The sequence below is a fragment of the Neofelis nebulosa genome, chromosome 1 (genome assembly GCF_028018385.1).
Source record: "Neofelis nebulosa isolate mNeoNeb1 chromosome 1, mNeoNeb1.pri, whole genome shotgun sequence".
Lineage (NCBI taxonomy): Eukaryota > Metazoa > Chordata > Mammalia > Carnivora > Felidae > Neofelis > Neofelis nebulosa.
The window spans coordinates 73693334-73837512 of record NC_080782.1 but is presented as its reverse complement, the minus strand read 5'-3'; positions in this window follow the sequence as shown (position 1 = coordinate 73837512).

Here is a 144179-nt window from a genome sequence, read left to right as displayed (position 1 = left end):
ATATATCATTTGAGATACAATAAGTTTAAAACTATGATGACTATTGAATCTTTCTTACTCATTTTAATTATTCTTTTCCCCAAATTTTAATCTTACCAATACTACTTACTTTCCATTCGATTTTACATGAAATATTAGTACTTTTTTATTTATGGTTTGTTCTAATATTGTTTTAATCTCTTTATTTTCATTACTTATTTTTGTTTTTATTAGTAATTTTATTGCAATGAAATTCACAAATCAAACGATAAATGAGTGCTATTTAGTATATTCACAGTGTTGTGCAGCCTCCATCTCTTTCAAGGTTCAAAACTTCATCATCTCAGAAAAACATCCTGAACCCATTATGTAATCAGTCTTTTCCCCTTCCATCCAACCCTTGGTAATCTCGAAACTGTTCTCAGTCTTTATGGATTTGCCTATTCCAGATATAGCACATAAAAAATAATAAAATCTATGACCCTTTGTGTCTGCATTCTTTTAGTTAACAAAATGTTTTCATGTTTCATCCTTGTGGTAGCATGTATCAATACTTTGTTCCCTGTTATGCTGGAATAATATTCCATTGTCTGAATATCATAAATGTATAACACAAATTGTTTATCCAGTCATCAATTGGTGAACATTGTTTTCAATTTTGACTACTGTGAACAATGGTGCTATAAATCTTTCTGTACAAGTTTCAGCAGCATGAACATATGTTTTCATTTCTTTTGGGTATAAATCTAGGAATGGAATTGCTGTGTCATATGTTATTTCTATGTTTAACTTTTTGAGAAACCACCAAAATGTTTTCTACAGTGGCTGTTCCATTTTTCATTCTTACCAGCAGTGTACTGGGACTGTATTTAACCACAATTTTGCCAATGCTTATTATTTTATGCTTTTTGATTAAAGTCATTCCAAAGGGTGTAAAGTAATTACCTCATTATAGTTTTGATTTTCAATTCCATAAACCAATGATCTTACACACATTTTTCATGTGCTTATTGGCCATTTGTATGTCTTATTTGGAGAAATATCTGCCCAAGCCCATTGTACATTTTTTTAATAGGTTGTTATTTTGTTGACAAGTTGTTGAGAGTTCTTTACATATTCTGGATATTAAACTTTTGCCAGATATTCAATTTGAAAATAGTTTTTCCTATTCTGTCAGAAAATAGTTTCTCCCATTCTGTCAGTTATCTTTTAACTCTCTTTGTAATGTCATTTGATTTAATATCAAGTTTTTATTTAAATTCTAGTTAGTTAACATATATAGTAAAATTGGTTTCAGGTGTAGAATTCATTTATCCACCATTTACATACAACACCCAGTGCTCATCACAAATGCCTTCCTTAATGCCCACCACCCATCCCCCTCCATCAACCCTTAGTTTGCTCTCAATAGTTAAGAGTCTCTTATGATTTGCTTCTTTTTCTCTCTTCCCCCCACCCTTGCCCTATGGTCATGTGTTTTGTTTCTTAAATTCCATGAGTTAAATCATATGGTATTTGTTTTTCTCAGACTGACTTATTTTGCTTAGCATAATACCCTTTAGCTCCAAACACACTGGTTGCAAATGGCAAGATTTCATTCTTTTTGATGGTGGAGTAATATTCCATAATATATTATGGAATAATATATTCCACACAATAATATAATATTCCATAATGTATATTATATATTATATATATTATATATTACAGTATATATAACATATATACACATCTTCTTTATCCATATAAACAGGGAGGAGCTGACAGAGAAGGAGACAGGATCTAAAGTGGGCTCTGTGCAGACAGCAGACAGGCCAGTGTGGGCTCAAACTCACCAACTGTGAGATCATGACCTGAGCTGCAGTTGGACACTTAACCCAATTCATGAGTGAAGTTATATTTGTCTTCCTCTAATTTTGCTTAGCATAATACTCTCTAGTTCCATCCATGTAGTTTTCAAATGGCAAGATTTCCATTCCTTTTGATTGCCAAGTAATACTCCATTATGTATGTATATGTGTATATATGTACACACACGTATCTTTATCCACTCAACTGATGGACATTTGGGTTCTTTCCACACTTTGGCTATTGATAGCACTGCTGTAAACACTGGGGTGCAGGTACCCCTCCGAAACAGCTTTGTTTAAAAAAAACACCAATGGAAACCAATTTGACAATAAATTTCATATTACAAAAATAAAAAACACAAAAATTTAAAAGAAACCTTGTTCCCATAAGATTAAAGTTATACAGGCTTGTACATACTAAGAACATAAGATAAATCCTGTAACGTTCTGGAATCTTCTTTGTCATTTGTAAGTTTTTAAATAAAAACACCTATAACCCTGTACTAAATGTTCCTTCACTGGAGCACTCTTCGTGCCCAGGCAGCTGCCCTAACTTAGGCTCCAATAAAACTTTTGTGTTTAAAAAAAAAAAAAAAAAACCAGATGCCACTAAAAATATTAGTTTTTATCAAGTCCAATTTATCTTTTTTTCTTCCTTTGGTTCCTTGTAGTTTTGGTGTCATATTTAAAAATCCATTTCCAAATCCTAGCTCATAAAGACGTATCCTTATGCTTTCTTCAAATAGTTTAATAATTTTAGTTCTTATATTATGCTATTGATTCATTTTTTTAAAGGAATGAGAGAGAGCTCCATTTTTTTTTTTTTTTTTTGCATGTGATGATTCAGTTGTTCCGAAACCATCAAAACAATTTTGCTAAGAGACAATTCCTTATCCAATAAACGGTCTTGGCTCTCTTATCAAATCGATTGACTGTAAACATTGAAATTAATTTCTGGACTGCCAATTTTATTCTACTAGTCTTAATGTATGCTCATACCAATACCGCACCACTTTGATAATACTAGCTTTGCAGTAAGCTTTGAAATCAGGAAGCATGAGTTATCTGTTTTTCATGTCAGTATTATTTTGGTTACCCAAGGCCCCTAACAGTCATAGAAATGTAAGGATCAGCTTTCTCATTTCTGTAAAATACACCACTAGAATTTTGATAGAGATTGCACTGACTTTGTAAACAGTTTGGGGTATATTTCCATCTTAATAATACTGACTTATACTCAATAAACATAGGATAGCTTTTCATTTATTTAGGTTGTTAACTGCTTATAGCAATGATTTGTAGCTTTCAACAAACATACATTTTACCTCCTTGGTTAAATTTATCCCTAAGTGTTATATTCTTCAAACGCCATTATAAATAGAATTTTTAATTTTTATTTCCTTTTCATTTTTTCATTGATAGTGTATAGAAAAACAACTAGCCATGCAACTGTGCTTAATATGATCATTAGCTCAAGTAGTTTGTGTGTTATTTGGGTGTGTACTGCAGGGGAAATGGGAAGTTCAATATGATTTTCTGACATAGCATCATGTCATCTGAGAACAAAAATAGCTTTACTTCTCTCTTTTCAGTGTGCATCCCCTTTATTTCTTTCACTTGACTATTTGCTCTTGCTAGGACTTCTAGTATAATACGGAATAGCAGTCACCCTTTTCTTGTTCCTCATCTTAGGAGAAAGGTTCTCAGTCTTTCACAATTGAGGGTGGTGCTGTTTCCCGGTTTGCCTCTCTCTCTTTTTTTCCCTTTGCTCTTTAGCTGGTGGTTATCAGAGGAGAGGTGGATGGGGGATGGGTTAACTAAGTGATGGGGATTAAGGCATGTACATGTGAAGAGCACCAAGTGTTATATGGAAGGGGTGAATCACTATATCTTACACCTGAAACTAATATTACAATGGTAACTACCTGGATTTTAATAAAAAATTACAATACAATATTAACATATAATAAAAAACTATAAAAAACGATTGTGATGTTAGCTGTGAGTTTTTGATAATGCACTGCATCATTTTAAGGAAGCTCCCTCTACTCCTAGTTTGGTGAAGTTTTTATAATGAAAGAGAGTTGGATTTTATCAAATCATTTTTTTCCATCTGTTGAGACGATCACGTGATACTTTTTCCCTTTGTTCTATTAATGTGATGTGTTACATTAATTGGGTTTCTTGTGTTGAATCACCTTTGTGTTTGTGGGATATATCATACTTCTTCAGGATGAATCATTCTTTCAATGTACTATTGAATTTGATTTGCTGTTATTTTGTTGAGGACTGTTGTATCTATATTAATCACGAATATTGACTGTTTACTTTTCTCCTGGCATATTGTGTATCAGAGTAATACTGGCTTGAGAGAATGTGTCAGAAGTGTTCCCCTCTTTTTACTTTTTTGGAAGAGTTTGAGTAGGATTGGCCTTAATTCTTTATAGTTTGGTAGAATACATGGCTCAGTGAAGCCATTTGGTCCTGGATTTTCTTTGTTGGAAGAATTTTAATTACTTATCTCTTTACTTGTTATAGACATGTTTAGATTTACTATTTGAATCAGATTTGGTAATTTGTGTGTTTCTAGGAGTTTTTTCTATTTTATCTAGATATCTAATTTTTGGACATGCAACTTGCCATAGCATTATCTTATGATCCTTCTGTTTTTATAAAGCCCGCAGTAATGCCCCTGCATTAATTTTTTTTAAGTTTAGTTATTGTGTATTCTTTTTTATTTTTTCTACAGTCTCACTAAGGACTTATCAATTTTTTTTATATTTTCAAAAAACCAACATTTGATTTTATTCTTTCTGTTGCTTTTCTAGTCTCTATTTTATCTCTATACTAATCTTTATTATCACCTTTCTTCTGCTTGGGTTTAGTTTGCTATTCTTTTTCTAGTTCCTTAAAGTATATAAGATTATTTATTTGGATATTTCTTTTTTTTTTTAAATGTAGGCATTTGTGGCTATACATTTCTCTCTGAGCACTGATTTTGTTTTATCCTATATGTTTTTGTATGTTTCGATTTTATTTTCATTCATCTCAAAGTATTTTATAATTTCTCTAGTGATTTTTCCCTTGACTTTTTGTTTTTAAGGCTATGTTAAGAGTCTGTTTAATTTCCACATATTTTCCAGTTTACCTCTGCTGTTGACTTCTACTTTTATTCTATTGTAGTCATAAAACATCCTTTGTATTATTTCAATCCTTTAAAAGGCATTGAGAAGTGTTTTATGGGCTAACATATGGTCTATCCTGGAAAAGACTGTATGTGCATTTGAGACGAATGCATAATTTCTGTTGCTGTGTGGAATGTTCAGAATGTCTGTTAGATATAGTTCGTTTATACTGTTGATCAAATCTCATATTTCCTTTTGAACTTGTGTCAAAATGTTCGATCCATTATTGAAAGTGCAGTAATGAAATCGACAACTATTATTGTAGAACGATCTATTTCTCCCTTCAATTCTGTCAGTGGTTGTTTCAGTGTCCTTAATAAGGTTTTACTGGAACAGCCATACTCATTTAATATAATATACTGCTTCTGTACTATAATAATCCACTTGAATACTTGAGACAGGGATCGTATGACCCTCCAAGTTTAAATTATTTACTATCTGGGACTTTATTAAACAAGTTTACTATAAAAGAATGGCAGAACTCCCACAAAGACAAGAATTAACATAGACATTTTCACTCAGTTGTTTCTTTTGACTTATATATTGGAGTTGAACAGGAAAAAGTCCAAATATTTAATATAAGGACATGCTCTTGGGTGTATGGGAGATAATTTCAAGTAAAAAATATAGCAATGTTACCTGGTCATGTTATCAATGAGAGCAAGTTGGTGGGGAAAAAAGGGAGGTGGGAAATGATCCTGTAATTGCATAAATAATTTAAAATGAAATATCTGATTTTAAGTAATTATGTTACCCAATTAAAGTAGTAATAAACTTTTGAAAGATGTAATAATTTGTTAATCCAAATATTATGGTAGGACAATATGAATTAATACACTAAAACTACAAGAGAACTTCCTTAAAAAGATAATGGTGGCTTTCTAAAAATCTATCCAAGCTTCATGTTTAATAGTGAGACAGAGTTCCTTTAAAGAAATTAACAAGATAGAAATTCACATTTACCAATATTTCTATTCAGTATTCATAAGAATAATGGGGAGTAAAAAAATATAGGATAAACAAAAGAGGTATTTAAAGGTTGAAAGAAAAGGGTCACCTGAGTGGCTCAGTCGGTTAAGCATCTGACTTAAGCTCTGGTCATGGTCTCACAGGTCATGAGTTCGAGACCCACATCAGGTTCTGTGCTCACAGCGCAGAGCCTGGAACCTGCTTTAGATTCTGTGTTTCCCTCTCTGTTTACCCCTCTTTCACTCACAGTCCATCTTTCTATCAAAAGTGAATAAACATTAAAAAAAATGAAGTTTAAAAGAAAACTGATTTTCAATATTCAGGGATCCAATACCTAAATAACCAAATATCCAAAAAAAAAAAAAAAAAAGTCAAGCAATTGAAGAATATGATTTCTAGACAATTCTATAGCATTACAGATGTTAGAAACATAACGTAGCCAAGGTTTTTTTTTTAAATTACAATTAAAATAGAAATAGAAATTAAAGGTACCTAGGAGATATATGTAAATATATATATATATATGTATATATATATACATATATTTATATAAATATAAATATTATATATATGTGTATATATATACATATATATAATATTTATTGAGAAAATTATAAAACTTCATCAAAGATGTAAAGAAAACATTGAAAATAGAAATATATACTATATTCAAGGATAGAGAATTATAAATAATAGGAAAATATAATTTAATCCTATATTAGTCTATAGATTATATGCAAGTCCTATCAAAAATCATGTGCTTTCATGAAACCTGATTTGGTAGACTAACCTAAAGTTATAGAATGACCGCAAGAGATAGATGTACCCTAGGGAAAGGACAAGCATGCAGAAATGAGACAGAAGCCATTTAAATGTCACAGAGGAAGACTCCCTTTGGCCAATGAAAAAATGATAAAGCACAATTTTCTAAGTCAACATAAATTTCTCTTATATAAGAGATTTTTTCGAGGTGATAAAATGTTTGTTAAAGTGCACCTCTGATACATCTGTAGTAGAAGTGTTCAGATCAGAGAAAAAGTAGTATGCCTGGAACGATGTGTGTTCTAGGAAATTTTAAGGATGAGTATATGACATGATTGCTCAATTATTCTAAGAATACCTTGAAAATACCTCTTACCCTGCCAAAAAATGACAGGCTCTTTATAGACTAATGCCTAACTACTTGGTAATTTGCATTTCAGACTCCTAGAAAATTATAAATCCTAATTTACTTATTGTACTACTTCAATTTTTAAAGAGCTAAACAGTAGAACAGGTGAAGAAGACTAATCTTGGTAAGAGTTTTTGCTAGTAAAATTTGCAGGCTTACATATATATATATATATATATATATATATATATATATATGGTTATTGGGTATGATTTCATCTCCTAATTTTTTATCTCCACATATCTAATGACAAGCAAGTCTGTCCCTATTTAGATTAGGACCAATCTTAATTGGTCTTCTTCCATTCCCTTCCTTTTTTTTTTTTTTATCTGTAGTTGTCACTATATCTACAATTATAGAGTTAATCAAAATAAACTAAATAAATTCTTGGAATTAACAGATGGAGACTGTTACAAATACAAATGGAGACATGTACATCTGGCTGTTAGTTATAGGAAATATTAGTTATTTTGTCTGTGGATTTACTAACTCCCTTGTAAGCAGCAGTCACTTATAATTCTATATTTATGCTTCTTTTCCAAGTGCTTCTCACCTTTTTCGCTCAGGGTGTGTGTGTGTGTGTGTGTGTGTGTGTGTGTGTGTGTGTGTGTGTGTAATAAAAATGTTGTATATTCTCCAAACAATTGTATTTTAATCAAATAGATGGAGTAAAATTTAGGATTTATCTTTAGCCATTATTTGTTTGCCAACTCTTCCTTTGGTTGCAAAATATAATAAAATTGTCCGATTAAAATGAACGCATGCAGGGGCGCCTGCGTGGCTCAGTTGGTTAAGCGTCGGACTTTGGCTCAGGTCATGATCACTTGGTTGGTGGGTTCGAGCCCTGCATCAGGCATCTGTGCTGAGCGCTCAGAGCCTGGAGGCTGCTTTAGACTCTTTGTCTCCCTCTCTCTCTCTGCCCCTGCCCTGTTCATGCTCTATCTTTCTCTCAAAAATAAATAAACATTAAAAAAAATTCTTTAAAAAAAGATGAACGCATGCAAGAGACAACGCGTCTGTGTGTATGCGTGGGGGTGCTTTAAAGGGATAAGAATTTCATACCTACATTTTTTCTATTCTTCAATTCTGTTCACTCAGGGAAAAGGAGAACATAATGCTTGACACCATTTTCAGATCAAAAGCTAGTACTGTACATTTTAATTATAAGCAATCACTACAAGGATGAATTGAAATATTTAAAATTATAATGGAATAAGGCAAATTTGTAACATCTGAATAAAATCTTTTCTTCAATATAATTTAAGAAGAAAATTACTTATAATTCGAACTATAGATAGAAATAGGTATTTTGAGTGATGGAATAATCTTATCTAATTATTTGAATATGATGACTTTATCTTTGATTATACTTCTTCTCTTTGTCAATAAGAAAAACAAGAATAATCATCTAAACCACCAGTTTGTGACTTCTCTGACTTATATTTTTAAATCAGATATTTTTCTCAATAATATGTAAGCCAACCTCTGTCTTTCTTCTTACCTATCCTCATTTCAGCTTCTTAAAGTGCTAATTACTTGGAATGAAATAAAAGAAGTAATCTTCCCATTTCTTCATAATTGTCTCAAGCACAAAAAGATTTCTAAAGCCCACTGATGTCCTTTTTAAAAAGTTTTAAGTTTAATTTTTAGCAGACTAAAATGTTATAATTCAACATAAAAATATTGTTAGCAAATTGATTATATAATCATAATACTCAGAAATTTCCTTACATATATATAGTCCAAATTAATTACATTAATCAAGGCAGACGCCTTTTCTTAAGCAGTCTACCACATTCTCTATCTGAAACAAAATTGAGCAAACTACCTCAAAGGAAGGAACAATTTATGTCATATTCACTGTCAGTATTTAAACACAAAATATACTATTTTAAAGACCATCTCTCAGCTATGGAAATTACTGTTTAAGGGAGAAAAACCATTCCTATTCTTCTCCCATGCACATGATCAGCTCCAGTCTCATTCCAAACATTCAGAGGTATAATACTAAGTACCATATGTGACAATGAGCAGAGATAGACAGATACTCTGAAGTTCTTTTATAGTGACATACAGGGGAGAGGGATAATCTTTTGAACACTGTGTTCAGAAAACAACTTGAAACTCCTTTGGAGTCTCTAGGTAAGTATTTGTAGAAGGGGAATATATACTTTTGGGAGACAGGGTCAATAAAATTGTTGGATATTGCATGTTTAACAACTAGAGGTACAAAATTAGGTTAAGAGAAGCAATTTATGAATGCTCCTATTTACACCTAGGTGGTTATGGTTAAGTAATAGAATACTTAAATAAAAACACAATTTTGTACCTATTGGGTCCCTATTCTCCACTCACGCACCAGCAAACTGTACCAAAAATGAAAAAGTTAATCCCTACATACGTATAGAACTGCAAGGGGCCCCAGACAGCCAAGAAAAACACATTCAACAACAACAACAACAACAACAACAACAACAACAACAACAACATGTTGGAGTACTCAAATGCTCAATTATCAAGCTGTACTACTCAAAACAGGTGGTCAGAGTGTAAACATACACAGAGACCAATTGAAAAGAACTGAGAATACAGAAATAAACCCAAACATATATGGTCAATTGATTTAAATTTCATATAATTTTCACATGTGACAAAATATTCTAGTTCTTTTAAACTATTTATAATGCAAACATCATTCTAAATTACAGGCTATACAACCATATATGATGGGCTACAGTTTGATGAGTCTCTAATTTGATAAGCTTCAAAAAACCATTCAGATGTTTTTATGTATTTTAAATAGTTGATTCATCCTAATTATGATGAAATGCTGTATCCAGAAATAGAAATTACTACTCTTCCTATAAATTATTAATTCCAATTTTATTTCTTTCTTTGTAGTTTGTTTACCACTCTATTATTTCACATTCTCTCTCGCTTTATATTCCAAGTTATAATCCTATTGGTTTTACTTTCCTCTAATCTGTTTACTGTTTTCAGAGAATTTCTTATTCCAGAATTTCCTGTACCATTCTTGCAAAAATGTACGGACACTAGAAAAGTAGGAATTATAAAAAACAATTCAGCTTTTCTTTCCACAAACAACTTAAAAAAAGTAGCATTATAAGTGGATTCTTTTTGATTCTAATCACTAAGGAAAAGAGAAAATCATTTAGGATTGATACAACTGCAAAAGTTCATATTCAAAAACATCCATTCTGGAAGAACAGATACTTTTTTTTCTAATCACACATGTATGATTTGCACCTAAGAGACTTGACATAAAGCAAATGATCAAAATGTTTACTGTCATGGTCACTTTGATGTTTTTTTGATTACATCTCCCAAATTCCAGAATAGGTGAGAACAGACATGTTAAGAAAGAACTTTACTATAGACTTCTCAAGGAGGCAATGCCTCTTAATTTAAGGCTGGAAAGGAAAAACTACCTGAAAAGTACCTAGCTGTCTCTTAAAGACTCTGGTGCAAAGAAAATTAAGTTCTTTTAATGGAAAGTATACATTTTTCAGAAAATCAAAGGTTATGACTGAGTTTCTCTAGTTTAAGTTTTGTTTGGTCTAGAATATAATAAGGATTTCATACAACACAAATACTCATCAAAAGAACAAAGCATATCTAAGATGCTATAGTAACTAATGCAATCTTAGTGTCTAAAAAAAAAAAATATCTACATTACAGCGAGGTAAACAGAGTCAAAATCTCCACAAATGGTTTTTGTGCTGGCTGTTGTCTTTTGTGTTTGTCCTTGCCAGAGACATTTTTTTTACACAAAAATGAATAGTCATAAATTCACTGATCAATTAAACCCACTTATTTCCTCCATCTCAACAGAAACTTCACAGTGCTCCCAGGGGGACTATTTTTATAGCTGTGCTACCTCCTTTAATGAATAAATTATGAAGTCTCCAAAGAATGTCATACAATGTAAGAGTAAAACAAAATATTTAAATTTTGAACCATTATTGTTCCCAGTGCCACATTTTTTTCAAAGACAGGGCATTCGTATATTAACACTAATGTGAAACATTACTAATTACAGAACTGTGGTTAAATAACTGATACGGAAAACCACATATATTTGTCCTCCTCAGAGACACTTAATATGTGCATCAAGAAGGTGCATAATGAATAAAACGTCCTCTAGTGATTACAAAGATTTTTTTTCTTCATACTTGAGTAGAAGACAATGACTATGTAGATGGATCATAGGTCAGATTCTGCAAATAGTTCTGAGGTTTGAAGCAACTTTGTCTATTCAGTAACTTTAAGTAGAAACTCAAAAACTATAAAGTCTGTAAGTAATGAGGGACCAGAATAAGTGCACACATCTAGCCAGCTGGAGTCAGATGTCAGATGCCAATTGCCAAATGCATTATATTCTGTCATGCTGTTTTTGAATCTTACTTTACGAAATCGTATATGTGAATATTTCACATGGAAGGTAGTAAAAAAATGCCAGAAAACATGCAAATGAGGCATTCCCAAAAATTAGGGAGGATTTAATCGCTTCAAGCTATTCATTTTAAGAATCACAGTGGTAATCAAATGTAAATTATGAAATTAAAAGCAGTTAATACATATTTGAAATATGTACATATACTGAAAAAAGATACATACGTGATAGTGTTATAAATGAGAGTGACAAAGAGAAGAAATGCAAGAATACAGACTGTTTGAACAGCATATTAATGTGGTTTATTTACCTGGAAAGTAGAGAATAATCAGGAAAAGGACAGAACTTATGAAATACATCAATCAGCTGAGTTAGTGCTTCTTGAAACATGGTATTACACCCTAGAACTGGAAAATGTAAGAATATAATTTTTTAAAACTACCCAATTTAGCATGAAAGAAGAAATACAGAAGTCAATAAAGCAAACAATAGCATAAATTTCCTAAATATGTCATCAGTTACAGACCAAGAATACATTCCTTTTAAGAAATAATGAAGAAAATGCATCAATAAAATAGATTAATAGTGATAGGAAACATAACAAGTTGGAGGGAGAACACATAAAGAAGACTATCTTTCAGGTAAGCAAGAGATAAATTATTAAAATTCCAGGTTACAATTGAGATAAGTTAGTGCAACATATTTTTATATAAAAAAAAACATTTTGAAGGAACTAGTTTATTAAAAGAAAAGCCACAATGTTAAATCAACAGTAGAGAATGTATAATCAATTAAGTGAAAATTGGTTCAGAAAGCCAATATAAGATAGATAAAAGATGAAACTCAGACAGCAATCCCTGGCCTTGCTTCAGTAATGAGAGAGAATTCACTGAGCATTAACAAAATAGGGAAATCTTGAGATGAAACTAAAAAGTGAAAGGCAATTGCCAAAGATGTAGAAAGTCAAAGCTTCTCTCCCCTTATTTGTCCAAGAATGGCTCAGTGGAAGGCTTCCTGACAGATCTGGGAGGGGTGAGAAATCAGTGACTTGATTACCTTAATAGTTCTCTTATATATAATGCAGGGGAGACTGTCTATTGAAAAACTGTAGGCTGCACCTCCTCAGCTTTTCTAGGAGGACATCCAAAAAAACTCAAACATCAGTCCCAGGCAGGTAGGAGTCAGGTGCTAGAGCTTGAATGTCTATGTAAGTAAAGTCACCTAAATCCCATTTGGCCACACCCTTCATACGCCTTGATCCCAGAGTAATGGTTTTCTGCAGAGGTGCTTATTTATTTCAGTGACTACATGTCACAGTAACTACAATAATGCTTTCCTGTAAACTGAAAAATTCACTAGCCCATCATATGGAGAGTTATCCACTTAAGGAATATATTTGACAATCTTAATGAAAAAGAACAATGGCAGGTATAGACATGGAATCGAAAAGGCCTAAATGACAAGATGTATTTTTACAACATAACTCCATTTTCCTTTCTTCCAGTTTTTTTTCAACAATGGAAAATAGGGAGGAGAAAGAAAACACAGTTCCTATATTGTACCATTTTCCCACAGGACAAGTGAATCAGACCAATGCTATGACCTCCATTTCATACATACAGAAACTAGAACTAATAGGAGCTAAAATGACTAAGCTAGTATTTGCTAGTAAATGGGTAGTTGAAACCCAGGTGGTTCCACTAGTAGTCCAATCAGCTAAGATGTTGTTAAACTCACAGAGACACAGACAAGCCTTGTGGATAAAGCAGTGACTTTGAAGCTGAACTGCATGGTTGCAACCCATATCAGCCAGTTCCAGCTACATAACTTGGCAAATTGCCAAACTGCTGTTTGTTTCTTATTTTGTCATCTGTAAAATGGGAATAATGAGTCTGATACCATAGGGAATTTTATGAGGATTACATTATCATTTATAAAAACTAAGAAGAATGCCTGGCATATAGCCAGTTCTGTATGTCTGTTAAGTAATTTGTCATCTTTTTAGCTGCATGAGTGATATCTGCATATGTTGAAAAGCAAAACAGAAAATATTTGCTCTATATAATTCACTAGCTAAATACTAAATTCTATTGTACTAAATTCTATTTGATTTTTTTTTTCTTTTCTTGACCACCTACTATATGGTTCCACATGCATATATACGGGAGGTTGGTCTTTTGTAATCTGACATGAGTCTCAAGAACAATTGAAAGTAGGCATCATTTTTATGGAAATCTTGGACAGTATAAATAAGCAATAGTCAAGAAATGTTTTATAGCATGATCACATTGTTCATCCTCTTTTTGTTATTCCCATTTTTGTAAGTTCTGTAGCTGATGGATTATGCATGGAAAATAGGACACAATATTAACAATATCCATAGTCCAGGTGTCTTTGATGTTGAAATATCCCCTGAGAGTGCTAAGAAAAGTTTGTGAATCGTTTTTAAGTACTGATATAATATCTCATTCATCAGATGTCTTGATGTCCCTTCCTTTTCCAAATTTGTCAGGCACTTCTTTATCATTCAGTATTACTCCATCATTCTACTTTCTTCTTTATATAGAAGAGCATCCCACATATTACCGTTTTGGGTTATTGTTTGTATTTGAGATGATATAAGTAAAGAATGGGCAAAACCTGAAGAATGTTTATTCAAATTAATAAATATAATTAATAATTAATAATAATAATTAATAATAATTAATAATAAATGTCAAGCTGCATTCTGGGTTATAATTATGATCCTCCTCAATGATAAATAAATCTCTGTTTTCAAAACTAGGTAATTCCCTATTGTCTTCTGGCTTTAGTCCATTAACCCCTTCCTGCATGATCTTTCAAACTCCTTTAAGGGGAAAAAATAAATTAGTGACCACAGGTAAGCTTTCACCATGATCATTATTTAACATATGATTGCTGTCATCAAGGCCCATGTCTATTTCACAGGAGTGGTTACCTTACAATATTAAGTCTGCAAAACATCCTAGTTCATTAGTTCTAGCCAAAAGAAAGACTTGGTTCATTAGTCTGAGGAATTAACTAATCCATCATACACAGTAACAGAAAAACTGGACCTCAATTGCTATTCTTTATTGTACAAATGATCATTTCACTCTAATTTTCTCTATCCTATATTTATAATCAATTATTTTATACCAGTTTGCAGTTGATTCATGAAAAGCTTATTCCTATAACAAAAACTTGAGCCTTGATTAACATTTTACATATAATTCTACTCCACTTTTTGTTATATACCAAATATTTTGCATTGAAACTTTACCCAACATTCTTAAAGGATGACTACTACTCCATGTGAAGCTGAACAATCTCCTTAAGCCTCACTTCAGTCTGTTGTAAAATGTGATAAAGAGATAATTTATAGGGGCGCCTGGGTGGCTCAGTTGGTTGAACGTCAGACTCTGGCTCAGGTCATGATCTCATGGTCCGTGAGTTCGAGCCTCACGTCCAGCTCTATGCTGACAGCTCAGAGCCTGAAGCCTGGAGCCTGCTTTGGAATCTGTGTCTCCCTCTCTCTCTGACCCACCCCTGTTCATGCTCTGTCTCTCTCAGTCTCAAAACTAAATAAACATTAAAAAAATTTTTTTAAATTTACATATCATAGATTTAGGTGTGAAAAAGTGATATAATACCCCTCACATAATATTTGCATAAAGTAAATGCTCAAAACACTAAATACTGACAAAAATATTAAACAATCATAATTTTATCAAAAATACTCAAAATATGTACTTAAGTGTAGAAAAATGAATAATACAAAAAGCTGCAATGAAGAATATGTATCTATGATTTCCTTAGTGATAAACATAACATTTTTTATGTTTTGATTTTAGGCTTATTTGGAGGGAAGCTATGCTTGTGTTCAGCCATGTATATTTTTACTGACACAAATACATGTCTATGTGTGCATATACCTAGCTGCAGTTATAACTAGATGTGTATATAGTCATTTAATTAAATTAAGGTCATAGAGTATTGACAAAAATTATAAATATATATTTGATCAAACATTATATCATAAAAACTTACCTTGTACCTAAATATTATTGAAAATTATAATTTAAATACCTGCACATTATTCCTATGGTGTGGATGTATCAGAATTTATTAATTCAATGTCCTATTATGATGACTGTTTTATTTCCGTTATTAATTATTACAAGAAACCCTTCATTGGAATAATTTGTATATAAGTTACTTGTAAATTGCCATTTATTCCCTATGTTCTTTTCCTGAATATATGTGGATTTTTTTTTAAATTAATTTTTCTGAAGAGGGGGGTTATTGTAGTCATAATAATAGATTTTTTTTCAGAGTAAAAATGGATTTTGAGAGGTCATTTATTGCAAAACTATGATTTTACAGTTAAGGTAACCGATCATCAGACATCTGAGAGGCTTGCTCAGGGTTACACTGATACCAAGTGCATAATTCATATAAAAGTCTGGTCTGTAGACTACCAGAACATTCTCTGATCTTGCCCCTGCACAACATTCTTCAAAAATATTTCAGAGTTATTTAAGTAAATATATGGCCTTTCCACTTTTCTAAATTTGACCTTAGATAAAATCTTTTGTTTAACTTTTAATTCAAGAAGACACATTTTTCACTTCTTCAGTCTCATGAAAAATTGATATTTTTCGATTTTAAATGCGCCTGCCTTAGAGGTCTGCTTTCCAATCCATTCTGAGGACTTGGTTACACATGATTTATCTTCTTGCTACAAGAATTTCCTCCTTTAAAGATAAGTATCATTATCCAGAAGTAAAGAATGCCCAATTATCACTATGGATTATGCCAAGGTAAGCAGATAAACTAAAGTTTGAATTATTACATCATTTTACAATTATTATTTTACGTTTCTAGTGAGCTTCAGGGTAAAGGTCAGTGGCAAATGTGACTGATATTTCCCTTTCCCCCAGTTCTAGCAGAACGTCTTAAACACTGGAGTAAAACAATAATATTTGTTAAATGAAATTATATTAATTTTGAGGAGGAATTTATTTTATTGCCAAATTTGAAGTAAAATTAAAACACAGATCAAGTGTTTTTATATTTTAATTCATTTTAAAAATTAGACCAAAGAAACTGACAATGAAATTAAAAATGAAAACAATTTATACAACTTCTGTTTACAAATTTTCAAGTTATATGCCCAATTTGTTCATAAAATATCATTTTGCAGGGTGCAGACATTAGAAGGCTACACATAGGCATACAGTTTGTCTATCCATTTGAAGAAACACTTTGACTTTAATGCTTAAGAATATAACATATTTTCATTATGCAAGATTTTTCAAAAAGAAAATGTCTCAAAAAATACCTTGAACTAACTTTCTAAAAAATATATTTATTAATTAACATCAATATTTTCTCAGATATTGCTATTTTAATATATCCAATGCTAGTTTCTTTTGTTTTTAATTTTCCCTTGTTTTTAATTTTCCCATATCCCCACCTTCTTCATAACATTGGATCCTCTCTATTTTTGATGTATAGGAGTTGTTTTCATTCCAAATATTAATAGTTTCACTAAGGAAATATAGAAATAAAATTTGAAAAAAACATTTCATATTAATTTATTGTGTGAAATAGTACCTTTATTTTCCGTAGCAAACAACAAATCTGTTGTATATTTTCTGGACTGAAGTTTTTGAAGCCATAGAAGTAAAGACACACCACCATATCATAAATAGCTTTTGGAGAAACAACAATCACTATAACCTCCAACATTTCACAAGAACAGAATGTTTTCAGATACAGCTACTATACAGAGTTAACTAACCTTCATATTAAATGTATTTATTTTTCAGTGATTTCATTAACATTTTTGAAACATAATAATTTTCTTTCCTTTGTCATTTTCCCTAGGCTCTGAATACACCCAACATGTTTTAAAAGAAAACCCAAAAGATTCTATTTACCTCATATTTGAAGATAATAAAATTTACTCTGAGTTGAAAAAATAATTGAATTTTATACATTTAATGTGGACAAAAATGATGGATACATTTACAGAAATCTGATAGAAATTTCAGATATATTTATAAAACTGATGCAAGAAATAAAACCATTAAGGTTTGGAATAAATTGTACTAATCCAAAATGGACTGTGGCTTAAAGCATTACAACTTTTCCTCTTTTAAAATTGATCGAAGGTCATCTAAGGCAATTTAATTTCCCTGAGAATTAAAATTCTGGATGTGGTATTTGTCAAGAAGCTTAAAGCTTCTAGAGTTTTCTATCAAATCAAAAGGGCATTACTGCTATTCTTTGTTTAAGGAGAGCATACCTTCTCAGATTTTTATTGTTTTCAAGGCTATATTTTTTATTCTATTGTCATAAAGTACTCTGATACATGGGTTCTACAATCCATAAATTAATAAATAATAGTGCTCGTCTAACCACAGGCGCCAAGGCTTCTCTGTAGTGTTTGTTTCCTAGAGTATATTCAGCACCCTCCTTCCATTATTGCAAATGCTATTTTAATTAAGCGGCAAATACTAAGAGGCAGATAATCTTCCAGGGTGATGACAAGGTCTATCTATCACCATTTTATTCTAGAGTTTCAAAGTGATTACCATTTGGGTCTGTATAGTAAGAAAGAAAGAACTGATATGACTACCAAAAAACAGGTGTTGACTGCTGTCAGCATTGCCACTGTGACAGGAATAAGACAGACTAAATGCATCCCCTTTCACAGCCATAACTTAATGAACAAATTTTCACATTACATTTTATCAACAAAATGAGAAGATACCAGGTTCATGTTTAGGTATAAAATATGACTATCAAGCCAAAGTCTTGATTGGAGTGGCTGGTTACATTAATATTGAAATAACGGCACTGAACTTCTTTAACATTAGACAGGATATAATAATTTTCTTTTCAAAATCCTGGTAGGGACACAGATATTCTTGGGCATTAGCCATTGCTAATTTAAGTTCTCATGTAAATGCACCTGACTGATGTTGGCAAAAATACCTGGAAAATTATAGGGCATCATTTTCAATCAAACTAGATCCCCAATAAAACAACATACTATGTTATGAAAAACATGAACATAAAAATATATATTATCCAGCTTTCAGTTAGGCCAGTATTACATGTAATGTAAGAAATGTGAATAATCTATTCATAATCAAATGTTAACCATAACACAAGAAAATATTTCTTACTTTGGTATGCCTATATTTCATTAGAATAAGTGATGTGATCAGTACAAAATCTCTCAATTCTGAAATAAAATTAGAGCTTATCTTCAAGACTTAAGTAAAATAACTTAATAGAAGTACCTTAGCCAATCAAAGCAGCAAAATATTAATAGCTTGCCATTGATTTAAAGGAATAGTGAGTCTCTATAATTATTTTATGCCTAGAGTTGAGGGGGCCAACATGGCAGACAAGTAGGGGGAATCCATACTTCCCCTGTCTCTCAAACAAAGAAGTGTAGAAGCCAAAGGACTTTGAACACCAGAGCCTGGAAGGAAAAGAGACTGAATTTACCAGGAAGAAAACTGGAAAGCTGGAGAAAAGATAGGTGGGTAACTGTGAACTGCGAGAGATTAAAAAAAGGCCATGTGGGCAAGGAGGGGAGACAAAGGGAAGGAAGAGAGACAAAGGGAAGAGAAAGAGTGGCTAGGGAAGTGCAGGACCCTATCTGGACAGGAGAAAGACCTCGGACCGAGACTGAGAGGGATCTGATCTCTAACTGTGGGGCTTTCTTCAAACTTGGGCCTGCTCCCTGTTTGCGCACCTGGGGAGGAGGGGAGCCAGCCCTGGGTGTGGTGGTAGGTCAGACTTTCAGTTTGTAGCTGTAGAAAGTGGTTCCCTCCCTGGAGGGCTGCGTGATAGCAGAGAACCTGCCAGCATCTGCCACTTCCAGGGCACAGTGGCTGGGCCTAGGGCACAGTCTGCAGGAGAAAAAGGCCACCATGTCCCTGGAGTGCTGTGGGAAAAGACAAAGGCTGCTTGCTTCCGCCACCCTGGGGGCTCACAGTGGCAAGGGTGGCGGCAAGGCAGCAGCTATGTCCAAAGTAGGAGAAAGCGGTCCTCCCTGAAGTTCAGGGCACAGACAAAGCCAGCCAGCTGTGACCACATAACCTGCACTGAGAGGTGCTTTCCCAGTGCCAGAGCACACAGAGCGGGACCTTGAATCCTAGCCAAGCGCAGGGTCAGGGGAGTTGGCAGAGAGAGAAGGACCACCCCATCTGCGCCTGGGGCACAGTGAGAACGACTCAAACTGAGTCCACCAGGTCTGACTCCATGGAGAAGAGACTGGGGGATCACCATTCCCCCACCCTCCGCCCCCACCACCACCAAGGCTGAGCCTCAGGGATCACTCCTGGAGTCCATGGTGGAGGTGGGTTCAGATTAAGCCAAACCACGCCCCCTTGCACTGGGTAAGTGTGGATCCACCTGAATGGCACAGACCCTGCGGACAGCTACTACCTACAAGCAATGCAGCATTGCCTGGATTAACCCTAGGTCAATTCTGAATATATAGATATATTCTCCCCACCACTACCCTCCCCCCAATTCTCCTCCTTATCTCTTCCCTCCCCTAGGCTGGTTACTCTGGTTATTGGTCTATCTTAACAGTCATATTTAATCCATTGTCTTGATACATGTTTTACACCTCCTTCTTTGCACTCCTCTCTCTCTCTCTGGAATAATCAAGCCATATAGTTTCTCTGCCTGGGTAACTTTATCTTCGCTTCTTTCCCCACCTCCATCTTTATTTTCCTTTCTCTCTCTCTGAATTAAGCCTTTTAGTCTCTCTGCCTAATCAATGTTTATTGCCCCCACCCCACTCCTGTCATTTCTCTCTTTGTATGTGCTCTTCCATCAGCACCGCCTCCACCCTCTTCTTTACTTGTAGTTGGTGTTTTGGGGTTTTATGTTTTTAGTCTTTAGGTTTTGGTTTCTGTTTGTTTGTTTATGTTATATTTGTGTATGCTTATTTACGTCTCCTGTTTGTCTATCTCTTTTCCTTTACAGGGCTACTCCAAGGAACATATCAAAGCACATCTGGTGGAGGGTCAAAAATATTACTATGAGTAGGGTAATAAAATAACAAAAGTCACAACAACAGAGAACATGTAACAATCTCTGGAAAAACACCTCCTGAAGGGCCAGGTCCTGGACAGTGTATGACCCTCCTTTATATAGCAGTGCTCACAGGTGTGGAGAACACAACAAGCTTTTAATATGCATAAGGGACAGAAAACTAGGTAAAATGATGAAACGGAAGAATTCTTCTCAAAAGAAATTTTAGGATAAAGAATTGATCAAAACCAATTTAAGCAATATAATGGAACAAGAATTTAGAATATAGTCATAAAATTAATTGTTGGGCTTGAAAAAAGCATAGATGACAGCAGAGAATCTATTGCTATAGAGATCAAGGGAGTAAAAAATAGTCATGATGAATTAAAAAATGCTATAAATGAGGTACAAAATAAAATGGAGGTGGCCAGCGCATGGATTGAAGAAGCAGAGGAGAGAATAGGTGAATTAGAAGATAAAATTATGGAAAAAGAGGAAGCTGAGAAAAAGAGATAAAAAAAAAAAATCCAGGAGTACAAGGGGAGATTTAGAGAACTAAGTGATGCAATCAAATGGAACAATATCTGTACCATATGAGTTCCAGAAAAGAACAGAGAGAGAAAGGGGCTGAGGTGTACTTGAACAAATCATAGTTGATAACTTCCCTGATCTGGGGAAGGAAACAGGCATTGAAATCCAAGAGGCACAGAGAACTCCCTTCAGATGTAACTTGAATCGATCTTCTGCACGCCATATCATAGTGAAACTGGCAAAATACAAGGATAAAGAGAGAATTCTGAAAGCAGCTAGGGATAAACAGGCCTTAACATACAAAGGTAGACACATAAGGGTGTTAGCAGACCTATCTACTGAAACTTGGCAGGCCAGAAAGGATAGGCAAGAAATCTTCAATGTGATGAACAGAAAAAATATGCAGCTAAGAATCCTTTATCCAGCAAGTCTGTCATTCAGAACAGAAGGAGAGATAAAGTTATTCCCAAACAAACAAACAAACAAAAAAAATGAAGGTATTCATCACCACTAAACCAGCCCTGCAAGAGATGATAAGGGGGATTCTGTGAGTGAAATGTTGCAAGGACCACAAAGTACCAGAGACATCACTACAAGCACAAAACCTACAGACATCACAGTGACTCTAAACGCATATCTTTCAATAATAATACTGAATGTAAATGGACTAAAAGCTCCAACCAAAAGACATAAGGTATCAGAATGGATAAACAAACAAGACCCATCAATTTTCTGTCTACAAGAGACTCATTTTAGACCTGAGGGCAGCATCAGGTTGAAAGTGAGGGGATGGAGAAGTCAAAAGAAAGCTGGAGTAGCCATACTTATATCAGACAAACTAGACTTTAAAATAAAGGCTGTAACAAGAGATGAAGAAGGGCATTATATAATAATTACTGGGTCTATCCATCAGGAAGAGCTAAAAATTATAAATGTCTATGTGCTGAACACGGGAGCCCCCAAATATATAAAACAATTAATCACGAACATAAACAACCTATTGATAAGAATGTGGTAATTACAGGGGACTTTAATACTCCACTTACAACAATGGATAGATCATTTAGACACAGGATCAATAAAGAAACAAGGGCCCTAAATAATACATTGGATCAGATGGACTTGACATATAGTTAGAACTCTGCATCCCAAAGCAACAGAATATACTTTCTTCTCGAGTGCACATGGAACATTCTCCAAGATAGATCACATACTGGGTCACAAAACAGCCCTTCATAAGTATAAAAGAATTGAGATCATACCATGCACACCTTCAGATCACAATGCTATGAAGCTTGAAATCAACCACAGGAAAAAGTCTGGAAAACCTCCAAAAGCATGGAGGTTAAAGAACACCCTACTAACGAATCAATGGGTCAACCAGACAGGTAGAGAAGAAATTAAAAAATATATGGAAACAAATGAAGATGAAAATACAACAATCCAAATGCTTTGGGATGCAGCGAAGGCAGTCCTGAGAGGAAAATACATTGCAATCCAGGCCTATCTCAAGAAACAAGAAAAATCCCAAATACAAAATCTAACAGCACACCTAAAGGAAATAGAAGCAGAACATCAAAGACACCCCAAACCCAGCAGAAGAAGAGAAATAATAAAGATCAGAGCAGAAATAAACAATACAGAATCTAAAAAAAACTGTAGAGCAGATCAATGAAACCAAGAGTTGGTTTTTTGAAAAAATAAACAAAATTGATAAACCTCTAGACAGGCTTCTCAAAAAGAAAAGGGAGATGACCCAAATAGATAAAATCATGAATGAAAATGGAATGATTACAACCAATCCCTCAGAAATACAAGCAATTATCAGGGAATACTATGAAAAATTATATGCCAACAAACTGGACAACCTGGAAGAAATGGACAAATTCCTAAGCACCCACACACTTCCAAAACCCAAACAGGAAGAAAGAGAACACTTGAACAGACCCATAACCAGCAAAGAAATTGAATCAGTTATCAAAAATCTCTCAACAAATAAGAGTCCAGGACCAGATGTCTTCCCAGGGGAATTCCACCAGACGTTTAAAGCAGAGAGAATACCAATCCTTTCAAGCAGTTCCCAAAAATAGAAGGGGAAGGAAAACTTCCAGAATCATTCTATGAAGCCAGAATTACTCTGATTCCTAAACCAGACAGAGGCCCAGAGGAAAGAGAGACCTATAGGCCAACATCCCTGATGAATATGGATGCAAAATTTCTCAACAAGATACTAGCAAATCAAATTCAACAGCATGTAAAAAGAATTATTCACCATGATCAAGTGGGATTCATTCCTGGGCTGCAGGGCTGGTTCAACATTCGCAAATCAATCAGGGTGATACATCACATTAATAAAAGAAAAGATAAGAACCATATGATCCTGTCAATCGATGCAGAAAAAGCATTTGACAAAATTCAGCATGATTTCTTAATAAAAACCCTCGAGAAAGTAGAGATAGAGGGAACATACTTAAACATGATAAAAGCCATTTATGAAAAACCCACAGCTAATATCACCCTCAATAGGGAAAAACTGAGAGATATCCCCCTGAGATCAGGAGCAAGACAGGGATGTCCCCTCTCACCGCTGTTGTTTAACATAGTGTTGGAAGTGCTAGCATCAGCAATCAGACAACAAAAAGAAATCAAAGGCATGAAAATTGGCAAAGATGAAGTTAAGCTTTCACTTTTTGCAGATGACATGATATTACACATGGAAAACCCAATAGACTCCACCAAAAGTCTATTAGAACTGATACATGAATTCAGCAAAGTCGCAGGATACAAAATCAATGTACAGAAATCAGTTGCATTCTTATACACTAACAACGAAGCAACAGAAGACAAATAAAGAAACTGATCCCATTCACAACTGCACCAAGAAGCATAAAATACCTAGGAATAAACCTAACCAAAGATGTAAAAGTCTGTATGCTGAAAACTATAGAAAGCTTATGAAGGAAAATGAAGAAGATACAAAGAAATGGAAAAACATTCCGTGCTCATGGACTGGAAGAATAAATATTCTTAAAATGTCAATAATACCCAAAGCTATCTACACATTCAATGCAATCCCAATCAAAATTGCACCAGCATTCTTTCTGAAGCTAGAATAAGCAATCCTAAAATGTGTATGGAACCACAAAAGACCCCGAACAGCCAAAGTAATTTTGAAGAAGACCAAAGCAGGAGGCATCGTAATCCCAGACTTTAGCCCCTACTACAAAGCTGTAATCATCAAGACAGCATGGTATTTGCACAAAAACAGACTCACAGACCAATGGAATAGAAGAGACACTCCAGAATTGGACCCATAAAAGTTTGGCCAACTAATCTTTGACAAAGCAGGAAAAATATCCAATGGAAAAAAGTCCAACAAATGGTGCTGGGAGAGCTGGACAGCAACATGCAGAAGAATGAAACTAGACCACTTTCATACACCATTCACAAAAATAAACTCAAAATGGATGAAGGACCTGAATGTGAGACAGGAAACCATCAAAACCCGAGAGGAGAAAGCAGGGAAAAACCGAGATGACCTCAGCCGCAGCAATTTCTTACTTGACACATCCCCAAAGGCAAGTGAAGTACAAGCAAAAATGAACTATTGGGACCTCATGAAGATAAAAAGCTTCTGCACTCCAAAGGGAACAATCAACAAAACTAAAAGGCAACCAACGGAATGGGAAAAGATATTTGCAAATGACATATCAGACAAAGGGCTAGTATCCAAAATCTATAAAGAGCTCACCAAACTCCACACCCAAAAAACAAATAATCCAGTAAGAAAAGGGCAGAAAACATGAATAGACACTTCTCTAAAGAAGACATCCAGATGGGCAACAGGCACATGAAAAGATGCTCAACGTCGCTCCTCATCAGGGAAATACAAACCAAAACCACCCTGAGATTCCACCTCACATCAGTCAGATTCCACCTCATGTCAGTTCATAAAATGAACACATCAGGAGACTATAGATGCTGACGAGGTTGTGGAGAAACGGGAACCCTCTTGCACTGTTGGTGGGAATGCAAACTGGTGCAGCTGCTCTGGAAAACAGTGTGGAGGTTCCTCAAAAAATTAAAAATAGACCTACCCTATGACCCAGCAATAGCACTGCTAAGAATTTACCCAAGAGATACAGGAGTGTTGATGCATAGGGGCACTTGTACCCCAATGTTTATAGCAGCACTTCCAACCATAGCCAAATTATGGAAAGAGCCTAAATGTCCATCAACTGATGAATGGATAAAGAAACTGTGGTTTATATACACAATGGAATACTAGGTGGCAATGAGAAAGAATGAAATACGGCCTTTTGTAGCCACGTGGATGGAACTGGAGAGTGTTATGCTAAGCAAAATAAATCATACAGAGAAAGACAGATACCATATTTTTTTTCACTCCTATGTGGATCCTGAGAAAGCTAACTGAAGACCATGGGAGGGGGAGGAAAAAAAAACTTACAGAGAGGGAGGCAGGTGAACCATAAGAGACTCTTAAATACTGAGAATAAACTGAGTGTTGATGGGGGGCTTGGAGGGAAGGGAGGGTGGGTGATGGGCATTGAGGAGGGCACCTGTTGGGATGAGCACTGGGTGTTGTATGGAAACCAATTTGACAATAGATTTCATATTAAAAAAAATAAATAAACCAACATTAATATACAGTATAAGGTAATAAAGAATCTTAGAACTAATTTATTAGCACCTATAGCTTAGAAATCACAAAATAAAATACAATTGTGGTCATTTTGGACATATAAAACATAAAATCCTAATATTGCAAATATCATTCTTGTAAAAATTCCTTGGTAGCACACCACCTTCAACTAAATGTTTTTGTTAATTCAAAACTTTATTTTAAACTACCTTTTGTTTATAGTTACTATTCAACAAGACCATATTTTACATGATTCAAAAATAAGAAGTATTAATTGTCTCATTGGCACAATTGTAAACAATTTAATATTTTCTTATATATATCTCCAATGTTATCCTCGGGACTCTTTCCATGTCAGTATGTAGGTAGCTTTATGTGATTTTATTTTGCACAAGATAAATATTTTATAGAAATTATGCACATTTGGTAGAATTGATGGAAATGATAAAAATGATGGACTGCTATTTCCAAAACTCTGTTTATTATTTATTATTATAAATATTTCTGCAACAAATGGTCTTGAATGTTACTTTATAAACTTGCAGATATATATGGACAATAAACTCCTAGAAATCAGATTATTGGGGTGAGTGGGCAAATTCCTTTTTAAATTTGACACGTTTTTGCAAAATATGTGCACAGACAATGTAGCATTTTTACAGTCACCCCCAAAATTAGTGAAAAGACTATCCCTACAATGTTGCCAATAAGTATATTGTCACAGTTTTTCTTTCAATGTCTTAGATAAAAAAATTGCATCTCAATGTAGTTTACTTTGCAATTATCTGATTATAAATGAGAGTATATTTTATGTTTTAAACCACTTCTCTTTATTTTTCTGTGTAATGTCCATTAATGTCCATGTATGTCCTTTCCTTTCTGTCTATTGAATTTTGAGTATAGTCCTTTCGTCTGCGAAAAGCTGCCAATATTTTTCCAATACAGCATTTATCTTCTCATTTGCTTATAGAATTTTGTCTTCTCGATTTTTAATGTAGTAACCTTTATCAATCATTAATTTATGACCTCCAGATTTTGTGTTGTACTTTAGAAATGCTTACACTATGCCAGGTTTTTTTGTTTTTCCTTCCTAAAATGTATACTTATATTTACTTCTGGTACTTTCATTATTTCATATTTTTATTTTAAGTTTTGATCAATTTGGAGTTTATTCTGATGTACAATGTGGTGAAGTATGAGATGAAATATATCTTTTCCACATGCCTAAACACCACTTATTCAGAAAAGCTAATTTTACCCTATGACTTGACACAGACCTTTACTTCAACAGTAAAACACTATGTTCAGTTGAGTCCATATCTGGAATCTCTGTTCAATTTTTTTTGCCTGTTTATGCACCAAATTAAAATTTTAATTATTGAAGAATTATAACATGTTTAGGAAAGGCTATTCCTCCCCCTTTACTCTTCTTTTCAAAACTTTTCTGAATATTCTTAATTATTTATTTGATAGTTTATAGATTAGAAACTATCTACCTCAAGGGGAAAAGAACATGATGTTTATTTCTTTTTAGTCACAGATTTAGCATATTGTTATGGTGAAGGGCACAGGTTATGAGTTAAATACCTTTGCATATCTATAAATAGTGATATCCTATATTGGGATTATTTGGAGGATTACACAAATCAATACATGTTAATATCACAGAAGTATACCTAAAACATTAAGACAGTATATAAATTTAAATATTTTATGTGGCATTAATTATGTTAATAGTAAAATTATGAATTAATATAAGTAAAATTGACAATTTAATTATGCTGTTAACCTATCCAAAAATACGGTTTATCTTTCCATTTACAGAAGGTGACATTTGACCAAGAGATTTTTTAAATGTTTTCTCCATCTGAACATTTTAAATTTACTCCTAGCCTGTTTCTTTTTTTTTTTGATGAAATCGAAACTACATTTACAAGATTATTTCAAATCTTACAATAAGTAATAGTGTATGCATTCTTACTGCAGTATAATAGTCCTTGTAAATGATATGCTATACTTCATTTATCTATTGCGGTCTTGATTGGCATTTGGATTGTGTCCTGGGTGCTGTTACTACTAACTATACTCATATGGACATTCTTTTAGTTATGTTGCACATACAGAAGAATGTATATAATGTACATCTAGGAGTGAATTTGGTGGATTTGTGGAGTGCACATTTCAAATGCATAATTCCATGTGATTTTTCAAATGGTTGCATCATTGAATAATCTCATCACAGTAGCATTTACTAATTTGCTTTAATCGATGTTGTTGGAACTGGGTAAAACAGTTATTAGAATTTTAAGTTTTTAAATTTTAATCAAATGGTATTATATTATATTTTAATTTTTTTTCAACGTTTTTTATTTATTTTTGGGACAGAGAGAGACAGAGCATGAACGGGGGAGGGGCAGAGAGAGGGAGACACAGAATCGGAAACAGGCTCCAGGCTCCGAGCCATCAGCCCAGAGCCTGACGCGGGACTCGAATTCACGGACCGCGAGATCGTGACCTGGCTGAAGTCGGACGCTTAACCGACTGCGCCACCCAGGCGCCCCAATTTTAATTTGTAGTTCTGTATTACTAAAATGATGTTTGGACATCTTTTAATATTTCATTGGCCATTCATCTTTCCTCTTTTTTGCAATGACTATCAATTACCTTTGCCCATTGCATTATTAGGTAGCTTAATTTGTTACAGAATTTTGAGAGCTCTTTGAATAACCAAGACACCAATTCTTAGTTACATATATTATAAACATTTTCTCAATTTTTCATGCCTTTTCACTTTTCATTGATCATTTTATAGGTGTAACCTCTTAATTTTAATATAAAACAATTATTTTTTTATTATATGGGCTTCTATTTTTGTTATCATAAATCTACACATATTTTGAGGTCAGAAACAATTCATCCATATTAATAACAAAAAAATCCAAATAAATTATTGCTTTCACCCTTGGCATGATTGTGAGCTTTACTAAAGTTAAGTACTTTTTGTTTAAAAATATAAATAAAGATTTGGAAAGAAGTATGGCCCTATAATAGTCCTAGAACTTTATTTTATTAAATCTCCATCCTTATCCATTCAGCATATAGTCAACAGGGCCATAGCCATCCCATTTGTGCGAGGAGATCAGCAATCCTATGACATATGTTCCCACCTTCATGAGATCATACCTCAATTATCAATCAATGTTTCTTTGGAAGTTTTAGGAGTGATGTGGAAAATTATCCATTTGCCTCCAGAGGCCCTAAAATATATCTAAACAGTACATTAACTGAATTAATTCCAAAGCCCCTCTAATCCTTTGCAAATGTGTCCAGTCACATAACTCACAGCCCTGGTTCTGCACTTACGTGTGTGTGTGTGTGTGTGTGTGTGTGTGTGTGTGTAGTATACATTATATATATGATAATATAAATCTTCTCATAATACAACTTCAACCTAGATATTTCCAGTTAGAATATAAACCCCTCTGATGCAAGTTACAATCCAAATACGTGTACACACACACACACACACACACACACACACCCCACAAACAGAAAATTAAAACCTGAAATAAAAATCCTTCTTTTGAATTAAAGGTTAAGAGTAATTAAATTTATATTCAAATTCTTATTATTCTTGCTTTAATCAGGTAAATGCTTGAGTCCTAAGCAAAGCTATGAAATCTTTCTGCAGCTGCAACCTTATCACTGTGAGATAAAGCATATTTCAAGACTTTATAATGTGAATTATTTTGTCTCTATTGCTCTTACTTACTCACATTTGTAGTTAAAATTTTATTCAAGTTTAACAGGAATGTAGAAAAGACACACACACACACACACACACACACACACACACACACAATTTTCATGACATTAACATCTTCTATAATCAGTACTCACCCAGAATAAGAAAAGGAGACATCACTCACACCATAAACCCCCATCATGTCTTTCCTGGTCACGATATCTTCCCCTCTAACACCAGAGAAACACCATATTGATATTTAACATCATAGTTTAGATTTGCCTATATTTTGAAATTCATGTAAGTGGGACCATACAGAGTATGTTCTTTTGTGTTTGACTTCATTCTCAAAGTATGCCCTTTCATCTGCCCTTTGAAACAAAGTACTTTCTCATGTTAAGTGGCCACTGAAAACCATCCTGTGTAAAGTTCAAGACTTCTTTTTCCCATGGGTTGTCAGCCATTTTCTTATTTATTTGTAGAAGTTTTTTTTTTTTTTGGCAGATTATTTTTAATTTTGTTTTATTTTTTTTCAATATGTGAAATTTATTGTCAAATTGGTTTCCATACAACACCCAGTGCTCATCCCAAAAGGTGCCCTCCTCAATACCCATCCCCCACCCTGCCCTCCCTCCCACCCCCCATCAACGCTCAGTTTGTTCTCAGTTTTTAAGAGTCTCTTATGCTTTGGCTCTCTCCCATTCTAACCTCTTTTTTTTTTTTTCCTTCCCCTCCACCATGGGTTTCTATTAAGTTTCTCAGGATCCACATAAGAGTGAAAACATATGGTATCTGTCTTTCTCTGTATGGCTTATTTCACTTAGCATCACACTCTCCAGTTCCATCCACATTGCTACAAAGGGCAATATTTCATTCTTTCTCATTGCCACGTAGTACTCCATTGTGTATATAAACCACAGTTTCTTTATCCATTCATCAGTTGATGGACATTTAGGCTCTTTCCATAATTTGGCTATTGTTGAGAGTGCTGCTATAAACATTGGGGTACAAGTACCCCTATGCATCAACACTCCTGTATCCCTTGGGTAAATTCCTAGCAGTGCTATTGCTGGGTCATAGGGTAGATCTATTTTTAATTTTTTGAGGAACCTCCTCACTGTTTTTGTAGAAGTTTTCTTAATGTATTCTGACACAATTCCACTGTTGGTACATTGCCATTATGATCCCTGAAATTTTGATTTGCCTTCTCAGCATGTTAATGTGTTACTTTTTCAAATAGACTTTCTTCAACTTACAGTCCAATTAACTTTTTATGGTCAGAATTCTCTATCCTTTTAAGAAATACTTGTCTACCAAAAGTTCATGAAAACATAGAGATATTTTTCAACATTTTACTCAAAAATACTTATATATTTACCTTTCCTGTTTAGATTTTTAATCCACATGAAATGGATAGTTTCTTTGCAATATAAAAGTGAGATCAGTCCGTATTCATTCATTCTGCCCAGATTAATGTCCATTTGTCTCAGTGCCATTTAGTGAAGAGATCACAGCTTCCTTTCTGAATTAAAGTGACATATTTGCCATAAATTGAACAACCATATATACATCATGTATGCATGAGTATATTCCAATGTTCCATTAGTCTTGATTTCTTAAACTACAAGTGGCAAGTATTTCAATGGAAACAAAATTATTTACCTGTGTTCTTTGCAGTATTTCCTTTTTCTAGAATTCTCTAATTTTTGCTATCTTGTTCTTGGTTTATTTAAGAATACTAGATGCTTTAACACACACACACATGCACAGTTGCACACACACACTTTGTATATATGAATAATACATTTTATTGCTTCTTGGCCTTTTGGCTAAGATCAAGTGAATAATACATTATTAACTATATGTATCATTTTAATATCCTATTCTACAATGAAAGTTGCATAGTAAAGGCAGAAGACACAAAAACTTGGCAAATAACCTTGCCAGAACTCAGTACATCTCTGCAGAGCAATCCCAGCACCAAAGTTCCCTGTGGGTTTTTGGCTGAGGCATTTGGGACTTGATAGCAGTCCAACTTTTTTCCTCTGTTCAATCATGTTTCTTTTAGTCTCCCACAGGAATTATCTCAGAGCCTGATTTCTAGTGAATATGACCTGTGATATAGATAAGGTACACACAGACACACATACACACACATACACAATTTGTATTTGTGCATTTGTGTTCATCTGTTCTTCCTAAGCAACTTTACTGTAACTAGAACTTGCTATCTCTGTGCCTTGCTTTGTTTGCATAGAGTAGAAAAAGTTAAAAAGGTACCTAAGATAATCAGAAATCAGATCATTAGTCCTACATTTGCCATTTCAGAAAACATATCAATCCTTGGCTTCTAGAGAAGTTGTCCCATAAAGATTTTATGTGAGGGATTCAGTGCTTGGTAATGGAGTGGTGGTGGTCCTGGTTGTCAGGGCCTATATGAAGTGCCTTTGTTTCCTATTCAGCCTACTCAATGAAATGTAAGATGTGAACTCTGCCTATCACAGTCAATGACAATTTTAAGGTAAAACTGCATTAGTGTTATCAGTACATGTGACACAAGCAACGTTTCTGCTCAACAAACATAAAAAGATATGATACTATCTCTGCCAAGCTTATTATCCAGACATAGCTGCACCTGTGTTGTTCCACATCAATGTTCTAGAAAAGCCTCCTTCATTTGGCTAAGATAGCTACTATGAACTACACATTTTCTGAGGTCAAGGTGACTGGTATATATGCTTATTCTGCAATGGCCTATAGGTAGCTGCTGAGAAAAGCCTCTTTATGTTTTCTGAGATGCTAGATTTTACTGACATGAGATCTTCAACTTTTTTAAGTTCAGCAATTAAAATCTGATGCACATAGCTGTCTGAAATAGCTACTTGGCTATGGCCAAATATGCCATAAAATGCACTGATTTGCCAACTTGAAAATGCTACTTGTTTGGCATTTAATGCCTAATGCCACATGTCCAGATTCTAACAGTCAAAACCAAACAGCACAACAATTTAAGTGAGCTTCATGATTACAAAATACTGCCAAAAGACAACTGTTTAAAGGGTAAAGCCATATACCCTCTACTCGAAAAGAGTCTTTATGTTTTGCACCTCCAAATAGCTATCCTTTCAAACACTGTTCTGATTTAAATTATTCCCCAAATCTTCAGGAAAAGAGCCTGCCCTTGTAACAGTATGAAATAAAGAACAGAATGTGTGCTACCAATGGCTGACTTACTCAAAAGAGGAAGAGGAAACAGATTAAAGCTTGATATATCCATTGCCTCCCTCAAAACTTAACAATTAGATATGTCACTCTAGATTGTTATATTATAAATTACTGGATTCTATTTGATTTCACAGCTATTCTAATCTCATAAAAATACTTCTATATTCTCTGGAGGATTCTGTGGAAAATAATTTTCTCTTTGTTGAATATCTGGTTGATATTGTCTATAAAATTATTTGAAACTAGTATTTTGTATTTTTGTATAAAATGTGTAAAAGGGATATGTTTGTTTAACATATGTAAAAGGGATAATACCTGAAAAACTATTTCCTTCATTATGGGCATGTGTTCTCTATGTTAATTATTCATCTTTTTTCACTTCAATGACTTTTTTTTCTTAATGTGCTGTTTATTGAGAGAGGCAAGCTGAAACCTATTATAATTATGATTTATTGAATTTTCATCATAAACCTCTAATTTTAGATTTCTGCATTTTGAGGTTATCCTATTGGGTATATATAAATTTAATAATGTTATATTTTCTTCTTAAGTTTAAGTGTTTCCCTTTATATCACGACAATCTTTACCTAGATAAGGTGTTTTAATCCTTGTATCTGTTTTGTCACATAGAATAATATATACAGAGAGGATTTCAATTTTCTAGTATTAACCGGTTATTTTTTTTAAATCCTTAATACAAAAGTTTCATTGTTCCTAGATTTTAGATGAGTCTCTAGCAATTAGCACAAGAGTAGAAGTTTAAAAATCCACTCTCAAAATATTTGTTTACTTATCAGCTATTTTATCTCCTTTAAGGTACTTGTCATTACTCACAAATTTAAACTTGTTGCCTATGACTTATTTTGTCTCCATTTGTTTCATATTTTCTATTTCACTTATTTGTTTTATTTCCACCATATTAGGATTTGATGGAGCACATTTTCATAATTCACAGACTTCTACCAATCTGCAAGTCATATATCCTACTTATTTTCTAATAGTATTTAAAAACTTAATAAATATGTTTATACTAATAACCTAAAATAAATCAATACTTACTCTGAACAAGAGATTCACAGGGGAAAAAAAAGAGACCAATTCTAGATTTGGTACAGAAAGGTAAAAGATAATCCTGAAATTTCTTGTCATACCACAAAGAAAGAGAACACTTAGAGTACTAAATTATACCAGAAGGACTAAGGAAACAAAATGAGGGGATTCTTCCCTTTGAGCAAAGATCAGACAATTTGATCATCAACAAGAATTACACTTGAAATGAAATTAAAAACATGAAATGTGTGTTAATGCTTGAGTTTATAATGATACTAAAAGAAAACAGTAATGGTAGGAGGGCACTAAATGTTAAACTATTTTGAAAACTGATTCGAGTTTTTCTGCCTTTCTATAAAAAGGGCACCTTAAAGGAACCAAAGAACTGATTACACCAGATAATTTCTCTTCATAAAGTAATTTTGTATGTAAAGGAATTTTAAAATAAGAATATCATAATTTTGCTGGCCCTAGTTAAAGGATGGTTCTAAACAATAATATTAAGTGTTTGCTAATATCACAAAAATGAGACAGTGAATTGAAATCAGAACAGCACCTTGAAATGATCTAGTCAAATTACTGAAGGCTTGAGGTCCTTCTACCAATGTACAGAAATATACACGACAGAAAAACCTGTTAGATGTGTTAAATGATAGCTTGGGGATATAATTAGCAAAATCCAATTCTCAGAAATTTTGCCAAACATATGACCCCATTCATTCAATAAGTAAACTGTAACATACCTACACGCAAATGCACACACACACACACAGAATCCACAGTTCAAACTTACAATTTAAATGTGTAATAGATATATAAACATGTTTGGATGTATAAACCTTCTCTGATTCTTGAAGCAAATAAACTGTTAAAAAGTATGACTTAATCAGGGAAACTTGGACATGTATTGACTATTTACTGATAATTAATCTATTTTAAGCATTATAATAGTTTATTTTACCGAATTCTTATATAATATTTTTTATAAAATGACACAGATCCTAGAATTCACTTCAAATTAATCTAATAGGGAATTTCTAATGGATGAGATAATAGTTCAGACAAGATGAGCCATGCTTTGATAACTGCTAAAAGTAATGATAGATGTATATAAGAGGTTGTTACAAGATTTTTCCATTTTGGAATATGTACAAGGTTGTTCATATTAAAAGCCTTTTATTTTTAAAGCTCAATCGTGGGGTCTCTGGGTGGCTCAGTTGACTGAATGTCCGACTTTGGCTCAGGTCACCATCTTACCATTCACAGGTTCAAGCCCCACATTGTGCTCTGTGCTGAATGCTCAGAGCCTGGAGCCTGCTTCAAATTCCATGTCTCCCTCTCTCTCTGCCCTTCATTCACTCATGTTTTGTCTCTCTCTCTCTCTCTCTTCCTCCCTCTCTCTGTCAAAAATAAATATTAAAAAAAAAATTTAAAGATGAATCCTTATGTGTACTATTTTGTGTTTGTTCATACCAATTGCTTTGGTCAGAGTTTATTAATAGTAAATTAGCTCAGTTTTTATTTGTCTGCAATTTTTTTTATCCTTAAACTAAAGGTAATTTTGCTTTCTTTGGTAACAATACTATGAAAGGAGAAATGAGAGGGCAATTTTCTGCCTACCTTTTTACCATCTCTATTGTGCACTGAAGAAAGTTCATTTCTGAGGGTTAATTCCTCCCATCCTTCTGGGTTGTATCATCTGGCAGCTACTAACTAATCAAGATCCTTACTCTAAATTGTGCCATATTGCTCAAGTCAGAAGTAGAGTAGTTAATTGTTTATTGTTTATCTACCCCACTAGAATGTAAGTTGTATGAGTAGCAAAGTTTTTTTTTCCTTTCTCTACAACATACCCCTACCAATTAAAACAGAGCTTGCCATATGGTGAACTGAAAGAAAGAAAGAAAGAAAGAACCTGAAAATCAATGAATAAACTTTGTTATATGGGAAAATTTTACCCAAAGCTATTTATATAAATCTCTTTAGTGATATAAGTATCAAAATTATGTTTTTATTATTTCCTGTGTAACTAAAGAAATACAGAAAAAAAACACCCAAGGTTATTTCTAATTAAATATTATTGTTATGAGATAAATAATATAGCTAATATTATCATTCATGATTTTCTACTTGAGTTATTTTCTTTAAAAGAATTAAGAAACTGTATAGTTATTTAAAATTTTTTTAAATTAGGAAGAGTAATATGATCTACACCAGACATTCTAGATGAAATACCATTGTAAATTCAAGCCTGATTGACTGAAGAATGCCATTTTCTCCAGCATCACTATGATTCGTGGACCATAGAAAAATAACAAAAACAGCTTTGGAGAGGACCACAAAGGAATTTTATCTTTATCATAAGTTTGATAGGAATATTTAAGTCCCAGACATGTGGTAATGTTTAGGGGGGGTGAGGGAACTCATTTAACACTTTATGATTTCCATAAACAGAAATGCTTGGAATACTTTTAGGGAAAATGAATTTCTGGCAATCTACCACAGTTTTAAACTCTGGCAACAGAGACTGGTTCCTTTACACTACTTGAAATACATTTTTCCAAAATTATTAGTATTGTGATAATTTCTTTTGATGCCACTGAAAAAAAGAAACACAGAAACACAAGACAAGACTGTTGTGAAAAAATACTACATAGATTCTAAGAATAGAAATTAAAAGTTTTTGACATATCTTTATAATTATTCACTATAATTAATTTTCATAATTTTGAAACTAATCATTGAATAAGTGATGGATGTACCATCAATTGTAAACAACCTAAAAACCCTATCAACCACGCTGCAGTCAATTAAACTGGTGTGCATAAATGCAGCAAGACTTTCCAATGCTTTATTCTCAGACTATTCATGAGCGTAATAGACCGTGCTATTTCAATGCAAAATGCAGTCAGCTCTTTATTATCCTCACTAATGGTGCAGATAATCCAAAGTGTTAGATAATCCCCAAACCATTTATTGTGGCATAGAAATAGGCCTTTTAAGGTTAAAAAAATCCTTTTTAAAATTGGAGTTGATTTATCCGCTAAGAGTTAGACACATCTGAGACCTTTCTGCCCTTGCATCCAGCAGACAGGGATGAAGTTTCTCCTAGCTCTGTATTAATGCTACAGCTTTTAGTCCATATTTTTATTCAATGAGGCATTATTTTGCAACACTTTCATAGACTGTGTGATTGATTGATTGATTGATTGATTGATTTTACTTAATTTTCTAAATAAGAGACAGGTATACATTTTTTTTCCATAAAAGTAATGGATTCAAATTTCTTCTAGGACTTGTCATTTTGTCCTTGAACTAAATAACAAACTTTTGAATTAGGGTTTGAGAAAAAATATTATACTCATTCTTCCACCACCAGTCTTCCATATACTCTTCTCTGTGTTATATAATATTTCCCTTTACCTAATTGGCACCCAGTAAATGTGCATTATATTATTCAAAATTGAAGAGCAGGATAAGTTTTCATTGTAAGAATCCCTCCTTTACAGAGCCACGATTCAGAAGGGTGCTACAAATTCTTTTATAAGAAAAGTTAACTGAGAAAACTAGGGCACAAAGAGATGAATTAACTCGCTAAAGGTCAAGAAAAGAGAAAGAGTAGTTATGTTGTTCTTTTTTAATATGCTGTTTTAGTCAAAGGAATGCTAGAATGTTCTGCATAATGTTTGATAATCCCACCCAATTTCTACTTGAGTTTGAATTTATTTTAATTCTAGGATCCTCCCTCTTTTATGTGTTCTTCTACCCCAAGAATGGTAAATTCTGGCTGAAAATTTGCTTGGCCTTTTTTAGCATTAGTTTGTTTCCCTGAACAGAAACTCATGGACTACAGGAGAAGACCATTTCAGAAGTGTACTTGATAACTGAGGTATATCAGCTGGAGATTTCACATTAATTATGGGAAATCACAGTAAAAAAAAATAATCATTTACTAGAGAGCATTTATTTCTCATTTTGCTTCCTTGTGACCACAGAAAAATATGTATTGAAAATTACATTTTCCATTCAATTGTACCTAAGTGTTATGCCCAGTTGAGTGCTTATTCTATTCTGTAATTAGAGAGAGAGCAATTAGAAATTGGTGTCTATAATTACTCAATTTAATATTTATTACATACCAATGCTTAAACAAGGGAGCTTCATCTGGGTCACTATTAAAATGAGGCTTAGGATATTTAAAATCACCACATGCTAAAGAAAAGCTACACTGATGTTTAGGAAACTCATTAACACTAACTAATAATGATGTTTTAATCATGAAAGATATGCATAAGAAATAAAATTTACTATTTACTAAGAATTTTATTATTGCTGAATATTATAACAAATTCAATCCCAAATAAAACCACAGATACAATATTTAAATTGTAAAGGAACAATATTTTAAACCACTCACTGAATGACCTTTTAGAAACTGGCTACTACCCTTATCACACAAGCAAGTATCTTCTTTTCTCTATTAATAGAAGGAGTTCTCCTGTTTGCTATGTATGGTAGGAAAATGGGAACACATTCCTTCAAAACACTCCCTACCGCTACCTCATGGTCAAACATATGGCACCTAATATTAGGTGAATAACATGAAATCATCAATATTTGACCATTTTTGAACTAAAGAAACTTGACAGTCTATTCTAGTTGAGAATGTGGTAAAGGTCCCTTTAGGATTAAGATTAAATATAACATTATTACTTTCTAAGAATGAAAGTCATCAATAATTATAAATAACATTTATTGAGAATTTACCAAATTCTGAGAATTTTTTGCATTAACTATCTCTCTTCATTTACCAGTATCCTAGTGGGTAAACATTATTATTATCCTTATTTTACTAATCAAGAGAACTGATTTTCAGAGAGTTTAAATAATCTGACCTAGATTAGATACCATAAATAAAAAACAGTGTAAGTCTTAGCTCATGCTTTTTTTTTCCTATTATGATATTGAAACATATTTTTCCTATAAATGAGAAGCCATGTTTCATAATGATGTTAACCTACATCTTATTTTATATATAAAATGGAGAAAAAAAATTCTCTCTGGGACATGGAAGTCTCCAGAAATTTTTCCCTCCCTGGGAAGAGCCAGGACTTAGTATCTGCAAGGAAAGATACTCTCTTTGTTATGTAAGTACTCTTCTGGTTGGATTAGCAGGCACCTAAGGCTAAGGCATTGTAAAAGAAAATAAAGGACTGAGAAAGGTAAACTTCATTACTTTGTTGAGAGAGTTAGGGCATTCCTAGGAGGGATGAATGACCAAGACCATCAAAAATAAGGGGAGGAGTATTATTTACCTAACAAGTGCAGTAGAAGACAAACTAGAGGTAAGGGGAAGCATCCATAAGGGACATGCTTCCAAATGCCTAGAAAACATTCACACCACTCCTAAAGGCCTAGATGTTAAGGAAGTGCCTTTGCATGGCAGAACAGAGCTCTGGAACCAAAAGTCTGTTCGATTTTTAAAGTAAAGTAATGCTTTAAATTTTATCTGGATCTTTTGTCATTCCCATTCAAGGCAAGTGGCTGAGGTAGTGTTCTAAACATTGCTGGGGTGAACCCTACCTGATTATCATTTAATACACATATAACTGCAACTGTATCTCAGGCTACCTGGGGGCAGAGGATCTACTACAGTATTGATATTACTTACTAAAAGGATGTGTAAAAATAATCTCTCCTAAGAAGACAGCTAGGGAAAAAGGAAACTGAGTAGAAAAAGGATTTACATAAAACTATTCACTCCCAGTGACTTTATCTTATACTTTTGGGTAGATTTGTGTTAATTTAAATTTGCTTTCTCTACCTGCTCACCTCCCACTCATTGAACCATCCTTGAGAATTTGGCTACTATACCTACTACAACTCCCAAAATGTTCTTGGAAGGTAACATTTTTTTTTTTTTTTTTTTTTTTTTTTTTTTTTTTTTTTTTGCTAAGTTCAATGCACATTTGAATTGTTATCGGTCTTGATTTCTCAGTGATATTAACAACTCACCTTTTTGGAATATTCTCTTACTCAGGTTTGATAATAACTAAGTTTTCCTGCTTCACTTGACATTTCTTTAGCCTTTTCTTCTTTCTATCCTTCATGGATAGATATCTATCCCTTTCTCTCATCCCTTTGTTTTCCCTTTTGACTTAGACTATCTTTAGCAAACTTAACCTAAGCCTATGGTTTCAGTACATTTTGACTACACATTTCCAGCTAAATATATTAAACATCTTCACGTGGATGCCTACCTAGTGCCACCCTAAACTTTAAAAGAAAACTCATTATCTTCTCCAACAAATCTGCTCCTCCAATGTGTTTCTTTAGCAGACTGATGATAATCTTGTCCACTTAAGTTGAAAACAAAGTGCTGACAGCAATTTTGACTTTCATCTCTCTTTCTATCCCTTTAGTAACCAAGCTCTATGAATTTCTTTTGCTAAATAGTTCTCCAGTTTTGAACAACTCTACCAGGTCAGGTAACTGTCATCCTTCATTGGGATTACTTCAGCAGTCTCCCTCCAATGCAATCTTCCCCCCTCCAATTCAGATTCTGTACTGTGTACAGAGTGATGCCTCCAAAAAACATACATTCAATTGGATTACTATTTATTTATTTATTGGATTATTCTTTATTTATTCAAAAGACATTCACTGGCTCTCCATCACTCATCATCTACAACATCCAAATATGGCACGATCTGGCTGCTCTTTACTTTCCACTCTCATCTCTCATTGTCATCCCATTTTTGCATATTTAACATCTGTCAGTTATTCAAACATGCCACTATTTCACCCTGGCTTCCTCTCTTTAGAATACTTCTCCACTTTCTCTGAACTCATTGATGACCTAGTACTTGTAATACATTTATTACATCATTTAGGTTTCATTTATTCTAAAATAGGTATCATTTATTCTCAGAATCCAAAATCTTGGTCTAGTTTAGGCCAAATCTAGCCTAGATTAGAAGGCCTTCCAATGATACTTTTACACCCATTACACCATATTTTAGCTGTATCTATTTTCCTTGTTTGATTCTAAGAAAACATCCATAGGAATATTTACCACTGTTGTACCTGATCTTAGAAAAGTGCCAGAAGATTATAAGTGTTCAATAAATACGTGCTGAGTAATTGACTGATACTAATATTTTCTAAAGATTTAGTAAAGCAGCATCAAATAATTTACTTTTTGAGAAAAAGAAAGTATTTAGCCTTTGTTAAAGATAATTAAATGCTTTAGTTTTATTTTTAAGGAAGTACAAAAAAATTCCATGCTGCTGAAGTGCGAGGATTATGCCTTGCTCTCTCTGTGGTGTCCAGAACATCAAGCCAGTGAGCATAGATTGAGTCAGATTTTTAAAGATGTAAATGAGTAAATACATCATATAAATTAGATAAACAAAATCAAGGGAATGTGTCATTTTCTCCTGTATGTCTAAAAAGTACCCCACTAAGACTAATATATTATGAAGTTTGCAATCTGCTTCCCTGAATGATTTCCAGGGAACTAAATGAAGAAAGCACCAATCATTACAAGACAAACTTAAGGATGAAACTTCAAAACACAAAGTTGTGAGAAAGACTTTGTAAGATAGTATTTATACTGGTATCTTTGAATGCCAATTAAGTCTATAAAAAACACATTAAAAAATGGCTAGTCTATACAAAATGACTTTTCTGCTACACGTGTAAGCAAAAATACAAATGAGTATTTTAAAAAGGACCCAATAAATTTTGACTCTGATCATCAGCAATTGAAGGTACTTAAAGACACATATATATAAAGCAAGAGAGAGATCACACACACAGCCTCCAAATCTACATGTAAATGGTATTAAAGCTATGACTCAAACCAGCAAGTGTCAAGAAATTCAAATGCAAAGATAAAACATAATTCACATCACTGAGTTTTCTCTGGCTCCATCTGAAATTCCTCCAGAGGATCTTAATTAAGTCCATGTCTAGAAGCAAGTAACCCTGAGGAAACCTAAGATTCTCTACCACCACTTAGGCAAAGGGTATTCCACAAGACCACAGACAGAAGTGTGGACTAATCCTTCACAGTAACATAATATGCAACACTGTGTACTCAGGGAGAAATATCTATTTTAAATTGCATTACACAACTACAGTATATCTACTCAGAATGGAAGCGATTTCTTTCATGGCTTGCTCACTGTAGATATTTCCTTTGGCAATGTACTTAGTAATACATTTATGATTATTACAAAAAAGTAAAAATATATGTACAGTCATAACAAAAAAAATTATTGAAAAAATTGTTCTTCTCTTTAGGGTAGAAAATGCTAAAGATTTATTTTTTTAAAAAAGGCATTGTTCCAGTAAGACAAAGGTTTAAAAAATTATAGATGTCTTTTTCCCCTTCACTTAATCATATTAGCAATCTAAGTAAAACCTTCTAAATGCTTTCTGAAGTTATTGATTCTGTTGTAAAAATCTATCTGAACTATATCATAGAGTCATTAGCAGGTAATGTTATGCCTCACAAATTATGTACTGACAGAATTTACTGGTGAGGTAAGAGAATCAGGACTCATTGCCCATTCGCTCAACTAATTGTTGCTACTGTGTGCATTTTAAGCATGCAGTTTCTGCAAAACAGTTTTTAATGAGGCCATTACTCTTTTTCTTATATTATTCCCCTAATTCCCTTCTATATTCTTTAAAACCCTAATCAGCAAAATCATTTACAAAACCACTTTATAAAGTGAAACAGTTAACTGTAATGTGGTATCAATGGACTTAAGCGTTATACCTTTAATATGTGTATATTGTACTACTCAAAGGAAGTGAAGTCCATATATTTATTCAGTAAATAATAATAATGGTCTTAATAAGGTATTATGCATTTTTGATGAGCTTTTAATGTAAAGCATATTTCCTAATATAGAAAATATACCAAAAGCCATCTTTCAATTCTAGTAATTATCTTCCCAAGAATCTTACGAGCAGGAGCTTCCAAATGAATACTAATGAATTATACATCAATGAATTCTTTGGAAGAATCCCACACATCCAAAAGAGTTAATATTGAATATGAAATAGACATGCAAATTAACTGTATTAAGGCATGAAAAGTATATAAAATCTGGCCAAAATGGTTAACTATTCTCAATGAAAGAGGATAACTGCAATTCAACAGATTTAAATTCTAGGCCCAAGGGTAACAAAAATATAGATCAAAATAGGATGGTCTTCACCAGAATTTTAAGAGGAATCATTGTTTTATGAGATGACACTACACAAATAGTACTTCTAGGGCCTAATGCCATTTTCAACCAAATAGCAAAAGTCTAGAGCCAATGTAAAACTCGCATGAACACTTTATATTTTAAATAACACAAAATGCTTATATTCTTGGGTATTATGCTTTAATTTCAATAATATTGAAACTTCAATTTGGTTTAAAATATTCCAGTGGGAAAATTTCTAGGAATATTTAAGTATTCATTAGATACGTTGACTCTGAATTCCTTCTCTTCACACTGAAAATATAAATGATTCCAGCTGAACATCTATAAACCCAAATACTGCATGTGACTGTGAGTATATGTGCATCTGAATATAATATGAAGTAGTATAACTATATTGTGTAACAATTCCTCCAATAATTAATAACCAACAGTTGAATTCTAATTCTATATATAAAAGTCCATATCTTTTCTCCAAACTTTAGTATTGCATGTTCTCCATCTTGATGCCTGAATTATCTTCAACTTAACATAAATGGCCTGTTCATAGGCCTCCTATTTTCTATTCCACCTTTCTCCTTGTCCCATACATAATTCTTCACACAGATATTAGAATGGATAGGAAATAATATATGTAATTTACCAACATTTTGGCCATAGTTTGTGCAATAAACCCTACATTCCTGATTTTGGTCAACAAAACCATATTGGATTTGTTCACAGATGCTATCCAGTTTCGTTTCCCTAGAACTCAATCACAGCAATTGTAAATCTTAGTTTGTTTCCAGATACTCCTCTTCCTTGCCTAGAATGCCAGCCCCTTTCCTGTTATTCTCTTCATGACTCATTATGCATTATGCATTTTCAAGGGACATGAAGGTCACCTTGTATACAGTATGTTGCCTGATACACCACTCTCAGTGGAGTATTATTTCTTACATAAAATTGAGTTAAATATTTATATTTATCATATTAGCCTGTCACCTACTTGATACTTTTTCTAGTTCATTGTTTCACCATTTCTGTTACCTTGCCACATATATGATAACTGCTCAATAATTACTTTATAAAATATAGGCATTTTATAATCTCTTCCATATATATTCTATACGAAGGCTTGGAGGAACAACTCCAGATTTGGGGGCTAAGAAGTTCTGGCTAACTCTTCAAGTCAATCACCTTCTGTGTCACAATGACACAGAGAGTTTGATACTAGGAAAACTAAGCCTATCAACACAGCATATTTTATGTCTATAGAAATAGAATGAGGAATGGACATTGACCTAATACAGGACAAGAAAAATTAAAAAATATTTTTGGGGTTCTCTTGTATTTATAACAGAACTTCAGTAAATAATTCCATTTTCATATGGACAACAGCATATGGAGATGCTGCTAACTTACCTATTCTATTACATCTAGGATCTGTTTCACTGAATAAGCTTAGATTTATATTTAGCTTATTACTTACACCAGTTTCAACCAGACAGCTGGAGATTCAATGGGCTGAGATTATAATTTAAAAATAAGTTCAAATACATGTATTTTTTAATGTTTTTATGACCAATCCAAAGTTACGTCCTCAGTGATCTACTTTTTCCTTTGTGTACAACCTCTTCCCAAATTCTTCCCTTAAACGTCCCCCAAATTAGTTCTGTCTGGATCCCTTCCTGCTTCATCTTAATGGCTTTATAGTTTGATTTCATATTAACTGTTGCCATTATCATAAGGAGAAGTTCCATTTCCAAGGCAACTGAGAGTACTAAAAACACTTCTGTCTCATTTAGGTTTCCTCTATTTAATTGGTCAAGTTCAGAACACCTCACAGGAATAATAAAAATGTCATAAGAATGTAAATATTCTTCAGCATCTTCCTTGCTATTTTCCTGCTCCTCCACAATATTTTTTAGCTTGCCTAAATTTATCAAAATAAACTCCTACCTTCCAACTAAACTAACCTAAGCTTTTATTAAATTAAGTAAATCTTACTCTGATCTATATTCTCCATGCAACAAATAGGAGTCCAGCTTACTTTCAAGCTGGGAGTGAGGTTAACACATAGAAAAGGACAAAAAAAAATTATGAAACTGTGTGAAATGGAGTTGGAAACTTGACTGCATATGCTTGATCACCTTTTCATTCTAAAATTCCTCTGTAATGTGAGTCAGTAAACTTCTCTGTGTTATAAGCCACCCTCAAGTTTGGTATTTCGTTACCAGCAGTCAAAATTAATCCAACAAACACAATCTCAAAAATACTACCAGATATAGACATACAGATAGATAATATAAATGCCTTATAGTAATATAATATCTGTCTACCTTTCCATATCCTGTCATTATTTGTTTTAGGAAGGGAGAAAAGAAGTATCTTGATAAAAAGAAGACATAACATTTTTTTTCCAGGACAAAACATTTTTAAAAGATTTTTAAGTTCCTTTTTATGACTGAATGATATTCCGTTGTATGGCCCTACCACATTTTGCTTATCCACTCATCAGTTAATGGACATTTTGATTGTTTCCACTTTTTGGCATTAGAAATAATGCTGCTGCGTATATCTGTATGTTTTGTGTGAACATTTTGTCTTTTCAATTCTTTTGGGTGTGCACTAGGCGTGAATCAGCTGGGTAATATGGTAACTGTATGCTTAATTTTTCTGAGAAACTGTCAAACTGGTTTCCATAGTAGCTGCACTATTTTATACTCTGAATATTAATATGTGAAGTATCCAGTTTCTCTACATCTTCCCCAACATTTGTTATTTTTCACTGCTTCATTATAGACAACCTAATAGGTGTGGAACACACAGAACATAGATAAACTTTGAAAAAGTATGCTAAGTGAAATAAGTTGGACATAAAAGGTCATATTTTATGATTCTATTTATAAAAAATGTAGGTATTTTTATGTGAATACATTTTAAAAATTCGTCTAATTGATATTTTCTTTTTTTATTTAAAAAATTTTATCATGTTTATTTACTTTGAGAGAGAGAGAGGGAGAGAGAGAGCACAGGGGAGGGGCAGATAGAGAGGGAGACACAAAATTCAAAGCAGGCTCCAGGCTCTGAGCTATCAGCACAGAGCCCGATGTGGGGTTTGAACCCACAAGCTGTGAGATCATGACCTGAGTTGAAGTCAGATGTTTAACCGACTGAGCCACCCAGGCTCCCCTATAATTTTCAAGTAACTATTTTTTCCTTTGTTTCTTTTTCTTTCCCTAATTTCATGCCATCTCTATATCTTGTATATTCTTTTTAGTTTGTAATGTTTACATTTTACCTTCTTAAATTGTATACTTAATTCCCCTATTTTTAGCCTTTCTATGATAATTAACTAAATATTTCAGGCATTCCTTCTTAGGAGTGTTTGAGCCATGCATAACATAAAACTTTCCATTTTTTGGTCAGTTATAGGTTAATTTCAGCTATTTTCCTTTTGACTTTTGGTTATTAGGGTTTCTAATTTTCAGTAAGGTAGAGTTTTAAAATTTTGCTGTTTTTGCTACATTATGGTCAAAGAAAAATACATACATAATGTATGGATATACATAGACTTCGCTTAAAAAAAAAAAAACAGTTTCAGTTTCACACCAAAATCGAAGGGAAGGTACAGTTATTTCCCATATAACCTCTGCCCCAACACATGTATAGCTTTCCCCATTATACCAGGGTAGCATATTTGTTAAAACTGATAAACCTAGGGGCGCCTGGGTGGCGCAGTCGGTTAAGCGTCCGACTTCAGCCAGGTCACGATCTCGCGGTCCGTGAGTTCGAGCCCCGCGTCGGGCTCTGGGCCGATGGCTCGGAGCCTGGAGCCTGTTTCCGATTCTGTGTCTCCCTCTCTCTCTGCCCCTCCCCCGTTCATGCTCTGTCTCTCTCTGTCCCAAAAATAAATAAAAAATGTTGAAAAAAAAAATTAAAAAAAAAAAACTGATAAACCTATATTTATGTTCATAATCAAAGTCCAGAGTACATTGTGATTCACTCTTGGTGTTATACAGTCTATGTGTTTGGACAACTGAGGAATGACATGTATCCATTATTATGACATCAAAGATTATATTCAATGCCCCCCAAATCTTCCGGGCTCTGCCTATTCATTACTCCCACTCCTCCTCCAATCCCTGGTAATCACTCACCTTTTTACTGTCTCCACAGTTTTGACTTTTACAGAATGTTATGTAGTTAATATAGTATGTAGTCTTTTCAGATTGGTTTCTTTCACTTAGTAATATGCATTTAAGGTTTTTCCTTGTCTTTTCATTGATTGACAACTCAATTCTTTTTTTTTTTTGACAATTCAATTCTTTTTATCATTAAATAATATGCCATTGCCTGGCTGTACCCCTCTATATTTACCCATTCACCTACTGAAGGACATGTTAGTCACTTCCAGTGATAATGAATAGAGCTTCTATAAACAAGAATGTAAAGTTTTTGTGTGAACAACATTCTCCAACTTCTTTGAGTAAAAACCAAGGAGCAGGACTGCTAGATTCTATGGTAAGAGTATATTTGGGTTTGTAAGAAGCCACCAAACTATTCTCCGATGTGACTGCATCATTTTTACATTTTAACCAGCAATGAATGAGAGTTCCTGTTGCTCCACATTCTTGCCAGCATTTGATGGAGACAGGGTTTCAAATTTTGGCCATTCTCATAGGTGTGCGGTGGTATGTCATTGCTGTTTCAATTTACATTTCCCTGATGACATAGGATATGGATCATCTTTTCCTATGCTTATTTGTCATCTGTATAACTTATTTGATGAGCTGTATATTGAGGTCTTTGTCCTAGTTTAAAAGCAGGTTGGTTGTTTTCTTATTGTTGAGTTTTAAAAGTTCCCTATTTTGGGTAATAGTCTATCAGTGTCTTTTGCAAATACTTTTTCACAGTTTCTGGCTTTTGTAGAACAGAGAGGAATTTTTAATTTTAATGAAGTACATTTTATCAATTATTTTTCTTAGTGTTGTATCTAAATAGTCATCATGATATTTAAGATCATGTACATTTTCTCCTATGTTATCTTTGAGGGGTTTCATAGTTTTGCTTTTAAATGCAGGTCTGGATCCACTTTTACTTAATTTTTTCTAAAGGGTGTAGGGTCTGTGTCTAGAGTCATTGTTTGCATGTGAATATCTAGTTGTTTCAGCCCCCATTTGTTGAAGAAACTATCTTTGTTCCATTTTATTACTTCTGCCCCTTTGTCAAATATCAGTTGACTATATTATTTCTAGGTTCTCTATTCTGTTCCATAGATTTGTATGTTTACTCTAGCAATAACACAGCACTGTACGGATTATTGTAGCCTTAAAATAAATCTTGAAGCTGGGAAGTGTCAGTTACCCAACTTTGTTCTTCTCCCTCAGTACTGAACTGGTTATATTGGGTCTTTGCCTCTCCAAATAAACTTTAGAATCTGTTTGTCAATAGTTTGTCAATATCCACAAAATAACTTCCTGAGATTGCACTGAATCTATTGATCAAGTTTGGAAGAAATGTTATCTTGACAATGTTGAGTCTTTCAATCCATGAATATAAAATATCTCACAATTTATTTAGTTCTTTGATTTAATTCATCAAAAGATTTTAGTTTTCCTTATAGACACCTCGCGCACGTTTTGGTTAGATTTATACTTAAGTATTTATTTATGGGGAGTAGTAATGTAAACAATATTGTGCTTTTAATTTCAAATTTTACTTGGTCACTGATATATAGGATAATATTTGACTTTCGTATATTAACTTTGTATCCTGCAATCTTGCTCTATCACTTATTAGTATCAGAAGTTCTTTGTTCATTTTTTGGGGGGATCATGTACAAGGTGATTATGTCATCTATGAACAATGATAGCTTTATGTCTTCATTCCCCATAGATATACTTTTTTTCTCCTGTGGCATTAGCTAGAACGTCCAGTGGAATACTGAAAAGAGGTGATATGAGTGGTAAGAGGCAAGGATGTCTTGTACCCGATCTAATTGGGAAAACTTCAAGTTTCTCACCATTACCTATAATGTTGGCTGTAGATTTTCTGTATATATTCTTTACCAAGTTGAGGAAGATCCTGTCTATTCATAGTTACTGAGAGTTTTATCATGAATGGGTATTGGATTTTATCAAATGATTTTCCTGTGCCTATTTTTAGGATCCATGAGAAAATAATTGCAATACCTCCTGAAGACTAATTCTTTATATTTTATTTTTATATAAATCCATTAGAAAAAAATAACTAAATGGAAAAATGAGAAAAGTATATTTATAGGCAGGACACAGAAAAATATTAAAATTAAACAAAATAAAAATGAAGTTATTCTAAATATAGGAAAATGCTGTCTTACTCATAATCTGAAGAATATGTGAAATAAAATCACAAAGTACAATGTTTTACCTATCAGAGAAAAATAAACTTTGTACACATTTGGTAAAACCAAGTGTTTACTTGGAAATTAGGCACTGGTATTCTTTACGTTGTCCACGTCAACTGTGGCAACATTTTGGAAGCTGATTTGGAAATAAATGTACCAGTTACACTAGTAATCCACCAATCTAGGAAAGGGTACTACTTTGCCATGATGTAAATGAAAGGATATTTACGGCAGCATTGTTTCAATATCATCAATTTGTAAATAAAAATAAATCTATTGAAATAGGACTAATTAAATTAACCATGGCACAGGTTTAAATTAAAATACCATATAAGGTTTAAAGCAAATGATTCACACCTATCTTTCCTGATATAAAAATTTCATAAAATATATGTTGTTAACTGGAAATCAGGTGACACAAGAACATGTACAGTATTTTGTTTTATGGGCATCTGGGTGGCTCAGTGAGTTGAATGTCTCACTCTTGGTTTTGGCTCAGGTCATGATGTCATGGTTCATGGGATTGAGCCCTGGATTAGGCTCCATGCTGACAGTGTGGAGCCTGCTTGGGATCCTCTCTCTGCTCCTCCCCTCCCAAAATGAATAAACATAAAATAAAATAAAATAAAATAAAAAAATAAAATAAAATAAAGTAAAATAAAATAAAATTTTAACATACATACATACATACACAAATTTATGATTGAAAAAGGTCAGTGAGTTGATAAGGCAATTGTAGTATTTATTCTGTTTTTTTCTTTTCAGTCTAAATTACTTTATTCCATTTTTTACTATTAGCTTCTGTCAATTTTATAAAATACAAATGGTGATTTAAAACTTTATTTAATTTAAATCTATTTAATTGCTAAGTAGTTTCAAGGTTGGGATAAAGACTAATCGAATGCTTAAGTCAATTTAGTTTCCCCAGTTCACGAACTGAACTCTTATGATTTATTCAGTTAAGATCCCAAAATATGAGAAGCAAAAGAGTAGCAGGAAAAAGTTTTCCTTGGAGAAATTACAAAAGTCATGACAATTGGTGGCAAATATGTAAAGATAAAGAAAGTATACACAGAGATTATCAAAGACTGCCATTTTCCTCCCCATAAGGAATACACTCTAATTCCTTATCAAATATTAGATGAAAATAAATGGAAATAGAACTGCAAAGAACTGGGAAACACGAAACTATATATATCACTTATCATGAAGAAAGCTGAGTGACAATCATTAACAAAGATAAGGGCATGTCATAAAGAAGAGGGGATTATACAATTTGAGTCTTGGAATCATGTTGCTTCTCTTTATCCTCTACAATGAGGAATACAATCTATACATAAAAATTACTCATAGTTTTGGAATATAAACTATCTGAATAGCTCCTGGCTCTTGGAAACAATGTGATAAGTGATTCAAAGGTGGGGATGAGGAAGTTGAAGTAAAATAAGAATGTTAATCAAAATTTATGTATAATATCTTGAATTTTGCTTAAAGATGGCTAATCCTATGCAGAAAAAAAGACATCCAAATTTTGAAAAAAAATCAATCCAAATTCTGGATTGAATTTACTATTAGTGACTCTAATAATTTGGGTGTTATTTCCCCTCAAATATCATAAAATATGTGGTTTATTTCTTCAGAAATAAGTTTCTTGGTATTTTTTAACTTTAATGATTTTGTTCTAAATAGGCATTTTTTTAAATCAAGCAGCCTCTTTACAAAATCAGGAACCATCATGAATTCATTTATTTTCAAATATTATGAGTTGGCTATTTTGGTTTCCCTAATACAGTATGGAGATGCATGAGGAGTTAGGGAATCAATATTGATTGGCTTTCTTTTGTGAGAATTAACTTAGAATTGAAAACAAACATAGCTATTTACAAATCTTATTCAATAGAAATTACTACTTTCAGAAGCAGGTTTTTAGGTAGCTGACATTTATAGAGCATTCATTTTATCCTATGACATTTGTTTTATTCTATGCCAGGCACTATATACATAAAGTGATGCCCACTTTATTTATAACATCTCACTCATGCCTCTAAAAACCTTCTGCAGTAGGTAATATTATCCTTTATCACAGATGGGAAAACTGATTTAGAAAAGTAAGTAATTGTCCAAGGTAAAAATAGTGCTTGTAAAGTAACCGACTTATATTCAAACCCAGACCTTTCTGATTACAAGGCCCAAGATCTTCCCATTGACTCTATAATGCCTTCTCCAGTGAAACAATCCCAGATCCGTAGATGAATTTATTAATAATAACCCATTGCTGCTGAATGCTTTTATTTTTAAAAATGCTTGTATTATGGAAATTTCCAAACATACACAAAAGGGGCAGAAATAGTATTATGAATCCCAAGTGTCCATTATCACCTAGAGTCAAAAATATGTGCAAATTTACACAGATTTAGTATTAGATATTAAGAAATTATTGTTAATTTTATGTAGTATGATAATTACCTAATATCTTTTAGTATCCAATCTCTGTACATTATCCTAGATTTTCTAAAAATTGTCTTTTTTCTTGTTCAAATTTTTAGAAATTTTTTAAAGTTCATTCATTTACTCTGGAAAGAGACAGAGATAGAAAAAAAGGGAGACAGAGAATCTCAAGCAGGCTCTGCGCTGTCAGTGCAGAGTCCAATGTGGGGCTCAAACTCAAAACCGTGAGATCATGACCTGAGTGGATATCAAGAGTTGGACACTCAACTGACTGAGCCACCAAAGCACCCCTAAATTTTTATAACTTTTATGTCTTAGGTGACTTTGAATTTATATTTCCATTTCTTCCACTTTTCTTCAACTCATTTACTTAAAAAAAATACTGAATTACTTTTCTTCTAAAATTCCCCATAGTCTTGATTTGATTTCTTGTGTTCTTACGGTATCATTTAACATGCCTTTCTCTATGCTTCATATTTTCTGCAAACTGGTGGTTATAGACTTTATAAATTCAATTTAAATTATTCTAGAAAGAATATTTCTTAAATGGTATGAGTTCTTCCTAGTGTATCATTATCAGAAAGCACTTAATGTAAGTCTGTAACATTTTGAATAACGTTCAGGGGTTGTCATACAGATTCATCTATCATGAAGTTCTTCATCAGCTCTTCACCCAATAGTTTTAATAGCCATTGATGTTTTTACCTAGGTGCATTATTGCATTATTTGTTCTGAGGTATAATTCAAATGCCATAAAATTCACCTTCTCAAATGTAAAGTCCAAACGTTTTTAGTATGTTCACAGGGTTGAGCAACTATCATCACTAATTCCAGTTTTCTAATGTGTTTTAGTCTCTATAAATCTGCCTATTCTGAACATTTCATAAAAGCAGAATCATAAAACATGCAATATGTCCTGACTCCCTCACTTAGCACAATATTCATGTTGAAACATGTATCAGTACTTCATTCACTTTTATGGCTGGCAAATATTTTATTGTATGGATATATCACATTTCGTATATTCATTGATCTGTTGATAGACATTTGAGTTGTTTCTACTCTTTAGTTATGAATAATGCTATGTATATTCATATACAATTTTTATGAACATGTTTTCAATTTTGGGTATATACCTACTTGTAGAATTGTTGTGTCATATGATAGCTCTATGTTTAACTGTTTGAAGAACTTACAGAAGTCACTTCTAAGTGGCTGTATAATTTTATACTATCTCAAATAATAAATCAGCATTCAAATTTCTCCAAATCCTCTTCAACACTTGTTATTGTATATCTTTTTGATCATAGCCATGCTAGTGAATGTGATTGGTTTATTATTTGTTGATTTGCGCTTTCTTTTTAATTTTTTTAAATATTTTTATTTATTTTTGAGACAGAGCGAGACAAAGCATGAGCAGGGGAGGGGCAGAGAGAGGGGGAGATGCAGAATCTGGAGCAGGCTCCAGGTTCTGAGCTGTCAGCACAGAGCCTGACATGGGGTTTGAACTCACGGAATGTGAGATCATGACCTAAGCTGAAGCTGGACACTTAACCGACTAAGCCACCCAGGCACCCCTGATTTGCACTTTCTTAATGATATTAAGCATCTTTTCATGTGTTTACTGACCATTTGTACAACTTATTTGGAAAAATTTCCATCCAAATCCTTTGTACGTACTTAAAACATCAGGTTGTTATCTTTATATATTTCAAAATACTAGTCCCTCATCAGATGTAAGATTTGTACACATCTCCCCCATTTTTTGAGTTGTCTTGTTTTTACTTTCTTGACAATGTTTTCTATAGCACAAAAGTTTATTTTTTTTTTAATTTTGATGAAGTCCAATTTATCTATTTCTTCTTCAGTTGCTGGTATTTTAGTGTCATATCTAAGAAACTAATGCCTATTCCTAGTCATGAAGATTTATATCTGTGAAGATTTACAGTTTTGTTTTCTTATAAGGTTTTTATAGTTTTATCTCTTACATTTAGGTCTTTTATCTATTTTGAGTTAAATTTTTATAGTGTCAGGTAGGTGTACAGATTATTCATTTTGTATGGGAATATCCTGTTGTTCCAGCATCATTTGTTAGAAAGACTATACTTTCTCCCAACCAATATTCTTGGCACCATTGTCAAAAATCACTTGACCATGAGTTTATGGGTTTATTTACAGACTCTTGATTTTATTCCATTGATTTATATGTCGTTTTTATGTCAATACCATGTAGTTTAATTACCACAGATTCTCTAAATTAATTTTGTAAAGTCTGTAGTATTTATTGTGTGTGACCTGAAGCCTCTGCTTGGGTAGCTTAGTGGTCATCTAATGATGGGACAGATATTTTCTTAAATTTCTAGAACCAGTAAAGTCTACCCGTGCTTGTCTGCCAAGGGGCTGTACGTGTGTATTGGGATATGCCTTTAATGCTCAGCCAGGCAGTTGACAACTATGCCTTAGCCTTTACTTCCTGTTTGTACAGAACTTCTAGGTCAACCAAACATGAGAATTCCATGGCTGCCGATAGGCTCTATTCAAACTACATAGTAATATTCAACTTAGCAGAGTTGGAACTAAAGGAGAATCTATGCTTACTACATTTTTTTTCTTTTTTCTCTTTTCTTTTCTTTTCTTTTCTTTTCTTTTCTTTTCTTTTCTTTTCTTTTCTTTTCTTTTCTTTTCTTTTCTCTTTTCTTTTCGAGACCATAAGCAGGGAAGGGGGCAAACGGAGAAGAGGTGCTGAGGGAGAGGAAGTGGGAGAGGGAGAGGGAGAGGAAGAGGGAAAGAGAGAGAGAGAGAGAGAGAGAGAGAGACAGAGAGAGAGAGAGAGAGAGAGAGAGAGAGAGAGAGAGAGAGAGAGAGAATCTCAAGCAGACTCCACATTCAGCATGGAGCCCCATGTGGGGTTGATCTGATGACCCTGGGATGATGACCTGAGCTGAAATCCAGAGTTAGACGCTTAACCAACTGAATCACCAAGGCACCCCTATACTTACTATACTATATTGAGTTCTCTGTTATCTCTACCTCATTTTCTGTCCTATGTGAAAAATGTGGTGAATGAGCAATTGAGAGCCATTATTACATAAAAGGTTGTGATCTGTAAGATACTGCTCATTGATGTAAAACAAACTTGCAAAGTCATAAAAACAGAGGGGAAGCTATGTCCCTAAAGCACTAATAAACTTGGTGAGTATGTGTTTGAAACAACATGCTAAAGCAGAGGCTGCAGACCATCACAGTCTGCTTTCTCCATCTTGCTAACTAACACTAGTACCTTGTGGCCTAGGAGAATGGGCAGGGTTAGAAGAATTAGGGAAGAATTGAGGAAAAATTATCCATAGAAACACAAAAAGACTATAATGAAAAAGGTATAGATACATTCACAGATATTATAGATAAAATTTTTGTTTTAAAAAGCCTTAAAATAGTCATAGGCATTTAAAGAAGACAAGATAAAACAAATAAATATAGATGACAGAATATAAAGCACACAAATATTTTGACTAGTATGATATTAATTTCACTACCAACCACTAGTAGGTCCTTGTAGTGTAAGGTTTAAAATTAAGATTTAACATTAAGTGCTACCTTGACATGTTAGAACATCATAGGACCCCAATGACCTACACATAAGTTACCACTTTTCACCAAAAATGCCCTATTAGAAAAGGCTCTCCACTCAGCTACTTCCGCTATCAGCCAGAGCAGCTATACTTCACCAGGTCCTCAACGTAATGGGTTTCACTTCCTTGTCAGCCTGTGAAATTATTCATAGAAGCCAGTTACATCCTCCTACAGAAACCAGGTGTCACGTACCCTCTAGTTACAACAAAGACAGCCTCCCATAATCCCTGCTTGTCTACTCTGCTCCTGAGTATAACCCCTGTGTGGCTCTGCATGGCTCCCTGTCCTCCCCCAAGGTGTGAGTATGTGTGCCTCACAAAACTGCTATTAGTATCATCCAACCCATGTCATCTGTTGTGTGTTCAGCCATCTCACACTATTTGGGGGCAGGGATCCTTCTCTTGGCAACAGAATGAAGAGGAGGTGATTCAAACAATCCTGAGTGTTTCCCAGAAGACATATGTATTTTGAGAGGAATATTAATTATTCTAGTGTCATAGGTGATGGTTTGATATACTTTTTTTCTTTATGGCAACAAATCCTTCCCCACTGTCACTTATAACTGAAGTATTTATTTCTTTTAGATAGAGAATGGGATATAAAAAGAACACAATTTCTACAAATTCTAACCTTCACATCTCCTTGCTTTATACACATATTCTTGCCTGTGCCCTGTTACTGTGGATGAGTGGTGACGATTACTAGAAAAAGCCAAACTCTATACTTACATACTACATTCCGTCTCTTCTTGCCTAATCAAGCCACCATTCCTGGAATTCCCTCCATTTCCTGCATCTTCAGATTCTCTCTTTGTATTTTCAATAAGCAAGCAAATATGTGATCATTTCTACCATGTTATAAACAACAACTGCAAAAACAATTAAGAGCTTCTTTTGATCCTAATTTTCCCACCAGTTTACATCCAACTTCTTACATCCCCTTCATACCATTACTATGCAAGAATTTTCTATGCATGTTTTCTGTCTTTTCTGTTTCAATTTTCTCTTGTTCTTACTCTAACCAGGCTTTTCCAGCCACCAATACAGCTGTAATAATGATATCAATGAACTGTATGATGTTAAATGCAAAGGTCACTTGTCAGATTTAATGTTACTTAACAATATGGAACATGGTAGAGCCTTCCTTCCCTGTTGCAACCCTTTCTTTTCTTGTCAGACAAGATATCACATACTCCTGGTTCTTCTCTTGCCTTGTGAGTATTCCTACTCAGTTCCACTGGTGAATCAATCACTCAAGATTATTCCTTATCTTGAACTATCAGTGCAAAAGAGTTCCAAAATTGCATTCAAATATATTTTCTTTTCTATTTTAGTTATCTCATTTGTCCCAGGGTATTAAAAACCTTTCATTTTCTGGTGATTCCCTAGCTTATATTTTAGGGTATTATTTATCCAAGAGACTTCAGGATCAAATATCTGTTTACTCAACATAGTGGTGTGTCTATAAAATAAACACTGCATAATTAAGAGATCCAAAACTAAACTTATATTTCCCCCACTTCAACCTTATTTTCACACACTCTCTTTTATCCCAGAAAATGGTAACCGAACACTTGTTTTCTCCCCCCACCCCTCCTCCACACCTCCTAAGTGTATTTATTTTGAGAGAGAAAGCATTAGCAGGGGAGGGGCAGAGAGAGAGGGAGACAGAATCCCTGTGCTGTCAGCACGAAGCCTGAGGCGGCGCTTGAACCCTTCAACTGTGAAATCATCATCTGAGAGGAAATCAAGTCTGATGCTCAACCAACTGAGCCTCCCAGGCACCCTGTAACTGAACACTGTAACTTTGGCAAAAAAAAAAAAAAAATAGAGAAAGAAAAAATAAATGAAAAATTTAGTCTTTCCTCAATTATTTTCTTTCAAAAATTCCCAGAGTCTCCACCAACATGAGGTAATTATATATTTATGTCTAAATTATTTTAAAAGCTTTTAAACAGACTCCATGCTTTCCATTCTTCCTTGACTTGCTTTAATTCCTGTTTCACGTTGTGAGGTAGATAAAAGAGATTTAGTCTATTCTCAGTGTTTGTTTTAAAATTGAAATCAGATGATCATTCCTCTCCTCAAAACCCTCAAATAAATTCCTATCATCTCAAATAATGATCTGGAATCCTTATAATTTTATTCAAGTCCTGTTATTTCCTTTAAATTGTACAAATGCTTAAAAATATAAATACCTAAGGATAACTCTAACAAATTTGTTATTGATGCAGGGCTATAAAGTCACCAAGCCAACAGTATAGAAAATCCAGAAATAAACTCACACATACACACACATTTAATTTGCTATGGAAACAGTTAAGTTGTGGTCTTTTAACAGTCTTTTAAAACAAAATAAAACAAGACAATTTTAGTAAAATTAGTAACCCCCCAAAAGTGAAATAAAATTGGACTACAACCATACATACACATGCACGACCACACAAACCACACAGATTCCTCACGGATTAACTTAAAAATAAAATTATTGATTTTAATTATAATGCAGCATCCTTACGACCTCATGAAATATTTCTTTTTTTAATGTTTTTATTTATTTTTGAGACAGAGAGAGACAGAGCATGAGCAGGGGAGGGCCAGAGAGAGAGGGAGACACAGAATCTGAAGCAGGCTCCGGGCTCTGAGCTGTCAGCATAGAGCCTGATGTGGGCCTTGAACTCACGGACTGTGAGATCATGACCTGAGCTGAAGTCAGACGCTTAACTGACTGAGCCACCTAGGCACCCCTGAAATATTTCTTAAACAGAACACAAAAAACAGAAACCATGAAGAAAAAGTTTGATGTATTTAGCTACATTAAAACTAAGATCATTTGATCACCAAAAGACAGTATATAAAGTCTGATAAGACAAACCTGATATTTTAGTAACCTACCAAGACATACAAACCATCCTAAAGCTAGTTTAGAAAAACAAGAATGTACTACTTTTTATACTTTATGGGTTAACTGGCTTCAGGTGGAATCTTCTTTTGTTCTACATAGTATAGCTAAAGTCAATCAGGCAATTTGACTTAGTTGGAAGCCCAACTGGGACTGAAGCATCCTAGATGGCTGTTCATCCTTCAGAATCTCTCCCCACTCGGCCTCTCATCATTCTTGGCCCAGCTAATTTATAGTATGGCAGCTGGTATCCAACAGGAAACATTGCAAGAGGACAAGTTCCAATGTACAAGTGTTTATCAAACCTCTGCTTGATAATATCCCATTGGCCAAAGCAAGTCAGTTGGCTAAGAAAAAATATGGAACGGTAATGTTAAAATATGTAACTATGGGAGGCATACTGCTGCACAACACCATGTAAGGTATACTTACATGAACTGTAAGTATGAACTGTAAGGTATACTTATTAGTGTACTCTTCACTTCAAAAATATAACATTGAGTAAAAGAAACGTCATAAATGAATGTATGACATGAATTTATTTATATAATTGAAAATTTTATATAGTGCTTAGGAATAATGATATATGCAATAATCCTATAAAGACTTAATGAATTGAAAACAATATTCAGAATAACAATTATTTTGCAGTGGGGGGAATAAGAAGGAAGCTCTCAGGGGGCCTCTTAGATTCTACAATATTACACTTATTGGCCTGAGTAGAAGATACAGAATTTTTAAAATTATTGCTCACTATTTCTCAGTTTTTCATGTAAGTTCTTTTTGTTTATCCTTTAATTCACAACCACATTATTATACATGATAGATATTGAAGGCAAATGAGATCTATTATGTATATAACTGGTCATATCGGAAAGCAAAACAAAACAGAACACACACATAACATGAGGAGTTAAAAAGACAATAAAGACTTGAGATATGTCATAATGAAGTATCATTTACCAGAAAAAAATGATAAAAATCAAGAGATTAAAGTTAGAGAATGTAAAAGAGAAACAAGATTCATGAACATATGAAAAGGAAAAAATAAGTTATTTAAAGCAGGAAAAATTCTGCTTTAATTCATATTTCTCTACAGCAATATTTAAGAGCTATAATGTAAACTGTAAAGTAATACCTATAATGTTTTATAAAAAAACAATGTAAACCAAGAATTTTATTTTGTAGAACTCCATTCCAAACAAACTATAGCATAAATACATAAAATAAATATATAAATGGTTGAATGAATAGATAGATAGATGGAAAAAAACCATTAAATTCAGCCATTCAAGACATGATTAAAAGCAAAGGGGAAGAGGAAACCATACTGAAAGGATATTTGTAGTCACTGAATGAATTAAAAAAACTAAGACTAAACAACTGTGGGGATTCTTTGATTACTTAAAATATATTTCATTCCTGGTCAGCAAAACAAGTAATAATAATAATAATAATAATAATAATAATAGAGTAATAATAGCTGTGTAAATCTGCTTATTTCCTCTTTTATGAAGCTACAGTATTTTATAACTTACAAGCTGTTTAAAATTAGCAACTTTATAACTTTATATATTACAAAATTCAAGATTTATCACTATAACTTTCCCTGCTTCAGATCAGTTACTCTCAACTCTAGTTTCATGCTAGAGGAATATTTAAAACTCCTGATAATCCAGCCACACCCTCTTACATCAATTAAATCAGAACCTATGGGGGAAAGCTCAGGCATCAGGATTTACAATGTTCCCTCTGGTGACCCAGTGTGTAGCCACAGAGTTCTGAGTATGTTTCCTAAATTTAAATAGAGTTTATGGTAATTGTATGTCTTGTGATAAAACAAGATTTATCTGAAATTCATTAATTTCTGCATTTTGTTTTTAGCTCCTTTGTTTAAATGCAGTTGACTTTTAATCATTTTTTTCTAAAACAGTATTCTCTTTTTGTATCTTTATCAACCTATATTATCTTCATTTTTGTATCTTTTTATGTGCAGTAGAGTGTCTCTATAATGTAAATGAATTTTCTCAGAAACTATCTTCAAGTGTTAGAATTTTGGTGTGAATTTTTAATTTTATGTGATTATTCCCTATTGCTTGATATTTTACAACACATATGCTTCATTTTTACAAAAGAATTAAATCAACCTATTTTAAGTTTTACTTCTGAAGTATTGAATTATTTCAGTTTCATATTGTATGTTAGATAATCGCTCATATCTAAATTTACAGTGCCAGTTCCTCTTTGAAAGATTACATATTCACTTACCAATAACTGAAAATATCATTTTATTAAAATTATTTGACAATAAAATATTTGTTTGTCTAGAATTTGGTGCCTAGTTTTTATGTGTATGAAGCTAGAATGAGGCAATAGATGCCTGCAGTTTAACATTTCACAGCTTGTACTGGTGAAAATATATGTACCAATGATGTGATAGTTAAATGGGTATACATCAAGGCTAAAAGAAGGAAATGAATATCCATAATTAAATTTTTATATGTTATAGCTTGCGGTGTTGAAATAAATATCTGTCAATGACAGGAATGCTAAATGGTTATGTGTCAGCATCTAGAGTACAGAAATTAATATCCTCAATTAAATGTCTATATGTTATGTAAGATTTTGACACAGAAATTCTTTACAACTGGAAATTCCTTTAAGAGTATTTCTATTTTAGAAAAGATAAGATCTGTGTATTTGCTCCTTTTGAAAACATAGAAAGGGTGAAGCACTGAGGGAATTTAATTTATAGAATGTTTGTGATTTTTAAACAGTAAATGACGGATAAGTCACTTCACATCTCCGTTATGATTTTAATTTCCCAGTACACTAAAGTGTTGAATCTCTTTTCCCTTTCATTTTTAGCTCTTTATATCAGTCATCTTTGACCATTTTCATTCCATTAAAAGTTAATAGGTTAGAAAAAGTTACATACAATCATAAAATTAAGAAGGATCCTAGCAACAAAATTAATCAAGTTCTAATGAGAAAATATTTTAGTATATTACAAACAATTTTTCTGTATAGTGTCAATGCTTTGAAAATAATTCAAAAAATTTAAAATATCTTGCTTATATAGAGAAATGATATGCAAGTATTTAAGTATCTTTTAGGACTACAGAAAACTCCATCTCCCTGAGAACTCTAACTACTGGACATTTCAAATAGCCTTGCAATCGGTTCATTCACAACACAGAAATTCATTTAGAGACACTCTTTAGTTAATAGTCTTTCAGAATGATGTCTATTTGGGAAGTGGTTTGGAAATAGCAAATGGCAAATTCAGCTATAGTAGGTTATTGAAGATTCTTCTGGAAATTCTATAAGGGTAATGTTCATTAACTAGGAAAAATAAGTCAATTGTTACTACATTGTAAGAAGAAGCAGGTATGACAAACTAATATTAGAAATAATGCAGTTTCATTGTCTACTGATCCTAAACAAGAAATGCAAATGCTTAACCACATACCAACTATAAATTATTTCTTTTCATGTGGCATTCACATTAGAAATATGCATCTTCACAACTAAATTTCAGTATACAGATACAAAAACACATTCATACACATGTGCGTGGTAGCAACTCACTACAAACTTTGTTTTGTTAACTTATAGGAGAATCAGCATTTGGAAATTTTAGTTGCCATTACCAAATCCCTTTTCCCTCAAGATTTCGCCATTTTGAGCACAAATCAAGCTGCTACTTTGTGCTTGCATCAGGCAGTGTGTGTACAAGTATCCTGGCAACCACATGTGCAGTTGCATTGACCCCTTGAAGCACCGGATGAGAAGAAAATTGCTAAGGTCAAGAATAAGTTTTACGGAAAAACTGCCATAAGTAATAAAATTTCTCTGAGTTGTGTTTTTTTTTTTTTTGAGCCAGTAGCATTTTCACCAGATGAATCAATAAACTCTTGATTTTAGAGACATTTGCCTTTACTACCTAAATAAGAAAGTGAGGTCACAAAAATGAAATGGGTTTTCATTCTATGACAATGTAATATAGATCCAGACCCCCAATATGAACACTTTAAATTCATTACCTGAATATTTCTTTTACTCTAGATTGGAGAGTTTTTCCATTATTATGATTCATATATGAAAATATATCTGAACACCTTGAAAATATGAAATGGTCTGAATACACTGGTTAGACTGTATATGCTGAGCATGCTAAACTGCTGTTGATAATGATCTTAATTACCCCAGCATCCACTCTGGACAGACTAACCTCTCAACTGCATCAATGATGATGAAAAATTATCCAGTCCCAATGTACCATAAAAAACATACACCTTCTCTGACTTGCTGCTTACAGTTTGGGAGGGGTCAGTAAGAGAACGCTAAAAAGTGTTCAACGGGCCACATTCTATCATCAGTCTACTTAAAAAACTAAAAAATGTTCCCTAATATTTAGCTAGACACATTTTTCTGTTACCACTTCAGCCTGTGAACATGAAAACATATTGATTACATGAAAATTGCAAAGGTTAATTTTTAGAAAACTTAGCTTTTAATGTAAAAGAAAAGAAAGGTAAAACATCTGAAGAAACTGGAAAAAGAACAGAGTAAAAAAAAATAAGAGAAGAAATAAGGATAGAAATAATAAAATTAAAAAAAAAATCAATAGCAAAGATACAAAAACGAAAACAAGTAGTTGAGGGGCTCATGGGTGGATCAGTCAGTTAAGTGTCCGACTCTGAATTTCGGCTCAGGTCACAATCTCACAGTTTCATGAGTTCAAGCCCCACCTTGGGCTCTGGGCTGACAGCGCAAAGGCTGCTTGAGATTCCCCCTCTCTCTGTGTTCCTACCCTCCTCGCACTCTCTCTGTCCTTCTCAACAATAAACACATTAAAAAAAATTTAAAAACAAGTAGTTGAGAAGATTGTTCAAGATTTTTGTGTTTTGACAAGACTGATGAAGAAAAAGTATAGAACAAAAAAAGTCAAAATTATTGATACAATCGAGTTTAAAATACAGTATTAGTAAATTTATGTGTTAACAAATTTGATTAATTGAAATGTATACATTTCTTATAAAAGTAACGCCAAAACCAGAGAAAGAAAAATAGAAAGTTACATATTGCACAGACCTGCAAGCTACTAATTTTTATAAATAATTTTAGGATTTTCCTCCCAATTTACCATGGTTCTACATGCTAAAATGGACGTGTTTTCCTATTTCTTATACAGTTGATCTTTATACTCATTACTTTCTTACCAGATTCTTTAAATTTCTGAAGTACATGAGATGAAAACGCTTTTATCTATTTTGAACTTTATACAGCATATAAAATCTGTATTTATATTTTGAATCCTGTAATTACTATAGATAATATTACATTGCTCTTCCAAGACTTTAGGCAGAACACTGAAATAAATGTATCTAAGAAGAATATATATATATATACATATTTCTAACTATATAATTGTTTCTATGTATTTGTATGTGTGATATACATCATACATATATACATATGTCATAAACATAAATATAGAACAAATAATTATAAAAATAAAAAATTGTATTAATATTTTTGAAAGTTAGTACTAAGATATACTAATTGGGGCAGCCTTGAAAATATAATAAATGAGTGATCCAGCTGCTGCACTTTAATATTCCTAAGAACATTTTTGAAAGCACAGAGAGCTGATGGGCTGCTCCCAGCCAAGATTCCAGTGCAACAGGGATACTAACACAGATCTGTTTCTGGTATAAACAAACTTCTCTGCTTACTGGCTTTGGCTTGAAGGCTTCCCAAAGGCTTTGCCAAACCTGCTTAGATTGCACAGTATTGCAGTTTCTCTTTCTCTTGCACTCAGGGTCAGACTTGCATTGTCTTCTCAGCCTGTCCAGACCCCTTCTCTCATAAAGCCATTTTTTTCTAAAAAAAATCCTTATATATTTAATCATGTCTTGGTGTTTATTTCTCAGGAAAACTGGGTCACAACTTGCTTGATCTCACATGTACTACTAAGTTATGCTAATCATTACCAAAGCCTAGTCAGAAGTACTTGTAAGGAAAATCACAACAAAAAGATTAGCAAATGTGTTTTATAAAGTTTTCATTGCATTTCAAAATACTTACTTGTTAATGCAAAGAAGAATGTGCACTGAATTTTTTCTCTAAATTTTTATTTAAATTCCAGTAAGTGTACATATAGTGTAATATTAGTTTCAGGTGTAGAATTTAGTGACTCATCACTTACATACAACACCCAGTGCTCGTCACAACTGCCCTCCTTAAATACACATCACACAGCCTCTGGCCTACCTCCCTGCTAGTACCCGCCCCCCCCCCCCCCAATTTGTTCTCTGTAGTTAAGAGTCTGTTTCCTGGCTTGTGTCTCTTTTTTCTCCCTTATGTTCATCGCTTTTATTTCTTAAATTCCACATATGGCTAAAATCATATGGTATTTGTCTTTTTCTGACTGACTTAACTTCATTTAGCATAATACTCTCTAGCATTATACACATCATTGCAAATGGCAAGATTTCATTCTTTTTGATGGCTAAGTAATATTCCATTATATATACACCACATCTTCTTCATCTTTTCCTCAGGTGATGGACATTTGGGCTCTTTCCATAACTCAGCTATTGTAGATAATGCTGCTCTAAACACTGGAGTACATGTATCACTTCAAATTAGTATTTTTGTATTCCTTGGGTAAATACTTAGTAGTGCAATTGCTGGATCTTAGGGTAACTCTATTTTTGACATTTTGAGGAACCTCCATTCTGTTTTCCACAGTGGCTACACCAATTTGCATTCCGACCAACAGCACATGAGGATTCTGAGGGAAATTTTATAGTGGCCTCTAGCATCAGTCTAAAGTTTACAACCACTTGGTATCAAGGAGTATGGATTGTTTATGTAAACAATCTAATAATTATAATCTTAATTGTAAATACAATAAAATTGACTCAATATTCAGTAAAAAGAAAAAATCACCAGTATTCTCTAAATTGCAAGACCATCCTAGTTAGCACATAGTGTTTTCTTGAATTTTTGAAGATTATAATTGCCTTTGAAAATGTGTTGAAATTTATAGAACTTCTTTCCATAATAATGCACATATATATAATTTTTCCTGTGTGTGTGTGTGTGTTGTGTGCAGGGTTACACAGCCCTTTGCCTTAGAGACAGGAGGCATATTACTTTCTAAGTTGATTTTATTTTTCAGTGAGTAAATTATAATGATGAGTGCATTATTCTTAAAGAGCATCATTAAATTATATAAAATATGTAATCAACTTTGTTTATTTAATTTTCCACTGTAGTATTTTAAAAGCTTTGGATATTACTGTAGTTAAGTATTTGAGTATATTAATAATTATTTGCATAGGATATATTTCTAGCACTAGAATTCCTATATAAAAATATGCTTATTAAAAATATAAAAATACACACTACCCTAAAAATTTCAAAATAAAGTACTTGTTTATCTGAGCCCTTAATGTCACTAATTATAATTTATTTTATCACTGATAAATTGAGGGTGAAATGTTATTTTATTGTTTAAATATATATTTCACTGATTTCTAGAGAAGTCCACTTACCTACCTCTTTTTTCCCCATAGTGTTTATTGTTTTTGTTTTCCTTTGTTAATTTCCTCCATACTACATTTTCTCTATTTCTCTATTAATAAGTTGAATTGCATTAATGGATTTAGAACAATCTATTCTTGCCTTTCTGGAGTGACTGCAATTGTCTATACTGTGTTGTTTAATTACATTTGTTAATATTTAATAAAGTTGAACACCCATGATTAGATTCATTTTTTAATTTTTTAATATTTATTTTTGTTACATTTTTGCATTAGTGATTTGCTGGCTCTATAAAAACAACTTATGCCTTGAAAGGGTTAAATTTTAGCTTCAACTCACCCTTGCACTTTTCTGAGGCTAGAGTTCTCTGGGGAGTCTCAAGTTGCTTATTGTATCTTTCATCCTTCTTACTTCTCTGTTAGATTTTCTATTTTTTCATGGGTTCTTAAACCCTAATTTTCTAAAAGTATTTCTTTCATCTAGTTTTTGGTAGCTGTTACCATGGATTTTTGAAGTACTCTTTTCTAAGCTCAGATTTATTTCTAATCTCAAGAACTATTATGTTCCGATTTCATTAGAAAGTTCCTATATATTGACAAATAATTTCTAAGCAATAACAATACAAAATTACATCAGAGTTAGACCACTAAGAGTAAATTAAAGAGGTGACATTTGATTAAAAACTTAAAAAAATATTTAACCTCACTGCTTTTAAATATTTGATACTCAAAAAAGATTAGTCTGTGATTTAGTGTAACATCATGTCCAAAATTAAAATGAGCAGTGTAAAAGCATAGATTTCTGTTTGGTTCTGCTTCTCTTTTGTCACATCATATGTTATTTTACCATAATTTACTCTCTTATAACATAAGAGAAGTGAAGAATATGGTCTCTGAGGTGTTTTATAGTTTTGTAATTCCCAAAGTTGAATGTCCCTAATTTTATAATGAAGACTAAAATCAGAAGTAGGTTCTAGGTCTAGATCTGTGTCATCTGTACTGATAGCATAGTTGAAAGCTTGGTATAAGTTCTCTGGGGAAAGCATACCAAAAGGAATGTAGATGGGCCTAGTATTCAGTAATGCTCACACTATGGAAAGAAAAAAAAATGGGGGAAAACTAGAAAAGGAAAGAATATATTTATACTTTTAATTTGATGCAGTGTTACTGACATTGATAGAGTATAAACTTCACCTTAAAACATGTTTTTAACAAAGATGAATTATGTTTAACTGAGTCAGGAAACCAGACAGCAGAGATAATCAATTTATGTTAATAGTTTAAAACTTACAATGAAAGTCTCACACTATTTCTTAGATTCATTTAGTGATAAGATCATCCTCTGATATATTTTATAAATGGAACCTAAGTAAGAAGTATGGATGTCAAGAGGAAAGGGGAATAAACTATGTGACAGGAGACTGCTGTTCTTTCCTTCTAAATTACAGAAACAATGCAACTGATAATATTTTGCATTTAGATCATTTCCCTTCTAAAAGCTTAAATCGGCACAGAGATTAAACTGGATGTCCTTTTTCTTACCCATCCAACCAAGCACAGAAATGCAGCAAAAACTAAAGAGCTATTCTGATTGCTTTTCTGATAAACCCTAATCAGTGATATACTGTTTTCTTCATCATATGACAAGCTCTGTTGTCTTTAAAAACCGCCTATGTTTGTTATCATTGTTCTCTAGTCACTAAGTACAAGTATTTGACTACTGTCTTGGTGCTCAGCTGATGTTTGTGTATTGTGTGTTGAGGCAAGGGATATTTGGAAGATGAAGTGTTGACAAAGGGCTACTGACATTCATCTTTAGAGCACCTCTAGTGTATTATTAATAGGGACATTTAACAGAGAGCCGAGCTCTTATTAATCAAAATAGCATTCTTATCCAAAAGCTCTTTGGGAGAAGTTATCAATAAAGAATTTTATTGCAACAGAAATTGTGCCAGGCCATTAATATAAAACAAATACAGATAGCACTTAGAGATTGAAATTGGAAGTGGATGGGATGTCATTATGAGAAAATGGATTGAAACATGCTGAATCTCACTAATCCAATTCTTGACAGGCCATAATTTGCAACAGTGACTCTACTCATAAGAGTGTTCTGTGGTAAATTATAGATGGATGAAAAAACGTAAATTCTAAACATTTTGGAATTGTCATACCTAATTGTCTGCTGTAGCTTTATTGCCTTAGTCCAGAACTCTACCTTGGGTTTTCCTCTACAGATAAAACTTTTCTTAATATGAAATATTTACATGAATATATTTAAACCATAATTACATGTTGTTTTCTAATTAACTGTTGCTTTATTCACTTAATCTTTAATCCTAAATTACTTATTAAAACATTTATTCTACAATCACTCTCTCTCTCTCTCTCATAATTGTATTTCACTAAATGAAGATTCTTTATGTTGCAAGTAACAGAAGTCCATTCAACCAACTTAAGTAAAAGAGAGTTTGGTGTTTCTCAAAGAAACTGACAAAGATATAACTCAAATTAAAATCTACTGGGAACCACATATTTAGATGTCATCAAGACATTATTTCTTTCATTTTTTTTCTCGATACATTTCTGCTTCATTTTTCACTCTTCCTACAGAAAGGATCTTCTACTTGTTAATACAAATAGCACAATAGTCAGAGGTATGAAATGTTGTACTGCTGGCACTAAAGACAAACTTCTTTTTTTTCAGCCATTTCTCTGTATCTGGTTCTCTATGTCTGTCTCCATCTCTCCCCTTCCCTCTGTCTTGCCTCTTCTTCCCTTCCTCCCTCCTTTTTTCCCTCTTCTCTTCCTTTTCTTCATGCCTCTCATTCTTTCTTTCACTCCATTTCATGGAACCCTTAGAATTGGGAATAGGATTAGCTCAGCTTGTGGCAGGTATCCATGCTGAAACAATTCCAGAAAGAAAATATTGCTTAATTTGAAGTGGCTACTTCCTGGGGTAGAGGCCAATCAGTAACATTTTTAAGACCAGGTGGGTGAAATCGAGTGAAGGGACTACTCTGCAGACAAAGCAACTGGTCTGTAACTTAAATACATATGATAGTGCCATGTGAAATTTATACCCTTTTTTAATACCTTCTCCAGATTTGTCACTTCTCTTCTGTTATATTAATTATATTAGTATATTAAAGTATATTAATTATATTAAGTACAATATATTAATTTTCAAAATTATATATTAATGATATTAATTTCCACTTTTTAAAATGCTTATTTATTTACTTATTTTTTGAGAGAGAGAGAGAGAGAGAAAGAGAGAGAGAGAGAGAGAGAGACAGGGTGTGTGAGTGGGAGAGGGGCAGAGAGAAAGGGAGAGAGAGAATCCCAAGCAGGTTCTGCCCTGTCAGCAAAGAGCCTGACGTGGGGCCCACGAACCATGAGATCATGACCAGAGCCAAAATCAAGAGCCAGACACTTAACTGTCTGGGGCATCCAGGTGCCCCTCCAATTTTTATATTAAGCCAAAAATATACCTCTGATGGTATATATTAAATATTTTATTGTTTAATAGATATCTTTATTATTTTGATTTTGTTTTCAAACTCTCCAGTTAAATCTTCCTTTTCCTTTCCAATTTATGTTTTCTGTTCTTTTATACTTCCTTCAATGCCCAAATTGGTAACCCAGTGTATCATTTAAAATCCCAAATGCACTGTACACCAACTTTGCTGAAGCTGCAATTTTAAGATGAGCCTTTGGGGTATTTTTTGTTTTGATTTAACAGGAAAAATTAACAGGGTCATTCATGCAAAATTTTGCACACCAAACTAAATATCTAATTATGCTTTCCTACAGCAGACTGTGCTTTGCTCCAGATGTACGCTCTTAAATAGCTCTTTAATGTTCTGCAACTCCAAGTAATGGCATTCTGAAACTTTCATTTTTTCCCTCGTAAAATCAGTTTATCAACTTTAGTCAAAGAATAAACGTGTCTATATCATGACACAATCTACTAATTCAATCAGGTTTATGCTTGATTTTGGAAGAAAGTCAAGCTTGTGTCACTTTGATGTTTAAGTGGCATAAGAACTTGCATAGATATGAGGAGACTAAATCTTTCTGGCAATACAGAAATACAAATAGGAATATTTTCAGAACATTGCTTATGGAGGTCATAAAACAAAATTTAAGAAAGTATCAAACCACGTTAAAATGCCTGGTTTCAGAAAAATGGAAAAAAATCTTCAATGAAGGCTTTATTCTTCCTAAATAAGGCATTTTAACCTGGAATGACCATACTTGTATGTATATTGTGTGTATGTGTGTGTGTGTGTGTGTGTGTGTGTATAATAGTTTGTTTCTAGTATATTATTGGTTCTTTCATTGGTTTTGCACTTTGCATGTTTCAATTTTAATCTACCATAAAGTACAAATGATTTATTGTTACTGAAGTACTCTCCAATACAAAATTTTCTACTGTGGCAATTTTGGAAATTCATTTAAATATTCCAGATACAAAAATCTTACAGGGAAATCAGTTAACCACAAATTGATCTTGTAATTATAAATGCTGCATGTAGAACTCAATACATTTTTAATGCTCAAATTAAGACACACTAATTACATAGTAACTGCCTAAATAAATGGCATATAATTTAGAGTTATGCCAAAGAGTGCTGCTCAGATTCAGATGCTTCTAATCATGGGGGAAACTTGTTCACTGCTGGTAAAATGTTAACTTTGATGAACAAACTGGTGATTACCCAAGAAAAGATCTACCAATGGAAATACTGAGTTCATATAATTTCAGGTGTCTTTTTTTACTGACCTATTTTAAAGATTGTTTTTAAACTCTTTATTTCAGTTTCTTGTTAATTCATTCAGTGTTTCATAACAATGGGAGGTTCCAACTTTCAAAAAAGATCTTTTTCTAAAAGTCAAACGGACTGCTCATAGAAACAGTATTTTGAATGCTAATTATGTTCCAGAGAATAGTAAACAAATATCAGTTTTATTACATGTCACTCTGAAACTTAAGATTTCTAATCTAAGTCAGTGTAGAGTAAGTCTGCTATATAAAAATAGCAGAAATAAACAGAAAATTGAATAGGGATTCAAATGTTAATATGAATTCTAATTCTTGAAGGATAAAGAGTTTTCACTAAAGGAGAATAAAAGAGGTAGATAGAAAAGAGGTAGATGGAATAAAAGATGGTAGATGGAAGTAAAAGAGATCCATATGGGGAATTCTAAGCAATGTCATTATTTATCAAGTTTAATATCACATGCGTTTCTTTTAAAAAAATTTTTAATGTTTATTTATTTTTGAGAGAGAGACACAGTATGAGTGGGGTGGGGGGGGGCGCAGAGAGAAAGGGAGACACAGAATCTGAAGCAGGCTCCAGGCTCTGAGCTGTCAACACAGAGCCCAAAGCAGGGATCCAAATCACAAACCGCGAGATCGTGACCTGAGCCGAAGTCAGACGCTTAAATGACTGAGCCACCTAGGCACTCCCGTCACATGCTTTTCTTTAGGATTAAATTCACTTAAATTTTATGACTTTCGTTTTCCTTGATATATATTTACCATTACCTTTCTTTTGTGTTTTTGTGCTTAAGAGAGATCATTCTTTGACCCACAAATGGAATAAATATAAAAGGTTAAATAAAAGAGGGAGAGGTCAACAAAGACCTTCTTGGAATAACTAAAGAAAAACTGAAAGAGAAGGTAAATAAAAAGATAAAAAAGTAATGTGTACATAAGTATGAAAAATTGTCTTAACTGAATGAATTTAACTGAACTGTAAGTGAATTAAAAAAGAAAATGAAGTAAATTATAAGTGCAAACTTTCTTTGAATGGAAATAAAGGAAGTAGTTAAGAATGACAAATTAAATAGTAGACAAGCCATTACTCACCAGAACTACTGAATTCTTCTCCAATCAGGGATGGGGAGAGGAAGACCTCAAAATCCCCAAAGCCAGGGAAGGGTGGGATCATCTATTAATGAAAATGGAGATTGAATATGCCAGATATTCATTCATCACTGAATGTAGAGTGCTAGAATTATTAGTTTCTTTCTTGTATTTTTCCAAGCAGCTTATTGTGGAATTTCTGGGGGATTGCATAGGAACCTTCAAGACCTAGTGTTTTGATGTTTTTCTTCAGTTGCAGAGTACAGAAAATCCCTCTAAATAATTCAAGTAATTAGGTAATTTTTTGACCAAATGCAGAGAAAACCCAATACACTTAGTAGCAGCAGTAAGAATAGTAAGGCTTCAGATTCTGTAATCATTTTCCATGCAGTTAAGGCCAGGATGATGTCACAAGGTACATTACCATTTGCTTTTATAGAAACTAAATATCAGACAATTTTACTAAGAAAAACAATATGGAGATTCAGTAATTAAAATGCCCACTGTTTTTCATAATCTCTAAAAGCGTTAAAACATTAAATCATACTGTGCTCATCAGGTAAATATTGGTACTAAATCAAACATGGAGAAGGGAGAAAAACATAAAAAATATCAAACAATTAGCATCCATGGCTCTCTTATCTTGAATGTATCATCTCACTTAAACTTGTCCTAGACCAGACTTGTTCTAAATGATACTTACATTTCATATTAATTTATTCCATGAAAGAAAGAATTCCTCTATCATCCCTTTAAAACTAAAACTCAATAAAATACGATGAATGTTTTAATTTAATAAGCTGAAAATCCTAATTATCATTTAAGCTGAGAAATTTATAGGTATCAATACATATATAGAATTAAAAGTAATTCAAATAATAGGACAATTAAGTATTTACATAAAGTTGATGCTTTTTCTGACAATCACATTAAACTTACTGGTTTGACCAATGTGCCCTTTAATATCTGTATTCTCACTAGAGTACTATAACCTGTGCAAAGAACGTATTGTCAATGCCTAACATCTACATCTTCCATCATCAGAGGTGAGGATACATTATGAAATAAGAAGGGAGAACTGGAGAAAAATTCATTCTAACTAATTATCTAAGCCTCAACAACTTCCGTAGGTAAATCTTGGAATAAAAATGTTTAGGGGCACCTGTGTGGCTCAGTCGGTTGAGGGTCCGACTTCAGCTCAGGTCTTGATCTCACGGTCCATGGGTTGAACCCTGCATCAAGCTCTGTGCTAATGGCTCAGAGTCTGCAGCCTGCTTCAAATTCTGTCTCCCTCTCTCTCTGCCCCTCCCCCATTCATTCTCTCTCTCTCTCTCTCTCTCGAAAATAAACATTAAAAAGATTTAAAAATGTTTAAACTAATCATTATCCTTTTTAACATAGGTTTAAAGACATGGCTTTTTCCAGTGATCCTTCAGACAAAAATTTCATAGTAAAATACAGATATATATAGATGTTCTAACCAACATTTATAAAATGTCCCACAAAATACTCGTAAATAAAAAAGATGGATGTGTTATTTCTCGGGGGGTTTTTTTGGATGTGTAATTTCTATAATGTAAAATTCTGCATTGTAGTTAATATTTCTCAATTGTAATTATAACTACATACTTACATACTCTTGCTACTGATCAAACCTAAATAAGTTGAGGGTCCTTAAACTGAAAATGTTACATATCAAGTTTCCTTTAAAATGTTTCATTTATTGATTGATGTTATTTTATCTGTTTTTACCTAGGGCATAAAGTTCTTTTGATGTAAAAATACAAGACTATGTATTTCCTTTGAATATTTTCGGTGTACCTCTGAACACTTCACTTACATATTACTTTTGGGTAATTAAAGGGTCAGCAAACATTTTCTATAAAAGGCAATGTAGTAAATATTTTAGATATTACAGGCCACATAAGTAGCTGTTGCATTTTCTTTTTTTAACCCTTTAATGTAAAATAATAAAATTAAAAATAAAAACCTTAGATGATCTTGGATACAATAATGACTTCTTAGATAAAACAAAGGCATTATCCAGGAAAGAAATCATTGACAAACTAGACTTCATTAATATTAGAAATTCTTATTTGCAACAGACAACATTAAGAGAATAAGGCAAGCCACAGACTAATTGTTAAAGTATTTGCAAAAGATACCTCTGATAAAGGACTGATATCCAAAATATACAAATAACTCTTAAAACTCAACAATAAGAAATCAGGGTGATGTCAGCATCAGATTGGCAATATAACCTGTCTACCTTTTGTCAACTGCTAAAAATCAGCATAAATTCACAAACAAAAGTAACTCTAGGAATTGTGGGATACAGCACCATATGCCAAAGGACTCACGAGAAGACTTGCCCATCTGTACATTGGGTTTTATGCAGACAGACCTGAGTTCTGTCTGTAGAATCAGCAGAGGCCACATACTAACACCATTTTTCCTTGGTCGTGGTAGGGTATAACCCGGAAAGTGATGATTTGGCCACTGAGATACAAGAGAGGTTTTGTAGAAGTCTAGTCTTCCTGAGGAGAGATTCTAATACTCCCTTGGAAGAAAATAAATAAACAAACATGAGTTTGCATATCCTGAAGTGGGTAGGAGGAACTTTTCCAGCATTGTCTCTCCTTCAGAACCACATAGTACAGAGCTGAAGTAGCTAGCAATGACCTCTCTGACAGAGGAAAAGTAGAGTAGTGCATAAGTACCCTGATATTCCAGCTATGTAGGATTCTGAGAAACCCACTGCTTTCCAGCAGCACCCAGAATACTGAAGCGGGATGTCCAAGGCTGGGAGCAGTGAGGGGATCAGGGAAGAGGCATAAAAGAATATCAAAAGGCAACACTGAGATGCAGTTCCTGCTGACTGCTAAGGACTCTCACAAGAAGCCTTCCCAATGATGCTGGGAGAACCTCACCCAAGAACTCCCACCCCCACCCATGGGTACCCCCAACACCCTAGTGCTAAACCTACACTCCTCTGATCACTCTGCAGTTGGCTCCTTGTGAATGCTTATGATACAGCATCAGGAAAGTGCTCCCTGCATATCACATGTGCTCAGAAAATCAAAGCAGTGTCTGTAAGTAAAGGAGAAAATACGAACTTGAACTACTGTGCCACTTTCTGGAAAATAAAAGAGTTTTCCAGCAGCCAGCCTACTGAGTTGCCAAAACAAGGGAAAATATACAGACTTAAGAATTTAACCACAAGAGGGAGAAGGAAGTGGGGAGCAGGTATATTGATACAAAGTTGGAAAAAATCCAAAGTTGGAAAAAAGATCAATGAAAAAAGTCTAACACTGGAGGACAAGAAGTACAGATAGGAGGAGTAATAATTAGTAAATTATTACTAATAATTAATAAAGATAGGAGAAATAATTTTGAAATGTGAAAATAGCAACATAAAAAAATAAGAGAAAAATGGAGAATGAAGGTAATACGTAATCAGTAAAAGATAACAATAATCCTCTAGTACCCAAACTCAAAGACATGACTTTTCAAACTAGCTAAGAAAGAATTCAAACTAGCTGTTTTGAAGAATCTTAACAAGCTACAAGAAAAGACAGAAAGATAATTCAATGAAATCAGAAGAACACTTCATCAACAAATAAGAAATTCATCAAAAATACAAAAATCATACAAAATAGCCAAATAGAAATTCTGGAGATTAAGAATGCAATGAATGAAATATAAATAATAAATAAATAAATAAACAAACAAATACTTACATACATACATACATACATACATACATACATAAATGCAACAAGAGAGCATCAACATGAGAACAGACCAAAAAGAAGACAGAATCATTGAGTCAGAAGATAGGAATTCTGAACAACCTAGTCGTGGGAAAACAAAGAAAAAATAATGAAGAATAAGCAAAACGAACAAACAAACAGAAAAGCCTACCTAATCTATGGGACATGATCAGAGGTACATATACCAGATTAACTGGAGTTCCAGAATAGAGGGACAAGAGGTTAGAAAGCTTATGTAAAGAAACAATAACTGATAACATCCCAAACCTGGGGAAAGATTTGGACATCCAAGTTCACACAGTGTATAGATTACCTTATTATCTCATTTCAAAACAACAAGGGGCACCTGGGTGGCTCAGTCAGTTAAACATCCAATTCTTGATTTTGTCTCAGGTCATAATCTCATGGTTCTTGGGATGGAGCCCTACAGCAGGCTCTGTGTTGATAGCATGGAGCCTACTTGGGATTCTCTCTTTCCCTCTATCTCTGACTCTCCACATTGACACGTGAATGCACACATGATCCCTCACGCTCTCAAAATAAATAAATAAACATTAAAAAATAAACAACAAAAAATACTCTTTTTTCAAGACACATTATACTGAAATGTTCAAAAACCAAAGTCAAAGATAGAATCAAAATAACAAGCTAGAGAATAAAAGGAATGTGACCTACAAAAGAGGTCTCATTGGTCTATCAGTAAATTTTGCAGCAGAAACCTCACAGGCCAGGAGACTGTATAATAATAAATTTAAAGTGTCAAAAGAATAAAAAGAGCCAATCAAGAATACTCTATCCAGCAATGTTATCATTCAGATAGGATGCAGAATAAAGACTTTTCTAGACTGAAAAGAGAGAGAGAGAGAGAGAGAGAGAGAGAGAGAGAGAGAGAGAAAGAAAAGGGGGGAGAGTTAATGACCACTACACCTGCCTTGCAAGAAATGCTCAAAGCTTTTCAGAAAAAATGAAAAGATGCTAATTAGTAACATGGATATAAAGGTAAATATACCTTTATACCTGATAAAGGTAAATATACAGTCATATTTTAAAAACCAATTCTGCAATATAAGTGTATGAAACACTTAACTATATGTAGTATAACAGTCTAAGAAAAAAAGTATGAAAATAACTATAGCTACTATACTTTGTTACTGAATACACAATATAAAAGAGGTAAATTGTAACATTAAAAACATGAAGAAAGGAATAAAAGGGTAGGGGTTTTGCAATCAATTGTAATTAAGTTGCTATATGCTTAAATGGATTATTGTATTTGTAAGATGATTTTTGTAAGCCTCACATTAACACAAAGCAAAAACCTAGGGTAGATTCACAAAGATAAAGAAAGATGAACCATCATATTACTACAGAAAATCACCAATTCACAAAGGTAGGTAGCAACAGAAGGAAAACAACATCAATATAAATACAAAGCAGCCAGAAAGTAATTAATAAGATGTTATTAGTATGTCTTATGTACCAATAATTTCTCTAAATGTAAATGGGCTGACTTCACCAATCAAAAGACATAGAATACCTGAAAGGATTAAAAAAAAGCAACTGTATGCTGTCTGCAAGAGACTCACTTCAGCTTTAACAACACACATGGACTCAAAGTGAAGGGCTGGTGTATTGGATGACCTACAGTTCTCTTCCTCCTATGTGTCTACTTTTATAACAGAACACTACTATACTAACAATACCTCTGACATCAGATGTGTGGAAATTTTCCCACACAAAGCAATTCTCTGCAATAGCAGCTGGACATCCTACAATTAAGTGAATTCTGACATTACCTACCTGAAGATACCATCAGGTCTCATAGGGAAGGCTCAGTTTCATGAGACTGTCCCCCACTTCAGATGCCAATCACAAATAAGGGGTCCCCAGGCTACCTACAACTTCTGTCTGACTTGGCTATATAACAGAGTTTCCCATGACTTTCTTCCCTTTTGGATTACTTTAACTTGGTAGAGCAACTCACAGAACTCAGGAAAACACTTATTGACATCTATCATCTTATTGAAGGATATGCTGAAGGATACAGATGAATAGCCAGACAAAGAAATACATAGGATAAAGTCTGGGAGGGTCCCAAATGCAAGAGCTTCTGTCCCCATGGAGTTGGGTGCTTCATTCTCCCAGTACATAGATGTGTTAACCAATCCAGAACCTTTCTGAACCTTATACTATTAGGATTTTTATGGGGCCTTTATCACATAGGCAAGATTGATCATTAGCTTAATTTTCAGTTCTTCTATCTTCTCAAGAGAATGGGGGTGAGTGGGGACCAAAAATTCCAAGCTTAGTCTTTCTGGTGACTAAACCCCATCCAAGAGCCATCTAGGAGTCTATCCAGAATCATCTTATTAGAACAAAAGACATTCTAATTACCCAGTAAATTGGAAGGATTTCAGGAGCTCTGTGTCAAGAACGTGTGGCAAAGACCAATACATTTTTTTCTAATATCTCACAGATGAAAAAGATATTCCATGCAAATAGAAAACAAAAGCAAATGATGGGGTACATAGGTGGCTTAGTCAATTGAGCATCCAACCCTTGGTTTCAGCTCAAGTCAAGATCTTGCCCTACGTTTGGCTCTGTGTTGATAGCACACAGTCTGCTTGGGTTTCTCTCTCTCCCTCTCTCTCTGCCCCTCCCCCACTCACATGCTCACTCTCTCTCAAAAATAAATAAATGTTAAAAAATTGTTTAAAAACAAAAGGAAACAGAAGAAAATGTGAATACTGATAATTATACCAGACAAAGTAGACTTTAAGCCAAAAATGAAAATGAAAGACAAAAAAGATTATTATATAATGATAAAGGAGTCAGTTAATCAAAAAGAGATAATGAAAATCAAAAATATATACACCTAACATTGAGATACCTATATATATTAAGCAAATATTAACAGATCTGAAGAGGGATAAATAGATAATACAAATGTAGTAGAAAACTTCAATAACCCATTTTCCTCAATGGATAGATCATTCAGATAGAAAATCAGCACAGAAACACTGACCTTGAATCAAACACTAGGCTAAAGGGACATAATAGAAATTTATAGAATGTTCCATTCAACATAAGCAGAATACACATTCTTCTCAAATGCAAACAAAACATTCTCCAACACAGATCATATGATATGCCACAAAACAAATCTTAGAAGTTTTAAGAAGTTCTAAGATTTAAGAAGATTTAGAAGATCTAGGAAGATTCAAATTCCCATGTATCTTTTCCAATCATTATGGTATAAAACTAGAAATCAATAAGAAAGAGAAAACTGCAAAGTTCACAAATATGTGTACATTAAAAAACATGCTTCTGAACAACCAATGGGTCAAAGAAGATATTAGAAGAATATCAAGAAATATCTTGAAATGAACAAACACAATGTCAAAACATTATGAAACAATGCAAAAGTAGTTCTAAGAGGGAAGTTTATAACAATAAATGCCTGCATTAAGAAACAAGACAGAACTCAAAGAACCTCACTTTTCACCTCAATGAGCTACAAAAAAGGGACAAACTAAGCCAGAAATTAATAGAAGAAAAGAAATAATAAAGATCAGAGCAGAAGTAAAAACAAAATACAGATGAGAGGAACAATAGCAAAGATCAATGAAACTAAGAACTGGTGATTTGAAAAGATAAAAAGAAAATAATGACAAACCTTTAGCTAGACCAAGAATAAAAGAGAGAAGACTCAAATGAATAAAAAAAGAAATGAAATAGGGGGCATTATAGCTGGTGCCACAGAAATACATAGGATCATAAGAGACTACTGTTAGCAATTATATGCCAAAAATCAAATAACCTAGAAGATATATCCTAGAAACACACAACTACAAGGACTTAATCATGAAGAAATAGAAAATCTGAACAGTTCAATAATGAGTAGAGACTGAATCAGTAATCAAAAATCTCTGAACACACAAAAACCCAGAAGGTGGTTTCACTGGTGAATCCCATCAGACATTTAAAAAATAACTAAGTCCAATCCCTCACAAACTGTTCCAAAAATTGAGGAGGGGGTAACACTTCCAAATATATCTTATGTGGCCATAATTACCTTGATAACAAAGTCAGGTAACACTACATTACGAGAAAATAAAACTATATATAGATCAATACCCTCGATGGATATAGATGCAAAGATTCTCAACAAAATATTAGCAAACAATTCAATGAAAGGATCATACACCATGACCAAATGGGGTTCATTTCTGAGATGTTAGAATCATTGAACATACATTAATGTGATACTCCACATTAAGAGAATAAAAGAAAAAATCATATGGTCATCCTAATAAATGCACGAAAACATTTGACAAAATACAACATGCTTTTATGATAAAAATCTTCATGAAATTGTGTATAAAAGGAGTATATCTCAACACAATAAAAGCTATATGCAACAAATTCAAAGCTTATATTATACTCAATGATGAAAGATTGAAAGCAATTTTTCTAAGGTCACAAATAATACAATAGAGTGCCCATTGTTAGCACCTTAATCAACATAGCATTGGAAGTACTAGCTAGTTCAATAAGACAAGATAAATTTATAAATAAAAGATACTCAGATTTGAAAGAGGAAGTAAAATTGTTGTTATTTGCATATTATATGATTTTATACAGATATTCCTTGACTTATTATGGGGTTACATACTGAGGAACTGATTGTAAGTTGAAAATGTTAAGTCCAAAAGACATTTAATACATCTAACCTACTAAATAATATAGACTAGCCTAGCTGACCTTAAATGTGCTCAGAAAACTTATATTCGTCTATGGATGACAACATTATCTAAGGTAAAGCCTATTTTATATAGCAAAGTGTTAAATATTTCAGGTAATTCATTGAATATTGCACTGAAAATGAAAAAGAGAATAGTTGTATAGGCATATAACAGTTGTAAGTGTGCTGGTTGTTTACCTTCCAGATTGCAAAGGCTGACTGGGAGTTGCATCTCACTGTCACTGCAGAGCATCATGAGAGAGTACTGTACTGCATATTGCTAGCTTCGAAAAAGATGAAAATTCAAAATGTGAACAATGGTTTCTACTGAATGCGTATTGCTTCCAGACCACTATAAAGTTAAAAGAAATTATAAGTGTAACCATCATAAGTTGGTGAACTGAATATATAAAATCATAAAGACTCAACCAAAAACTGTTAGAAGTTATCAATGAATTCAGTAAAACTGCAGGGTATCAAATGAATATGCAGAATTTCTATACATTAACAATGACTTCTCAGAAAAAGAAATAAAGAAAACTATTCACTCACCATAGCATCAAAAACAAAACAAAACAAAAAAATAGGAATACATTTAACCAAGGAATGTGAAAAATCTTTACACCAAAAACTACCAGAATTTAATGACAGAAATTGAAGACAACAGAAAGAAGTGGGAAAGATATACTATGGTCATTATTAGAATAATTAATATTATTAAAATATTCCAAAGCTATTATGTCCCAAAGTACACTAAAATATCAATGTTCCAAAGTATATTAAAATGTTCTATCCAAAGCTATCCATAGGTTCAATTTAATCTCTACCAAACTTTCAATAGCATTTTTCACAGAAATAGGAAAGAAATCCTAAAATTTGTATGGAACCTCATAAGACCCTGAATATCCAAAAAATCCCACTAAATAACAAAGCTGGAGACATCACACTGCCTGATTTTAAACTATGTTACAAAGCTATAGTAATTAAAACAGTATGGCTCCAGCTTAAAATGTACATCAAGAGGGGCACTTAGGTGGCTCAGCCAATTAAGTGTCCAACTTTGACTCAGGTCATGATCTCACAGTTTATAAGTTCGAGCCCTGCATTGGGCTCTGTGCTGACAGCTCAGAGCCTGGAGTCTGCTTTAGAATCTGTATCTCCCTCTTTCTCTGCCTCTCTGCCTCTCCCTCTCTCTCTCTCTCTCTCTCTCTCTCTCTCTCTCTGTCTCTCATTCTCAAAAAGAAGTAAACATTAATTCTTTTTTAAAAAATGCACACCAAGACCAATGGAACTAGAAGAGAAAGCCCAGAAATAAACTCTGGTATATATGGCCAACTCATATCTGAAAAGGGAGTCAACAACATTCAATAAGAAAAGGAGACTCTTCAACAACAATAAAAAACCTGAAAAAAATGGATAACCACACACAGAAAAATGAAACTGGATGCCTATCTTACACCATTCACTAAAATTAACCTGAAATGGATTAAAAACTTAAACATAATTCCTGATAGCATAAAACTTCTAGAAAAAAACAAAAAACAAAAAAAGCAAAAAAACATGGGGAAGATGTTCGAAGACATGAGCTTTAGTAATGATTTTTCAGATATGACACAAAAAGCATAAGCAACAAAAGCAAAAGTGAACGAGACTAAATCAAACTAAAAACTTATGCACAGCAAAAGAAAACCTCAAGAAATGAAAAGGCAATGTAACAAACAGGTGAAAATTTTTGCAAATATATTGGATAGGGGGGTGATACCCAAAATATGTAAAGAACTCATTCAACTCAACAGCTAACAGTCTGATTTAAAAAATGGGCAGAGGAACCGAACAGGACCAGACTTTTTTTTCAAATAGGACATCAAAAAGGCCAAAAGGTATATTAAAAGATGTTCAATTGTCACTGACCATGAGTCTGGAGTTCTCTCTTGTCCAACAAGACAGTAGATGCAGAACTGAATACAAGAGAGGCTAATGTTCAGGAGGACACAAGGGACCTGAACAGGAGGTTCGTATTTATTGAGCTCACAAGATATTACCCATAAGGAGAGTGTGAAGAAAACAAGATCTTATACCTGTGATGAACGTGAAGAAAACTATCAGATCGTAATCATTAACTTGTGTGTTCAAGAATCGAAGCATCTGGGAAGCAAGTGGAGTTTGTGATAACATATTGGCATCATATGGAAAGTAATTTCCTGCAGATGATATAATAAGTCACTCGTGATCGCATTACAATGTCTGGCTAGCTAACCTCAGATGTGTTCACCCCATGGTGGTGGCTTTCCACCCTAAGCTTTTTTCTAACCCATTTATGTAAGTAGAACCTATTTCCCCACAGTTCCCCCTTTTTTGTTTTTCTTCGCCTTCTTAAGTTTACATGCGAGGACCATCATGACAAGCTTCTGATCCATTTTTTTTTTTTTTTGCTGTTGGGTGGTTTGGAGGGTGATTCGTGACTGGGATCCCCATGATTAAAAAGCCTATTAATCATTAACCTTTGCCTGGTTAATGAATACCAGTGATAGAGATCATGGCCATGAGATGAAGATCAGGGGCATATGCAATACCATTGTGTTGTAAGAGGATGTCAGCCTGGTTAGATAGGCGTTTAAGGATTCCCCATGTTATATTAGGGGCAAGGACTTGGGTTTGTGGAGTGGCTTCAGGATGAGGAATCAATGATGGAGCTCCTTCCATCTTGAAAAATGGGAGCAGTGTTCACTCATTCAGAGTCATTCTCTGGAAGTCCTGGTTGACTGGAAGATATTCTGGGGGTCTCCATCATGACATGTCATGGCTTCACCAACTGAGAGGGAATCCTCAGAGGTCTGGAATCTGAAAGAACACAAGCCTATCCTCGACCCCAGGTGAGAAGTTTGAACCAGCACCATAGGATAAGAGGGTTTATCTAATTAAGAATGTAGCTCAGCTGCAGTTAGTCCTTGAGGGTCAAGATTTGAAAACGTAAGAGTGATCATAGCACAATTGGGGAGAAGTTGAGGTTGTAATGTAGACAGTCATGGGTAATTCCCCATTTTTTGTTTTTTGAACACATTTTAAGGTTTATTATGTGCTTTTTCGACAATTGCTTGGCATTCTGGATTACACGGAAATTTAATTTTATCTGCCATTCCCTTGCCTTGCCTTTCTTTCCCACATCATCCCCCCCTGAACAATTCTGACCCTTAAAATCTTTAAGGTTGCTGAGGGTGGATGTTCTTCTCTTCTGTAATTTCTTCCTGCTGAATAGGGGCATAGAGATGTCCTTACCTATGGGTCAATACTGCTCAGCTGGGGTAGGTATAGAGGAGTTACAAAAGGGAAAGACAGAGTTCAGGGGAAATGGAGACTCCTTGAGTTGAAAGAATCATCTATCTATTGGAAGTTATACTGGTGAAGAAGTCTTCCAACAAGAGTCACAAAACTATGACAAAAAGACTCAAAAATGGACATGATTAAAAGATTTAATGCAATTGACAAGGAAATTCAGTTATTTCTGTGGCACAAAACACTTCAATGATCAGAATATCAAGTGATGACCTTATACCAAAAAATATTAAAACTAGAAATTGCATATAATCTCAAGAATAGTTATACCATTTACTCAAATGTAACCTAAGGCTTGTTATTTGTTTGACAGTTCTTCCAGAGTAACTTAACATACCAAAGAAGCCTAATTGGTCAAAAAGACTTCATTTACAATTTAAATATTGTGAAATCTGTTTTAAAAAACCTCAGAAACTTATAAAGCACAAAGCATGTTTACCATCAGACCCTAGTATCCTTAGCTTCTCTGAAATGAGAAGCCAAAAACAGATAAGCCTTGTTTAGTAAGCAATGCTTTAGCATCCCATCCTATTTAGAAAAGGCCTAGATGCCCAATAAATTCAATCCCAATTTATCATGCAAGTAAAACTTTTTAGGCTACTAAAGTCTTTGAAAGATATTTTAACAATTATGGGGCGCCTGGGTGGCGCAGTCGGTTAAGCGTCCGACTTCAGCCAGGTCACGATCTCGCGGTTCGTGAGTTCGAGCCCCGCGTCAGGCTCTGGGCTGATGGCTCGGAGCCTGGAGCCTGTTTCCGATTCTGTGTCTCCCTCTCTCTCTGCCCCTCCCCCGTTCATGCTCTGTCTCTCTCTGTCCCAAAAATAAATTAAAAACGTTGAAAAAAAAATTAAAAAAAAAAAAAAGTTACCCATGAAAACTATGAGACAAAGCTAACAATTTCTTTAAATCATAACATGAGCTTATTTGACCTTTGATAAAGAGGTCTATTTCAAACCAACAAACTTACGTTTGGGTCCACCTAAGACGATTTGTTCCCCATGGTTAATTTTTACCTGGAACACTGGTAGGGAAATCTAAAGTGGGTAGTCTTTGCTCCTTGACATTTCGGAGACAATGTTTAAGGGCTGGGAAAATGTTTCTATAGCTAATAATATAGCTTGCAGTTATGAATGTTGGCTAGAGCCAGTCCAGTGTATAATATATGTTCCCAGTTTTCCAAAGACAAGAAGCCTTGTGAGTTTTCCCTGAGGTGTCTATAAACACCATAAGGGCATTCTTAGTAGGTTGTTGCATTGGGAGGAGGATGTCATCAGAGGAAATCTTTTGTTCCTTTAAAAGGTTAGATTTTTCCCAATGACAAAGGAGGGAGTTAGTGTTCTCTGGATGTAGGGGTGCCAAAGGGACTGGCTAAAAACAAGGGGACTTAGGTTCCTTAGATTGATGCTTTGAGGTAACAAGCATTGTTGAGGATATGGAGATAAAGTAATCCTTGTTTATTGCTAGTGGGAATGTATATTGGCTCATTATTATGAAGAACAGTATGGAGTTCCCTCAAAAATTACCAAAAAAAAAGGTAATTAATTAATTAATTAAAAACTACTGGTACCATATGATCCAGCAATCCCACTTCCAGGTATATATTCAAAGAAAATGAAAACAGGACATGAGAAAGATATCTGCACTCTCATGTTTACTGCAGCATTAACAACATGTGCTGCCAATGGATGAATGAATAAAGATGTGTTTTAGATACAATATTATTCAGTCATGAGAAAGAAGGAAATTCTGCTACTTGTGAAATATGGATAGTACTTGAAGACATTACACTAAGTTAGGACAGAGAGAGAAAGACAAATCTGTATCTTATCACTAGTATGTGGCATCTAAAAAAGCTAAACTCCTAGAAGCTGAGAGTAGAATGGTAGTTACCAAAGGCTGAAGTTGGAGGAATTGGGAAGATGCTATTAAAGGATACAAACTTATAACTAAAAAATGAATAATTTCTGGAGCTCTAAGGCACAGAATTATTATTACAGTCAAAAATAACTGTATTATATACTTCAAAGTTTTTAAGAGACTAACCCCTTCCCCCAAGTTTTACTGAAAAATAATTGACATACATCACCGTGTAAGTATAAGGCATAGAGCATGAGCACTTGATTTACTTACATTGTAAAATGATTACCATGATAGATTCAATAGCATCCACCTTCTACAGATACAATAAAAAAGAGAAACATAAAGAAAAAAATTCATTTTGGCATGAGAACTCTTAAGAGGTATATTGTTGGCAATTTTTTCCTATTATGTAGGTTGTCTTTTCGCTTTGTTGATTGCTTCTTTTCTTGTGCTGAAGCCATTTCATTTGATGTGATCCCACACTGGCTTATTTTCGGTTTAATGCATGTGCTTTAGGTGGAAAATCCAAATAATCATTACTAATACCTAGATCAAGGAGCTTTATTCCCATGATTTCTTCTAGGTTTTTCATGGTTTATGGACTTACATTCAAGTCTGTAGTCCCTTTTGAGTTAATTTTTGTAAGTGTTGTAAGGTCTGAGTCCAGTTTTATTTTTTAAAAATATGTGACTATCCAATTATGTCAGCACCACTTATTGTAGAGACTGTCTTTTCTCCATGAAGTATTCTTGGCTCGCTTGTCAAATAGTAGTTGACCATACATGCTTCGGTTTATTTCTGGTCTCTCAGTTCTGTTCCATTGGATTGTCTGTTTTTATGCCAATACCATACTTTTTTGATGACTATAGCTTTATAATATAGCTTGAAATCAGGAATTGTGATGCCTCTAGTTTAGTTCTTTTTTAAAATTTCCTTGGTTTTGGGGGGTGTTTTGTGGTTTCATATACATTTTAGGATTATTTTTCTACTTCTGTAAAAATATCCCATTGGAATCTTGTTAGGCATTGCACTAAATCTATAGAGAGCTTCATGTATTCCTGACATTTTAATCATATTAATTCTTCCAATCCATGAGCACAGTGTACCGTTGTTTATTTGTATCTTCTTCAATTTCTTTCACCAGAGCCTTATAATTTTCAGAGTAATCGTTCTTCATCTTGAAGTTAAATTTATTTTTAGTATTTTATTTTAATTATAAATGTGATCAATTACTTTCTCAGAAACTGTTCTGTTATTGTATAGAAATGTTACTGATGTTTGTATGCTAATTTTGTATACTGCAATTTTACTGAATTTATTGATTAGATCTAACAGTTATCTGTCTTATTCTATATATAAATCATTTCATCTGCAAATAGAGCCAACACTTCGAATATGTGATCCCATTCTCTCCTGGCCTGAAAAATTTGTCTCAAAATCTGCCAAAAGTGTTAGGGAATTTCTCTTGGATATACCTTTTATTTTGATGCTCTTAAAATTCTTTCTTTCTTTGTCTTTAAATCTTGATAATTTAATTATAATATATCTCAGGATAGCCCTATTCATACTCAACCAATTTGGGTCCATTCAGCCTTAAGGATATGGATATCCATTTCTTCCCAGGTTTCAGAAGTTTTCAGCCATCATTTTCTTTAAATATACTTCTACCCATTTCTCTTTTTCTTTTCTGTCTGGAATTCCCACAGTAATGTAATATTATTCCTTTTCATTGTGTACCACAATTCCTACAGGTTTTGTTTAGTCTTTTTCATTCTTTTTTTTTTCTTTTTTCTTTTCTTTTTGCTCCTCTGACTGGGTAATTTTCTATGTTCTATCCTCTAGGTCACTGATTTTTTCTTCTTCATGGTCCAATAGACTTTTGAAAGTTTCTATTGAATTCTCCAACTCTAGAATTTTTCAACTCTAAGATTTCTGTTGTTGTTATCATTGGTGGTGGTGGTTATTCTTTGTCAAACTGTTTGCTTTGTTCTTGCACTGTTTTCCTAATTTTGTTTAATTGTCTGTATTTTCTTGAAGTTAACTAGACTTCCTTAAGGGGGTTATTCTGAATTCTTTGACAGTTCATAGATTTTCATTGCCTTAGGATCAGTTATTAGAGATTTATTTGATTCCTTTGGCAGGATCATATTTACCTGATATCAAACTGTAATCTTTGATTCTTTGTGTTGATATCTGGTGCCTTTGAGTCATTTAGGCTTCTCTTCTAGACTTTACAGGTTTGGTTTGGCAGAGACAGTTTTTCACCAGTCAGCTCAGTTGGGGTTTCCAGGTGGGTCCACTGCTGATCTCTTTGGGCAGGCGTGGCCTGCTATTATCAATTTTGTATGGGATAACTGTTCAACCTCTGAGGATAGGGATGGGAGTTGTGCCACCGGCTGAGAACATTTGGATAAGCCTTCTGGCTTACCAAAGCCAGAAGTAAGGTAAGAAGCCGTCTGTTCTTACCCCAATGAAGGCTATAGGATGGGCTCCTGGTCGCGTGGATTCTCTAGTCAGACTTACTAGATGGTGAGGACTCAGCATTATACTCAGTTGGACATGGGGGATATGAATTAGCTTACCTGCCCTGGCAGGGTGGGTAGCTGTACAGGTACAGTAACCTGTACAGCCCAGTTTTTGAGGATCCAAATCAGTCCAGAGTGAGCAGTGAATTCCCTCGTCAGCTGATGCCCCCAGTTTGGCTCTGCTGATGAGCTATACCCTCCGTTTAAGTGCCAGTGTACACAGGGCTACTAAATGGGCTATGCAGCTTCCCATGTACTCTGGTTAGGTTCTCTGCTCAGACAGGCTGAAAGCTGTATTCAGTGATGATTAGGGCTACAAATTAGATTTGTGCCCAAGTACAGAGCAAGAAGCAGTTCTAAAGCCAGCAAAGCTCTTTGCTGTATTCATTCAAGCTATCTGCACCCCAAGTTCCCTGACCACCAGGACCACTGTCTTTGTGCCTCAAACTATGCTCTGCCTTCCTCTCAGTTCAAGCGCCACTGGGGCAGCACAGCTTCCAGAAGTTGTTATCAGCCTTCCTGATCACATGGGGGCTTGAAGACACTCTCCAACGCAGGTGGGGCTATATCTCAGCAAACTTGCCTTGGTGGGAGGGGTGCTTCAGACTACTCTCAATTTCCCAAACAGGGTCTCTAATTGGGACAGGCTGGAAGCTACCCTCAGTCTTGGCTATGAATTAATTGCCCTGATTGTGAAAATCAGGAGAATACTCCACACTCCGTACTGGCTTTGTTCTGGGGGGTAATTCATCACTGGTCTCCCAACTTTTAGCTCAAGCATTGCTGGGTTACACTGTTTCCAGGATTTGCTGCCAGTCCTTCTGGTCAGATGGGGCTGGAAGACACTCTCCACAGTGGGCAGGACTGTTATTTAGCTCCTTGCCTGTGTGTGGGCAAACTGAGCTCTAGGGCCAACAAAGTTCCTTGTTTGAGGATCTGTAATTCACCAAGTTCTTTGGTTGTTATGAGCCTCTGACTTGGTTCTATAGATAAGCAAAACCTCTGTTTCAGGTTACTACTTGGCCACTGCAGGTGTGAGTTTGGTCTGTCAAGATCCAGGTTGTGGCTAGCACCTCTTCCCTTTTCTGTCATAATCAGATTCTCAGTGTTGAGCCCTATGGTGTGAGATTCCCATGGTGTGAAATCATAATACGGACTCCCACAAAGTGACCCACAATGCTGGGTGGGCTGACTGTCCCCCCCCCGCCCCGCCCAGGTTTTCATTTCTCACTGGAGGAAGACCTCTCCTGTGGTACCCTGCTGGCACTGGGAGCGGCAATGCAGTCAATATGTAGCTACTTCTCTTAATCACCTAATGTAGTCTGTCTTCGTCTTTGTGGTATGGGGGATTGCTTCAGCCTCAGCTTCATGTCCTAGCATTCTCTCAGTGGTGCTTTGTTTTTAAATAGTTGTTAGTTGTTCATGCGTGAGACAGTAAAGTCAGGAATAAACTATGTCACCATCTTGATGATGTCTCCCTGAGACTAGATCTTAAATGTTCTCATTGCAATAAAGAAATGGTACTATGTGACCCAATAGAGGTTTTAGCTAATACTATAGTGGTAATCATATCACAATATATAATGGTATCAAATCAACAGATTTTACACCTTAAGCACATGCAAAATTATATGTCAATTATGTCTCAAAAAAAGGAATCTCTGAGCCTTACAGTCAACTCCTATCAATTTACTTTTAATTACCTCTTGAAGTAAGTATATGTTAATGACTCATTACTTCTAAAAATAAATTATATTTACTCTGCACATAAAAAGTGAAGAAAAAAAGACAACAACTTGATCCAAAAATAAGACAAGTATCTTGGAAGATATGTCACCAAAGAAGATATACAGATGGCAAATAAACATATGAAAAGATGTTTCACATCATATGTCCTCAATAAAATGCAAATTAAAATAAAATGGTCTATTAGACCACATCTATTAGAATGGTCAACATACAAAAAACACTGTGGACACCAAATGCTGGCAAGAATGTAGAACAATAGAACTCTCATTTGTGCTGGTGGGAATGCAAAATGGCACAGTCACTTTGGCAGACAGTTTGGTGGTTTCTTACAAAACTAAACACTTCTCACCATAAGATTCAGTGACCACCCTCCCTGGTATTTACCCAAAGGGGTTGAAAATTTATGTTCACACAAAACTTGTACACAGATATTTATAGCAGTTTTATTCACAACTGTCAAAAGTTAGAAGCAATGAAGATGCCCTCAGTAGGTGAATGGATAAACTATGGTATATCTGACAATGGAATATTATCAAGTGCTAAAAAGAAATGAACTATTAAGCCCTGAAAAGAAATGGAAGAATCTTAAATGCATATTACACAAATCAAAATAATATAGAAGAATATGGAAGGATATAAATTACTAATCTTCACATATTATAGGAATGATGTATGTTGGTGGTACATGGTAAAATATTTTATTATTGACTTTTATAATTAATTTAAAAACGATTTTTAGAATGATAAGAATTTTTAAAGGATGTATACTTCCCAATAATTAATACTACAAAAATAAATTAATAAAAGCAAATGAAATTTGTATTAAAATAAAGTAAAATAAACCCATAGAAATCAAGGTTCAGAAATAGAAAGCATGAAATCAAATAAGTATGAGCATCCATATCAACTCGTCTAGTATGACCAAATGATTTGAAATTCTGCATTATATTCCAAGGCTTTACAACTTCAAGTTCAGTATTTTATACATACACAGACACACACACACAATGAAAAATTAAATTCCCATTTTAGAAAGTTTATCAGGAAAATTCAAAAATAAAGAAACTGGATTGAACAGAAATAGCAACTGAAAAGTAAGATTTTTTTTTGTGAAAAATGTCTGTGAGTGACTAATAAGGGTTATCTGAATAGCACACAAGACATGTTGAAGAATATAAAAACATAGTAAGAAGCACAGTGCCAAAATATATAATGAAAAAAAATTAGCAGAAATTGTATAATTGTAGAGACTTTCCCTACTCTTTGTCAGAGCATAAATAAATAAATCTAAAGGATTTGTTTAATATACAATTTTTTCAGCAGATCCATGTGAAAGACTTGTCCTACAATGTGAGAAATTTTATTTCCAACTAAATATCTTTGGGGAATTCATATGTTTCTTACAATTTAGGTCACAAAAATTTTTAATAAATTGCAAAAATTAAGCGTTTAAGAAACACCTTCAAGCCTCAATGTGAAAAACTAGAAAATCATAATCAAAGGATCCACAATAAAACCACTAACTTTGAAACTGATAAGTAAAAGACTTACTTCTTTGCTTTGAATGAGTTCCTATTATTTGGATCTGTTGCTTTAATTATCATAATTTTCAAAGTGTTGTGCTTGCAGAATTGACACTCTTGTAGGTACAAGAAAAGATCTATAATTTTGTAAAAGAAAGATTCAACCTAAATAATGAGAAAAATTATTTTACTGCAGAAAAATAAAAGTTGTAAAATCATAAGTACAGTTCTGGTCTGTGAATTTGTCACACAGAAGACTGGTGGAACCCAGAGCTGAATGAGACCCTTTTTGTGTGAATCTTTGTTCACTACTTCCTAGTTCTGTGACCTGGGCCAATTTACTCTTCTGTCACATAAAGATATTAATGATACTTGCCTCTTAAGGTTATTTTGAATATTAAATGAGATAAGATGTATAAAATGCTTAAGGTGTTTTGGGGCCCATATTATCTTATTTGGTTAATTCCTGCCAAATCAACTAACAGAAAATTTAGTACTATTATAACCTTGCTCTCATCTACGCAGTTGGAATCTTGTTTGGAAATGCAGTATCCCAACAATTTTGAAGCTGTGTCAGTCAGATGATGGACATTAAACACTGCCAAAAAGTCTCTATTTCTAAGATAGTCAGAGTTACTGTGGTTTATTTTATGTCTGAATCAAATTTTTTTTCTCATTTTCTTGGTTATGGGCACTACCCAGTATACTGTCCATAACATGATAGTTTTTTGTTTTTTGTTTTTTTAAAATTATTTGATAAATTGTGAGTCAGATTTTATTGTTCACAATCAAAGAATTCTAATCAGCATCAAAGTTGGTACCAGATTGGTTTTGACAAGATTTACTTAAGAAAAGTGCAGTATTCAGGGGCGCCTGGGTGGCGCAGTCGGTTAAGCGTCCGACTTCAGCCAGGTCACGATCTCGCGGTCCGTGAGTTCGAGCCCCGCGTCAGGCTCTGGGCTGACGGCTCGGAGCCTGGAGCCTGTTTCCGATTCTGTGTCTCCCTCTCTCTCTGCCCTTCCCCCGTTCATGCTCTGTCTCTCTCTGTCCCAAAAATAAATAAAAAAAAAAAAAAAAAAAAAAAAAAAAAAAAAGTTGAAAAAAAAAAATTAAAAAAGAAAAGTGCAGTATTCAGAATTGGTTATTAAGAAACAATAAAAAGGGGTGCCTGGGTGGCTCAGTCGGTTAAGCGTCCAACTTCAGCTCAGGTCATGATCTCACAGTCCGTGAGTTTGAGCCCCACGTCTGGCTCTGAGCTGAATCTGAGCCTGCTTCAGATTCTGTGTCTCCCTCTCTCTCTGCCCCTTCCCTGCTCATGCTCTGTCTCTCTCTGTCTCAAAAATAAATAAAAACATTTAAAAAAAATAGAAAGAAACAATAAAACACATGGAATGGGAAGTCTTTAGTCATAGGTATATAATGGTAAAATAGGTCATGAAATCATGTAAGCAAATTGATAGTAAAACTCGCAGCGACTAGATACTTGTTCCTCCACCAATTTAACACAAACGCTGTCATTTGGGGCTGATAACACTGACACCATCCATTAGGTTGGATAATTTAGTGCACCAGACCCTGGATAAGTTAAGGTGACAAATTCAAATCCCTGAGACATAACCTAGACATTGCCCCAAGACATAACCATACTGAAATAAATTATTTTATGGTGGTGCTGATAGAACTGGGAATATAAACATTCAGATATAGACACAGACACAGACATAGACATAGCTTGTTGCCCAAGTGCCCTACCTATTTGATATACAACTTCATCCTATGTCTACTGGGAAAATTACTGGACTCTAATAATTGTAATAATAACATTAGGAACTTCGGAGGACTATGGCATAAGAATAACTAAACTTACTTGAAACACTACCCATTGCATTTCTCTTCTTGCAGAAGCCACTCTTTTTTCATAAAAGAAAGTTCACCCCCCACCCTGAATCTTTACTCTGTTCTTAGGTAGGAGGCAAAATTTAAGTTCAGCCATTACTGATGGTGGAAGGTTGGGGAAAATGCAGAAAGTTTAGGGAACAGAAAGAGTATACCAGAAAAAAAAAAGGTCAAAGTTGGCTACCTAGCATTTCAAAAGCCTGGGGAATATTTGAAGAAACAGACTTTTGAAAGCGCCCAAGAATGTATAATCAACCAAAAGCTTGATCCAAACTGACTGTATTGACACTGGAGCACTCTGCAGACATTCAGGCAGCTGCCTTAGGTTCTATTAGGTTCTAATAGATTTGAAGGTTGGATAATACAAAGAAGAACAGGACTGTAAGTAATCCTAGTTAAGTGCCATCCAATAGGAGAGATCTCTTGGTCTAAAAGAATAGAATGCAAAGATTTTGGGAGACAAGGGGGCTGAATTAGCTCATTATGAGTTTTCCACCTATCCATTCCTCTTCAAGTCTCCTGACAGGTACTCCTACAGCACTTTCCTCTCTTTCTTTCCCTGAGATCTACTATAGTTAGGGAAGTGGCAAAATCTAAATAAACTATGCCAAATTGGTAATTTGCTTGAGGCTTGGAAGGCCAGGAGAGGACAAGAATTGAATGTGGTTTCCTTACATCAGCAGGGGGAAGAAATGCCCACTGAGGCTGAGCACAGGAGGTACTGGTTAATTACAAGACAAAGTATATAACAGGAAACGGAGGTGAGGGGCAGGCATGGGGAAACAGGATCATTGGGAATGGTCTGATTCCTGGAGCTCTCTTAGTAGTTAATTATGAAATTACCAGAAATAAAACCAATAAGAAATACATGGACATCTTAAGTGATTTGTATAACCAAAAAACAAAAGAAAGGCCAGATAACAATAAAAACATACAAACTACAGATATGGATAACGAGATGTCTGAATGACAGCCCTAAGCCAAAAACAGCCTTTCCCCTTCTTTAGTTAGACCTGAGTTATTTCACAGTCTGAGTTCTTAAATGAATAGTTTTCCTGATTCCTTTAAGAAGGATCTATAAAGAAGCTGGATGCATGTACAGTGAAACTTCACCTTCATTCCATCACTAAATTACGCTTATGATCACTTATTTAAATAACTCTAGACTTTAGGACTGTGAACACCTCAGGCTCTGTGAGATGATCGCACACTGGTTCCAAACTGATTCACATGTCTGAGGATCTGAAGAAGTTATCATATTATTTCTCATAAAAGAAAGATGTTTAAACTAAATTTGTAATTTGAAAATTGAATTGCACTTTATTATTGCTGGTATTGAGACAGGAGACAGACTGACCTTCGGTAGACAGGCATAAATGACCTCTTGTTAACAACAATGCAGCAGAAAGTCCTAGGCCTTCTAAAATACCCACTCCCTGGAACAACCACCCTGGAACATATCCTGATTCAGCAGCTGCACAGTAATGCCCCCTCAAAAGGTCCCACCACTGTAATCCATATAAGCCTCCTTCTCAGACACCTTAGTGACCTCCTCCTTAAGGAGCCCCTCCCGGGTATCGAGAGTTTTTTTTTCTTTTGTTTCATTTTTGCCCTAATAAATTTGGTGCCTGTGCTGCCCTTAACCTTGTTTATTGGTTCCATTCTTCGCCTCTGTCAGAACAAAATCCCGGGTTTTAAAAAAGCGGTTACAGCATCATCTTGAAATGTGTTCCAAAATAATACGAAGCATGTTCACATACAAGTTAACAAAACATTTTTCAAGACACCCAATGTACAAACTTTTCAGTTTTATTCCTTTTCATTTAAGCTAGCTGCATAAAAAATACATCATGAAAAATTACAAATTTAGCATTTCTCTATTTCTTCTGAAAACTGAAAGATAATGTGAGGTTGAAGGCAAAGGTGTAATCAATGGCATCAAGAGGCACAATGAGTGACTCAATAAGATGTTTTTGGATAAATGTATTCAACATATATTTATTGAAAGCCTACTAAATGGTAGGTGTACTCTAGGTGTTTAGAATATTTTAGGGAACAAAATAAGCAACACAAAGCCCTTTATATTCAAGAAAGAGACCTTTTAGTTAAGAGACACGGACAACATATTATGTATTGTATTGCACTGAAAAGCATTAAATGTTATGGAGGAAAAAAAATTACATAGTAGAGGGGGGAAAGTTGCAATAATAAAATGTTTGCAAGGTTAAATAGGAGATCACCCAAGATGTGTCATCTCAGCAAAGATTTGAAGAATATGAGATAGTAAGTGCTGCAGATATTCGTGGAAGGAACAATCCGGGTAAAGAGAATGACCAGAGCAAATATCCTGGGCCAGGGCATAGCAAGGAGGCTAGTAAAGACACTGAGTAGCATGAGATAAGAAGGACAACAGAGGGATATGCTCAAATGGAAGTAAACATATTTATTGTAAAATAACCTTTACAGGAATTTTCTCTCAGTTAAGATAAACATTTGATCAGAATTTACCAAAAAAGAAATTGTGGCTATGGAAATTATAGCTTAAAAAAACCCATATGTATATACGTGTGTCTGTGTATGTGTTTATATGCTTCTAACTCCCATTACCATGCTGTCAGAAGGAAGATACATTTTTATTTACTTATCAAAAAAGTAGCATTATTCACCACTTCCTACTGGCATGTTGAGTAGCAAAGACCAATATATTTATAGAAATGTCACAATTTAAAAAATACCCTAGTCTGTTTTCTGTCACAAGCTTAAAGCAAATTGGTAACAATAACATTCTATAGAAAATTAAGTTGTTTCAAAGAACAAGGTACAAATGACATCTTGGTGTTCGATTGTTACTTGTGGTACAGTGACACTGACCCTACGTAATTCTTTTCAACAGAGGTAAAATCTCTTAAATAGGTCCAAATAATAGGTATATATAAACAGACTTTTAAAAAGCATAAATATATAGATGTAAATCAAAACCATGATATAAGGCAGGAAAATTTTAACTGGGTTTGGTGGGTAGGAAAGTATCTGAGTTATAGTAGGGATCTAGAGGAATTCAATAAGCTAGGGGAAAATAAGTGTATCAATGCTGAGAAAGATTATGATAAAATAAAAAGCAATTTCCAGAAGAACTCACCTTTGACAAAACTGACAATTCAGCCTTTTTTTGACATCATGTGATAAGAATGATTGTGAGAAAAGAATGATTCTGATCAAAACTTATAAAAAGCCAAGAGGAAGCATGATATCTCTAGATTTCTGCTAGTCAGGTTACCACCCTAATGTACTATGAGGTTACAACAAATTTAGAATACAATACTTTTAAATTAATTATTACATAAGAGGTTAAAAACAGATTTGATACAAAAATTCCCAACATATACTTGAATTCTGGCCTCTAGAAACCACATGAAACCTGTATGTAAAATCACATGTGCGCGCACGCGCGCGCACACACACACATACAACCAACCACACAAATATCACCATAAAGTGCACCCTCTCTTCCTCCTTCTTTCCTTTCTTCTCCCTCCCTCCCTTCCTTCCTTCCTTCCTTCCTTTGCTTTTTTAAATTTGACTTCAATTAATACACCATAGGCTTAAAATCTGGCAAAACTGGATAGTGGCTTTTATATTAGCCACTAAAGAAAGAGATAGTCAAAACACATTTTCTCAAATTATCTTAGCTGTATTTACTAAAAATAAAGTCGTAGTTTTGTTTGTTTGTTTGTTTGTTTGTTTGTTTCAGGAGTTTTATCTGACACATCAGTAACAACTTTTATTAAAACACTGGATGGACTTCATAGGCAACAATCTAATTAAATGCCTTTTGTCCCCTTCTGCCCCAAGCAGGTATCACCATGTGCATTTTCCTCATGCTCCATAGTATACCCAAAACAGTATATTGAGTAGGGGGAAAAAAAGGAAAAACATAAAACAAAATCTAAAACAGAACCTAAGAGACAATTTCGCACATCTGTTCCTGCGGGTGTTCTTTCATTCTTTCTCATTTATAATTAATGAAAAATAATGGTGCTGACACAAGTTAATTACTATGAAAAATTACAGTTTATGCTATTCATTATAATAATGGCAAATTACTCGAGATTTTCAAACACTGTTCCTAAGCAATTAGAAGTGTTCATAAGGAGTTCACCTGTGAAATTTTTTCATCTGCGTTTGCATTCTGTGAAGTGAAGGAACACCCAATGTTTTTCATTAGCAGCAGAGATAACACGGCAAGAGATATTAATCATAGAGTCCTATACCTGGGAAAACATTTAAAACAAATTGGGATTGTGTAGTTGAAGCAGAGGTCAAAACAATACACAGAGATATTTATTGCAACCAAACTTTTCTTAACGGATTCAAAGGGACTATTAAATCTGTTCCATTTAGTAACAATTTGGTATAACTAATTAGAATTACTATCTTGTCCTAGTTTACCAAAAATATTAAATTACTGATTTTAAAATTAGAATTAATATCTATCTAATTAGCACATGCAAATTAGGAGATTGTCCCTTCTCGAACTTGCTTCTCTCATAGACCTATAAATTGTAACACTAATGCAATAGTCCTCAGGTTATTAAGAATAACTTATGACCAAAAAATACTAATTAGGCCTAATATGCCTGTGTAAATGAGCTAAGTGAAAAACATCACTGTGAAATATTTGGTCTGCTGTAGTTTCAATAGTAACCTAAACAGGGAAAAGCTAGTTTTGTCTTATTTAGCTTAATGACAAAGTTGCTGTACATATATGCCATATTTTGTTTCATTTTTTATTCATTCAAGGTAATACAGAAAAAAATTAAAAAAATCAAACACTGACAAATGCTCTACATTATTTTTAATAATTTCAATTAAATTATATTTTACGAATACATTAAGAATAGACCAGTTGCTAAGGGTAAAGACAAATATTAAGCTCTTTTGAAGAGACAAAAAACATAAAAATGTATAAATACTTGGGGCCCCTGGGTGGCTCAGTTGGTTGAGCATCCGACTTCAGCTCAGGTCATGATCTTGCAGTTCGTGAGTTCAAGCCTCGCGTCAGGCTCTGTGCTGACAGCTCAGAGCCTGGAGCTATTTCAGATTCTGTGTCTCCCTCTCTCTCTTCCCCTCCCCCACTCATGCTCGCTCTCTCTCTCTCTCTCTCTCTCGCTGCAAAAATAAATAAACTTTAAAAAAAGAAAAAATCCAAAAAATGTATAAATATTATTAGTTACTATGCAGTAATTGCTGTTGAAATTAGTTTTGATAAAATTATTTAAATATATTCAAAACTCTATGCTGTACCTTTTATCCTCCTGATTTTTTCATTCCATCACTGGAAATGTGTATATCCAACTCTCCTTTACCCATAAAAGGTACAGCATGGGAGTATAGTCAATAATATTATAATAACATTGTAGGGTGACGGATGGTAGCTATACTTGTGGTGAGCATAGTGTAACTTACAGAGTTGTCAAATCACTATGTTGTACACCCGAAATAATGTAACATTGTGTGCCAACAACTATGCTTGAATTAAAAAAAATAAAAACTAATAAAATATTCAAAATTCTTTTAAAGTTTCATCTGTGATATTTCTCTCCACAGCCCAGTATATTGTCAATGAAGGAATTACAAATATAAAATTATGTTGTACATCTTGAGTCAATACCATGTAATACCCCCTCCTACAAAATATTAACTGCCATACTTTAGATGATATTATCATTTTTCTAATGACATGTACAAAATTTCAAATCAATGAAGAAAATTGGGTGCGTGTAAAGAAAATAAATGTACAAGAAAATAAACGTCTTTACTTAGTACATCTTATAATCTTAGCATAACTGATTAGAGAATCTGAATTTATAATTTTCCTAAGCAAAAAAAGAAAGTTGGTTGATTCGTACAACTGTATTGAATACATTTTTTTTCTGCTTTCAAATACATTTATTGTAGGTGGTAAAGCTAAGGCATCAGCACTATTTCTTTCTCTGCTATGGTTAGGCTGCTTATCTTTGGATGTGTTCCATTCTCTTTCCTTGTGGGTTGCCATGAAGAACACTAACAACTGCAATGTGCATAACCCCTAAGATTTCTAAAGCTGGTGGATTGGTGGTGTCAGAAGAAAAAGGGTCTTTCCTTGTGGTTGCCATGAAGAATACTAACAACTGCAATGTGCATAACCCCTAAGATTTCTAAAGCTGGTGGATTGGTGGTGTCAGAAGAAAAAGGGTCTTTCCTTGTGGTTGCCATGAAGAACACTAACAACTGCAATGTGCATAACCCCTAAGATTTCTAAAGCTGGTGGATTGGTGGTGTCAGAAGAAAAAGGAATAAAAATTCCTGCCATTTGCAAAAGCAACATGAAATTGAAATGGATTTACAAATTGTGTTTGACATCTAATTTCAACTTCATAAATAGGTAAGACTAATTTTGGGGGTGCCTGGGGGGCTCATTTGGTTGAGCATCTGACCTTGACTCAGGACATGACCTCATGGTTCATGAGTTTGGGCCCCACATCGGCTCGCTGTTGTCAGTGCAGAGCCTGCTTCGGATCCTCAGTCCCTCTCTTTCTCTGCCCCTCCCCCACTTACGTGTGTGCTCGTTCTCTCTTTCTCTCTGTCTCTCTCTCTCTCTCAATCTCTCAAAAATAAATAACATTTTTCTCGGGGAGCCTGGGTGGCGCAGTCGGTTAAGCGTCCGACTTCAGTCAGGTCACGATCTCGTGGTCTGTGAGTTCGAGCCCCGCGTCAGGCTCTGGGCTGATGGCTCGGAGCCTGGAGCCTGTTTCCCATTCTGTGTCTCCCTCTCTCTCTGCCCCTCCCCCGTTCATGCTCTGTCTCTCTCTGTCCCAAAAATAAATAAAAAACGTTGAAAAAAAAATTTTTAAAAAAATAAATAACATTTTTCTTAAAAGACTGAATTTTAGGGGCGCCTGGGTGGCTCAGTCGGTTAAGTGTCCGACTTCGGCTCAGGTCATGATCTCGCGGTCCATGAGTTCGAGCCCTGCGTCAGGCTCTGTGCTGACAGCTCAGAGCATGGACCCAGCTTCAGATTCTGTGTCCCCCTCTCCCTCGGCTCCTCCCCTGCTCACACTCTGTCTTTCTCTAAAAGTAAATTAAGATTAAAATAAATAAGTAAAAAGACTAAATTTTTTTATCTTTTATCAATTAGTTGTCTATAAATCGATATTTTTTGGTATAATACCAAGAAAATAATGAATTCTAAGTGCCATTTTGCCTCCTATGTTAGGTGTATTATGACCAACATATTGTTTTGTACATATACCAGAATATGATGTAGAAAATGTCCTCCTATTACTGAAGACATAACTGATAATCAGACATGTTAAGTAAATTGCCTGGGATCAAACAGTGGCAAGCAACTAACCCAGGAATCACACACAGATTTACCATATTACAAATCTATTTTAAAATATGTTTCTAGTTCCCATTTTGCATAAGCTATATTTAAATAGAATAAGTAGCAAATCGTTTTGCTAAGGAGGATAATTACATTCCTTTTATTAAGAGAGTCTTAACTCTTTCTTGCCTAAGAACGTAAGATTCTATGCAGATAACTGAAAGTTTTGAATATTTTTGTCTTATGTTTCATGTTCTACTTATTTTTAGAGATTTGAGAAAAAAAATCTGGTGGTGTGTAATGGAAAGTCTGTGTACAAAAGGGGGCTTTATAATTTGATAGTTCAGAGATTGAGGTTATTATATATATGTAATACTATCTACAGACTTTGCTTTATATGGCTAATTATCTCTCAAGTGAACCAAATTAAATATTTTAATTTTGTGAAGACATTATGGAATTGTAAATTAAAAACTGGATTTTGAAACCAAGGACAACTGTCAAGTCATTGGAACGTTTCATAAAAGTTTACATTATGAACTCTGTATTAATGAATTCATTTCTATATAGGATATCCTCTTTCATAAAATGTTTTCTCCTTCTTTGTGTAAGAATTCATGGGTTCAACAATATGAAAAGTAATCATGTAACATATACTTGTATCAATTCATGTGATAGAATATAAGAGGCAAATTAAGTATACAAAATGTTAAAACTCACCTAGAAACCTTATGAATCAAACCCTAGAAACTCAGATGTGTAAAAAATTTTGTAATACATCATTTTCTTTAAATAAAAATAAATCTGAATCCGGGCAACTGCTCCACTGTGTTGATACAACATTTTGTTTTAGTACTTGGGAATGTCCTCAAGGATCTGGGAGAAGAGGTAGTTATGCAATTATCAATAATTAGAAAAAAGGTTCAGAGTCTCCAATCTATAATGGTCAGTCTTGTGGAATCATTATTGAAGTCCACATGGCTGCTGAAAGTGGCACTTCTAATTCTCTGGAAAATATGAGCCTGGGGATGTTTCCGGGGGAGGGGGGGAGGTGGGGGCATTAGGCAACTCTGTATTTGGTAGAAGGGTTGGGTCCCAGAGGACAGAGACCTACTTTCACTCACCAAGTCATTAGCCATTGTGCTTGAGTGCATCATGGAGGAAAGAGCCCCTATTCTAATGCAAAATCAGGTGCTGTGGGTGTGGGCAGCAGTCCTGGTACAAACTCCCTAAGTGTAACACTCAAATGTTTAGCCAAAGTTCCTGTATTTGTCCAAATAGCCATTATGAATTATAATATAGGGCTCTGCTTCCTGGAGAGCCTGAAGATGTCTGCTTTCAGACAGTCTTCTGAGGCATCCATCCACTCTTTTTCAGAAGCTTCCATAATGCCCCTTTCTCACAATATATTCTCCTCAGAGGTGATTTGTTTGCACGCACACACACACACACACACACACACACACACACACACAAGCAAAGAAGTTTGCCTTTAAGCTTTTCTACTAAACCTCACAATTAAATACTCTCAAAACTTGTCTTGCACTGACAAAGTCAGTATTTTCTGGATGACACCTACATATTACACACATTTTTTTGCAGTGTGTGTTTAGGTAGAAAGAAGGATGGGAAGAAAGGAGCTAATATGTAATGAATGCCTACTGTTTTTTAGCTGCTTAATATTATGCCATCTCTTCCAATATCCTCACTATCCCCCAAGTGTTATATTTATCCTTTTTGGAATATGAGGAAACCAAATTTCAGTGAAATTAAATAACCAAATCAATTTATGCCCAACTGCTAGTTCTATTTGAAACTTTCACACAATTTCCATCTGAACCTTGTTTTGTCTCATTCAAAGCTCTGTATTTCCACTTTACCAATGCTCCCCTAAATTATTTATTTGTTATGTATTAAACGTACAGAGATTTTACCATGGTACTGAGCTTCTTAAACTTCTCCTGTGTCTACAATTGTTAGATACAGAGTCACGATAGCCTTTCCTGGAAAGCACTGTCAATCCATGGATAGATGTCTTATCCATAACTCTCAATGAACTAACTCTGTGGAAAATCCTCCCATCTGACTCCTGGACTCCAGAACTATACCTGCAGCTCATGTAATGTAAGAGAGAAGAGAGCACAATCATGAAGTAAAGAGAGAACAGCAAAGTCCTCCCTTCTCTAGCTTCCTCTATTTTATATTCATCAGAGAGATGCAACATATACCACATGAGAGTCAAAAGGTCGTCTTTTCATTTATTTTAAAGATTAAGAGTCCAGGTAGTAAGATTTGGAAAATTTTGAAAAGAGATTTTTCTCAATCACTCCATAAACAAATATAGAAGAAGGAGAACTAGACAGAAGTAAAAAGCAATGCAGTAGGGAATTGAAAAGATGGACTAAAACCAACAGATTAGTGGAAAGCGGGAGCCCTACATGCCTGTAGGGTTGGTATTACAAAGCTTGACACAAGAATCAGGAGCAGGGCTGTGGGAAGAACCGTGTGGTCCTAGTAGAGAAGACTGGTTGCCTTGTGAGACATGGGCAGGGGCTTGTTTAAGGAATGATTTGCGAAAGCCAATGACGTGCTGGCAGAGTTAAAAATGAGTGGAGAGATCAACTCCATCTGAGGAGAAGGGCAAGGAACGGGAAAACTGAGAAAACTATAAGCAGCTGAAGATTGGGCATCAGTCTAAAAGTGTGAAGGAGGGAATGTTGAGGGAAGTGGTAAGAAGTGAGAAGCTCTAATGGCGGGAGGATGGGTTGCTCAAAAGTTCACTTCCAAAGAAGGAATGGGATCCATAGCTTTAGAGGAAGTAGAGTAGTTGGGGTTTTTACTTTTAGGGGAGAACACAAAGCTTTAGTAATGGATCTTGGGAGGTAACAAGCCAGGGCACAAGTGTAGGAAGCTTGCACAAAATCTTCCAGGTGCAAAAGACATGAGGCTAAAATGACTCCTGCACTTACAGTGTATGGAACCACAACCCGTGTGCCTCCTCTGATTTACTCATCCATGCCTTAGGTTTCATTGTCTGAGGCTAAACAGTCACTATGCCTATCGCACAGCCAGATCGAACAGTCATAGAACCTGTCTCTGGCTTCTATCATTTCTTCTGGAATCGTATGAAACAATAACAACAGGGCATGAAATCTTCCTTTTCTTAGAACTCTCTAAAATGGGTCAAGTGGTTCCACTTGTAATATTACTTCAGGGGAATTAATTCCCCATGAAGCAAACATTAATCAATGGGATCTGGGAGGCAAAAGGAGCCCAGAAGATGAATTCTCTTTCCTATCTTGCTTCCATGGACTACTCTATGGCATGGCTATCCTTGATGTGTGCCCACAGATTGTAAATGTACCATCTTACTAAAGACGTAAAGACTAAAGACTAAAGACTGTATCTCCTCCCAGCTTCCTTAAAGTGGTAGCCAGTACTGTGATAATATGACTGCATTAGCTGACATTCCTTCTTGTCTTAGTACTCTTTCTCTTCTCCATCTTGAATTTGCACCTCCCCCCACCCCCCAAACAACATTGTAACTTAGACCTTTGTTTTGGGTCGTATTTTTAGATAACTCCAGATAAGGCAACTATATAAAAACTATCTCCCACATCTGAGACATACTTCAGAAAACATAGCAATGCACCATGTTGATGCCTATAGGTATAATGGAAAATAGTAATCAAATATGGATTCAAGTTTCAGTACTTTTATCTGTCACATGGCTTTTCAGTCTTTTGTCTTACTCTTTTTTAACCTCTAAATCACAAGATGATTTAACTACATCATAGAGTTTTTGGTAATATAAAAAACTCAAGGTCTATATTACAAAGGAAATTCAGTCAAAAGTTTCCATAAATAAATAAATCTTAGTTCTATCAAATTAATTATATATTTGATATTTATCACATTAATATAATACACAGTACTACTATATAGAAATATTTTATACTTTGAAGTTTAAGTATAAAATTGGAAGCATTAGAGAGAAATGTCTGACTTATATGATAATATAGTTTGCCATAACCTAATTCAATATGTAACTGTTATCTTTTTCTAATGTAAAAAATAAAAAATGGAAGGAAGGAAGAAGAAAGAAAGAAAAGGAGGAAGAGTGGAAGAGAGGGAAGAAGGGTGGAAGAAAGGACGCGAGGAAGGGAGGAAAGAAGAAAAGCCGGGAGAAAGGAAGAAAGAAAGATAGGAAAATGTAATAAATTTAAATTCAGAAGGTAAGTACCAGGAAAATGTAATAAATTTACACATTGAGAAGTACCAGGAAATACTGCTTTGCTTATTTCTAAGGGAAAAATAGACTCTTAATTAACTGAATTTCAATTTCAATTTTATTTTCTTTTATTTTTATTTTATTTGAGACAGAGAGAGAGGGAGAAAGGGAGAAAGGCAAAGAGAGAGAGAATCTTAAGCAGCCTCCATGGTCAGCGTGGAATGAGTCTGTCATGTGTCTCGATCCCATGACCCTGGGATCATGACCTAAGATGAAGTCAGAGTCTGACGCTCAATGTGTACTCAAATGACTGAGCCACCCAGGTGACCCCTGAATTTCAATTTTAAAGTAAACTTTCAATTTTAAAGTAATCCTAATTTTACTTGTTGGCATCGATTGCATGAGAAAAATATATTGGTTTTCTGTTAATCTCAATTTTAACTTTTCACAAACATACTACTCATTTTGGTTAAAAAAATAAAGGTTTACACAAACACATCAAGTTGTAATTGAGGTTTGTTTTCTATTCTAAATAAACGTTTTTTAATTAAAACAAATTTAACTCATACACAGGATCTAACACCACCTTCTTGACTGTAATGGTTTTTGGTATTCTCCCAGACCACTAACATGTAGATACAATGTCATTAAAATTAATCAAGGAATTCTAAAATATGCCATATAGTAAATTTCTTATTCTACATTGCCTTCAGAAACATGATATGTAAAGTGTTCCTTGTTCATTAAAAAAAAGAAAAGCTAAAAGCAAATTATATGCCCTCAGGAATAGAAAATGATTACAGAAGCTATTCCCCAGAACTTCTGCTCTAACTAAACACACGTTATTTCAGGAAAACTTGTTTATTCCAATACTTAAGAGGGTTTATCATATACTTTAACTATTTTTAGTTTTTTATCTAATCCTCAATAAAGTCCAGAAAACTAGAAACACTAATTTTACAATTATTTCTGTATACTAGCAAATGTTCATTTTTTTAAAAATTTTTTAACGTTTATTTATTTTTGAGACAGAGAGAGATAAAGCATGAACGGGGTGGGTCAGAGAGAAAGGGAGACACAGACCCGAAACAGGCTCCAGGCTCTGAGCTGTCAGCACAGAGCCCGACGCTGGGCTCGAACTCACTGGCCGTGAGATCGTGACCTGAGCTGAAGTCGGACGCTTAGCCGACTGAGCCACCCAGGCGCCCCCAAATGTTCATTTTTAAGATATGATACAGTTTTGCATTTATCTAAATCTCCCCTAGGGAATATCAAATAAGGGCTATCAGATGAGATCACTATCCCTGAATATTTTTGGAGACTGCTCCAAAATCAACATTTTAAAATATGGCAATAAAGGTACAAGTTTAAGTCAGACTAAAAGAAGACACCCAAGAGTTCATCATTACTCGCATTTAAAACTTAAGGATACAACAATGACTGAACTCCAAAACTACCTAATTGGATGCTCCATCACTATGCTTTTCTCTGTCTTGAGAGTCCCGAATACATAAGCTTAAGTCTCTGAGTTTATATCAATCGTGGCTACCAATTCATGGCTTAATTTTCCATTGAATTTTAATCTTTTCCTTGGCCCTCCCCATTATGCCTTCAGAAACTGGTTTTATCACTGTAATATAAAGCAATTAAATTAAATATGTAAATCTTTGGCAGCTTACAGGTTTGCTTTTCTTCTGAGCCAAATTAAAATAGCATTAGATTTAAAACTTGTAAGTTTAGTTCAAATCTTTAAGAACTGAGTTTCTATGTAGTATATTTTTAATGTCTCATTTCAAAATTTAGAACATGACACATTCTAATACTTACATTAAACTAAAATATATCAATCCATAGTCCAAATAAGGAAAATGAAGGGATAAAAGTAACCATTTACTAAAAGACAGAAAAAGAATGTAATTTATGTGGACATACAGACTTTGAAGACATGATGGCCAATAACTCTGTGCTTTTAATCACTTGCTGTGATGTTAAAGACATCCTCAAGTTAATACATTATTTTTATTATTATTATTTTTCAGTAAGCAAAACAAAGAGAACAGAAATATAACTAAACTGAAGGTTATGATTTGATGAAAATATGTTTAGGGATTTAACACTATGATGACAGTTTCAAAATATCTCTTCAAGAACAAATTCATCCACTATACGCCACTGGATTTTAGACATTTACCAGGCTTTAGTGTTGTCAGTTACAGAGCAGGGTATAGTTATATGTTTTTTAACATAATTTAAAAATCTCTAAATTTCTTTTCCTGTACAATAATAGTGCATATTGACATATATTTTATACTCCTGAAAGAAATAAATATTAAAGAATAATAAAAATAATTTGAAAGGGATATAGAAGTCAAGAATAAATAATTCCAAATCATTTAAAAACCAAGAGAAAGGAAATGATTTGTTAAGGTTAAAAATCAAGTGTCCACACAGCTGACACCATACTTAATGGTGAAGAACTGAAATCTTTTCCTCTAAGACTGGGAACAAAACAGGGATGTCCACCTTCACTACTTCTATTCAACATAATATTGAAATCCTAGCCAGAGAAATTAGGCAAGAAAAAGAAATAAGAGGTATTCAAATTGGAAAGGAAGAAATAAAATTAACTCTGTTTGCAGATGACATTATCTTATATATAGGAAAGCCTAAAGATTCCACACTGGAAACAAAACACAGCAAACTGAAACAAAACTTGTTAAAATAAACAACTTCAACAAAGTTGCAGGATACAAAATCAACATGCAAAAATCAGTTGCATTACTTTGCATCAACACCCTGAACAATCTAAGTAAATCAGGACAATCCCATTTACATACAATATCATCAAAAAATAGTGAAGAATAAATGTAATTATGGCTGTAAATGATTTTTTACAGTAAAATCCACAAAATTTTGAAAAAATTTAAAGAAGCCATGAAGAAACGGAAGAATAGCTCATGATCATGGTTTGGAAGACATAATATTATCAAGATGTAAATACTATCCAAAGCAACATACAGATTCAATTCAATGCCTATCAAACTCCCAATGGTATTCTTTTGCAGAAGTAGAAAAAGGTATTCTAAAATTCAAATGGAATCTTAAGCCACCTCAGATAGCCAAAGCAATCTTACAAAAAAACAAAGATAAAGGTTTCACACTTCCTGATTTCAAAATTTACGATAAGGCTACTATATAAACCACAGTGTAGTACAGGCATAGACAGACATATAGACCAATAGATTAAAATAAGAGCCCAGAAATAAACACGTATGTAGTTAAATGAGTTTCAATAAGTTCTTGATACTAAGATCATTCAAGGACAGTGTTTTCAACAAATACTATCAAGGAAATGATATTCACATGCAAAAGAATGAGTTCCTTAATGTTATATACCACATATAAAATTAACTCAAAATTGATCAAATAATAATATGTTAGAGCTAAAACTATAACTTTCTTATAAGAAAACATAGGGGGAAATTTTCATGACATCATATTTGGCAATGATTTCCTGACTATGACACCAAAAGTACAGGCAGCAAAGGAAAAACAGATTAAATTTTAATCTATTAAAATTAAAATTTTGACTCAAAATTTAAAACTTAGGTGCATCCAAACAATCAACAAAGTGAAAAGACAACCTAAACAATGGAAGCAAATATTTGAAAATCATTTATGTGATAAGAAGTTAACGTCCAAAATATATAAAGAATTCCCATAGCACAACAACAAAAACAAACAACTCTATTTGAAAATGCACAAAGGACTTGAATAGACATTTCTCTAAAGAAGATATTCACATAACCAATAAATGCATGAGAGGATGCTCATCTCTAATCATTAGGGAAGTACATTAAAGCTATAATGAGATATCACTTTACACCCATCAGGATGACTACTATAAGAAAAACAACACCAACAAAAAAATAAGTGTTGGATGTAGAGGATGTAGAGACACTGGAACCTTTGGGCATTGTTGGTAAAAATGTGAAATGATTCAACACTATGAACCTATTAATTAAAATTTAAATACAATGTAGCCCACCAATTCTACTTTTACATATATACCCCAAAGAATTGAAAGCACTTGACTTAAATAGATCTTTTTTCATCCATGTTCATAATAGCATTATTCACAATAGCTAAGGGTGGAATCAACTAAAATGTTGATTTTAAGAATTACTTTACAGGTGCCTAGGTGGCTCAGGCAGTTAAGTGTCCGACTCTTGCTTTCAGCTCAGGTCATGGTCTTGAGGTTTGTGAGTTCAAGCCCAGCACTGGGCTCTGTGCTGACAGTGCAGAGCCTGTTTGGGATTCTTTCTCTACTCTTCTCTCTCTGTCCCTCCCCGACTCATGCTCTCCCATTCTCTCTCCCCCTCTCCTTCTCAATAAATAAATATAAATAAATAAATGAGAATTACTTTAAAGCTATAGTGATCAAGAAAGTATGGTATTGCAATAGGATAGGTAAAAATATTATTGAAACATAACAGATTCTGGAAAGACTGATATATAGACAGCTGGTTTTTAAAAAGATGCCAATCTAAATAATACATTTTCGGAAAGAATGACCTTTTCAACAAATGACACTGTAACAACTGAATATCCAAATGCAAATTTATGTATGTAACAATTTCAACAAAAACCTGACCTCATCACACACTACGTACAAAAACTAATTCTAAATGTAAGATCCTAGAGTTAGGTGTTAAAGCCAAATCTATAAAGCTTTTAGAAGGAAAAAAAAATGAAACAATCTTATATATCTTGGTTTAAAAACAGATTTAATTTTTTTTTAATATTTATTTATTTTTGAGAGAGAGAGAGAGAGAGAGAGAGAGCATGAGCGGGGGAAGGGCAGAAAGAGAGAGAGGGACACAGAATATTAGGCAGGCTCCAGGCTCTGAGCTGTCAGCACAGGGCCCAACGTGGGACTCAAACCCATAAACCCCGAGATCATGACCTGAGCCAAAGTTGGACGCTTAACTGACTAAGCCACCCAAGTGACCCTTTTTCTTCTTTAATGTTTATTTATTTATTTTGAGAGAGCTAGTGAGGGAGGGGCAGAGAGAGAGGAAGAGAGAGAGAATCCCAAGCAGGCTCCACACTATTAATGAATGGAGCTTGATGTGGGGCTCAAATTCAGGAACAGTGAGAGCCATGACCTGAGCCAAAATCCAGCATCAGATGCTTAACGAACTGAGCCATGCAGGCACCCCTAACAATAGATCTCCTACATGAGAAAAAGTAGCATGAACTATAAAAAAATTAAATGATAAATTGAATTTTTAACTGACAATAATTTTACAATTTATATTATACTTTAAGAAACTAAAAATCAAGCCACTGGTTAGGAAAAAGTATTTGCCAAACATAAATCTGATAAATAACATGGGTACAGAATATATAAAGAGTTTTTACAGTCTAATAAGATGACAATCACCCTGATGAAAAACATGGACAAATGACTGAAAGATAACTCTAGAAAAATAGGTACAATGAAAAATATGCACATATACAGATGGTCAATGTCACCAGTCATTAGGAAATAAAAATTCAATCATGGAAAATTACACATAGCTGTGTAAAATTCAAAAAAACTGGCAATACTAAATGTCTCAATTGAGAGTGGAAATGAAAAATAATATATTAAAAAGACATTTTGGCAGTTTCTTATAAATTTTAATATACCACTCCCCTAAATTCAGCAATCCAATTCCTTTACCCAAGGTAAATGAAAATATTTGTCCATAAAAATACTTGTATTCAAAAATTCATAGCAGCTTTACTGCTAAAAACTCATCTGGAAACAATCCAAATGCCCATCATAGGAGAATAATAAAAACAAATATGCTAAGTCCATAACATAGAAAACTGCTTTGCATAAAAAATACTACAAACACAGGTAGCAAGCTAAAAGAATCCTCAAATCGTTATGCTACAGGAAGGAAATGAGCTTCAATAATACATAGTTTTTTATTCTGTTTATATGAAATTCCTGGTACGTCAAAATTATAGAGCATAACACTGTTTTCCAGAAGCTAGTAGTTGGGGAAGGGGATCGACTATAAAGAGGCACAGGGTACGTTTTGGCATAGTTTTGTTCTGTATCATGATTAATGTGGTTGTTGTGTGTCTAAACCCTGGATTGGTGAATTTATCATAAGTAAATTGTAAAGAAAACTAACTAAATTCATTTTCCTAAAAAATATAGGCTAATTAGAAAGTCTAACTAGGAATAATAGTTTTTCTATAATATTGTTTTGAGGCATTGACATTCTCTTATATTTTGTAACTTTTCATTGCTACTACACATTTTATCCTTAAAAAATATGTTCATAAGATTATACTGATTGTAAAAACCATGTTTTACTGAGTAAATATTTGAAAAACTACTGATGAAATTAAGGATTGGGACAAACATTTTTTTAAGTGCAAAGAAGCTGAAATTCAAATAATGTTACAGATTTAAGTTGCTTTAAAAAAGGAAAAAAATAGTGTAAACATTTTAGTGTCAGTTTATGGAAATTTCAACTGAAAATAAAGGTAAATAGTAAAATATGGAATTTTAAAATATTAGTTTAAGAAATAATGTCTATATTATCATAAAGTTTAAAGAACTAGTATTAACGCACTGATTTTAGTACTATATATTGCTCCCAAACACTAAAGTATTCTAATTATGATATTAAAAAAATACAATCCAAGGGGCGCCTGGGTGGCTCAGTCGGTTAAGCGTCCGACTTCGGCTCAGGTCATGATCTCACAGTCCGTGAGTTCGAGCCCCGTGTCGGGCTCTGTGCTGACAGCTCAGAGCCTGGAGCCTGCTTCAGATTCTGTGTCTCCCTTTCTCTCTGACCCTCCCCCGTTCATACTCTCTCTCTGTCTCAAAAATAAATAAAACATTACAAAAAAAATTAAAAAAAAAAGACAATCCAAGATCAAGAAATAATGACTTTTTTATGACCTTGTAGGTTTTCCTAATGCTCTCATCATTGTGCATCATTAGTTATAAAATATGGCCTCACATATTTGAATAACTGAGATACATTTGACTAAGTGGTATTTGATTTCGATGCTACAGTTTCTAAGGAAGCTGTAAAAGTGTTTGAAAATGTTGCCTTTCCTAAAATTAAACATGTTGTGTGATTGTGTCATGAGAATTTTAATATTCCCTGCAGATGTTTCATCATTCATCTGAGCAAAACAGACCATGGTGATAACATCTCCTTACTTTCATAGCTTGCATAAATGAAGAGTCACCAACCAGGTAAGTCCCCTTTGTATTATGCCCAACTTTTTCATTCATTCCTAATATTTATTGGTACTTTTTGAAGGAAAGATTCATTAGCATTTATATTGCTGTTACTTTATCAACATTTAAAATGACTATCTAGACCTTTTAGTAAAAGAACTATGCAACGTAAGCAGGATGAATAACACATGTGTCATTCAAAAAAAAAATGGCTAACACAGTAAAAGATAAGGGGTGTGGTTAGAATTTCCATTACTTATGAAGAAAAAGGTGAATTTAGTTAAAAAAAAAACCTTAAATTTACAATTTTTCTGGTTTCTTCATTCTCTAATATTGTGAGGAAGAACAGATGAACCTTCATATAAAGTGAGATCATCCAAAATTTGTAAGATATCCAAAAGCAAAAATGAACTATTAGGACTTCATCAAGGTAAAAAGTTTCTGCACAGCAAAGGAAACAATCAAGAAAACAAAAAAGTCAGCCTAGGAAATAGAAGATATTTGCAAATGACATATGTGATAAAGGGTTAGTATCCAAACCTATAAAGAACTTATCAAATATTCAAGAAACAAAAAATCCAATTAAGAAATGGACAGAAGACGTAAATAGACATTTTTTCCAAAGAAGATATACAAATGGCTAACAGACACAATGTAAGAGGCTCAATATCACTCATTATCAGGGAAATGCAAATCAAAACCACAATGAGATACCACTTCACACCTGTCAGAATGGCTAAAATGAATAACACAGATGTTGTCGAGGACGTGGAGAAAGGGGAACCCTCTTACACTGTGGAAATGCAAACTGGTGCAGCCACTATGGAAAAAAGTATGGAGGTTCCTCCAGATATTAAGAATAGAACTACCTTACAACTCAGCAATTGCATTATTAGGTATTTATCCAAAGGATACAAAAATACTGATTCTAAGGGGCATGTGCACCTCAATGTTCAAAGCAGCATTATCAACAATAGCCAAATTATGAAAAAACTCAAATGTCCATCAACTGATAAATGGATAAAGAAGATGTGGGTACATACACACACACACACACACACACACACACACACACACACACACACAATGGAATATTATTCAGCTATCAAAAAAGAATGAAATCTTGCCATGTGCAATGACATGATGGTGCTAGAATGTATTATGCTAAGCAAAATAAGTCTGTCAAAGAAAGACAAATAGCATATATTTTCACTCATCTGTGGAATTTATGAAACAGAACAGATGAACATTGGGGAAAGGAAAAAACTAAAGAGAGAGAGGGGCCAAACCATAAGAGACTCTTAACTATAGAGAACAAACTGAGGGTTGCTGGAGGGAGGTGGGCAGGAGGATGAGCTAAATGGGTGATGGGTATTAAGGAAGGCATTTGTGATAAGCACTGGGTGTTACACGTAAGTGTTGATTCACTGAATTCTACTCCTGAAACCAATGATATACTATATGTTAATTTAAATTAAAACATGAAATATTTAAAAAATAGTAAAAGTAAAAATAAAATTAAAAAAATAACAAGATACCAATTAGCATTAAACAAATCAGAGATATGAAAAAAAAAAATCAAACTTGGCCAATAATTGGAAGAACCTTTAAAGCCTTTGAAGTAAGAAGATAAGCAAACGAAAAATAAGCCACAAGGCAGAAGTGCTACCAATTATAAGAGAAATGAGTGAGTGCAGCAGAGGTGCAGAGGAAGAGAGTAATACTCCTGATAAGGGTTAGGGAAGGGATGGGCAGAAAGAATCATAGGAAACAGTATAGATATAAATCATCTGACTCTGGCATTAAAGAAAGTGCTACATACATGGCGTGATGGAGAAGGGTAATTAACTAGAATCCTGTATTATGCTGGTGCCAAGACAGAAGGGCACTTGTGTGAACACAAGGAACCCAGAAACTTTTCCCTTGCTCATTTTTTCTTTCATTTTGTAACCGTTAAACTTTATAATAGAGCTCACTTAAATTTATCTATTACTACAGTTAGTACATTATTTATAACATTTTAATCATTTGTGTTTATTGGGAAAAATCATTAAAATATTACTTGAGACAAATTAAAGATTTACAGAAAAAAGAAAAAAAAGTATCATCTATATTAATTCCACCAAAAGCTACTGTTACATCTGATTTATTTTCTTTTTGACTTTTTTTTCTATGCATTTGTTTATACAGGTGTGATTTTTACGCTTTACTTTTTCTTTGATAGCATATCATATATATTTTCCCATGAAGAACTTGAAATAACAGGAAATATTTAGTCAAAATGAAATGACAGTCCTTCCCACTTCCTTCTACCTTTAGAATTCAAAAACAAAGCTTATTTTCTTAGACAAAAAGGAAGAAACAAAAATGAAAAAGAGGTCTTTGGGCCTTGAATTTATCAGTTTTATGATTTTAATGCACTGCCATATTTGGCCTAAGTATAGATAGAGCCATTTTGACATGAATATATATTTTAAAGAATTATTATAATACTTTAATAATAAAAGTGTAGTTTTACATTTTTAACCCGCAGCATAATTTCCTTCATGAGAGTTGTGCAGGAATAAAAGTAACTCTATTCAACCACAAACAGATTATCATATTAGCAGTGGCTTCATCGTGATAAATAAGAGGTTTTAAATAACTACACAATTGTTTTTATACTATACTATAAAAACCATACTATAAAACCATAAAAAGTATAGCAGAGTATTAAGACCTCAGAAGTAAGAAACTTTGAAGCCTAATTATTAATGCCTCCCAAAAACCATTACCTTTCAGTGAATTGTCATACTGTAGGACTAAACAGGAACTCATTGACTATTAAGTGTTAAGTATAGATTACCTATGAAGAAGCTGAGGCCTAGAAAGCAGAATTTGTTCTAAAAAGCTAATTTTCTTTATTACCTATCCAGTTATGTTTCCATTCCACCAAAGGCAGTGGCAGACTTTTAATGAGTTTACTGTGGGAGCAACTGCTCTGTGGAAGAGTGGGGATCCAGAGGAAGCTGGAAAACATAGTCATGGATAGTAGCTTAGACTTTTTAATATTACATTAAACAAAATGTATTCATTCCCTTGAATCCCAATGATCATCATATTTATAGCAGCAATGTTAAGTGATTTTTATTTCAACACACGTTTGGACAATTAACATTGGCTGCAGGGAACATTATGTTAAAGGAGGATTCTGAAAAAGTGCCATGAATGCTTAGCCAAACTGGAACTAAGCAGAGGAGGAAATGATATATTTCACATATCTAGCTTAAATACAATTTTAAGATGATAAAAATAATTGCTTTTAATATTGACATATGCAATAAATCAATGTATTGTTCTGATGACTAATGTCTTAGTCACTGACAAAAGTAATCATAGTATATGTATTACAATCATGTGGGTCATACTATGTGTATATTAAATGCCACTCCATGAGGATACCAATTAAAGTGTGGGTTTTAAATGCTTAAGAGACATGAATGAGATGAATTCAATCTGATTTCTCTGAACCAAAACACCACAGGAAACAGAACTGAGAGCTAACCACAAATTTAGGAAAGCATCATGGAGGACAATAGTGGTGGGGAGGAATACTTAGATTTACCAATTGGTCTTTAAAACTTTCCTATATGTTCAGTTTAACTTACACTTAAAGCACAAAAGTCAAGAATAGGATGGAAAACATGTTCAAATATAATTTTCCAGGTTCTCACAAGTCCTTAAAAATGAACATTTTTTTTCATATTTCAATAAATGCTTAGGTAGTCATTTGAACACGATGTAAATATTATGGGTAGGAAAGAGGTTTGGAGTAACTATATCTGAGTTGGTGTTATAAATAACATGTTTAGTTTGAAGAAGTTTAGTATATATGGCTAACTAGCTACTTCCTTGGTATAGGTAAGAGCCTTACATCATTTTTATATGAAATAGATGGAAAATAATGAAAGAGTCAACTATAATTTGTGTAAGTTGGTTTCTATTTCTGATAATGTATTTTTCCTAAATTAGTCACACTAATTACTTTCATTCCCTTAGGTTTAAATCTCTGTCGATTTGTCTTTATTTTATATCTAAAATAGAAAGATTTCCTCTTAAATTATAATAAGGAAAACTTATCAGGGGCACCTGGGTGGCTCAGTCAGTTCATCATTCGACTCTTCATTTCAGCTTAGGTCATCATCTCACAGTTGTGAGATCAAGTCCTATGTTGGGCTCCATGCTGGGTGTGGAGCCTGCTTAAGATTCTTTCTCTCCCTTTCTCTCTGCCCGTACTCCATTCGCACATGTACACTCTCAAAAAAAAAAGGGGGGGGGGGAGAAAAACTTATCATAAAACATCATTTTGAAAGAAACAAAAGTCAATATGGTAGTTAAACAGACTGTTCCAATAAGATTTCCTTAGTTCTAATACTTATTTCTAACCATTATATAGCTATTCTTATAGGATCTTTTCAAATTTAATTTTTAAAGCACAGCTCCTGAAGAAGAATATATCCACACTAAATCTTCACATAATGGCCGATTTCTTTAATAGATTCTATTTGATACAGATTCCAAAAAGCTACCTTCATTTCTTTGGGATCCTACTTCATACTAGGTGTCAACCAGTACAGTGTGCTGGTAGTTTTAGTGGTGTCCCTAATCTATTCCATATTTTCCAAAGATTCCTAAAATGTTTCCCCATGTGAACATGAAGATTAGTATAATATTAGTATTTTTGTTTTATTTCCTCAAGATGAAACAAAAGCTCTGTACCTTGCAGCTGGCTCAGCCCTCTAGATAAATGACTCTTTCTTGCCTGCCAACCTGTACATACTCATTAAGCTTAGAATGTGGGGTCAATTTAGCCCATACAAAAGAAAAAAGGTTAGTGAAGAAGAAAAAAGAGAAAAGTATGTCATGGATAGGGTACAAAAATGCTGTCTTTGGCAGGCAAAGGAGTAAATGGAGCTCAGCTGCTAGAACAAAAGGTATCATTCAAAGTGAAATTACTGTGTCTTAACCCCAGGCACACTTTGATGAGGACTTTTGCTACCTAAATTGAGAAGAGGGAAAGCAAGTATTGAGAAGCAGTTACTCAAGCTCAGACTAACAATGGTATGCATGAGCATACACTTTATCACATGGAAATGTTTCTTTAATAAATTAATTATTAACAGGAGAAAATGAGGAAGTGGCACCAATTCCATAGGGTATTTTGAATTTTTTGTTGTTAGTTTTGTTAATAAAAACATGTCTCTGATAATCTGAGAAGAGGGGAAAACACATAAACGTTGAACCTAGTGTTTATTTTATTTAAGGTTATAGGTTTCTTTTTCCACAAGTGTGTGAGAGAGTACAAATAAGAAATGGCCAGGGGCCCCCAGCAGCCCTTGCCAATTTTAAAATCACTGATGCATAAGGAAACTTCTAGAAGTACATTTTTCTTAGTGATGTATATCATATTCCAATCTGCTAAAATACAACATAGAAGGAGAGAAAGCAAGATAGATGATTGTCATTTAAGGGAAATATAAAAATAATACGTATCCAAAATAAGTCATTCTCTTGGGTACTTGTAAAGTCACTGATTCTAGAATAATAATTAAATAAATAGCAGAAATCTAATTGTGCTTTATTCTAAGTTGACAATACAGGAAAAGAAGGAGTGGTAAATTGTGTTTCTCATGTCTTTTTACTCCAGCCACTTAAACTACTCACTAGTAAATATTTGTTTTACAGAAATGTTAGAAGTCACTAAAACTCTCTTCTGAAAGATGGTGGAGACTGGATAAGCTATTGTTCTGTAAAGGAGCATCTGGGTTTATATAAGTAGTGCATGATAACTAGCTGAATGATAAGCTTTTACTAACAATCACCACCTAGTGTCCCTAAAGGTGTGAGAAATTAAACTAAATGGCCATATAAAGTATACTTAGGCAACCAGTGTTCATTTTGGGAGATTACTTCCACGCCTAAGAGAGGGTGCTTCTCTGTGAAACATTTCAAAACCTATGGCTTATTCCTGTTGCCTACATACATACACATGGAAGAGTCAAGAGAATGCCCAGATGAGGCAATATTTTGTCAGGTTTATCTGGCAGAAAATCAGGAAAATGAAATGTGAAGTGTGGGTTTCAGGATTATATCATTTGGATTACTTAGCAAGCAATCTGAACCATGCACAAAAAAAAAAAAAAAAAAAAAAAAAAAAAAAAAAAAAAAACAAAAAAAAAAAACCAGGATAGAATAAAGGTTTGAGTGATTTATGGTCCAAAAGGACATACTGACTGCATTCATTCACCACCTCTCATTCAGTCTTTATTAAAATTAGAATGTTTGAGGTCTAACTTAAATTTCTATTTTTTAAGATTTTTAAAGTTTATTTATTTTGAGAGGGGGGAGGGAGAGAGAGCATGTGTGAACGGGGAAGGGGCAGAGAGAGAGGGAGAGAGAGAATTCCAAGCAGGCTCCATACTCAGCACAGAACCCGACACAGGGCTCGATCTCACAACCGTGAGAACCTGACCTGAGTTGAAACCAAGAGTCATTTAACTGATTGAGCCACCAGGTGCCCTCTAGCTTAAATTTCTATCTTAATATTATTCGGTTATAGTTCTACTGCTTTAGGGCAACCCTCAGCATTCATTAACCATGTTTTATAAACTATTTCCAGTGATGGATTTCTAGGTTATCTTCAGAGCCTCACTTCTACAAAATAAACACCATAATGTAAATCTTTTTCCATATCAACTTAATTTCTGAAATTGTTGTGTGACTTGACTTCCTTTCTGTTAGCAATGTAACAGTCCACATGTTCAGTCTTTCCCCACTCCATAAGAACAACTAGTTGGCTTCCCATTCCTGAGGGAATCCTAATGGGAAACACACCAATTTGAAAAAAACAGCTGAGGAAATCCACACAAGCCACCTAGAAAAATCAATATAATTCTTCATTCTTAACTACTCTGGCAAGATCCCATATTCTTAATGGTCCAACAAGAATCACCACACTTTAGGGAAACACATATTAATGAAGGAGAAAGATTGCAAATAAGGAAAAAGCCCTGATGGTTGATGAAACAAGAGACCTTTAAGAAGAGAACTTAAAAAACACTGTGATACATAACTCAGTGTAATTTTGAGTAGATGAAAGGATGCTAGAAGAAAAGTCTATTTAAAGAAGAAATAGACTTTGGAAATTAGAAGTGTAATTGTTAAAATAAATTCAATAAAAATCTCTGACACATGTTAAAAACATTTAAGAACACAGATGAAATAAACAACAATATAAATGTATTATTTATGTAAAATACAGATGTTAAGTGCCTTTTCAGCAATTTTGGTTTCCAACAGAAAATGCAAAACCAAAAAATTAAAGGTTATATGTTTTGAAATAAAAAATAGAATATATTGTTTTAGAATGAATAAAATATGTAAGTTTTATATTGTAAAGGTCTACAAGATCTAGGTGAGGATTAAAGAGGAAGTCACATCCCCAGATATTTGAATTAATACTTTAAACATTCAAAATCAAAAGGAATATTCACAGGTATTTAAAAGCTTGAAGGACTTTTGTACAAAGACTGGTTTTCTTCTGCGTGACCACATCAGAAAATAAGATGCAGACCAATGTGATAAAATTTCAGTGATTCAGACTTAGCTTCCCTTGTTTCCCACTCTACATAGAAAGAAAGAAGAAGAAAGTCAAAGCACTTAAGTCTGATGGCTGCTGATGTGATAAAACAGTTAAGGGAAATAAACAAAGAATGGAAAGTAGCTTTGAAAAAGTGGGCATCAAAATATGATGTCTTTACTACTTAGTCCATTTAATGACTGTCTGTGTTGATACTCATACCTGACTGTATGTTAATTATTAGTATGTATGCTGTTAAAATATTAAGTAGCTTATGAAAAAAAACCATTATGGAAAGTTTTTTAAATATTGCAAATAGGGGCACCTGGGTGGCTCAGTCAGTTGAGCGTCGGAACTTCAGCTCAGGTCGTGATCTCACAGTTCGTGGGTTCGAGCCCCGCGTTGGGCTCTGTGCTGACAGCTCAGAGCCTGGAGCCTGCCTCTGATTCTGTGTCCCCCTCTCTCTCTGTCCCTTCCCTGCTCATGCTCTGTCTCTGTCTCTCAAAAATGAATAAACGTTAAAAAAATTAAAAAAATTGCAAATAGACATATTTTGTATTTTGATCACTATTTGCCAAGTACAAAAATAACAAGAATTGGGGCACCTGGGTGGCTCAGTTGGTTAAGTGTCCGACTTCGGCTCAGATCATGATCTTGAAGTTCATGAGTTCGAGCCCCATGTCCGGCTCTGTGATGACAGCTCAGATCCAGGAGCCTGCTTTGGATTCTGTGTCTCCCTCTCTCTCTGTTCCTCCCCCACTTGCTCTCGTTCTCTCTCTCTCAAAAGTAAAATAAAAGATTAAAAAATAACAAAGAATAACTATTACTGTGATAAGAAATTTGTTTTGGGGTTCATATGTATTCTAGATAAAAATTAATGGAAATATTCTGATTTTAGAGAACACATAAGCAACTTTTTCTTGTTTTTCCTTCTGTCCTCCTGTAGCATTTTACTCTAAGATAAAGAAAACAAAATCTATGATTTCTTTTAGCAGACTTATTTTTCATACTCCAGATTATTTAATCTGTTACAGAGGCAAGAGAAGGTTTCAGTAAAAAGCATAACAGATGTTGGGGCGCCTGGGTGGCGCAGTCGGTTAAGCATCCGACTTCAGCCAGGTCACGATCTCGCAGTCCGTGAGTTTGAGCCCCGCGTCACGCTCTGGGCTGATGGCTCGGAGCCTGGAGCCTGTTTCCGATTCTGTGTCTCCCTCTCTCTCTCTGCCCCTCCCCCATTCATGCTCTGTCTCTCTCTGTCCCAAAAATAAATAAAAAACATTGAAAAAAAAATTAAAAAAAAAAAGCATAACAGATGTGATTTCACGATAAGAAAATAAGCATTTAAACGATAAGATGTGATATATGTTGGGAAGAAAATATTAAACCAATGAAAAGAAAATCATCTGTATTTATGATAACTTAAACTAAATTCTATGAATATCATGGGAGTCAAGAAGAAAGTATCTTACCTTACTTGTTGCCTGGCACTGCCTGAATCAATTGCTCAAAATCAAAATTAAAGAAGCAAAACCAGAAAGATAAAGGCTGGATTTTCTCCTTGCTTCACCAAATTATGGTCATAAATATTACATCAACAGAGAGGAATTTATGGTTTCTCAAAGAAGCCTTAAGCAACTGCATATGGCTCTCAGTCCATGAATATCTCCCAATGGTCTTACAAATAACCTCAAAAAACTTACAAATTTTTGTGAACAAAAATGCTTATCAATTAGTAAAGTTCCAACTTTTAAAGGAAAAACACACCATTGTCACCTATTATTTCCTTTTTGAATATTAGGGAAAAAAGAATAAAGGGAGTTTGACACAGGAATTCTATAGATAGTTTTCTGTTTCAATTGTTTGAGTGGACATTTTTATTAAATGATTACCTTTTTTTTCTCTTTCTTTTCTTTTTTCTTTTTTTTTTTTTTTTAATATGACAAACAATCCAGCTACCCTTGCCAAGATGCTGGACACCTCGCTAAAATAAAAAAGATCGGAAAGCTTCTGATGATGTAGCAGATTTGCTTATTAGTTTCAGCTAATTCAATCCATCTGGGGTAAAAACATACCAATGTGAATTTACATCGCCAGTAAGTTTCCTGTTTTATATGTTGTGACAAAACAATGTTCCAGCATGCTGGTCTTCCATGTGAAAATGAATCATCTTATCTGCCTACAGCAAATACAATCTCACAGAGCATCTTTCAAGTAAACTAAACTACGCAGATATGGAGCCTGGTCCTTCTTTTGGATTCTAAGTCTCATTTCATTTGTTTTGAGTTCAAAAAATCTGAAGGAGTCTTTGTTTTCATGAATGGCTAGAGTTAATGTATTTATGTTCTGTCTTCCTTATATGAATCATCTTTGAAGCAATGTTGATTCAAACATCAGGATTTTTTCTTCCTTTTATTTTTCATCAACCATTTAAATATTATCTATCCTCTGAAGTTTTGCTTATCCCTTGCAGAGTTAGCTCATAGTTTTGTTTTTTGCTGAAACTGCTCTTTATGTCATCAGGAATAATAAGTATGCATAAATCATGTGCCATTCTTTGAGGATTCAAAATGACTTCTGCCTGTAAGGAGTTTATTATTTAGTTGCAGAGAAGGGACAGACACCGGATGATAAATATTATAAGGTAGCAAAGTCTATGAAGATTGAGGAAGTTATACCTAAAGACTGAGGCATTCAGGGAGGTTTCCACTAAAGGAGAGTATTTAAGGTAGTTCTTGAAATTGGGCTGGGAAAGTAAGAAGGGCTCAAAAAAAAATCTCTAAGATGAAGATTTGCATGGTATGCTGATGAAGCCATCTAAACCAGAAGGTTTATGAAGGATCACAGAGAAGCAGACTTGAGTTAAGTGAGGCTGAAACAATTACTTCATAGAGTCTTGGGAGACTTGGGTGGGAAAAGCCCGAAATACAAGCATATATATTTCATGATTATTTCAGAATACTTCCTCCTTTGTCCTACTTGGTTGAGCATCAAATGATATATTCAAGAAATAGGCAAGCATTTATGTCTTGTGTGTTCAATATTTTTATGTTTATTGAATAATCTCTTAATTTTATAATAATTGATTTTCTGAGTTATATTTTGATGTTTTTACATTTAATTTTAATAAAATGTTTTTCTACTGGAAAAATGCATTCATATCCATTATTTATTATAAATTATAAAACCTTTCTAGTTTGTTTTGAGATGAAAAGATACACCCACTTTTTTTTGTTTGCCTTACTTTTCAGTTTAAAATGGAACACACTTTCATATTTTAATGTTATTTTGTTAAGAAGCTGGAAAAACTCTAATCGTTCCTCTGAATTTTAAATATAATCATAGAAAATTATTTTTAAAGTATTAAATATTTGAAAACTTAAACACATAATATATCAAAAAGTCAGAAATGTATGAGCAGCTTAAAATTAAGAGTCACTAGGCATATATGTCTAGTTTTTTATACTTTTTTAAGTAATATTCTTCCTAAGTAAGTTACCATAAGATCTACATATTAATAATAATAGCTGTATTGGTTGAGATCTGATATGTAAATTTCAAAAAGGACCAAACAGTAATGTCAAAAACAAACAAACCAGTAATGACAAAGAGGAGCTACCTGATAATATGGAACCAAGAAGACTGCAGTAGTCGCAGAGAAAAGAAAAATATGTAATATCTTGCAAATTAATTTTGAGTTCAAAAGATTCTGCCAGTTAAAATGTCTTCCTAAATGAGCAAACTGAAATGCTTACAGTTCTGAGTCCTATATTCAAATTTAATTTATTAATAATGATGAAAATTGTTATAATGATAACGGCATTGAAGGTAGTAAGGATTTGACATTCATGGAATTTTTGAAAATTTTATTGATTTACAGAAGGAAAGATTTTAATGTCCTATTCAGAAAAAGAATATCAGATAGGTGAGAGGAGGAAAATAACAATTATTGACTACCAATATATGCCATATTCATTATATAGATTATTTAATTCACTCAACAACAGTATACAGTTACTGATGCAACTTCAATCAGGGTATTTGCCTAAGTTCACACATCTGGGTAAGAGAGGAAATAAGGAATCAAAATCCGCTGCCTAACCTTAATATTCATATTGATTTTACTCAAATAAAACACTTCTATGCAGAGGCCATCTCTCAGATGTTACCTAGCTTCTGGATAGAGTAGGCCCTGAAAATGATTCAAATATAGTAATATTAATAATAAAGTTGTTCTGTAAATTTGTAGCACAGACCAAGGCAAAGACTGAAATTTCCATAACCAATATCCATTTTTTTCCTTCTTACCTACGAAAATCATCCTAATCTCATCAAGGAGAATAAGCCTGCATTTTACAATTTCCCTTGTAGATTGTAGTACTCATATTACACAATTCTAGTTAATAGGATATAAAGGTAAGTTGTTGATTGTACCTTTGGTGAAATCTCCTTAAAATGAATCAATGAAGGAATGGAGCATGGTTGAAACCATTGTGTGTAATGTTTATTCTCTGCTCTTCTAGTCAGGAAAACTGACTTAATGGCAAGACGTGGGAAACATTCTTGGAACTACAAGTCAATTTTTCACAAGTAAGAAACAAGTGATTAAAATTTCAAAGGATCTTAGATTCCTGATGGTATTATGGAGTCCTCACCAGTTCCAGCTGTTTTACCAAATTTCGCAAGACAAGGGAAAAAAAATACATTAAATGTTCAAGCCCATATTTGTTCAGATATTGCAACTTATATCCTAAAACAAAACCCTAAATTACCAACCTATAATAAATCCACATGCCAGTATACACGAAATGCTGTCTCTTATCATTGTGTCTATGTGTTATAAAATATCCAGACAAAAATTTAAGAAAAAAAACGCCGTTCAAGGGGCTCCTGGATGGCTTAGTCAGTTAAGCATATGACTTTGGCTCAGGTCATGATTTCATGGTTCAAGGGTTTGGGCCCCACATCAGGATCTGTGATGACAGCTCAGAGCCTGGAGCCTGCTTTGGATTCTGGGTCTCCCTCTCTCTGCCTCTCCGCCACTCTCTCTCTCCCTCTCTCTTTCTCTCAAAAATAATAAACATTAAAAAAAAAGACCATGTTTTTTTCTCATTTTAATTTTGTAAAGACACACACAAAGACTGGATATCTATCATGTAATTAGTCCTTGCTTCAGAATGAAACTATGCTAAAAGAAAGAAAATGCCATTTATAGAAAATTTACTTAACTTATAACAATCAAAAAATTACAGGAATAAAACATATTTGTGTCCTAAGTGATCTAATTTATTCTATCACCCTACAATGTCCATGAATCAGGTACAACTGGGTATAGACACTATAAAAGTAAAATGTCATGGTATCTCAACTTTCTGCAATAAACTTTTATGGGGAATAAGAGTAAACAGTCTATGAAATTCCAAGGTAAAATATTACCATATAAATAGGAATATCAATATTTTATACTAAAATAGTATACAGGTACCATTTATTTAGCATTACAGTTTTTACAGTGTTGGCAGCATTGTAATTTACATCTTCAATTATCAGTTATTAATTTTACAGTTACAGAGGTATTTCGGTCAATTCTTTTTTTTTTTCTTATACCTATTGCAGTTTTTGTTATATGAATACTTTTTTTTTTTACATTTTTAAATTTCAGTATTGTTAACATACATACTATATTACTTTCAGGTGTACAATAGAGTGATCCAACAATTGCATACGTTATTCAGAGGTCATTATGATAATTGTATTTTTTAAACCCCACCACCTATTTCACCCACCTAGCTGCCTACATCCTCTCTGGTAACCAGTTTCTTCTACATAGCTGAGTCTGTTTCTTGGTTTGTCTCTCTCTCTATCTCTCTCTCTTCTTTTTTTTTCCTTTGCTCATTTGATTTGCTTCATAAATTCCACATACGAGTGAAATCATATGGTATTTTTCTTTTTCTGACTGACTTATTTCATTAGCATTACACTAGCCCCATCCATATTGTTGCAAATGGCAAGTTTTCACTCTTTATGACTTAATAATATTCCATATATTATATATATTTTTATATATAATATGATATATACATATTATATATTATATATATCTCCACGCTTTCTTTAACCATTCATCTATCAATAGACACTTGGGCTTCTGCCATAATTTGGCTATTGCAAGTAATGCCGCAATAAACATCAGGGTACATGTATCCCTTTGAATCAGTGTGTTTGCATTTTGGGGATAAACACCCAGTAGTGCAATTATTGGATCTTAGGGTATTTATTCTATTTTTAACTTTTTCAGGAAAATCCATTATATTTTCCAGAGTGGCTTCAACAGTTTGCATTCTTACCAACTTTACACCAGGGTACCTTTTTACCCACATTCTTGCCAGCACCTGTTGTTTTTGTGTTGAGGATTTTAGCCATACTGACATGTGTGAGGTGATCTCTCAATGTCGTTTTGATTTGAATTTGCCTGATGATGAGTGATGTTGAGCATCTTTATTTTTTGAGTTTATTTATTTTGAGAGAGAGAGAGAAAAAGAGAGGGGCAGAGAGAGAGGGAGAGAGGTCAGGCTTGGTGCTATCAGTGTGCAGCCCAACACAGGGCTCCATCTCACAAACCATGAGATCATAACCTGAGCTGAAATCAAGAGTTGGATGCTTAACCGACTGAGCCACCAGGTGCCCCCGAGCATCTTTCATGTGTCTGTTGGTCATCTGGATGTCTTCTTTGGAGAAATGTCTGTTTATGTCTTCTGCCCATTTTTTAAATGGATTACTTGATTTGGGAGTGTTGAGTTGTATCAGTTCTATATATGTTTTGGATACTCTTTATCAAATATGTCATTTGCAAATATATTTTCCCACTCAGTAGATTGCTTTTTAGTTTTGTTGACTGTTTCCTTTGCTGTGCAGAAACTTTTTATTTTGATGTAGTCCCAACAGTTTATTTTTGTTTTTATTTCCCTTGCCTCAGGAGACATATCAAGAAAAATGTTACTACTGCCAGTGTCAATTACTGCCTATGTTCTCTTCTAGGATTTTTATGGTTTCAGGTCTCACATTTATTTCTTTAATCTATTTTGAGTTTATTTTTGTGTATGGTGAAAGAAAATGGTCCAGTTTCTTTCTTTTGCATATAGTTGACTAGTTTTCCTAACACCATGTGTTGAAGAGACTGTCTTTTTCCCATTGGATATTCTTTACTGCTTTGTCAAAGATGAACTGATCTTTTAAGTTTGGGTTTATTTTGGAGCTTTCTATTCTGTTCCATTGATCTATGTTCCTAGTTCTGGTCAGTACCATGTTGTTTTGATCACTATAGCTCTGTAATGTCACTTGGTGTCTGGAATTGTGATGCCACCACAATCAAGATCCTCCTTTCCTAAGGATTACATCTAAACACTAAAGGAGTACTTTGACAGAGAAATGAAATGGCATGCCATTGAGTGGAGGAAAGAACTGAAAGGGAGACCCATACTCTAACTTTTCTAAATTAATATATGGTGTCAAGCCACTATATCTTTAAACATAGATAAACAGAATATTATTCAAAGGTATTCATCCTTCCATCCTCTTTACAAAACCAAGTTAATGTAGACCAACATGTGTTTTCTTCCAGTTTTACACTCATTTCCTTAGTGAAGTACCAGGTAGTTAGCTGGATGCCACTGATTATTTATGTTAGATATTTTCATTTCTTCTCTTATTTACTAGTTATTTTAAATGCATCCAGATGATTAAACTTAACATTGTAGTTAAAGTAAAATATTTTATGTAAAATTAATCTTTTTCTTTAATTCACATATAGACACAGAGGAATTACATATTCTTTCTTACATTTACTTATATAATACTTGCCTATATGAGGCAAAAGTTTATATATATATATATATATATATATAGCAGTTTTTGTGTGTGTATGTGTTTCTTTTTACCATGGTTCAAACTTTTCAAATCTCAAGTTTACAAAAAAACACAAGAATTAGATTATCTGAAAAAAATGATTTAATAATTTATATTTTAATTTTCTTACACTCACCTTTAATCCACACAGAACTCTAATGAATTTGTGTTAATGATTTTAAAACCTAGTAATATTCAAACACAGTAGGATAAATTTGACATTGTTTTCTCATGAAATTGAAATGTATTTTATAACAATATTAAAATTGAGTTAATTTCCCAAAACAGAAAGCCGCTCATAGAATATTTGCTAAGATCAACTTTAAGGAGATGGCTCCTATTATAGCCATTTGAACTAGTAAAGGAAAAAAAAAACTCCTAAGTGATTTTTCAAATTTTGTCTTTTGTTAACTGGGTAGGGTCAGGTAACTGGAGGGGGAGCAAACAACACTGAAATGTTTTAACAAGTGCACTTATACCACTTCACATATATACATGAACTCTTTTCAGAAAAGAAGGAATATCTCCCATTAAATCTACATTTGCATGCTCTCTGCTAATACTTTTAGCTAGCCATTTGATTTGGGTTGAGGAGTTCAGTATTCTAAGAGGAATAGTGGTTTTCTTTCAGCACTGATGTTTATTATATTCTTTCTGGACGACAACTCCATAAGTTTGATGTATCATATTAATTTGTTTTGTAGGAGTTGATCAATTAACTTGAGAAAACTCTATGTAATGTTGATTCAATCATATAACAAGCATAATTTAATATAAATGGTGCATAAGACATTGATTTTGCCCAACTGCTCTGTAGAATTAGTGTCACTAAAGAAAGCAGCCAAGCTGAACTAACAATATTAAGCATTTGTGCAATTTATCTCTTGCTATAATGAACAGTAAATGATATAATGACCAACAAGATTAATGATAAAACAAACATACTAGTTAGATTCATGCTATAGAAGACCAATTCACAATGTTACATGGTAATCAATAATTTGAAGATTAATTTAACCAATAGGAGTGTAAAAATCAAGCAACAGCGGAAATGGAAACCTTTCCTGGAACATGTTCATTGCTATAACCATTTAAAAATATACTCAAGATTGAATATGCTATAATTTATCTGTTTACGTTATGATAAATTTATTTTCCAGAGTTTTAACCTAAAATTAGCTACTGTGCCAAGCAATTTATTTAAATGTCTCGCAATTGATGAACCCTCCGATAGATGGTTAGGGATGCCTCCTTCCTGATTCTGCTACAAACGGAGAGGATGTTTATCAACAGTTGTCATTCACCACCAATATGGTTTCCTTTCAGTGGTTTTACTAACTATAATTAACTAAATAAAGCAAAGTATGTCCAAAGTAGTTCAAAGCCTCACAGTAAGTAGAAATGTCCCCTTTTACTCCATGTCTTCCAATGAATGAAATGGCTGTAAGTTAATACTCTGTAGTTCCTTTACTCAGTGTATCTGTTCATGACTTGAATTACAGCCAATAGTTACTTCCTCTCTAAAAGAGAGTTATAAACATTATCCCCATGGTCAACTCTACTATAAAGACAAAGAATTTGTATCTTGGCTCTGTTTTCATTCAAATAAACCATATAAACTAATTTTATGTAAATAAATTCCTATAGAAGCAACATTCATTATTAGTGTCTATGCTATTATTATTCAAGAGCATCATTTTCTGACACAAAAGGATTAGGACAGTGTTGGTGGTTAAATGAACAAATGACATGTACTTTAGCATGTGATTATGATAACATAATAATAAATAAAATTAAGTCACTGAGATCTTATATGCCTCAGGTACTCCTCTAAGAATTTTAGATGTAATAACACATTCATCATATTAAAATTCTCTTTGATAGGTATGAATTTTATCTCCATTTTGTAGATGTTGAAACAGATAACAACAGGGTTAATTAACTCACTAAAGATCCCACAGCTATTAAGTGGAATATTTGTGGTTGGCCCCAAAATTTACTGTCTTTGCTATATTAATATTTCTGTTTACTTAAACTTACAAAATTCTTAAAAAAGAATTTTGCCATTTTACTTCATTTTTCTAAAGATAATCAAAGGTTTGGTTTTGTTTATCCTATACTTCAAAACAAATCTATACCATGCAGAAGAATGAAACTGGACCACTTTCTTACACCATACACAAAAATAAATTCAAAATGGATGAAAGACTTAAATATGAGACAAGGAACCATTAAAATCCTACAGGAGAGTTGGGGTGACTGGGTGGCTCAGCCAGTTGAGCGTCTGGCTTTGGCTCAGGTCATGATCTTACGGTTTATGGGTTCAAGCCCCGCATTGGGCTCTGTGCTGACAGCTTAGAACCTGGAGCCTGCTTCGAATTCTGTATCTCCCTCTCTCTCTGCTCCTCCCCCACTCATGCTCTGTCTCTCTCTCACCTTCAAAAATAAATAAAAACATTAAAATTTTTTTTTAAAAATCCTACAGGAGAAAACAGGCAGCAACCCCTTTGACCTTGGCCACAGCAACTTCTTACTTGACTCTGAAGGCAAGGGAAATAAAAGCAAAAATGAACTATTGGGACCTCATTGAGATAAAAAGCTTCTGCACAGCAAAGGAAATAATAAACAAAACTAAAAGCAACTGACAGAATGGGAAAAGATATTTGGAAACTACATATTGGATAAAGGGTTAGTATCAAAAATCTATAAAGAGCTTACAAATTCAACACCCAAAACCCAAATAACCCAGTGAAGAAATGGGCAGAAGACATGAATAGACACTTTTTCAAAGAAGACATCCAGACGGCAAACAGATACATGAAAAGATGCTCAACATCACTCATCATCAGGGAAATAGAAATCAAAAGCACAATGAGATACTACCTCATACCGGTCAAATAAATGGCTAAAACTAACAATTCAGGAAACAAGAAATGTTGCCAAGAATGTGAGAAAGGGCAACCCTTTTGCACTGTTGGTGGGAAGCAAACTGGTGCAGCCACTCTGGAAAACAGTGTGGAGGTTCCTCAAAAAATTAAAAATAGAATTACCCTATGACCCAGCCATTGTACTACTAGGAATTTATCCAAGGCATACAGGAGTGCTGTTTCAAAGGGGCACATGTACCCATGTTTACTGCAGTGCTATCAACAATAGCCAAATTATGGAAAGAGCCCAAATGCCCACTGACTGATGAATGGATAAAGAAGACGCTATGTGTGTACACACACACACACACACACACACACACACACACACATACAATGGAATAGCAACAATGTGGATGGAGCTGGAGGGTTTTATGCTAAGTGAAGTCAGAGTAAGACAGATAATCACATGATTTCACTCATATATTGAATTTGAGAAATTTATGAGATGATCATGGGGAAGGGTAGGAAAAATAAGATAAAATCAGACAGGGAGGCAAACCATAAGAGATTCTTAAATACAGAGAAAAAACTGAGAGTTGATGGGGGTACAGGGCTTGGGGAATGGGATAAATGGGTGATGGGCATTAAGGAGAGCACTTATTGGGATGAGCACTGGGTGTTACGTAAGTTAGGAATCACTGGGTTTCACTGCTGAAGCCAAGACTATACTGTACGTTAACTAACTTGAGAATAAAAACAACAACAACAAAAAAACTATACCTTGTCATTTATCTAATTAAGTTCATGTGCTTGTGAAGAACACAATTTCAGATGTATTGTAAGAAGTCAAACATCCCAGCCTCAAGGAGGGCAGTAACAGTAGAATAGAGCTACAGGCTTTTCACTCTGATGTGAAAAGGCCCCTACTACTTCCTATACTTCTTTCCTTTGCACTACAAATCCCTTGTTTTCCTCCACTTTGTGAGGGCATGTGTTTAATTTATAGCTTTGGTTTACCCACAGCTTTTGCCTCTTCATAATTGTAGCTTACATTCTTTCAAAACTTTAGTTTTCTACGAGTACTTACAACAACTTTCACCATAAATTGCCACACCTAACTTCTTAATTTACATTTCTGAGAGAGGATGTCTGATTGGCTTAGGCAATTTTGACAGATCAGATCATATGGGCTGGCTGATATACTGATTGGCTGTTCTTTGGTCAGGTGCCCACTCCCACTCCAGAAGCACTGTTACAATGAGGTGGTCACGGGTCCTTTTCCATTAGGGCCTGTGAGTGAGTTGGGTGAAGATCATTTAGAAGAGGCTATAGGCTGGCAGACCCCATGCTAACACAAATATCTAGCACAAGATCCAATGACACAGACATCACTATTCATAGACATCATTGTTTGAATGTGTCACAGGCCAAAAACCAGGAAAGACTTAAAAAGTAATTCCCCAAGAGCTATTTTCAGAGTTTTTTAGTTATACACTGATTAAAAATATTAGATTAAAAAGTACTTTATGCCAGAATAAGATAATTCAAAGAAAATATTTCAGAAAAACAATTCATTTGATCCATATGGTTGTATAATTTAAAAATGTTATCATACTTATCTACTCAATAATATGTCTCAATGAAAAAGCTGGGGCTTTTTTGAATTCACATTGGTATTTTAGAATATTGGTATTAATCAGAAAGGATTATCAAATATATCACATCTACAAAACTATCTATTTAAAATCACAATTTAACATTTAAAAGACCCCCAAAACAAGCTCATACAATTTTTAAAGACAAAGCCTAATGATTTTTAAAGAGTTTTGTGGGTTCTGAACATGGAGGGGTTATAGTAACCCCTTCTCATTCCTCCTTTCTTAGTACCTGCAACTTCTTTGGAATCCTAGAGTAATTTAAAATATATATGTTTTTTTTTAAGATGTTTTGCAAACTTTCTCTAACCTCCTGATGTCCACTGACACTTTAAGTGGAGCATCTCAGTACAATTTAATGTGCAAAACTCATATTTAGATTATATAATCGCCATATTACCTATTTTTCACAGTCCTCAGAGTTACCTCTTTATCCTCTAATGACTATTAGTAAAAATGAGGGCTGACATCGCACTTACAGTTTTGTTCATAAATCTGAAACAGGTAATTGTTCTTGCTCAGGTGTTTATGCTCAGGAATGTGGTATGCAAGCTCCTTCTAAGAATCGCAGATGTTCTTCATGTCTTGGTAGGTAAGATTGACAGAGTAAATAAAAAGAAGGTAAATGAATCCAGCTCTATCTAACAAGGTAGCCCAATAACAAAATAAGATTGGGTTTAAAAGGAATGTTATATGGCCAAGAGCATACAGAACACCTTTTAAAGAAAGAGAGAGAACCCACATTCTGCACCTTAACCTAGGCGCACAGTACCACTCTTTACCTGTGAATGCTGTTTTTCAATCTCATACAATAGGAGATGCTGTGGATTTTTTTTTTTTTTGAGAGAGAGAGCAAGAGGTAGAGATAGAGAGAGGGAGACAGAGGGAGACAGAGGGACAGAGAGGGAGACAGAGGGAGGAAGGGAGAGAGAGACAGAGAAAGAGAGAGAGGGAGAGAGAGAGAGATTCTTGCACAGGCTCCATGCTCAGCACAGAGATCAATATGGGACTCGATCCCATGACCCTTGGATCATAACCTGAACCCAAATCAAAAGTTGGACACTCAACCAACTGAGCCACCCAGGAACCCTGTAGATTTTTCTAAATAAGTAACAATTAAGCAAAACCTCAAAAGCTCCTAACAAAGTTTACATAACACTCAGTGTCTTTTCAGATCTGCTTATTGTGTATTTGTCCCTAGTAATCTGAAGCACGTGTATATACATATATATGTTATAGACATATAGAGTATTAAAAAGTTGTACACAATTTTCTCAATAAATAAATTACATGTTTATTTAAAATGAATCTGACAGGGGCGCCTGGGTGGCGCAGTCGGTTAAGCGTCCGACTTCAGCCAGGTCACGATCTCGCGGTCCGTGAGTTCGAGCCCCGCGTCAGGCTCCGGGCTGATGGCTCGGAGCCTGGAGCCTGTTTCCGATTCTGTGTCTCCCTCTCTCTCTGCCCCTCCCCCGTTCATGCTCTGTCTCTCTCTGTCCCAAAAATAAATAAAAAATGTTGAAAAAAAAAATTTTTTAAATGAATCTGACAGAAATAGTACTGGGTTAAAATAGAAGATATTGATAACATTTGATGAGAGAAAGACATTATGTGACCTGCTTTGGGAAACAACTAAAAATCTGCATTACTAATTACACAAACTAGAATATGAATGACACTGTTTTATTAGACTGTTCCATATTGATTTCACAATCCTAAAAGTATTTATTTTCAAAAATTATGTTTTTTGATGTTTACATACCAAGAAATTTTGATAGACCTGATTTTATACTAGGAAATAGTAATTTTTTTTTGAAACAGGGTCACTAAAGCATGAGCGGGGAGGGGGGGGCGGTGGGCAGAAAGAGAGAAAACAGCTAGAATCCCAAACAGGTTATACAGTCAGCATGGAGCCTGATATGGCGCTCGGACTCAGAAGCCATCAGATCATGACCTGAGCCGATTTCGGACACTTAACCAACTAAGCCACCCAGGGGCCCCAAGATCATAATAATTTTTTTAAAAGATATGAAAAACACTGCAAGTATCCAATATAGTCAATCAAAATAAAGATATTAATGGGATGTAAGAGACAAAAAGGAAAGCTGTGAAGTATAATCCAACAAAGCTATCTGATCTTTCAGCTTATCTCTTCTGTTTAAAACTGATCTATTTTTTTTTCCCCCAGGACTGATTCTCAGGTAAAACTTCCTGAATGGGAATATACAAATAGAGCTGAAATTTATTTAAATTATATAAGAAAAATATGTTTATAACAAAAGCTAACAGATTTAAATTCCTAAGAGAATACTTTTGTCAGAGTGAATTTTTATTCTAATTTTAAACTGTATATGTTTTAGACTCTTAAAGTCCAGTCTGGTACAGACAGACAAAGAGCTCAACAACTAATGGTTGAACACAATTTTTTAGTATATATCTAATTATCACTTTTATGTTTTTAAACATAATATTGACATTACCACTGTAATGTCAATTTTTTTTTAAATAGAGTTGACTTCTTCCACATCTCCTCTTTGCGACATTTAGTACCTCCAGTGTTTGTTTGTTAAATAAGACTTATAATGTCATTCAATGAAATTACATGCATGGGGTCTGGTACATACTATATGTTGAGTAAAAACTATTTACTTTCCTTGGTAAATATCACACAGCCATTATTCTCTCAACAGTTTTTCAATAGTGACAAAATATGGAAAATTCTTCAAAACCCTAGTTTGTGTTTTTCTTTGCGCAATATTTTTTCATTCAAACATCTATATAAACATATATATAAACATATGAAGATTGAAATAAAGAGAAAATAACTATTATTAGTAGGTGATGTGAAATATTTAAAAAATCTTAGATCATTAAGTTACATATTGTTTAAAAGAAGTATTATTTCAAAAATTAGAAATTTGGTGAATTATCTAATAAATTAAAAATTCTTTAAAAGATCAAACATTGTTTAATATCTCATATAAGAAAAATTCATGACCATTCATGCTTTACATACCTATATAATCCTGTCAGTTTTACTCTCTTAAACAATCTTCCTGAATTGCGCCTCCTATTTTAAAACTACACAAAATTTATAACCTATATTTTATCCATAGAGTGGTAATCAGGGAGACATAATTTGAGAGATACGGGGAAGCTCTTAAATGTCTCCTGCAATACCCAAACCCAGTCACACACAGACTTTCATGACACTGAAATTTCAATACTTTTCATTCTTCCTTAAAGATAATTACTTATCACCATTACACTTAATAATATATTTATAATATACATTATAGTCCTATATTATATATTTATAAGCATATATTAATATTCATCCATGTATGGTATTATGGATAATTGGACATATTTGCTTTTCCTGACTGACCATGGTGCACATGGTAGGAATACAGCATGTTAATCATGGTCAACTAGGTAAGGAAAAACAAATATGTATAATTAATCATAATGCTTTATTAAAAGCTGTCTTCTGGCATTTTCAGCAGAGCTTAATGAAACACTAGGGAAGGAAGCAATTAATTCTGCTGGGGATGTAATGAGGTGCAGAAAACTTTTCTTGGAGAACTAGATACAGATAACATGGTCTAAAAGCATTTTTTTTTGGTACTATATGAAGATGCCACCTGCAATATCTGGTACATTGGGTCAAGATACAGAAAAAAAACACACATGAAGTAGCATTTGAGGAAGCAAAATGTCTGGTTCAAGCTAGGTCCTGTGACATTAAACATGAGACTTCAGCATATGAATCTCTTTAACTTTGATTTTGGTAATTTATGGCAACTGTATTGTGCAGTACAACTGGTATTTATGTCTGTGCCTTGTTTTCAACCGGATGAATTTCTTTAATTCGTGGGAACACACTATCCTGAGTGATGGCTGACCTCTTCTGCCCCACCCAACCCTTCCATCATGCCTTCTCACCCTTCGACAAAAATATACTAGACCAAAACGGTTTAACTGGAATAATGGACTTAGAAGGAAACAAACTAACAAAAGACTAGAGATTTGTATTCACCCATTTCTCTTTCCTTAATATTAGGACTGAGCTTACACACAAGCAAGTATACTCTGTTCTGTACCACTCCTCCAAACTGTTATACAGGGGTCTTCCTCCATAGTGAAGCTTGTAATGGCCCATTACCTTCCCTAACTGAGCAGGCAAATTGATTTAGTTCTAGGGTTCATAAAAATTCAATTTGGAAATATCCAAGACACATATTCAAATATCAATATATTGGCAACAGGATAATGTTTAAGTCACTATCTACTACCTTAATTTTTTTAATTGAATCAGAATTTGATACGGGAAAAGCTGAGTTTTTAATTGGGATCCACAAAGCCCAATTTACCACATTCCTTACAGATAAGAGAGTTATTTGAAATCAAACTGTGATCAGTTTGGAAAAGAATAGGAACTAACAATAGAACAATTAATAAATTAGTCTCTTAAATCAGAGATTGGTAAAGTATGATTGCAGACCAAATGCAGCCCACTGCCTGTTTTTTATTAGAACACAGCCGCACTCATTTATGTATTGTCTATGGTATGTTCATGTTCCAGTGCAAAGGTTGAGTATTTATAATATAGGCTATATGTTCAGCAAAGTCCAAAATATTTACTATCTGACTTTTTACCAAAAAAAAGCGGCTTTCTTATCTTTCTTATTGATCAGAAGACAGAAGGAAAATAGGAAAATGAGTTGTAAAGCAATTATATTCCTGATAACATATATTATAAATATTTTTCTACCTTGAATATTGTAGTTTCTAAAAATGTTGAGATAGTAATTATTTTATCATCACCCTTGGATTAGAACATAACTTTGTGGGGCGCCTGGGTGGCGCAGTCGATTAAGCGTCTGACTTCAGCCAGGTCACGATCTCACGGTCCGTGAGTTCGAGCCCCGCGTCAGGCTCTGGGCTGATGGCTCAGAGCCTGGAGCCTGTTTCCGATTCTGTGTCTCCCTCTCTCTCTGTCCCTCCCCCGTTCATGCTCTGTCTCTCTCTGTCCCAAAAAATAAAATAAACGTTGAAAAAAAAAAAAAAGTAGACAGTCCTACAAAAAAAAAAAAAAAAAAGAACATAACTTTGTGAGTAAACTGAATATTCTTCAAAGGGGTGTCATCACCCCTTTCACTCACATTGAGAAGTGGCTGATATTAGAAGATGAAAACAAGCATAAGGTAAGCTTCTTTACATTGGTAGATTTAAAAAAAATACCCCTTCCTCTTTTCCTCTTTGGACTTTACTTTCCTGCATTTGTCTTTCAGAGGGAAGATGTCTGGCTTCTGAATAAAAGGTGCTAAGATAGTATCCTACGTATGGAAGCAGACCAAAGAGATGAGATCCAAAAGCAGTGCCTGCAACCTTGAATAAAGTGCAATTGCAGGAGTTCAGAGTACCAAGGTCTATCTCAAACTCACTTTTTCTGTTATTCTCAGCACTTATAAATGTCTGCATGCATGGTCTAAATTTATTTAGTCTGTATAACTGGGTATTGGCTTGAGTAATATTTGTAGGTTTAAAAAATAAATCCCACAATTTCATTGGTTTAACACAATAAAAGCTTATTTCTAATTCTTAAAGCAGTTCAATGTAAGTGTTATAGTTGGCAGGCAGGTTTCCTTTACATAGTGATTTAGAGACCAGGATTTTTCCGTGTTAGGATTTTTCTATCACAACACTCTACTTGGATGCCTACAGATCACAGGAGAAGGGGAGGGGAGGATGCTTGGGAAAATGTACCTTACTGAGCAGCTGCTCCACTGATATTATGGGAGAGGGTTCAGTTTTTTTGCTGCCTGTTTTAACCGTCTTTACCAAAAGTAAGTATGTAAGTAAGTAAGTAAGTAAGTAAGTAAATAAATAAATAAATAAATAAATAAATAAATAAATAAAATCAAGTTCCCAAAATTTAGTTACCAATGATTCATCGCTGGAGCAAGCAATCCTGAAGCTATCTTGGTGAAAAACATGTAAGGAGAAAGTGAACCTTGGAAAAGAGACAATGTGACCAACTCAAACATCCTCCTTTGTAGGTAATTTTCCCATCATTAACCTTCATTTACTTACCTTCATTTTATTAACTGAGGTAGTAGTTTTCTTGAATGGGCTCAAATAAAATAATGTGCAATAAATGTGCATATATACTGGTCGGGCAGGAAGTGGTACAGACTCTGGCATCTGACGAACAGAATTAGTATTTAGAAAAAGTGAAAACTCATAAAAAGAAAAAAATACAGGAAGGCCCAAAATAAGCTTTATTTTCTCCTCATATATTGTAGAGAATTCTCCAATTGTGAATAGATTTTCAACAAAAATATGATTTAAATTTTTTATTAATGACTTAGGATTTATATCCCTAGGAGTTTTATTATGATTGTTTCCTTTATTTTCATGGGGAAAAATAAGCCTAAGAAGCCTGTTGTCTATGGTTTGCCTGAAGTCACACAGTCAGTAAAAGAAGACACCATTTTTCACTCCAGATTTTCTGACTCTTACTTGTATATTTTGCCTATTATACTACATTATGTCCATAGATTCAGGACAGGAAATATTATGAACTCATCAAAGTGCTGAGTTTACCACACCATGTTTTCTTCTATGGTGTGCATGCATGTGCGTGTGTGTGTGTGTGTGTGTGTGTGTGTGTGTGTGTATATGTTGGAAGAGGAGACAATTTGTTTTCATTAATCCAAATATAGGTAGAAGACCTTCACCTACAACTCCCTGGAAGAAAGTGAGCCAATCTGATAGATTGATGCCTTTACTCTATATGACTGGGTCAGACAGAGTTAATTAAGCACACTCAGGGCCCCCAAGCTAGAAGTGCTTTTGGATGAAGTTCAGAGAAAAGTCCCTGAAGCTAGCATGGAGCTGGCCCCAACTTCCTCATGTTGGCCAATACAAATATTATCATTGGTCCTATTAATCAGTTACAGTTTTTGACTCTATGACCTTCTAAAGGCAATATATTTCCACAATGCTGTGTGAAGTATTTCCTTTTATTTGCTCAAATGCACTTGATATTAATTTCTTCTAAGGCTTTCATATATACTTTGTAAAACCGTAAAGAAATGGTATGGATCAATTTTTACTACATCTTTCTTAAACTCTCATGACTCATTCAGTTTCCACTTCATTTCCTATTTCGGGAAAACAGGAAAACACTGTCTCTCTCTAATATATTTCTACACTTACTTTCTCATAAATAGTACTATGAGTACTGACCTTTTCAGGGTACCTGATGACATATTCCTTCACTGAAATCACCAAGTTAAATGCAGTACAATGGCTTTAGTTATTTTCACATTAAGTTCAACTTTTGTTTTTACATACAAGGAAGTATCTATAATATTCATTACCTATTTTATGAATCCTCTCAATTTTTTTCCTTTAATAGATATTTACATATCAGAATCTAATTGTGACAAAAATCACTGAATTACTTTTACTAACATATCTGTATCTATATTAGTTGTAATTTTTATATTATGCTGGCCTATAGGCTATTGGCCTTATCTGGACTTTTTGCAAACTCTATAAATAAGTTTTTAACTAAGAGAAACCACTTAACAATATCACCCAACATCACTTACTATCTATTTCCTCCTTTAAATCATTAATTTGTATAAGCATCTGGGTAAATCTTGAGCAGTTTCTCATGTTTCTCATAGATAACATTTCTAGACATGGAGAGACAGAAAAAAAGAAACTCTGGGTTTCTACCACACAAGTAGCTAAGTCTATAGCAAATGACATTGATACATGATCACTTAGCACTGCTTGGTATAATGATCATAAAAAGCAAGTAAATCAGTAATTTTCATATAGTTAAGCTCACCATATTTCAAAATGAATTTATACATGTAAAGTAATTTTTAAAAATATTTTTTGTAAATATGGCACATAATTTTTGGGCTTTGTAATTAAACACTCTTCAACAAATTTTATGAATAGCAAGTGTGATATCAACAAGGCTCAAAATGTATTAGAACACTGTTATCTTTCCAAGATTTTTAGAAAAAAAAAGAATAAAATTATGTAGATTCCTTACTCAAAATGCACTTTGGCTATGCAGCTTTTCTTCTGATGATGCTCTGCATTATGATTGTGGTTTAAAATCTTTTATATAGATCATTGTTGTAGATGATTATGGTAGTTTATCTTCAGCATATGTATGTGTGCTTCTTAAGAAAACAGTCATTATAACTCCAATCCTGAATACTTCTAAATTTGCACCCCAATACATGCACATATACACATCCTTCCAAGTAGGGTCTGTGAATTTTAGCTTTGATGATAGAGTAAGGAGTTTTGGGCAGGCATGTTATTGATCAACTAACTAATATTTGTTGGTATGTTACGTGCATATAAAAATGACTCAATAAATGTTTATTTTATAACATTTAGGATAATTACAAATTATTTAAACTTCAACATAGTCCAGGAAATAGAATATAAAAAGTATAAAGCCAAGAAATTTTCATGGTGTCATTGCATGCTTTCAAGCATCTCAAAGGAAAATTCATTGTACAGATTTACCATTATTTTGATGTCTTTTTATCTTTCACAATGTCTTTAAAAACAATAAACTAAAAAATATTTATTGAATCAAAAACAAAGTGTCTCAAAGATTGAATGCAGCTGTCATTCAGATAAGACATTTTCAGCTTAAAGTTACAAATACAATGGAAAATAATTCGAAACATATCTCATGAAATGAAGTCCCTTTTGTAGATATATAGGAATTATAGACTCTTTTGTGATTTTTGTTTCTATTCTCTTTCCTTTCCATGACTAATAAATCTAAGAAGTTCGGATTTCAGATTAAAGTTTCAAATAATTATCTGCATAACAATTCCAACATTTGGACGATAAAGGAATCAACATAGTTCAGGAAATACACAGTATATACCCTAACTGCCCATAAGAAAAAGGTTGGGGAAGGAACAAATTTTCCCCAAAATTCACTCAAAAGAAGGCTATAAAGTAAGAGTAAAATACAAAATAATATGGGAGGATAATATCAGTGATGCCAAAAAAATGAAAATTGTTTAACTTAAAAATTAAGAGTGAGAAGGTCTCCATAGTGAGGGCAAAAAGAAATATTGATTCTTAAGTTGTTTAAAAAAGATTCACCTAAAAATATCAAAAAATGTTGAAAACACAACATAAAAAAACTTTATAAGTGAATTATAAATAAAAATAATAACACAGAGGCACCTGGGTGACTTAGTCATTTGGCCATCCAACTTTTGATTTCAGCTCAGGTCATAATCTAGTGGTCCATGAGATCAAGTCCTGTGTTGGGCTCTGCTCTGGCAGCACAGAGACTGCTTGGAATTCTCTCTCTCCCTCTCTCTGCCCTTCCTCTGCTCTCCCTATCTCTCAAAATAAGTAAATAAACTCTAATAAAGTTATAACACAAATGTAACATTTTGTTCTGCATTAGTATTCCCGATCCTAATATATCCTCAGGTAGTCGTACCTAAATAAGAAGGTTTGTTCAATAAGCTTAGACTTATAGGGAATGATGAAATAGTAAACTTTCAGAGTAATTTTTAAGTAAATTTTACCCAAGAATAATCTTTTTTATTATTTAACAAAAATATACTCTTGTTAATTAATTTTATTTAATTTAAAAATTAATATATTTGCTGTGCCTGCATTCCTTAATACTTTTAGCTATTATATGCCTACCTTTATGTCAAGAATATATAAATTATTTTCATTTCTGGTTTAAGTTAGTTTTTAAACTTGGGGGAATTCATATAGGACATCCAAATGACTAAAATAAAACTAATGAAAACCTTGTAAGTAATGAACAAAATGTCTATTAAAAACTGAAGTCACATTCCTTACAAATTGGAGTGACAAAAGATAACACAAAATGATGCTCATTTTTGGACAAGATATGAAGAAACTAACAATGCTGACAGTAGAACTATGAATTGGTTCTATGTGAAGAGTGATCTGAGCAATAGTACTTGTGTCAGCAATTTTTCTAGAACTATAAAGCCTGAAGAAATAATTTTGTGCAGTTGTATGTATAAAATAAAGAAACCAGCAGCATGGTTTATATTTATAAGAATGTAAATGAGCCTTTAGGTAAAAACTGAGAAATCTGCTAAATTATGGTTTATATTCATAAAAATAATACTGTTGGGTAGTTAAAATAATTGCAAATGGTTACACTGGGGTAAAATATTTTAATTAAATCATGAGAAAAACAGATTACAGAATATATGTCATACTCTCTACCTACATGTGAGGCTATTCACAGGTATTTTGGCTTTCGTTTCTTCAGACACATGGTAGAATTCATCTTTCTTATCCATTTGGAGTTGGGTGACATGACTTGATATGGCTTATTGAACATAAACAAAAGTGATATGTGTCCCTTCCAGGCAGAAGCTTAAAAAGTCAGCACATGCTTCACTTCCTTCTCTTTTCCTCTGTCCAGGAAATAATGGTCACTCTGTCAGCTTGGATCCCAGAGTGAAGAAAATAAGTACATGAATAATGACCTTCTAGTTGACTGATGATGGATATGTAGCTTAAGCAAGGAATTACCCCTTGGTTTTTTAAGAAACAAAATGCTGTGGTTCTTACCACAGCATAATCTAGTGAATTCTGATATTTATTGAAGTGTAATATCATATATATTAGAAATAAAATTATTTAGTACATCTCTTAATTTTATGGATTTTGATAGGATCAAATAATTAGAAATAAATTTAGCGGGGCATGAAACAAAATCTTGATCTCTGACCCAGTAGTATTAAGGGGGAAAAATTAAAATCTGGATTATAAGATTTGGAAAATTTTAGATTTTTTTTTTTTTTTGATTCAAAGAACTGGGTATAGCAAAATCTGGACAAAGTATAATTGGTCTATGAAATTTTACAAGTCCTCAAGACAAGAGAACACCAGAAAACCCTACCTCTGAGGTTGACATAATGGAAGAATTTAGAGGAACTTGAAGAATATCTATCTATCTATCTATCTATCTATCTATCTACTACCTACCTACCTTATATATCTCCATCTATCATGTATGTCTATTTATGTGTGATTTTTATTTTTTTTAATTTTTTTAATGCTTATTCATTTTTGAGACAAAGAGAGACAGAGCCCAATGCAGGGTTCGAACCACAAACTGTGAGATCATGACTTCAGCTGACTGAAGTCGGAGGCTTAATCAACTGAGCCACCCAGGCATCCCTATATATAATTTTTGAAAAGCTAAAACAAATCAAGGAGGGAGTGTATGAACTGAGAATCATAACATGAAGATGTGACTAAATATCAAAATTACAGGAGTCCTATTGTCTATGCAAAATTTTTCACATTTAAAATTATCTCAAGATCCACAAAGAGCCACATTCCAATTAAAAGAAGTTAGAGAAATTCACATACCATAAAATAACAGTAATGTTTACTTTTGGGGTTAAGAGTTTAGGTAATTCTTTTATTTATGTATGTTCTACATTTTTCACAGTGCAACCGTGATTCATAAAATACTATTTTAAAAATTCAGTGTTATTATTTGTTGTTAATAAGCAATCTGTGCACTGATTGGTTAAGGTTATAACTAATTTAGAATTTAAGTGCTCTCCAACATACTCCTTACCCCAACTGGAAAAAAATGATAATATCTTAGAGAAACATAAATTACACTTTTACTTGGTTTTCATTTGGTGGAATAACATGAATTATAATATTATCTGGAACTGAGAATTTTGGAAGGGTGAAACCAAGAGAGTCTTAAAATTTGGGAATGGAGAAAACACTGATAGATCCATTGATTTAGAGAGAGATCTTTTTGCTTGTCATTGGTATCTGAATGCCGTGTCTCTGGGAAGTATGGGGCACTGTGTTATCAGGATATTGAGCGAAAATACCTCCTCAAAAACTGGTAGACTTCTCTCTTTCAATGCAGTAGTTATAGCTGTCTTATGTTTTAATTAGGGAATGATGAAGTAGAAATAGTCT